Source organism: Patella vulgata, chromosome 4 (assembly GCF_932274485.2).
Source record: "Patella vulgata chromosome 4, xgPatVulg1.2, whole genome shotgun sequence".
NCBI lineage: Eukaryota > Metazoa > Mollusca > Gastropoda > Patellidae > Patella > Patella vulgata.
In genome coordinates, this window is record NC_065882.2 from 74710653 (window position 1) to 74854831 (window position 144179).

At 38.4% G+C, this 144179-nt stretch overlaps 2 protein-coding genes and 6 long non-coding RNA genes across 17 annotated transcripts; 7 read left to right on the forward strand and 1 right to left on the reverse strand.

Moving 5' to 3' along the window:
* Positions 1 to 9000: 9000 nt before the first annotated feature.
* On the forward strand, positions 9001 to 60883 carry LOC126819285 (ADAMTS-like protein 1). 2 transcript variants are annotated; one of them, XM_056100690.1, is made up of 17 exons: positions 9001 to 9198; positions 9360 to 9850; positions 38810 to 38980; positions 40134 to 40373; positions 41393 to 41503; positions 45103 to 45306; positions 45709 to 45829; positions 46660 to 46698; positions 49838 to 49919; positions 50500 to 50630; positions 52669 to 52827; positions 53360 to 53486; positions 53890 to 54094; positions 54493 to 55329; positions 55904 to 56086; positions 57213 to 57360; positions 59586 to 60883. In XM_056100690.1, the coding sequence occupies exons 2-17, from the start codon at positions 9812 to 9814 to the stop codon at positions 59702 to 59704; spliced, it is 2916 nt and encodes a 971-aa protein (XP_055956665.1). In that variant the 5' UTR covers positions 9001 to 9198; positions 9360 to 9811; the 3' UTR covers positions 59705 to 60883. The 2 variants fall into 2 exon arrangements, with proteins under 2 accessions (XP_055956665.1, XP_050403214.2); XM_050547257.2 differs by lacking the exon at positions 46660 to 46698 and having other exon boundaries at positions 9002 to 9198.
* A 3258-nt stretch (positions 60884 to 64141) lies between these two features.
* LOC130012442 (uncharacterized) lies at positions 64142 to 68622 on the forward strand. 2 transcript variants are annotated; one of them, XR_008787861.1, is made up of 4 exons: positions 64142 to 64344; positions 65497 to 65684; positions 66436 to 67718; positions 68513 to 68622. XR_008787861.1 is itself a non-coding variant. In XM_056100400.1 (4 exons), the coding sequence occupies exons 1-3, from the start codon at positions 64499 to 64501 to the stop codon at positions 67096 to 67098; spliced, it is 957 nt and encodes a 318-aa protein (XP_055956375.1). In that variant the 5' UTR covers positions 64142 to 64498; the 3' UTR covers positions 67099 to 67718; positions 68513 to 68622. The 2 variants fall into 2 exon arrangements, 1 of the variants encoding a protein (XP_055956375.1); XM_056100400.1 differs by having other exon boundaries at positions 64142 to 64604.
* Positions 68623 to 74101: 5479 nt separating this feature from the next.
* On the reverse strand, positions 74102 to 76778 carry LOC130012443 (uncharacterized). 7 transcript variants are annotated; one of them, XR_008787868.1, is made up of 4 exons: positions 76628 to 76778; positions 75446 to 75606; positions 74629 to 74668; positions 74102 to 74447 (listed from the first exon to the last, which is right to left on the reverse strand). It is a non-coding gene; the product is annotated as an uncharacterized LOC130012443 (long non-coding RNA). The 7 variants fall into 7 exon arrangements; XR_008787864.1 differs by lacking the exon at positions 76628 to 76778 and adding an exon at positions 76522 to 76622; XR_008787863.1 differs by lacking the exon at positions 76628 to 76778 and adding an exon at positions 76527 to 76616.
* An 8544-nt stretch (positions 76779 to 85322) lies between these two features.
* On the forward strand, positions 85323 to 90530 carry LOC126819320 (uncharacterized). The gene is made up of 4 exons (XR_007679568.2): positions 85323 to 85478; positions 87893 to 87946; positions 89745 to 89829; positions 90378 to 90530. It is a non-coding gene; the product is annotated as an uncharacterized LOC126819320 (long non-coding RNA).
* Positions 90531 to 95713: 5183 nt separating this feature from the next.
* On the forward strand, positions 95714 to 99527 carry LOC126819321 (uncharacterized). The gene is made up of 4 exons (XR_007679571.2): positions 95714 to 95899; positions 96700 to 96738; positions 97798 to 97888; positions 99383 to 99527. It is a non-coding gene; the product is annotated as an uncharacterized LOC126819321 (long non-coding RNA).
* Positions 99528 to 102279: 2752 nt separating this feature from the next.
* LOC130012545 (uncharacterized) lies at positions 102280 to 106908 on the forward strand. 2 transcript variants are annotated; one of them, XR_008788006.1, is made up of 4 exons: positions 102280 to 102448; positions 102946 to 102984; positions 105513 to 105603; positions 106759 to 106908. It is a non-coding gene; the product is annotated as an uncharacterized LOC130012545 (long non-coding RNA). The 2 variants fall into 2 exon arrangements; XR_008788005.1 differs by lacking the exon at positions 105513 to 105603 and adding an exon at positions 105394 to 105484 and having other exon boundaries at positions 102288 to 102448.
* A 16304-nt stretch (positions 106909 to 123212) lies between these two features.
* On the forward strand, positions 123213 to 127029 carry LOC130012536 (uncharacterized). The gene is made up of 4 exons (XR_008787980.1): positions 123213 to 123315; positions 123933 to 123962; positions 124722 to 124812; positions 126441 to 127029. It is a non-coding gene; the product is annotated as an uncharacterized LOC130012536 (long non-coding RNA).
* A 2248-nt stretch (positions 127030 to 129277) lies between these two features.
* On the forward strand, positions 129278 to 132148 carry LOC126819328 (uncharacterized). Its single transcript, XR_007679579.2, has 4 exons — positions 129278 to 129364; positions 130296 to 130349; positions 130947 to 131031; positions 132054 to 132148. It is a non-coding gene; the product is annotated as an uncharacterized LOC126819328 (long non-coding RNA).
* Positions 132149 to 144179: the final 12031 nt, after the last annotated feature.

Consider the following 144179-nt stretch of genomic DNA (forward strand, 5'->3'; position numbering starts at 1 on the left):
TTAACGTTCACTCGACACAAACTAGGTCATTTCGGGACTAAAAAGCAGTATGGAGAACTAACCATGTCATAAAACTGTGAACGTGCACGTGGGATTAGTTTAATAAATCTGGCTTTGAAACGGGGCAGTGAAAACATTATGGAATATATTTTTTTATTGCTTTTCGATTATTTTAAAGAACAAAATCACATGGCTAAAATCAGTTTTATTCAATAGGATGATATCGTTCCAATGTCTAATGATTCGGAAATGCATTGACACTGAATACCAGGTGTAATTATACATTTTACATTTACAAATTAATATCGAAACACGTCGCTAGTGGCAGTGTACATAAAATTATATTGCATGAGATAATGTGTAGGCAATGAATGAAAGGGGGGGGGGTCTAACGTCCTACTGTTCTGCACCCAGCCGGACTAATGAAGATAGTGTGGTGTAGGCAGGTAACTGTGGGTTTGCATATAATCCAACATCGTTCACGACCATGTACGTGTCCTTAGTTTTATAAACAGCCAACGGCTACGTTTAATCTAACTCAAGCTGCCTATGAATCGAATGGCATCCTTTGAGGGATTTCATGAATGGTACTAATTTAAGACCTCTCAAATTTAAATTGAACCCACTAACAACAACTGGGAATGTCGACCTATCACTCAACTGGTATATTTATAAAAACAACAAACTTCTCGACTATTTAATTGCATATTTATTATTGAACTACAAACTTGACTTTATTGTTCATTGCGGGATTAAAAAGCCGATTAGTCACCCCAAACAATGTATTTATTTGGATATTAAAATCGCCATGTGTGGTGGGAACTTAATAGTTTTTCGAAGTTTCAAGCTTCACACAGATTTGCCTTTATTGTATCGTTTTAACCTGTGCCCATGTATTTGAAACCTTTGTACAGCTTTATCGCGTGTGGCATTATACAGGGTGCAGTACTGTGGTCTATTCTATTCATAGTTTAAATAAACGATTTTGTTGACATCCGTCAATAATTATAAGCTAAAACGTTGGCATTAGTAACCTGTCACGTTCACATGAATGTATTTAGACGCGGTTAAATCTCCATCGATGACTCTCTGTGTCAGTTTGTACGGTTTGTTGCAGAGTGAACAAGAGCGGGGAATGTATTTGTTATAAAAGCGGGTTGTTCTGTACATCATAAGCGACTCTGTTTTTGTGTTTTTTTCCTACAATAACATACATGTGAAAAGCCGCTTAACAGCTTTGTAAAAAAAAAAATTATTTTCTGAGTCGCTAAATATTGTTGATTTGTAGACTGCCCTATTGTTTCATTCCTATATTCCTCTCGCAATAACAGACATGTGAAATACCGCTTGACAACTTTGTAAAAGTGTTATTTTCTTACTGTGTCTCAAATAAAGATCGCTTTTTTGTACAATGTCCTATTGTTTCACTCCTTTTATGTTATATCGGTACTACATGCGCGCTGTATCATAAGGTCTGTCATTGAGTCAACTTGTGGGTTTTCTCCGGGTCCTCCGGTGTCCTCCCACTGCTAAAGACCCCTACGCGTAAGCGAATTATTGAAATAAAATTGAACTATATGTTAGTCCCAAAATGACCTAGTTTGTGTCTAGTGGACGTTAAACCCGATTTCTCTCTCGCCTTTCTATCTTACTCAAATTGCATTAAGGCGAATAAGAGCTTTGCAAGTTGTTTATTTCCACACTTGTTTTACCTGCATTGACACAACGTTGTGTCTCATATGCAGTTTCCATACAGGCGAAATATCGGGGTTAGGTAATTGGAATCAAAAGATACCACGTAGATCTCCCCCACATTGCACACCTGCCTTTTAGTGAAAACGAGGCTATTAAATGTTGTTCCTTTCAAGCATTAATGATCAGGACTCAGTGTACTGGATGAAATAAGGCATTACTTATATGGATGGACAAAACGTTCACTTTTGTCATGGAGATTTTGAACCTCTGGGTTTTCTCTATGAACTTTCTTTGTATTCGGGTCCAGAAAGAGAGTTAGAAAACAGAAAACGTGTGTTGTTTCACAGGACGATCGCTTGACGCCCTTAGTTCTCAAATATATAAAACGGGGGACTGTCTACCAACTATACACAAACCATGATGAAATCTGCGTATTTCAATCAAATAATGATATCTTTATAGCTCGACCGTCGGTGGAAAGACGGGGAGGGGCAAAAGCAAATAATAGTAATATAACTACTATACCGGGGGGCTATTCACCGTAACCGTGTTTGTTTATTTTGGTATCATCTGGAGCTTTTCATTGAGACCGCTACTCAAACATAAAAACCAGGTTAGACAAACTAAAGTGACACCGGAAGTTGTTCAATGGACACCACTAGAAAATAAAATTACACAATGGAGGTCGAAATTAATCTGGGAAATTCTACGACTGTAAAACACGTGGGTGCTTTGTAGAGAAACAGAATTTGTGTCTAGCCTTTCTCATAAAAGATATTATTATTATTATTTAATAAAGACCGTCTAGAGGGGTAAAGTTTATATATATTGATACTTTAACACGTATCACAGGATAGCTATCTGGCTGATTTGGCACAAAACCGAGATCCCGTGTACACATTGGCGTGCACGTAAAAGATCCATTGGCAGATGGAAGTCGATGTAAGAGTAGGCCGTAGCGCCACTGTCCGGGCAAAATTTCCCTTATATCACACTATATGGCGTATGCCCGCCTTTTTTTTTTAGCCCAGTTCGGAGCAGAACAGTAGGACATTAAACCCCATTTCATTTTATTTCTTTTCTGATTTGCACGATTAAGGAGAGAGAGAGAGCAAGAGGGAGGAAGTGCGGCGACGTACAACTCCATTCCATACAACTAGGAGTAGGGTCACCTCGTGAATTTTTGCCCCCCCCCCTCTCTCTCTCTCTCTCTCTCTTTCTCTCTCTCTCCATTACATAATAACAGTGGACGATGCGGATTTTTGTATCTTTAAGCTATATTATTCCACGAGATAAACAGAGCTAAAGATTAAAAACACAAACATATTTTATGTAGACCAATTTTGACAATTAATTAATAAATGTGTCTGGCAGCCTCTTTCATCTTTAATTAAACGTACAATCTCCGTTGAATCAGAAAATTTGTAAATATTAATTTATTGAAAGTAGGAGAGCTGTCATACAGATAAAAGACAAGATACAAATGAAGCATGAACATTAATAATTAATAATGTATTGGAACTTGGAATTTGAGGCCGAGACCTTTTTATTTTAAATCGTGAACAAATAATTAGAAATATATATCCTCGGGCATAGAATTTATGCTGTATGTTAGGTTTCACGGTGGCTCAGTAGATAAGGTGCTGCCGGACTATCTAGGAGATCCTCCAAGTGGTTTCCCCTTATTGGTGGTGCAGGAAAGGCACAGCGTCTGGTAGTTAAGATTGGGCGAATACCCAGGCTCTGTATACAAATTGGCGTGCACGTAATACAATCATTGGCATTTGGAATTCGACAAAAAGTAGAAAACTGCTGGAAAATAGGAGGTTAAACCCCATTCCATTTCACTCGCTGTATGTTCGTACAGTTCCTCCAACCACGTGTGTTTTCTCCGGGTTCTCCGGTTTCTTCCCACTGCTAAATATCCCTTTGCGCGAATTAATGAAAAAAAATTGAACCATATGTTAGTACCAAGTGAACGTTAACCTCCCTCTCTTTCTCTCTCTCTCTCTCTCTCTCTCTCTGAGTTACTTATGTTTTCCGTCCGCTTCCACCGAGGTGATATCGCAGACAAGATTTTAGTCTCAAGTGAACGTTAACCCAACCTCTCGCGCTTTCTCTCTCTCTTCTCTCTCTCTCTCTCTCTCTCTCTCTCTCATACCATTAATCGAGATAGTCGTTAAGTGAACGGAATCAATATACTCTGGTTTGAAAACATATAAAATGTAAAATGTACGGTTTGCAGATACTTCAATAAATACGTCAAAAGGTTTACCGAGTCAAATAGTTAACCATATTTAGTGTTTACTTATGTCGAGGGTAAATGTTTGATTAATATTAGTGGGTCGTAATTTATGAGTACTTTAATTTTCAATCACGTGTCATGGCGGGCGAGCTCACTAACCGTTGTTCTTCGGGGACTTTCATCATACATTCACTTTATGAAGCGCCTGACTAGCATAGAGGAGAGAGAGCGAGAGGTAGATAGAAATGGGGTTTAACGTCTACTCGACACCAACTAGGTCGTTTCGGGTCTAACATACGATTCAATTTTATTTCAAAAAATCTCTTGCGCGTAGGGGTCTTTAGCAGTGGGAGGGAGCCCACGAGGTTGAACAGGCTACTCCTTGTCACACCACTTGATTCATTGACAGACCTTATGATCCAGCGCACACGCGTTAAACTATTCGGCCATTCAACCCCACGAATAAGTAAAGAAGGTACGCAGAGAATATCTGTATGTAGGCTGGCAGAGATTAGCGGAAACGACGCTGTAAAGGCAAACCCCTACAGTGCCACTTTTATATTAAAATTAACGTATGCCAGTCTCATAATGATTAATGTGTTATCGAACTTTTCGAACCCGCGTCTATGTGTTGGGATGCAAATGTGGACACTGCCCGGTGTATACTATTGGCAGAACGTTAAAGAACCCCTTACAAGGGTGCAGAAAAGTAAAACGGTATACCATCTTTCGTCCGTAAAAGTAAAGCGTTCAGTCCCTCTTTCGTCCTTAAAAGTAAACTCTCTTTCGTCCATAAAAATAAAACGTTCAACCCCTCTTTCGTCTTTAAAAGTAAAACATTCCACCCCTCTTTCGTCCATAAAAGTAAAACATCTAACCCCTCTTTCGTCCATAAAAGTAAAACGTTCAACTCCTCTTTCGTCCATAAAAGTAAAACGTCAAAGCCTTCTTTCGTCCATAAAAGTAAAACGTTCAACCCCTCTTTCCTCCATAAAAGTAAAACGTTCAGCTCTCTTAAAAGTCCATAAAAGTAAATCGTTAAAAAAAAACCTTACAAGGGTGCAGTAAAGTAAAACGTTTAACCCCTCTTTCGTCCATAAATGTGAAACGTGCAACCCCTCTTTCGTCCATAAGAGCAAAATGTTCCACCCCTCTTTCATCCATAAAAGTAAAACGTCCAACAACCTCTTACAAGAATGCAGAAAAATAGAACGTAAACCCTCCTTCGTCCATAAAAGTAAATCATTTGCCCCTCTTTCGTTTCATAACCCAAGACATTTTGGCTTTATTTTTAGTTGATTTTGAATTCTGGTCGTGCATTGTGAACGAGGATGACTCTTCCAGAGGCAGTAGCGTTCGTGATTCCAACTGCCAACTATACTTTGATCCACGTGCCTTGTCAGTCCAGTGGACCTTATCCCTGGATTAAAAAGAAAACAGGTTCTTCTCGGATTGCTTCGGGATAAAATCTTCTAGCAGTTCAGGCCGAAAGGTCATTATATAACTCCTTACACAGGAAACCGAGAAGGTAATGTCGCGGCGTAAATTAAATAACAATCTAAAACAAGCGCCTAGATCGGAAAGCACGAGGTGTTGCTCTCAGTTTCTAAAATAAAACGTGACACAAAGACTAAACTTTTAATGTAAACTTTTTAAATAAGAACAATAGGCAGTGTTACAGCTTAACCCGAAATCCTGATTTAAAGTGCAAAGCTAAGTCATATAAATGCCTTGACTTTTTTATTAGAACAAATCTGTTTTAATTTCCGTCGACGTGGTTACGTCTTACAATATGTAACAAAACGGTCTTTTTTGCATTTCCGGAAACACCCTATAAGCAGAACCTACCACGCACACTTGCAGAAAAAACAATGGGTTGTTATAGACATCTTCCCGCATCCTACAAAAATCCTAAATTCTAATCGTACGCTCGTAATCAACAATTAACAACCACAGTTGTTCCTCCCAAGAAATCAAAATACAAAGTTCAAGAGAGAGAGAGAGAGAGAGAGAGAGGGGGGGGGGTTAACGTCCACTCGACACAAACTAGGTCATTTCGGAACTAACATGATTCAATTTCATTTGAATAATTCGCTTGCGCGTAGGGGTCTTTTTTATTAACAGTGGGAGGAAACCGCAGGACCCGGAGAAAATCCACACCAGTTGATTCAATGACGGACCTAATAATGCAGCGCGCACACGCTGACAATACGACCACCCAACCCACCATACTCCTATAGACCATCCGGGGGAAATGCAATAATGGTAATTTGTACAGAGTATTACAAAGGGCAGGATCTGACTGGTTCGATGTGCTCTGACCTTCGAGTAACAAATGGGCCGGTGGGCTACAGAAATGAAATAGGGCTTAACGACATAACTTTCTGCTCCGGCTGGGCAAATGAAGACGGGGCTGAGGAGGAGCATGCGAGTATGGTAGACGCGGGAGGCTCCACAGAGGTTAATTTTCTCATCTGGTTTGGCGGCCTTTATAAGTCCTGAATTTAAGTGGTGTTTGTTGAATTGCTAAGATTGTTACACGCTAAATTTGTTCCTAACCTAGAAAGGTATTCGGGATTATATTCTATAAAACACTATTTACCGTCGGTCTTTCAAAACAATTCTCGCGCCAGTGGGGCCCCCGTGCCTTCCGTCCGCCGCTGGAGCTGGACAAACACACCTGTGGCAAAAACAATAAATGTATAATGTGCCGACCTAGTAGACAATCTCGGTAAAAAATCATACAGCAAAGTGTTAAAAAAAAGGCAGCAGCGGTCTGGGCCGATGTGCTCATACCGCTGGGTAACAATTACTTAGCCATTGGGCTGAATAAACAATACTGCCGAAAAACAATGAACGCTAAATGTGCCGACCTATAGCTATACTAGTAGATACAGGTTGCCGGGTCCGCTACATCAATAAGGATAAAACATACCGTGCTACTTTCAATGTGCTAATCTACTAGTTGAATATTACTTTATGAATTGAGTCTATATTCCCTATTGAGCGATAATGATAAACAAGTGGTCGATTGATGAAAGCTTATGGTGTAAGCTTTCCTCAAAGATAACTGGGCAATTCACTTGTTGACACTGTAGTCTGACCCTCAGCCATGTGGTCGCCGTTAGGTATAGTTTGCAGTCGGCTTGGGGGGATTTGAGTCGAGAAAAGGTGGGCATTATCATTGAACAGGAGACAGCGTAAGACAATGGAGGTTTTGTAAGTGTTTTTTTTATCATTATGTATATAAGATATTGATACAAATGTTTGATAAGAGTAGGTTAAAATACACATGCAAATTCATCGCCTCGCTGTCCACTAACTACCTGGTCCATTGACTGGATAATTATTGTTATAGATTTGTTCAGTAAAGCTTCGTTCGTGCCGCGGGCTTTAAGCTAAACGACATCTTTCTGCAGTGAATAGCAGCCGTAGAGAGTGAAGAATGGGGTAATCAACAATTAACAACCACAGTTGTTCCTCCCAAGAAATCAAAATACAAAGTTCAAGAGAGAGAGAGAGAGAGAGAGAGAGAGAGGGGGGGGGTTAACGTCCACTCGACACAAACTAGGTCATTTCGGAACTAACATGATTCAATTTCATTTGAATAATTCGCTTGCGCGTAGGGGTCTTTTTTATTAACAGTGGGAGGAAACCGCAGGACCCGGAGAAAATCCACACCAGTTGATTCAATGACGGACCTAATAATGCAGCGCGCACACGCTGACAATACGACCACCCAACCCACCATACTCCTATAGACCATCCGGGGGAAATGCAATAATGGTAATTTGTACAGAGTATTACAAAGGGCAGGATCTGACTGGTTCGATGTGCTCTGACCTTCGAGTAACAAATGGGCCGGTGGGCTACAGAAATGAAATAGGGCTTAACGACATAACTTTCTGCTCCGGCTGGGCAAATGAAGACGGGGCTGAGGAGGAGCATGCGAGTATGGTAGACGCGGGAGGCTCCACAGAGGTTAATTTTCTCATCTGGTTTGGCGGCCTTTATAAGTCCTGAATTTAAGTGGTGTTTGTTGAATTGCTAAGATTGTTACACGCTAAATTTGTTCCTAACCTAGAAAGGTATTCGGGATTATATTCTATAAAACACTATTTACCGTCGGTCTTTCAAAACAATTCTCGCGCCAGTGGGGCCCCCGTGCCTTCCGTCCGCCGCTGGAGCTGGACAAACACACCTGTGGCAAAAACAATAAATGTATAATGTGCCGACCTAGTAGACAATCTCGGTAAAAAATCATACAGCAAAGTGTTAAAAAAAAAGCAGCAGCGGTCTGGGCCGATGTGCTCATACCGCTGGGTAACAATTACTTAGCCATTGGGCTGAATAAACAATACTGCCGAAAAACAATGAACGCTAAATGTGCCGACCTATAGCTATACTAGTAGATACAGGTTGCCGGGTCCGCTACATCAATAAGGATAAAACATACCGTGCTACTTTCAATGTGCTAATCTACTAGTTGAATATTACTTTATGAATTGAGTCTATATTCCCTATTGAGCGATAATGATAAACAAGTGGTCGATTGATGAAAGCTTATGGTGTAAGCTTTCCTCAAAGATAACTGGGCAATTCACTTGTTGACACTGTAGTCTGACCCTCAGCCATGTGGTCGCCGTTAGGTATAGTTTGCAGTCGGCTTGGGGGGATTTGAGTCGAGAAAAGGTGGGCATTATCATTGAACAGGAGACAGCGTAAGACAATGGAGGTTTTGTAAGTGTTTTTTTTATCATTATGTATATAAGATATTGATACAAATGTTTGATAAGAGTAGGTTAAAATACACATGCAAATTCATCGCCTCGCTGTCCACTAACTACCTGGTCCATTGACTGGATAATTATTGTTATAGATTTGTTCAGTAAAGCTTCGTTCGTGCCGCGGGCTTTAAGCTAAACGACATCTTTCTGCAGTGAATAGCAGCCGTAGAGAGTGAAGAATGGGGTATGTTATTGGCCAAAAGGATTAAACGTGCACGCACTGTTTAGGATATTGACTATCGCTAAAGGCTAACAATTCATGCTGTGTGTACATTATTGGATGTTTTTCGTTCGTTCTCATACCAGAATTTCCGCACTTTATTTCATTGCGGGTTTACTTTTAGCGAACGTTTTTAGGAGCACTGATGGGTCCATTCTAATACCAGAATTTCCGTAGAAATTTCTAAGGCGTTTATGTCATTGCGGGTCGACTTCTTGTGTTTTTATGTGCAGTAAATTGAATCTTGATGGGTGTGTTGGGTGATATGTTGTTGAAAATTAATATATAATGTATTTTTTGATATTTCTAAATGAATTTAAGATATATTTTTAACTGAAGTCTACCGCTGTGTGAAATGTCATCTGCGTCACAACCTATTTAATACATTAAATAAATTTATTTTTACTTTCAGACTTAAATGGAATACCTCCACGGAAGTCCTCTAACCTATGTCGAATTGATTGGTTACCTAATGTCCGTGTAGGAAAATTAAAACGCCTTTCGCTGAATATATAAATGGTAGATTTGATGAGATTCGTTCACACAGAAGTTTGAATGTGTTGTGCCAGTGTTATCGCGATCTTTGTACTTCAATTAAAACCAGTGTCTGCGAGTACAACGCTGAGATAGCAGGAATCGTACGCCCGCCATTCACAATCGAGTTTCCAGAAAGCGGTGGTGATAATTTAATTAGATTTTGTGAGATTGTGATTATTTGGATCTGATAAACTCCGGATGGTTCCGGACATAGGATAATTAAGACGAAAGTCGTGGAACTGTGAGAAACGTTTGTGAAACGAATGAATAATTTAATAGACTGTAATTAGTTGGAATACATAGTGCAGGTGGATTTATACAGACAATATGAAGACATTTTCAATTCAAACATGCAACCAAATACTGGTAAGTTCTTTTTTTTAATTAAATACTAAATTACAATTTTCCTAATTGGACATTATATGGCGTATGCCCGTCTTCATTATCCCGGTTTTTGAATTACAATGAAAGCTGTTAATTATGTGCTCTTGTCATGTGTCCAAGAAAGAATGAGCACACACTGCCGCGTGTAAGACATCTGTTATTTCTAACAGTTATTTGGACTTGTATATCCGTCTTTATTTTCCCGGTTGGATCAGATATGTGGGACATTAAATCCCATTTCGTTTTTGATTACAACGAAAGCTATTAATTATGTGCACGTGTCATGTGTCCAAGAAAGAATGAGCATACGCTGCCGCGTGTAAGACATCTATTATTTTTAACAGTTATTTGAACTTTGATATAAGAAGTTCATGGGTGGGTGGATTGTTCTGATTTCTTATATCTTTACATGTTGTCTTCTTGGTGACTCAGCGGGTGTGTTGTAGATTATACGGTTATCTATGCAAGTCGTGTGTTCGTGTGTTCGATACATGGTTTGTGCTTAACAATGAGTAGGATTATCTCGACGTATTGCGCCCTCGTCCCCACAAAAAAAGCGAGCGATCGATTGGACAGGCGACCCCACTCCTTGTCACGTACAACCCCCTTTGACGGTAAAACCGGATTGGACATTGACTTATTGTCTTTTATTTCTAAAGAACGAATCATAAATTAGATTAGCCAAATGAAAAATGTTCAGTAAAATATAAAAGTTTATCATGAATCTTCCATGTATGGGACGAGGGTGTAATAAAACAACTTTTGTTATATTGTAACAAACGACAGGAGATTTTTTATATTAATTTAATATGTCATTCATCTGTGTTCATTCATGCAATTTATTAAAAAAGAAAAACACAAGTATTCTAGTAAGTTTTTCATTGACTGTCAAACCTACCTCTATCTACCCGTGGGGTTGCATGGCTGAATGGTTAGCGCGTGCACGTTGTATTACAAGGTCTGTCATTGAGTCAACTGGCGTGGTTTCCATTTCCCGAGCGTATTTTTTTCGCCCGATCGCGCTGATTTTTTAGATGCCGGCGATCAAATTTGCCCGTGTGTCCATGCCCTAATAGAAGAAGAACACCGTGTTTCTTTAATATTATGTCTGTTTACATTAGCCGGATTGACGCAGGACATCAAACCATAATTTCATTTAACATAAATACAACCATTTCCTTTTCATTCAAACAATTATTACATTATTTAATTACACGGCACGGAGCTTAATTCAATAAATCTGAAACATATTTTAAACATTAATGAAAACCTGAAACATGGATTATTAAATATTTTGATTAATAAAAACTATGGCCCCTGATGATTATAGACCAGGCCTATAACATCTTTTTATCGTCCAGATTCGTGAAAAAAGACATAATTACTAGTTGCGTGCTTCGTTCATCTATTAATTTCTTGCTTCTTTGTGGTCTTTATATATAGAATATTAGGTCAATAATAAATGTTTGTACATCTTAAATGTCATACAATAATTAAAGGGTTACATCGCCGTTATTTAATAGTTAGAGTTAGATATGAAATGAAATGAACGGAAAGTATAATGTGCTATGAGTGGAATTTTGCCCGGACAGTGGCTCTACGGGTCTACTCTTATGCTGAATTCCAATTGTCAAGTGTTGTTTAGCGTGCACGACAATGTGATTACGGGACCTCGGTTGATCGTTCAACCCGAACAACTGGGCACTCTTTCACGCGCGATGTTCAAGAGAGAACCGCTTCGGAAAATCCTAAGCGGTTAGCGGATCAGCGACCCACACTCTGGACCACTGCAGCCCCCTCCACAAACTAGGTCATTTCTGACTAACATACGTATCAATTTTATATCAATATGCGCGTAGTGGTCTTTAGCAATGGGAGGAAACCGGAGAAACCGCAGAAAACCCACGAGGCTATACAGGCGGCCTTGTCACGTACAACCGGGGAATCGAAGCCGTGTCAATGAAAGACCTAATGATCCAACGAGCACGGACGGGTTAACCATTCGGCCTCCTCCAGCCCCTCCACTTTATAACACCGTCGATAACATACGACAATTCGTTTGAGATAAATAGTTTTAGACATTACATGATATGACAATATGCATGTAGATAAAGGGGGTTTAAATCCGGGCGTTTGTAAAATTTATGATACAAACCACTGATCTGTTACAAAGATACTGACGCTTCTAGTACACGTGCACGAATCCTACAAACTTGTATAATGATCTTTAATGAAATATAGACATTTCTAGTACGACTGGTACAATTATTATACTGGTCTTTAACCATACATCATGCAAGAGCTAAATCTGTCTATTGCAGGTCTTTCTTTAGGCCTGAAATGTTATAAACTATTTATTAGACATTTATTAACATGAAAAGACCATAATCAACTCTCGATGTCATCTTATGTGTCTGATTGTCACTGGATTTGAATCCGATCTGCTGTTCTACGCTCATTGATGATTAAATCAAAAAGTGGATAATCGAGACTATGTTTTTATCGTACCGATTTTATTAATGATGGCCGAGGCTAGGCCGAAAAATCAATCACTAATATCTCGGTTCATAGTGTATCAATTTGACTGAAATTTTCAGCATATTCGGATTCCATTTACATTATTTAGTTTTCAATTATTATAATAAGAACTGCCAGCTCTTTATCTGATCTTCCATAATGTATCTTTAATAAGATGACTACGTTTCAAGAACACGTGTTCATCCAAATTTTCCGGCGTGGTTCCCCCTTGTCAGTGATGCAGGACGGAGGTCCTGACAAGAACAGCTGTCTAGTCGTTCGGATGGGACGAAAAATAGAGGTCCCGTGTACACATTGGCGTGCACGTAAAGATCCCTTGACAGTTGGAATTCGATATAAGAGTAGGCCGTAGTGCCGCTGTCGGGGCAAAATTTTCCTCATAGCACACTGTATGGCGTATGTCCGTCTTCATTAGCCCAGTTCGGAGCAGAACAGTAGGACGTTAAACCCCATTTCATTTCATTTAATTTCATTTCAAGAACACTTGACGACAGGAGTCGGACAAACTTGACAATAATAAGATACTGATGTTTCTCGTCTACGTATATACGACTCGTACAGACTTTACATTAATAACATGTACTATATTGATCTTTAGGAAAATCGTTTTACATAGACTGTTGTTAATCATTCTTATCGTTCAATAATAAATCACAACTTATAGATTGAATAAAATATGCATTGCTATTCTACTCCTTGTCACGTACACCCTTGGGGTCGAAACCACACCACTTGGCCCAATGACAATAAATCACAAGTTATAGATTGAATAAAATATATATTGCTATTCTACTTCTTGTCTCGTAAACGCCTGGGGTCGAAACCACACCATGTGACACAATGACAGACCTTATTGTGGGTTCACTGACCAGAGGTCGATCTCGTGTATGTCCTGCGTACATTTTGCCGTGCTCGTAAAAGAACCCTTGGCAGTTGGAATTTAAAAAGTAGACGACTGAAACGCCGCTGTCCCGTGGAAATTTTCACTCATGACACACTACATAGCGTTTGCCCGTCATGACACACTGCATAGCGTTCGCCTGTCATGACACACTGCATAGCGTATGCCCGTCATGACCCACTGCATAGCGTTCGCCCGTCATGACACACGGCATAGCGTTCGCCCGTCATGACACACTGCATAGCGTTCGCCCTTCATGACACACTGCATAGCGTTCGCCCGTCATGACACACTGCATAGCGTTTTCCCATCTTCGTTAGCTTGGTTGGCGGAGAACAGTAGGACGTTAAACCCCATTTTATCTCATTCCGTCTCCTCTTTCATTTCGTTTCATTGTTGCTGAAGAGTTTACAAAAACGATTCTTAGATAAAGTATAAATTCAATTAATAAGTATAATTCAATTAATATAATACACTTCACCTGTTGGGATTTGAGAAACATTTATAGAATATTTCTATGTATATTATTTACACATGAGGTCATTGGTTAAATAAATAATTCTTAACCGCAATGACCTCTAAACAAACCTAGTAGTTTACATAATCAGAAACATTTGGAGAGCAGAATATATAGATTTATCTATACGAAACGCCTGACACGGCTTGTATGTAATGAAAACTATTCAAATTTTGAATCGTGGTTTGAATATACTGTCAATGATATTGGCCCTTCACGCTATCAAATCTCACGTCCGCGACTTCCGAAACAATTTGTCATTCATAGAAGTATTGAATGAACATCGGGGTGAACAGTAAGCGAATTGTGGATGATATTGTCAGGTGATACGACAGAATCAAGGCATGGTGTCTTTCTTGTAGGATTTTTTTTAATGTCGTTAGTTAATGTTCAGTAATAGGAGAATGTTGTAAAGTCTAATACACCTGTGTCGGTATATACATAAATGCTTTGATCTTATTGTTATCTATTATATAGATAAAGTTGATCTAACAAGCTAAAGTGAAAGTAGCATGTCAATATGATATATTGGTGATGAATGTCTTTTGACCAATCAACCGTATTATTTACTTGTTGCTCCGTCTCGAGAATTATTTTCCCAGGATATCGCCGTTGGTATAATTTATAAGGTTGGCAAATACGCGGTTCATTATTGCGTCAGACATGTAATTTGCATTTGGAAGTGAATATTTAAAGGTTGAACAAAGACTTCCAACGATTTGTTATTTGGGTTGGTTCTGTTGGTTTTGTTGGTTGATCACAGTGGCTAAGGGGGTAAGACGCTGGCTCGCTAGCCTGGAGGTCGGATGTTCGATCCCTGCATTGGCCGAAAAAGTTCATCCAAATTTTCCGGCGTGATTCCCTCTTGTCAGTCATGCAGTATAGAGGGCCTGACAAGGACAGCTGTCTAGTCGTTCGGATGGGGCGAAAAACCGAGGTCCCATGTACACATTGACATGCACGTAAAAGATCCCTTGACAGTTGGAATTCGATATAAGAGTAGGCCGTAGTGCCGCTGTCCGAGCAAAATTTTCCACACAGGACACTGTATGGCGTATGCCCGTCTTCATTAGCCCAGTTCGGAGCAGAACAGTAAGACGTTAAACCCCATTTCATTTCATGGGTTTGTTGGGGGGGGGGGTCTATTTTGTTTTGGGCCTAGGGGTGGAGCATTTATAATCCATTGATATAAATTGACTATTAAAAGGTTGCACATAGACCTCCAACAGTTTGTTATGTGGGTTGGGTTTGTTGAAGGTTTTCTATCTGTCCTGGGCTTGGAGGTGGAGTATTTTTAAGCGATTGCTATAATTTTTGTTCTTGCATTTTGTTTTTGGCTTAGGGGTGGAGCATTAAATATTAAAAGGTTGCACATAGACTTCCAACGATATGTTATTGGGGTTGGGTTTGTTGAGGTTTTTCTATTTTGTTTGGGGCTTGGGGTTGAGCATTTCTAAGCCATTGATATACATTTTGTTCTTGCATTTTTTATAACTTTAGCCGCACCTACCTCAATAATAAGTGAAGGTTCTGGTTAGTCCAATGTTTGTCATATCTGGGGTTGGGTCGAAAACCAAAAGAAATCAAATATGTGTCTGTTGTCGGCAAATTCTTGTGATTCGGTCTGAACAAAACAAAAAGCGACGGAGAGTTTTGAGTCAGTCGTATGAGACATATCGGTGTGATTTTAAACAAACGTCTGCATAAGACCGATTAGTTTAGAACTTTAGAACGTTAAACCCCATTTCATTTAGTGATTATGGGGGGTGGATGGCTGAATGGTTAACGCGTGTGCGCTGTATCATAAGGTCTGTCGTGGTTTCGATTCCCCGGTTGTACGTGTAGGGTCGTCTGTCCAACCTCGTGGGTTTTCTCCGGGTCCTCCGGTTTCCTCCCCCTGCTAAAGATCTCTACGCGCAAACGAATTATTTTGAAATAAAAAATTGACCTAGTTTGTGCCGGGTGGACATTAAACTCTCTCTCTCTCTCTCTCTCTCTCTCTCTCTCTCTCTCGTTTAGTGATTAAAAACAGATTAAGAAAACAAGGTATACCACTGCACGTGCTGTAATCTTCTCACATATCCGTGTAACTATTTAAACGTAGTGATATAGATGAAAGACAACAGTAGGAATGATCTAGATAACGGTTAAAGATACGGAAGCCTTTTATTTCTCGAGTCAAAAGCTTTTAAAACGTTTGACATCACAGGCTGCGAAAACAGATTGAAAACATGAATACATTCAAGTCTTATCATTTATCAGTCAACTACAAAAGATTCTAAATTAATAGAACAGTCGTCTGGGATCGGCACATCAGTTGCTTTGTATTTTGTTTATCTCATAATTTAAACGTGTCGAATGAAACAAAATGGTCTTGTTCCCATTCAATGGCGTAATAAAGGGATAGTGCTAAATGATAAGGCCAGCTCAATTTTTCACCATAGGACACGAGAAATCAATAGGGCTATCGCTAATCCTAACCCTGGGCCAGTCCTAACCCCAATGCTTACCCTAATCCTTACCTACAATCTCGCCAACAATCACATACCCTAACCTTATTTACATCTCAACGACCTTGACAAAACTTGAGCAGGCCTTAAAAAATTAATTTAGCCGTAATAAAGGGAGGGGATGCATTAGGCCATTCCTCCACCCAACCTAACGCCTCCAGCGGGCCTTTAAACGTCAACCGATCGTCTTGTTTGAGTATATACCAATCCCAACATCTGTCAAGCTGATTAAAATACAGATCATTATTTTGTTTCGTTTTTTATACCTTCGATGGCCTATACTACGTGAAGATCTGACCGGTTTTAGTGGAAGGTCGCGTCAGGGGTCATACGAGCGGCTTTTGACCTTAAGACGTAAGACATTTGATTAAGCCATCGTTCTAAATTGCATTCAGTACAAAAGTTGCTACCTTGTTTATATGTGGTGTGGGGTATTTACAGTATGGTACGCATAACCTACCTAATGTACTACACCCTCCAGTACTTCTACGTTAAGGGGTCGATAGCGGTATTTTGGATTTCGAGAGTTTGGGGGGGGGGGGTATCATAAGGTCTGTTATTGAGTCAACTAGCGTGGTTTCGACCCCCCCCCCCCCCGTGGTGTGTGACTAGGAGTAGGGTCGTCTGTCTAACCTTGTGGGTTTTCTCGGGTCCTCCGGTTTCCTCCCAAGGCTAAAGACCCCTACGCACAAGCGAATTATTTAAGTAAAATTGAAGTATATGTTAGTCTCAAAATGACCTACTTAATCCCCTCTCTCTCTCTCTCTCTTGGATAAAAGGGATACCCACCTATAACCAGACTGCTTGTTTAAATAACAGTGAAATATAAGATAAACATTTCAAATCAGTTATACGTAAAATCCCCACCAGACCGCGTGTTTAAATGTAGTATAAATAAAAGATTTTATACCAGTTATACGTAAAATCAGCTTACAATGCATAATTTATTAGCATTTGACGCCGAAAGCTGCTAGATAGACAATACTGTTAAGATAAATTACTCCAATGGTATTTAGTAATTAAACTGGAAATAGACCATTGGCCGAGAAAGTTCATGGGGATTTTCCGACGTGGTTTCCTCTTGTCAGTGTTGCAGGACGGAGGATCTGACAAGGACAGCTGTCTAGTCGTTCGGATGGGACGAAAAACCGAGGTCCCGTAATCACATTGGCATGCACGTAAAAGATCCTTTGGCAGTTAGAATTCGATATAAGAGTAGGCCATAGTGCCGTTGCCCGGGCAAAATTTCCCTCCTAGCACACTGTATGGCATTAGTCCAGTCGGAGCAGTACAGTAGGACGTTAAAACCCATTTCATTTCATTTTTGGAAATAGAAAAAACACAATTCTATGGAAAACCATTGCTGTGAGTTACTAAGTAATGTTTCGACTGGTTTTTATCACGCTTAGTAGTAACTAATAACGGTGTTCTATAGAATTATGCCCGATGTAATATGTCTTGATACCCGTATATGATTGTATTGATTGGGGGTTGGGGGAGGGGGTTTCCAGGGCCGTAACTAGCTCAGAGCAATGAGGGGTCGGGAAGTGTTCTCAGGGGTGCTGTAAAATTGACGGACAACGCATATCTATTGTTTTTATGGTCGACAATTTTTTCACAAGGGGGGGGGGGGGATGAAACTTTTTGAAGGGGGGGGGGCATTAGTTACGGGACTGGGGGTAGCAGAGGGTGCGACTAAACCAGTAATAATAAGAACATCCTCGGGGATTCAAGGCACGTAAGGAAAATGGGAGGTGGGTTGTAACTCTATAGGCTACGCAGCACGAATGAAACCGATCCAAATTACTCTTCTTTTATAAGAAACACACATACAATTCAATGATCCTAAAATCCTCAAACAATGTCTAATCTGAACTGTTTATTTTATTAATGATTAGCAGCCAATTCATTAACAGAGAATAAAAATAGGTTCTCACCCGATCTTCGCGGATCGTGCTCGGATATACGGTATCAGAGATTTATAAGGATTACCAAATACACGTTGTACAAAAACTACACAAATAACAAACTAAGTCAATTAACACACGACTTGACCCCGAACTTAAGAAGGGATATTAAAGAAAGTAGGTAGGTCTACGTGTCTGCGAGCCTTATATGGAAGCGAATGATAACCCCCAGCTAGTAGTGAAAGATGTTAGTAGTGCAATATACATGGGAGAGAGAAAGGGCTTATTGAAGTGGGTGGTGATTAACAACTTCCATCTTAAAGATACATTATGGGAGATTCGGTAACGAGTTGACAGTTCTCACTATAATAGTTAAAAACTAGATAATGTAAAGACAATTTGGTGAAAATTTCATTCAAATTGAACCACTATGAACCGAGAACTAAGCGACTGAAATTCCCATAGGCCTCGGTCATCATTACTAAAGTCAGTACGATAAACAGCATAGTCTCGATTGTCCATTTAATCGTTTCCTAGAGAAGGAAAGTTATGCAGTAAATCGGCTTACAATCCACTAAAGATCACAGGCTAGCGCTGCCATCTAGAGTTGATTATGGCCTGGATAGGTTAATCAATGTCTAATTAATAATTTAGATAACATTTCAGGCCTAAAGAAAGACCTGAAATAGACAGATTTAGCTCTTGCATAATGTATGTTTAACAATAAAAATCCGACATTTAATAGCAGATCTTCGAACTGATCCAGAAATTCACGACCGAATGCGGCCATTGTGGAATAGTAGAGTAAGAGAAGGGACGGGGATCTATTCTACAAACCCTGGTCAGCCTAGAACAGAAAACGTGAAGATGTACGATTCGTAGAAGTTGTACTAGATAGGCTGGTCAATTTAACATTTGACGTAGAACAAATTGCAGCAAAGGTTTTTTTTTATTTCTATTGACTCAAATAAGGAAAAGAAAGTTTACCAAAATCGGAGTCCAAATAAGGACAGGGGTCGGAGCCAAATCCAAGATGGCGGCTGTCGATCAAAAATTTGAAATATCTCTAAAACTGTTTGATTTAGACACCATAAATGTATTGCGGACAGATAGGAAGTCGGTACCAGCGAGTCTCTATGACGTCAAGACGTTACTGTGACGTCAAAACGGCATCAGACGTCGCTGCCCGGGAAAAATGTCCCTCATAGCACACTGTATGGTGTATGCTCGTCTTCATTAGCCCAGTATAGGAGCAGAACAGTAGGACGTTAAACCCCATTTCATTTCATTTCATTTCATTAACTCATGGTGTTGGAAAGTATGACATTAACCTCACTTTGCGCTGGAAAGTGAGACTTTAAACCCCATTTCCTTCTTCTTTAACAGGCTTGGAGTTGAAAAGTAAGACGTTAAACCCCATTTCATTTTCCAAATAAAATATGGACTGGATCAATATATTTTCTGGTTTCACATCAAGTTGAATAATATGATTTCATAATTGAGTGGAAATCAAAAATGTTTTTTTATGGGGTTGTTAATCATGAGATGAGCTATGACTTTTATAATGTGGTGGTAGTGGTATAGGAATATTGATTAAGGTCTTGATAAAGAGCACCAGTTTGTCATTTAGACAACGATGCGATATCTCTCTGGTTACGTGCAGTTTATTCCAGCCAATTCAGTGCAGTTTTCCGGCATGGCTTCCCTTTTTCAGTGGTGCAGGACGGAGGGGTTTGACAGAGAACAGCGTATATTCGTTCAGAAAAGTAGGACGTTAAAAAAAGGCGTTTTTATTTTAGTGCAGCGTATAATTTCTAAACTTGCACTTTTATAAGTGTCTCGATTACGATAAATGTAAGTTTGCAGTGATGTGTAGGCCGATTTATCATGTGACTTGTTACGTGTAGACAACAGGCCACTATTCGTTATCTTAATTACGTAACCAATTATTTAATAGTGAGTACCATTACCATAAAGACTCAGAATTTGAAATGAAAATCTTACAACATATTTAAACGTATCCGTATCATTTGCCCTTTAAAAGAATGCACTGGATCTATCTGGGATTTCCCCTTTAAAAGTGTGTATTGATACTTTCTTGGAATACTCCTTTAAAATAATGTATTGAATCGATCTGGGTTCCCCTTTAAATGACTATATTGAATCCATCTTGGATTCCCCATAAGAAGAATGTATTGAATGTATCTGGGGTTTCCCTTTTAAAATACTGTATTGTATCTATCTGGGGTTTCCCTTTTAAAATACTGTATTGTATCTATCTGGGGTTTCCCTTTTAAAATACTGTATTGAATCTATCTGACGTTTCTCTTTTAAAATACTGTATTGAATCTATCTGGGGTTTCCCTTTTAAAATACTGTATTGAATCTATCTGACGTTTCTCTTGTAAAATACTGTATTGAATCTATCTGGGATTTCCCCCTTGAAAGAATGTATTCAATCGATCTGTGTTCCCTTTAAAAGGATGGATTGAATCGATCTACGTTCCCCTTAAAAGAATGTATTGAATCGATCTAGGTTCCCTTTAAAGGAATGCCTGTTATTTAAAACAATGTATTTAATCTATGATTTCCCCTGTGAAATAATCTATTGCATATATGTGGTAGTTCCCCTTTAGAAGAACTATTGGAGATATTAGATCAGGTGATTCCCCTTTGAAATAATGTATTGAATGTATGTGGTAGGTAATAGATCGAGGAATACCCCTTTAAAAGAATGTATTGAATCTATACGGTAGGTATTAAATCAGGGAATTCATCTTTAAAAGAATTACATGTATTGAATCGATGTGGTAGGTCTTAAATCAGGGTATTCCCCTTTAAAAGAATGTATTGAATCTGTGTGGTATGTATTAGATCTGGGTATTCCCCCTAAAAGAATGTATTGAATCTATTCGGTATGTATTAATTAAGGGTATTCCCCATTAAAAGAATTATTGAATCTATGTGGTAGGTAATAGATCAGGGTATTCCCCTTTAAAAGAATGTATAGAATCTATGTGGTATGTTATTCCCCTTTAAAAAGTGTATTGAATCTATGTGGTAGGTACTAGATCAGTGATAAAACCAGCCTGTGTGATTTGTTATTTTAAATAACAGCTATAATGGCGTTACAAATGTTAAAGAAATCAACCTATTAACTTGTACCTGTTTTTATAGAAAACTAACACGTGTTGAAGATAACAAAAGTAATTGATATCTATTAATGGATTCATCAGAGATCCGTATATTGGTAGTGCTTGTTTTTATCCACTTTGAATAATTTGCAACTTTCTGGTCTCATATTTCTCTTAACTCTACCATCTCCAGTGGGTTATTGAGTAATCCGCTGATATGGGAGTCCATCCTGGTGTAGGTCGAGAATATTCCTAGAGACTTCCAAATCTGGTTTCAGTGCTGCAAGAAAAAGCCTTTAGTCATTCTGATTAAACGGACAGTAATTGTATACCATTGGCAGCGCACGTTACTGATCCACTGAAATCGTATTAAGAGTTTTCCGTGGGCTAATACATTGCATGAAATATATCCGTTTTATCAGTCCGCACAGGTTAAGCCCCATTTCATTTCTAATAGATAATGTATCACCATTGTGTAATATATATAGAGAGGGAAATGGTGGTTTAACGTCCACTCGACACAGATTAGGTCATTTTGGGACTAACATATGGTTCAATTTTATTTCAATAATTCGCTTGCGCGTAGGATGTCTTTAGCAGTGGGGGGAAACTGTAGGACTCGGAGAAAGCCAACAAAGTTGGACAGGCGACTCTACTCCTTGTCACGTACCAGTTGACTTGATGGCAGACATTTTGATGCAACGCACACGCGCTAATCATTCGGCCATCCAACCTCCCTGGTGCAGAAAAGTTGGACGTTAAACCTAATTATTGCATTTCATGTCTCTCTAAATGCATTTAATCCCATTTTGTGTTTAAACACATTGTGTTATCTTAACTTTAAGCTACGGGTACAAATTGATTTATCTTCCATGTAAATCACAATTCCACATTATACTCATTTCAGTTGAAAACTTCCTGAGGTCAAAACATTCTGCATCGACTTGGAATTTGCACCTAAGAGCGGCACTGTGGGCTACTCCTGTTTCGAATTCCAACTGTCAAGGATTATTTTACGTGCTTACGGGACCTTGGTTTTTCTTCCCATCCTGAGGAACTAAGTTGTTTGGATATGAAATAAAATGAAATGGGGCTTAACGTCCTACTGTTCTGCTCCGACTGGGATAATGAAGACAGGTATGCGCAATACAGGGGCATTTTGTCTGGATAGTGGCGCTACGGCTTATTCTTATATCGAATTCAAAATGTCAAGAGTTCTTTGACGTTCACGCCAATGTGTGTATGGGACACCGGTTTTTAATCCCATGCAAACGACTAGACACTGTTGCTTGTCAGGCCCTCCGTCCTGCACGACATACAAGGGCAAACCACGTCGGGAATTCGCGAGGTAAATTTGCTTGACGAACACCTGGAGCGAACCGGAGACCTCCTTATTTCCTGAGCCATCATCGAAAGGATTTGTTTGAATACAAGAAAACGTTGTCCTGTGTGCATATAGAATTTGAACGTTGTGGATTACATTGATATTTAATTCGGATAAGATTTGGTCTCGTATTGCAGTCGCATAGGTTGCCAAGACGTCCAATCTGATTAAAACACAGATCGTATTTCGTTTCGTTTTTTATAGTTCAAAATTTCGTTTTACTTGTCTTCACAACACTGGGCTCTGAAATGGTCTGTTACGGCGATTTCTTGGCGTGCTCTGCACGGAACTGTGTGGGTAAACCACGAGTAACGTCAAATCTGATTGATTAATCAGTGTCTGGCGTCATAGGGTCAAAAGCCGCTCGTATGACCCCTGACGCGACCCCCACTACAACTGGTCAGATATTCATGTAGTAGAGGTCATCGAAAGTATAAAAAAGCGAAACGAAATATAGATCTGGGCCCTGTTTCACGAAATTTTAACTAGAGATAAAATCCAAATTTTAGTAGATACTTCAATTTTGATTGGCTAAGCACTAAAATCAATCTAATATTATCCAATCAAATTACTAAAATTTGGATTTTATCTTAGTTCAAATTTCGTGAAACAGGCCCCTGTATTTTAATCAGATTGCCAAGACGCCATACCTCGTCTTGAGCAATTACTATGTTCATCCGTGTATTGCCCGGGTCTTTCGATGTGACCTCCCCTAGTCGATATTGGTGGACGGAGAGCTTGGCGTGGAAGGGCGTTGGAATTTAGAATAAGGGCAAGCCGTAGTTTTGCTGTCCGGACAAGATTTCCCACAGCAAGCCAGTGTCTTACTCACAGAGCCATCTACATCAAACAAAATATTAAATAGAGATTAATGAAAGAGAAGATAATATCTACATAAAAACAAATTGAATGAAAGAGAAAACATCTACATCAAACAACATTGATATTAAATGGTGATGAATGAAAGAGAACATTTACACACGATTTAAATTAAACTGTATAGATATTTTGGGCATAAATTGAAGTGTCCAAGGTCGTTTTATTACTTACTAGGGACCATTGTCTGAAATGAATAATGCTATTATGCATTATATAGAACCCTAATCCACTCGTGAGTAAGTTCTAAGCCAATCGCGAGTAACTTCTAAGCCACCCTTGGGTATCTTCTAAGCCACGCGTGGGTTTCGACTAATCCACTCGAAAGGTACATCTAATCCACCCAAGAGTTACCTCTAATCTTCACGATCTTGTTATATTTAAGAGTATAAAGGTATGTTATCATGTATATGTAACTATTATTACACAGTTAATACTCCGGTCACAATCACTCCATTCTGTTACATTGTTATTATCGTGGTTGTGGGCCTTATAGATATTGTGTATGTTCCACATATAGTTATCTAATTATTGCGAACAGTAAAATAATTCACGGTTTCTTCCACAGTGAGTAAGATGTTGGCTCGCTAACCTGGACTTTCGTGTTCCATCCCTGCGTTGTCCGGGAATGTTCATCGGGAATTCCCGGTGTGGTCCCACCTTGTCAATGGTGCAGGAAAGCGTATAGTTGTTCGGATGGTACGAAAACCCGATATCCAGTGTACACATTGGCGTGCACGTAAAATATCCCTTGGCAGTATGAATCAGATATAAGAGTATGCCTTAGCCACGCTGTTCGAGCAAAATTTAAATCATAGCACATTGTATGGTTTATGCCACCTTTCATTAGCTCAGTCGGAGCAGAACAGTTGGACTTTAAACCCCATTGCATTTGATTTGTCTTCATGAACAGTGGGACGTTCAACCCCATTTGATTTGTCTTTATGAACAGCAGGACGTTCAACCCCATTCCATTTCATTTCTCCACTTCACTGCTCTAGTAATCTAATTATTGCGTGTGTTCCACTTCCAGTAATCTAATTATTACGTATATAGTGCATATTGTGCGTTCCACTTCAATACTCTAATAATCTAATTATTGCGTATATCGTATGTTCTCCACTTCTATTATTCTGCTTTATTGTCTATACAGCATATTGTTTGCGTACCACTTCAGTACTCTAGTAATCTAATTATTGCGTACATCTAGTAATCTGCTTATTGCCATAGCCCATATTAAATGAAAGGCTAACTGTCAGTAGTGATTATGTTCTAAAGGAGTTAAATAAAGTCAAACATATTCAACTCGTTTTTTTTTAATTCAAAATAAATTAATATCTAATTGATTTGGAGATATTTTACGATTTAAAAGAAGTTAATATTAATTTGATTTAAAACATATTTATTTTGAGGATAATGTACAATTTACAAAAAATCTATTACTGTTTTGAGTTAAACAGTTTTTATTTGGATGATAATTTACAATTTACAATTTACAAGGCAAGGTGTCTTATTTTTATTTGATTTGAACTGTATTTATTGTGAGGATATTGTACAATTTAACGAGATTAAGAATAAGACACAGAAACAAGAAATGAAATGAAATGAAATGAAATGGGGTTTAACTTCCTACTGGACTCCGAACTGGGCTAATGAAGACGGGTATACGCCATACAGTGTGCTATGAGGGAAATTTTGCCCGGACAGCGGCACTACAGCCTACTCTTATATCGAATTTCATCTTTTACGTGCACGTCAATGTGTATACGAGACCTCGGTTATTCGTCCCATCTGAACGACTAGGTAGCTGTCGTTGTCCGGCTCTCCGTCCTGCATCACTGACAAGGGGGAACCAGAACCATGAAAACGAGACATGTTAATTTGCTCCCTTGTGTGGCGGGTGTATAATATAATAATACAGTATATACAAATCGACAATTTTAAATTTGAACACAATCAATAAAGTCTAGTTATGTTAATAACACATACATACTACATAATTTCAAACAAATATTATAAAAGATTTAATCATAATGGGGAGTTATTTATAATAATAATAAAACCATGTGCAAAGCCAATAACTCCCCGTACCGTTAATAGATTTAGTTCTTTCAACATTTATTGCGCTAATATGAAGAATTAGCCATTGACATGAAGGAGAATTAGTTTGTATAAAGACGAGTTTTATCAGATAAAGAAATCTCCTCTGTGAAATTAATGACATATTTATATGGGTGATATAAATAGCTAGAATTTATTGATCAATTATGAGTGTTTAAAGGGGAAATGGGTCTGTTTAATCCAGTCAAAAACCGGACGTAGTGATTCAGTGAGTAAGACGGTCGCTGGCTAATCTAGCGGTCTCGGGTTCGCTTCCTCGGAATTTTCTAGTGTGGTTTCCAGGTGCAGGCAGGATGTGTGTGTGTGTGGGGGGGGGGGGGAGGACACTGTCTAGTCGTTCAGATGAGACGGAAACTCGACGTCCCATGTACTCGTTGACGTGCACGTAAAAGAACCCTTGGCAGTTGGAATTCGAAATAAGAATATACTGTAGCGCCACTGTCAAGACAAAATTCCCATTAGCCGAGTCGGTATAGAAAAGTAAGACGTTAAACCGCATTTCATTTCATTTCACTTAGGAATTCATAAAATAAAACTTCAGCTGAATGCCATCCTAAGTTGGTGGAAATAACTCGTGGTATATACTACCTTCTAGAAAAATGGGTCCTGTCCTGCCCTGCCCCGTGCACAACATAATAATTTTCGACCCAAAGTCATCATCCAAGTCAAAGTAAATAGATATAAACCGATCCACCGAGATATTTTACTATTTATACAGGTTCACCCCAATACCAGCAAAAACGTTCATTAGATATAGCATGGGGATTGGGTGTCGAACGGGCTATATGTGTTCTGGTTTCATATTAGAAAGTTCGCATGTCTAATAATATTATTATGTACATTTGTACTGACGTTTCATGGCGCTTCATTTCAATATAAACTATTGATCACGTAACTCTTTATTTGAATATAAACTATCCATGACACGACGCTCCATTTGAATAAAAATTAGTTTGGCATGGCGCGGCATTTGAACATAAACTATTTTGTCATGACGCGTAAATTTATTTGTCATGACACCTCATTTGAACGTATTTTTTTTTTTTTTTTTTTTTTTTTTTTGTCATAATGCTTTATTTGAACATAGCCTATTTTGTCATGACGCTTCATGAACCATCGCTGTTATTTATTAAGCAAAAACATTAAGGTATAAAATGAATATGATGAACCATAAACACCATATTTTTATCATCTGTTGTTAATATTATATAGGTGTAATATAATACGTGATTGTTTTTGTGTTATTAAAGGTTTAACTTCTATACTCGTGTGTGGGTGGTATCAATAACTCTTATATTAGACATACTTTATTGTGCTAATGATAATATAGCAGAAAGGTTTATATCAGTACCGTGAAATATGTTTACTATGTTAGTACACTGTAATAAATAAAACGTGAATTCAGCATATAGCTAACGTCAAGCAACTCAACATATACCACATTTCCTTGGTAGCGCTTGTGGATCTGACGGAATTCATCATATAACTAACGTCAAACAACTCAACATATACCACACTTCCTTGGTAGCGCTTGTGGATCTGACGGCTAAAGTTCTGTCTGGTCGTTCGAGTAAGACGAAAAACCGAGGTTTACCCTTGTACACGTTGATCATTGAAACTCCTCTGTCTGGGTGAAATTACCCCCCCCCCCCCTCCTTAGCATTGTACACGTGATCATAGAAAACACATTACTATATGTTAGTCTCAAAATAAACGACGTATCGTGTTGGCGAGGCTTTTAATTCCATTAATTTCCTTTCTAAATAATGTACTGAAAATGTATTTTTGAGCTTTGGAGTTGTTCAAAAACGATATTGCAGTTAACTGTGTGAACTTTTTTTTGTCATCATATATTCTAAAAAGAGTATTTTCCGACGTGGTTTTCCCTGACAAGGACAGCTGTCTAGTCGTTCGGAGGTCCCGTGTATACATTGGCTTGCACGTAAAAGATCCCTTGGCAGTTGGAATTCGATATAAGAGTGGGCCAAAGTGTTACTGCCCGGGCAAAAATTCCTCATAGCACACTGTATGACGTATATCCGTCTTCATTAGCCGAGTTGGGTCCAAATCGTATGGCGTTAAACCCCCATTTCGTTTTGTTTCATTTCTAGAAAGAGTATACGCATCCGAATCTTGCATGGTACGCAATAAGTAGAATATATACCATCAGTCTTATAGCCGCTTCCCTAAACCACTTTATCAAATGTTAGGTAGCTATACGTAGCGACTGGAATCTTACACGAGGTGGGATCCAAGGAACCAAGGCCCTGTGCAAACAATTCTTCTGGCAATTGGCAATCCTGTATGGTTAGTCGGAAATTACTGCTGTGTTGCTTGTGTAAGCACATCTTAATATTTACAAAAGTAGTTTTATTTTCACAGTGTATAGTCTTTTACTTTTGACCTTTAAGATCTCGTAATGATTTTCCTGTGTATTAATGGATATATGTATGATAAAGGTTTTAATATAGGATACCATTTCCTAATGGTGTAACATAAACCTAAATTGAAACATTGCCGGTTCCTAGACAACGTGTCGTCTTCATCTGAATTAGCGCCCACCCCCACCCCCTTCCCGAACCTCCATTGGCGTGTACGTAAAAGTTGGAATTCGAAAAAGAACAGGTCGTAGAGGTTATCCGGGCAAAAAAACAACCCATAGCACACTATGGCGTATGCCCGTCTTCATTAGCCCGGTTGGTGCAGAACAGTAGGACGCTAAACCCCATTTTATTTCATTCCAGGTTAGAGCAGGTACGCTTATTTGGTCGATTACGGTAAATATTTACCAGAAGAGTTGCCTGTGTGATCTCAATAATGACGTCAAGGATGCAATGGTTCAAAGGTTAAATGATTTGATATGAAACAGTTTAATAAAGTTGACACGCCACCCACGTCAATACGGCTTTTAACTTTTTAAAATCATTTTAAAAGCATAATTTCATTATTTCTATGTTAGACTATGTGACAAAAGCCCGGTGTTTGCTAATAAGTTTGTCTTTATTTTTAGGCGCTGGTGATCGCTATGTAGGTGGGAAGGTGGGGGGAGGGTTGTAATACTATTTGACAGAAGTCCATGAGGGCGAACAACTATTAGCGTTGAAAAGCTGTGATGTAGTTGGTGTCTTTGGACACAGAAGCTTAGATGGTATCGTTTAGACATAGCAGCCTAGATGGATATCGTTTAGACATAGCAGCCTAGATGGATGTCGTTTAGACATAGCAGCCTAGATGGATGTCGTTTAGACATAGCAGCCTAGATGGGTGTTGTTTAGACACAGAAGCCTAAATGGGTGTCGTTTAGACACAGAAACCTATATGGGTGTCGTTTAGACACATAAGCCTAGATGGTTATCGTTTAGACACAGAAACCTATATGGCTGTCGTTGAGACACAGAAGCCTAGCGGTGTCTTTTAGACACTGCAGCCTAGATGCAACCTGGATGGCGTCGTGTACACACTGCAGTCTAGATGCAACGTGGATGGCGTCGTGTACTACACACTGCAGCCTAGATGCAACGTGGATGATGTCGTTTAGACACGGAAGCCTAGATGGTGCCGTTTATACACAAAGGCAATCTGGATGGCGTCGTGTACACACGGAAGTCTAGATTGGTGTGGTTTAGACACTGCGGCCTAGATGAGTGTCATTTAGACACTGCGGCCTAGATGGGTGTCGTGATTTTGGGCAGTCTGTTTATGACATCATGATTTGTAAGTTTCAGTATCTGATTGGTTTCAGCTGTTCGAACTAATTGGATCGATGCCAATTACTCTTTATCTTCAAATTCGATCAGTGCTATGCTCTCGGTGTTGATCGAGAAAGTTTCTCGGAATTGTCCGGCGTGGTTCCCCCATGTCAGTGATGCAGGACAGAGGACCTGACAAGGACAGTGTAGAGTCGTTCAAAAGGGTCAATAACCGGAGGTCCCGTGGTCACATTGATGTGTACGTAAAATAAGCCATTTACAGTAGGAATTCTAAATAAGGATATAGTAGGCCTTAGCGACACTGTCCGGGCTACATTTTCCTCGTGGCCCAGTCAACGCATAACAGTAGGACGTTAAACACCATCTTATTTCATTTCCGATTAGTCTTATCTGTAATAATATTCGACCAATTCTCACATACTTTGTCCATGTATATTTCATATTAAAAGTAGGGGGCCCGATTTTAAAGCTGCGAATGTCATTTGCGAAAAGCCAATGGCGGAGAAACTACTTTTGTATATAGCACTGGTTTACATAAAATTATCACCCCATAAAGATGTCCAAAATTAACCATAATTTTCCAATAATATACAAATAAATTACACTTTTTATGACACGAGGATGTTTACTGTCGACAATATATTCGTTAAGTAGCCTCTAATTTGAGTCCACGGTCAACTATTAACAGGGTTGAAGCGGCTCATTGTAGGAATTCTGAAAACTTAAAAGGATAATGAAAATATAATAAGTTGTGAAATATAGGGTTAGCAAATATTTACACAACCGACCTCTGGTATTCTAGGTCACCTGGGCTTCACTTTCTTTTAAACTAATGCATTTGACCACGTCCAATATAGAGTGTAACCCCAACCTTTCAACAAAGGAGACTTGTAATGGACATTGGGGATGGTCTGAGCTTTTGTCAACATTTCCGTACCGTGCTGACCACTTAAAATAAACGCAGGGGATTAGCTAGGTCTTGTTACCATCATAGAACTGTGCTGTCTTACATATTTCTTAAAGTAACGGTGCGTCCATTGTATTTTAGGCTAAAAAATAAAAGTTCTCACGGCTTTATACATGGTAATATTGATTATTTAACATTTAAATAAGAAACAAATAATACAAATGAAATGAAATGAAATAGGGTTTTACGTCCTACTGTTTTGCTCCGAACTGGGCTAATGAAGACGGGCATACGCCATACAGTGTGCTATGAGGGAAATTTTGCCCGGACAGCGGCACTACGAATATTACAAATACCAACACTAGGTAAAAACATGAAATGGAGTTTAACGTCCTGGTCTACTCCGACTAGGCTAATAAAGACAGACATACGCCATACAGTGTGCAATGAGGGAAATGTTTTGCCCGGACAGCTGCGCTATAGCCTGCTCCTATATCGAATACAAACTACCAATTGTTCTTTTAGTCCTCGGTCCTGCACCATTAACGAGAGGGAACCACGCCGGAAAATCCAAATGAACTTTCTCGGCCCACACCGGGATGGGACACGAGACCTCTAGGTTAGCGAACCAACGTCTTGCTCACCGAGCCACCGTGGCTTCCCCAACGCTAAACTAAATGAGGCCCCGTATTAAATTCAATCGGATTTAAAATAGGTCTATCAAACTTTCAATTCAATATATCGCTGTAATTACTGAACGGAATGAAAACTTAGGAGATATCGCTTTACATGAATTAAATTGGTCACTTGAAGAGAAACTATTTTTTTTTTATATTCAAAGAACAGTTCATTTTTTATTAAAAGCAACGTCTTAGCCAATCATGTTCGCGGCAAGGGGATACTTAGCCCACTCGGTGCAGAAAAGTAGGACGTAAAACCCAATTTCATTTCAATTTTTCTACGCCCACGGGTATGTTTCGTTGCCAGGCAACCTATCTTTATATATAATAGACGGTACCATTGATACCCACCTAAATATTCTTCATAATAAAGTACCTAATGTTTAAAGCAAAATCCCATTAAAATACATTTGTTAACACTGATAAGAATCAAAGGTTTATGAAGCACTTTGATCTAATGGCCGAGTGAGTGACTGTCTATCCGGCTTTAATTTAAATATTTAAAAAAAAAACCTTCATCGAGCTATAAACGCTCAACAGGCAATAATTGCGAGCTCGAAACTTGAATTGACAACTCAGAAACACAAAGAACGTAATGATCCTATTCATAATAAAAGACAAAATTAAACATATAAGTGTATTGTTCCCCTGTGTTTACTTTAATGCAATTGTTTACCACAGAGATGTTGTATAAGTTGTTCAGTTATTCAGCTGTTGAGACTAAACAATCCGCTAAGCTGTTCAATCTCCCTGGTCATTGTTTAAGTTACGCGTATTAAACCAGATATTGTTTACTTTAAACTTGCTGATGAAGATGTTTTACTGTTTACATTAAAACATGTTCTGTTTTACTGGGTTTTTTTTATCTGCGTTTAGTTTAGTTGAATTGTATAAATCTGTCAGAGTGGGACCACGTAAGGCACGTAGTAGTAATAGTAGTAGTAGTAGTAGTAGAGCTTTTATCTTGATCATGGAAACTATTTTGGCTCAGTATATAAAATGTTGGCTCACCAATCATGGGGTTGTGGGGTTCAATCCCGGTGTTGACCGAGACCGGCCCCACTTATCACTGGTGCAGGACGACGGGCCGGGCAAGGAACAACGACTGGTCGCCCGTTGGTGTGCACGTAAGGAGTATTAGGAATCGTTGCTGTCCGTTTCCCGCATAGCATGGCCTATCTCCGTCTTCGGAAGCCACGGTGTCTAAGTTAGTAAGACTAGTAAGACCCTGGCTGGCTAGTCTGCGGGTTGCGAGTTCGATCCTGGTTTTGGTCTCGAGAAAATTCATCAGGATTTTCCAGCGTGGTTTCGTTCATCTCTGAAGCTTCTACCCATCTTTGTAAATGTTTTCTTGTTTACAGTGTCTAAGTTTGTAAGACGCTGGCTGGTTAGTGTGAAGGTTGCGAGTTCGATCCTGGTTTTGGTCGAGAAAATTCATCAGGATTTTCCAGCGTGGTTTCGTTCATCTCTGAAACTTCTATCCATCTTTGTAAATGTTTTCTTTGTTTACACCGGAAGTAAGTGTAAGTACGCCTGAGTAGGCGTGTACGCACACGATCTCTATCAGTGCGCAGTTTTGATCAAAAGAATGTTAATGAGCTTTGCCTGGGGTCTTGTTAATGGGTATTTTATGTCTTTTAATTAAGTTCGTATCACGGAAGATGTTTCTAGGTAAGAGAAATCTGGTGTTTACCATTTTATAAATATATTAATTAGAAGAATGAGTAAATTTATAAGATTTTTTTTTGTTAGTAGTGAGATATTCATGAAGCATTTACGCCTTTAGTTTTAGCCAACAAAACAGATAGGCAATTAGTTATTTAAATTGGTTATTTCATGTTTTGACTTCCTTAACCCTTGTGGGGACACGTCGCACGAAAAACATTGTCGGTAACAAGGGGTAATTTGAGATTCCAGACATAAATTGTATTTTGGAGGCATAATTTTATTCAAATACGATCAAACTACAACTTCATGTAAGGACTGAATATTTATCAGTCAGAGTACAAAAATAATATTTGAGGTATTAACAGTGACGATATGAATTATAAGGTATTTTTGAAACCATACAAATCTAAAATAAGATAGTTGTCCTTTCCATGTAGAATCGTCTTTTGATGGGGGTCCCGAAATTCCTCTTCTATACGCCCAAGGTTAAGCATAAAATTCCAAATTATTAGTAGGAAGGTGTGCTCCTTTTCCCAATTTGTCCTTTATATAAATTAAAAAACAACATGATAATGGTCCTTTCACTATGGAATCTCAACAGTTACCAGTGACATTTCTACCCCCCTCAGGCAACATAGATTGAGTTTAATGTTTTAAAGTGATAATATAGGCAAATGTTCTGTCAGTGGGATACCAGGCAGACAAGTGTTGGAGTTATAAAATCCTGATTATCAACAATCACATCCACGACCTTGTAATTTTGTTATTCATGCAATCCCCTTGAGGCTAGTCTATACGAACTACGAAATAGAGATAGTTGATGAAATGTTGATGGTATGCATCTGGTTACCACATATTACTACATTCAGAGCATACAATATACCCTTTGTGTCCATTAAGGAAGTCATGATGGATGGCCAGGAGGGTCCGGGTTGGCAGTCTATGAACACCTAAAAGAACACTCGATAGTCAGTATTCGGATGAGAGAACGCGGAAGCAATGCTGTCTGGGAAAAGTTCCCTCATAGCTCATTGCGTAGCTGTATGATCACCCCCCCCCCCCCACACACACACACACACACACGTGTGCGCGCGCGCACACACCACTTTTTTTAACCAGGTAAGTGCGGAACAGTATGACGTCAAACCTCAGGTAATTTCATTTGTTTAGATCGAAGCCAAAATGTGAAATTATGTCCAGAATTCGAATCAGGGCCGATACGACAGTCATTATTTTCTAAGTGCCTTTCTCTGAAATGAGACTGACGTTTGTTTTATCGAGTTACGTGTGCAGTGGGAATTTGACTTGGACAGTGGTGTATCCGCATATTAAAAACGCCAACACTTCTGATGGGGTTGACGTGGCCGGGTGGTCTTTGGCGTCGCGCTTCGGCCTCTATCTGGCCGGTCACCGCTGGCTTGCGGTTGTGGTTTCGATCCCAGGTGTGTGCGTATCTGGCTAGGAGATAGGGGCACCTTCTCAACCGCGTGGGTTTACTCCGATTTCCTTCCATAGGAATAGATAATAGAAAAAATTAAAATAAGACAACTTGTCAGTGATATCACCTTCGGTGGAAGCGAAATGTTTTTTGTCCCATCTAAACGAATAGAACGGAAGTCCGCGGGACACTTCTTTGGGGCACAGCAGGGATTATAATGTAAGGCCACCGAGACTCCTCGTAGTTACGGAATGTATCGGTAGCTAACCGCTGTGGTTTTGTCTATAACAGTAGATCGATTCTAGTTTGGAGAATATATTTGCAATGTATTAACACGAGGTGGTATAAATCAGACAATTTAATCGATCCGTCAAATTAACGATCACGATTTGTTGTAAAAAAGATAAAATCGATTTAAATTAGTTTGGTTTATTTATTCCTACTTAAGTTTTTACATAGCAACATCTAAATTTACAGAAATTAACTAGAGGGCTACTCAGACAAATGGTCATCAATATCAATTTGTACCGATATGATAAGGTAGCTGGTGATGGTTATCTCAATTAGTGTTCATTAGCCAAATTAAAAATCGATCATTTAGTTAACTTTTAAATGTACAATCTAAACCGAATGTTTACACAAGATTTAATATTTGAAGTGCGTGTTTTCATTCAGAGGTCCCATTACGTCATCGGGCTAATAAAGTCGGGGATACGCCACGCAGTGTCCTGTGAGGGAATATGGACAGCTGTGTTCCCGCCTACCCGAATTTCAACTGCTTAGGGTTATTTTTGTGCACGCCAACTTATACACGGGACCTCGGATATTCGGAACATCCAATCGACTACAACCTTTTCTTGCCGAACGTCCTTGCAGCCACGGTGGCTAAGTGGATAAGAGGGGGTCGCGTGTTCGATCCTTGCGTTGGCAGAGAGAGAGAGAGTTCATCGGGATTTTCCGACGTGGTTTCCCCTTGTCAGTGGTGCAGGAAGGAGGGCCTGACAAGGACAGCTGTCTAGTCGTTCGGGTGGTATGGACAATCGAGGTCCCGTGTATACATTGGCGTGCACGTTAAAGATCCCTTGACAGGGCAAAATTTTCCTCATCGCACAGTAGGAGCAGAACAGCGCGACGTTAAACCCCATTTCATTTCATATCATTTCGGATATTTGGAACCCTTTCTTGCCCAACGTCCTGCACCACCAACAAGTGGACACTTTCTTGGCCAACACCGTGATCGAACCCGGAACCTTCTGGTTAGTGAGCCACCATGTCCTCTGAGTTTCTGTCATCAATGGGAGTACGACCCTTCTGAGATCGAGCGTTTTATCCGTGTTTATTTAAAACCTCATTTCATATAGTCAGTGATGCAGGATGGAGGGCCTGACAAGGACAGCTGTCTAGTCGTTCGGATGGGACGAAGAGCTGAGGTCCCGTGTACACATTGGCGTGCACGTAAAAGATCCCTTGGCAGTTGGAATTCGATATAAGAGTAGGCCGTAGCGCCGCTGCCCGGGCAAAATTTCCCTCGTAGCACACTGTATGGCGTATGCCCGTCTTCATTAGCCCAGGTTAGAGCTCATATAGAGCGTTTCTGTGTTTAATCAGTTTCTTTTATTGTAAACGCCATCTGTCTGTATACCTGAGGCTAGAAACCCACGTTCCACATACAGGTAAAAAATTAATTGGATGTATAAGGAGGTTCCACAGTATTTATATTAAGTTCTCAACCAACATTCATATGTCACGAACTACCATCGACACATATAATACATAACGGTTGGAATTTATGAAACATGATAAATACAAAAGTACAATACAGAACTATTCTAAATAAGTGGTATCAGGTGTTCCTGGAAAATCATACACTGTCTATTGAACCATATGATCCGGTGATTTGGCCTTTTAGGTAGGCGAGGTTGGATGGCCGAATGGTATCATAAGGTCTGTCATTCAGTCAACTGGCGTGCTTTCGATTCCCCGGTTGTACGTGACAAGGGGTAGGATCGCCTGTCCAAACTCGTGGGTTTTCTCCAGGTCCTCCGGTTTCCTCCCACTGCTAAAGACCCCTAGACGCAAGCGAATTATTGAAATAAAATTGAACCATATGTTAGTCCCGAAATGACCTAGCTTTAATTTTCACTGAGATGAATTGACGGAAAGCCTTTGTTTGAATTTTCAGGAAGATACTGATCCACAGGCGAGGCTTTTCTCGGAGATGAATTAAAGTAGCTAAGTCTCTAACTCAAAATCATCCAAAGTCTTCGACATTGAAAACACGAATTATTTGTCAATTTAAATCAACATTGATGTTGTGGTCTTACCGGGAGACGATGGGCTTCTGATATCCAATATTAAAGACAAAATAAACATTTTACCATTGGTACACAATAAGTTTTAGTGCCATTAGTAAAAATGGGACTAGAAGACCGTGGCTAGACATATTCTACAAGTCATGTTAAACGGGGACGTCATATTCTTATCTGGAGAGCATGCTGTGCAATAAATACTATCGGTGTAGACTGGAATAACCAGACACTAGAGATTGCCATTCGAGAGAGACTTCTAGCGTATTTCGCCGAACATACCTCATAGGAAATTAGAGTACAAACAAAAACGATTGAATGTATGTCCGTTTATATACATTCATGTTACATTATTATATGCGTGGCGACCCATTTGTGTCAATTTCTAGGTCCCAAATATTAGCGATTTAGCTCCTTCAATATTACAATGCCTTATTTACGTGCCTTCTTCAAGTCTTCATGTGGACTTCCGGAAAGCCTTGATCAATTGGTAGATATTGATCCATGGGCGATTTTCATTTTGTTGAAACAAACAGATTTTCAAATGTACTACTTACGTTTATAGTGGCCTTGAAGAAGGCAAGTCATTTTAATCTGAATCACCACTGTATTTTCAATTCAATAAAGAAAAAAAGTAATTCACACATGTTCGACATGTATGTGTACATCATTTACATCTGGTTCTGTAAGCTGATTCTTCCAACAAGATTTATATTATACAAAAAAATCACCTTTAAAACAGTTGGTAAAATAAATTAAAATGCACATTGTAGTTTTTGGTGATTCTACAGCGTCAGCGAGTACTTTATATTAAAAAAAACCCAAAATACATCTACATAAAAACTAAACAATAGATTCTTTTCTGTCAATCTATAATAATTACCCAGTACATTCTTGCATTTTAACAATTTATAAAGAAAAAAGGGTGGCCCATTTTCCAGGAATAAAAACATACGCACAGTAACCGAGAAATTGATGCTTACTCTTTCGTGGCAATTATTTCGAGTTTTGGGGACCAATTCACCCTCGCAATCAATGGGGACTCACATAAGCAGTTTGCCTGTTCCTTTTGTAGGAACTAAAACATATGTTAGACAACTAAACTATGAAATAAAATATGGTTTTTAACGTCCTACTGTTCTGCTCCGACTGGGATAATGAAGACGGGAATACGCCATACAGTGTGCTATGAGGGAAAGTTTGTCTAGACAGCGACCTCGGTCAACATCGGAATCGAACCCGCGACCTCCAGGTCAGCGAGCCAGTGGCTTACTCACTTAGCCACCGTGGTTCCACAATACCAAAAAAACTAAACAATCAATTAAAGGGACATAATGGAAGATTAGATAAAGAGCCGACAGTTCTCGCTATAATAGTTAAAAAATAAATAATGAAAACAGAATATGGTAAACATTTTAGTCAAATTACTTCATTCTGAACCGAGCTATTAGTGATTCAGTTCGAGAGTGATTACTGACGTTGGTACGATAATAAACAAAGTCTCGATTATCCAGTTTTACGTTAAATTATCCATCACAAAATTTATTCAAATCGACTAAATATCGCAGGCTAACGATAACACCGAGAGTTGATTATGGTCTGAATAAGTTAATTAATGTCTAATAAATAATTTAGATAACATCTAGATAATTTAGATACATCTTGCATAATGTATGTTTAAGAGTGAGTGGTTTTGTAATTGGAGACAATAACCCCTTGGAAATTAAATTTTGTTTTACAGACAACAAAACATGGCTTTATGATCTACAACGGTCGTAATAGATGAAATGAAATGAAATGAAATGGGGTTTAACGTTCTACTGTTCTGCTCCGACTGGGCTAATGAATTCCAACTGCCAAGGGATCTTTTACGTGCACGCCAATCTAATAATCTAATAATGTTGTGTGCTGGGATGGAGACTTGGCCCGAATTCCAGTTGTCAGAGGTTCCTGTACGTTCATGCCAACGTCTACAGCGGACCTTGGTTTATCGTCCCATCTGAACGACTAGACGGGAGAAAAATTGGGTTTAACGTCAACTCGACACAAACTAGGTCATTTCTGGGCTAACACATGGTGGAATTTTTTATTTCAATAATTCGCATGCGCGTACGGGTCTTTAGCAGTGGGAGGAAACCGGAGGACCAACGAATCCAAACCACGCCAGTTGACTCAATGTCAAACCTTATTTTATAGCGCGCACGTGCTAACCATTCGGCCATCCAACCCCCCTGTCTTAATAGAAAGTGAAAATGTATCTAGATGTAGTTCACCATGTTGTATTTATAAGTCAGATCTTAAGGCTGTAATAACATATAAATTAACGACATTTCTATGATTTCAGGTGTTGTTATGGATGCACGTGACCAGCATATCTAGCGATACACAGACCACGTGGAGTGAGTGTTCTAGATCATGTGATACCGGATTAGCTAATCGTACAGTGTCTTGTTTACAGACTGACCAATCATGTAATAATGGTATAAAATATGAATATAAATTATGTAATAAAGAGGTTAGTATTTATTATGTATCTGTTTAACTCAGGTCCGTAGATATACATTGTCCGTCAATTTTACAGCACCCCTGAGAACACTTCCCATCCCCCTTGTTTCTCTGAGCTAGTTACGGCCCTGGTTTAACCTAAATACCGATGAAAGTCACTGACGTAACTAAATCACTAACACACTGGGAGTATAACTGGACTCTTACTAACATTATACCAATCATTTGTACATAATCATTTATAAACCGGTAAGGGCAGCACTAGAGAGTGAAAAATTGGGTTTAACGTCCGCTCGACACAAACTAGGTAATTTCGGGACTAACATATGGTTCAATTTGCGCGCACGGGTCTTTAGCAGTGGGAGGAAACCGGAGGGCCCGGCGAAAACCCACGAGGTCGGAAGGCGGCCCTACTCCTTGTCGAGACCAAGCCAGTTGACTCAATGACAGACCTAGCTTATGATACAACGCGCACGCGCTAATCATTGCCCCCCCCCCCCCGCAGGACAGCACTAACTATCATTCCGTCAACCAAGGCTGCTTAAGATATATTTCTAACGGCTAAGGGTAGTTTCTTGCGATTAAAATGTTTTGAAAGTGATGCAAAGTAAACTTTTGAAAGATAAATTAGTTTGAATATGTTTTGAGTCCAAATATATCATCCTATCACACAGTGTGTACGTGGGGGTGGGTGGGGGTCTTTAAAGGAAAACTAGATAATGGGAAGGTTTGTTAAGGAGTTTCAATAAATGTCACCATCTGTACTAACAGTTACACGAAGCATCATTCTAGTTAAATGGGGTCACGGTGTTCGATCCCTGTATTGGCAGAGAAAGTTCATTCAGATTTTCCGGCGTAGTTCCCCCTTGTCAGTGATGCAGGACGGAGGGCCTGACAATGGCAGCTGTCTAGTCGTTCGGATGGGACGTTAAACCAAGGTCCCGTGTACACATCGGCGTGCACGTAAAAGATCCCTTGACAGTTGGAACTCGATATAAGAGTAGGCCCTAGTGCCGCTGTCCGGGCAAAATGTCCCTCAAAGCACACTGTATGGCGTAAGCCCGTCTTCATTAGCCCAATTCGGAGCACAAAAGTAGGATTTAAACCCCATTTCATTTTATTTCATTTCTAGTTAAATATACTTTATATTATTTATTTTTCAGCCATGTTTAGAAACAAGTGTAGATTGGAGATCTGAACAGTGTACTGTACATAATACAAAACCAATGCGCGGAGTAATCCATCAATGGATACCGGAACTCGACCCATTACAACCATGTGCTTTATTATGTAAAACTAAAGAAACAAAAGGTTGGTTGCGTCATAAATTTTCTGACAAGGTCGCGGATGGTACAAAATGTAAAGATGGCGCAGATGATGTTTGTATCAGTGGACAGTGCTTGGTAAGGTTCTCATATAATATTATATAATTTGATATTACGAATGTTTAAAATACAGATGTGACGTCATTCTTTGATGTTGGCGTACCATTATTTCAAATAATGGCATGGACAGTGTGCCAAGCGTACATTATTTATACTAGTTGAAATTTTAAGCCCGCGTAATGTGATATATTTCATTGCAAAGCACGTTCGAGTGTCTGTATTTTAAATTGTTGTCGTGTTGTTTCGACCAATCACATAAAAGTGTTATTGAATTAGTAATCATACCCTGGCATGTGCACAACTCCTCCCATTTGGATTTAAGTTCGCTGAGAACGTTCCGCAGGTTTTTCAATTCCGGTCTTCAATTGTCCGTGGCGTAGGGCCGGGGACCTGGCATGGAAAAACGTCTAGTCGTTCGGAAGATAAGAAAAATCGAGGTCCCGTGTGTACTATTGGCAGCACGTGTAAGATCACCCGAAATCCAGTAGACCGTACCACGGCTGCCCGGGCAATAGCAGTGGATAAAAACGGAGTACCGAGAAAAAATAAAATAGGTTGGACATGCTAACCTACTCAAGTACAAGCATGGGATCGAAACCATGCCACTTGAGTCAATGACCTACATTATGATATAAAGTACACACGTTAGACCACTAGACCACCCCACTCCCAATACAGCACAAACATGACGGTTAAATTTTGGGAGCACAGTTTAATCAAAGCATGCCAGCCTCTAGTATTTTTTGTGGCCGACTTAAAATTCGACGAAGCCGCTGTGGCTCAATAAGTAATACGCTGGATTAGTATGGTTTTCTCCTTGTTCAGATAGAACTAAAATCCGAGGTCCCGTATACACAATAGCGTGCAAGTTAAAGAACTCTGTGACATTTCAAATTCGCGGAAACGCCCCCCCCCCCCCCTCCTGGTAAAATGTCCCGGATATCACACTGAATGATGTAGGACGTTATACTCCTATTTGATTTCTTTTTGAAAATTTTACGCACGCAGAGTTAACTAAGATTACATTTGTATTTCAGCCAATAGGATGCGATGATATTGTTGGATACGATGCTGTTAAGGATGATTGTTTTTCCGGAACTAATTACGAATGGCGAATGGAATGGCTGCCATGTTCTACATCTTGTGGTGTAGGTATATTAATATGTATAATACTTTCAGTTAGATATGACACGGCCCAGAGGTGTCAAGTGCCCAGCGGCCCCGATTGGGAAATATTGATATATATTGTTCACAAAATAAATGTCGGTGAATGTGTAGTTGATCCTGTGGAGGGGGGATCACGGTAGCTAAGTGGGTAAGACGCTGGCATGCTGGCCTGGAGGTCGGGTGTTCGATCCCTGCATTGGCCGAGAAAGTTCATCAAGATTTTCCAGCCTGGTTTCCCCTTGTCAGTGATGTAGGACGGAGGGCCTGACAAGGACAGCTGTCTAGTCGTTCGGATGGGACGAAAAACTGAGTTCCCGTGTACACATTGGCGTGCACGTAAAAAGATCCCTTGGCAGTTGGAATTCGATATAAGAGTAGGCCTTAGCACCGCTGCCCGGGCAACATTTCCCTCATAGCACACTGTATGGCGTATGCCCGTCTTCATTAGCCCAGGTTAGGAGCAGAACAGTAGGACGTTAAACCCCATTTCATTTCATTCCATTTTGATCCTGTGGGACAACATAAGCTCAGGCCCATAGCCAGGGTATCACAAAGGTTCTTGTTACCCTCACCCCCCCCCCCCCACTGGATCGCACCTCTAGCCACGGGCCTGCACAAGTGTCACTTAGCAGTATAGGGGTCGTTCGGAGGAAACCTTCACGAATGATACTGCCTCTTTATCTTTGACACCAAAACCCAGGCAAATGAGTCTCTGTATATTCCCCATCTACATCTACATGTATTAACCATTAAAATCATAACATTGAACTCTAGTATTGTGCGACGATAGGTTGTCGAATTAATGGAATTTTATAAGTATGTTAAGCCACAAATCCTGACGCCACCACTGGCCTATAAACAGTGACAGGTGCCGTGCACAGGTTTAGATATGCTTTATATTTTTAGAACACTTGATGCCACTTCGCGTATGAAGAGTTCATATGACTAACAAATTTTGTTGGAGTGTTTGAATGTACAACAATAGCATTGCAATAGGGGGTGCCCCCCCCCCCCAACCAATTTACGACAACCCCCAAACTATACTATAGCTAATAACAACGGATTATGATTATATTGAACAAATCCCTTGATCAGTGAAATAGTTCAGTGCTGCTTAGTTTGGGGTCAGGATTTGGGGCTAATAAAATTTGTAGTGGAAATGGGATGTATTCGATATGGGATGTAGTCGAATGGGGATAAACACTAATTGGAGATAGAAGAATTGTTCAACGGCTTTAAACTGCATGACCTATATCAAAATCTGTTTGACATACTTTAGAATCTATGTAATTAAGATACGTAGAATAGTTTGCAGGTGTGCTTAAAACTATACACAATACCTACTGTATATATCACAGACTTAATAAACATTGTAGCTATAAATAAATCTAATAGGTATATAAATAAATAATATATGTATTGACAAATTAGGTAGATATCTGGCAGTTAATATATTACTACTGTCAGTGCTAGTTATACAGATAAAGAAGAAACATCTATGAAACTCGGCTTCCGACAATTCTAGATATTTGGTAATGAGATTCTTGTCAGTGTAGCATAAACAAATAAATGTAATACTTAGAAATATCGTTTTCATGCAATTTAAAACAAATATTGCTCAACTTTGAAAACCAGGTCCAAAGCTCTGTGCTAGTTATACAGATAAAGAAGAAAAATCTACGAAACTCGACTTCCGACGGGTCTAGATATTTGGTAATGAGTTTCTTGTCTGTGTAGAATAAAGAAATAAATGTAATACTTAGAAATATCGTTTTCATACAGTTTACAACAAGTATTGATCAAATTTGAAAACCAGGTCGAAAACTCAGCTGTTTATACAACACTATGGATGAAATAAAACCATAACGTATAACTCAACCTTGCAAGAGTATTTATTACTCCTAATAAGAGGATTTATTGCGCTATACAAATTTAGATGTTATTTTTAAAATATTATGTATGTACGCTACACGATGGTAAAGTTATCGAACGTAGTAATTGTAATATGACTAATATCCCATTTAATGGTTACGAATTTGACTACGGATTGTTTCTTCAACCGGTTACAGAGTTAAAAGGTTGGTTTTGTTGAAATGTAAGGCGGCTAGTTACATGCTTACTAGTCTGTTACTTCCAGTGTGTATATCTGGAGTTGCCCCTGGTGAACTTTATTGAGCAGGGGTTTGGTAAAATGTTGCTCAATCTGGAGTGTTCAACACCACTGGAAAATCTCGATGAACTTTCTCGGCCAATACCGGGAGCTAACACACGACCTCCAGGCTAGCGAGCCAACGTCTTACCCACTTAGCCATAGTGGCTCCCAACTAAAAGATTAAGTAAATTGAGAGGTCAATGAAGTGGAATCACTTGAAGTAATATCTGTGCTTAAAAACAGTATTCAACGTCCGCTTCCGCAATGAAATAATATTGCCGACAAGACTGCTTATTCTATAGCTTAACCCCTTTAAAAAATAAATATATACCAGTACAAATGCAATTCTTATTTCACTCGACTCATGTTACTTGCATCATGCAGCGACTCGGATCTAACAACAGTTGGATTTCCGTTTGTAAATTACTCTATATCTCATAAATCATCAACGAACTGTTGAATACATGTCGGGAACTATTATATGCATGGGGTTAGATTATTCCTCTGTAATTACCAGTTATTATAATGATATATCGCTTTACATATACCCCCATATATCATCCGTGTATTATTATATGTTAATCGTTTTCATTAAGAGGGCGGTGGGGGAGGGGGGATACAACTCACGAGGTAAGCCAGGCGACCCGTATTCAGCCGTTATTATATGTCGCGCTTTATATACCACCACATGGTTACAGAGAGAGAGAGAGAGATAGAGAGAGAGGGAGAGAGAGAGCCGTATTCAACCGTTATTGTAATGATATGTCGCTTCACACTCACCTCGATATCATCCGGGTATTATTATATTACATTTATAAAGTGTGCGTTATAGAGGTATAACGCCCACTCAACAAAAACTAGGTTGTTTCGGGATCAACATATATGGTACAATTGTATTCCTTAAATTTTCCCATGTAGTTAGAACATAATATATTATGCCGATTGTTTTGCATTCAGTCCCCATTAAAATCTTACGTCCTTAGATCAAAACAATGGTGAGATAATGGTTAACGCGTGCGCGTGAAATCACAAGGTCTGACACTGAATCAAGTGGTGTGGTTTCGATTCCCCGCTTGTGCGTGACAAGGCGTAGGGTCGCCTGTCGTGGGTTTTCTCCGGATACAACTTCTAAAGACTGTAAGCGCAAGCAAATTATTGGAATAAAATTGAACCATCTGTTAGTCCCGAAATGACCTAGTTTGTGGCGAGTGGACGTTAAACCCCATTTCTCTCTCTTTCTCTCTTTAATGGTACAGACTTACATAATTCCTTTGCTTCTTTAGTTCATGACATGGATGGCAGTTTCAGAAAGTGCTATTTTTTGTTGTTGCGATCTAACAGCATGAGTGTTGTTTGATGGACGGGGTTGAAAAATAAAACAAAATGGTAGTCGTGTAGTAAACTGTACTATAATATTGTTTCCTTTAGACAGGATATCAGAAAACGAATATTACATGTCTAGATGTGAACACGGATGAACATGTTGTGAACACGCTATGTGATGCTGATAGGCAACCACATGAGATGACCATGGAGTGTTTTAGTGAAAACTGTACGGAGATTTATAAAGATATGTTACCGCCATGTGAAGGTGGGGCGTGTCCAGAATGGATCCCTGAAGAATGGTCTCTGGTACGTATGGTTCTTGTCTAACGATATATATTAAATGTGTTTCAGAAAGCAAGAAGTCATACACGTCTCATGTTAATTCTTCCAATTCTTAAAATGTTTCCAGATTAATTTCTCAAGAACAAAAATTCGAACATTACAGCGCCTATTTTTGTCTCACTTTCTTGTGCAGATCCTGTAAAAAATATAATTGCTACCACCTCATGACACACTGTATGACGTATGTCCGTTTCCATTAGCCTGATCGGAGCAGAACAGTAGGACGTTAAACCTCATTTCGTTTAAAACATGACCTTTTAAAGTTGTTTTGGGATTTGTTTAAATGATTTAGAAACCATTATATAAAACCTACTCTATACTATCTACAATTTTATATATTCTCTTCTTCTCTTTCGTTACATTTAGTGTCCGGTAACCTGTGGTCAAGGGTATCAGTTCCGACAAGTTAACTGTAAAAATGGCGGATGTCCAGAAGAAACTAAACCTATGAGTAAAAGATTGTGTATTACAAGTACACCATGTGCAGGTAAGCTCCATATTTGGAAATTTTACTCACCGCAAGCATTCGGCCACGAAATTGATATTCGGCGTTGCCAATTTTAGCAATATTGGTAAAATTACCCATGCTTAGAATAGTCAGTGTCGTATGCGGCATATGAATGATTTCGAAAGATTGGCAAACTGCAATATTGTGAAAGTAGAAACTTTAAAAGTTTAATCGGTCCAAATGGTTCAGTATCTGCTAATGCTAGGTTCCGACTATCACGATTGACGCTACTATTGAAATCGTGGTTTTAATCGTGGAGTAATCGTGATAATGCTATCAGATCTTATCATACGTTGAGGTCAGTCGTAACAATCATGTTGATCGTATCGAAACGTATCCGAACGTATCTGCACGTACCAGATCGTGGGCTCAATATGGACAGTCCTATCGTAACACAGCGCACGACAGTGGGAATCTAGCATGAGATTAGATGAATCGAACATCCACCAACGATATAAATACTCCAGCTACACGTAAGTGTTGGCTAAAATTAAATGTCCACTTCACAATAACAACGTCATTTCTGGTTGCCCCCTGTCAGTGATTCAGGGCGGAGGGCCTGACAAGGACAGCTGTCTAGTCGTTCGGATGGGACGAAAAACCGGGGTCCCGTGTACACATCGGCGTGCACGTAAAAGATCCCTTGACAGTTGGAATTCGATATAGGAGTAGGCCGTAGTGCCGCTGTCCAGGCAAAATTTCCCTCATAGCACACTGTATGGCGTATGCCCGTCTTCATTAGCCCAGTTTGGCGCAGAACAGTAGGACGTTAAACTCCATTTCTCTATTGTTCTATTATTGTTCTACAGACAGTGATAATTTTTTTGATGTCGATTATCAAGCTGATGGTGAGACAATTATTTTTTAGAATGTTTCACATTTACGTGTGATTTGATTGTTTTGGATATTTGTGAAATGTATTGATATTATTCGAATCTGAATGTCGTACTTCAGAAGATTAATGTTGTTTTTTAACCACAAATACCCAAATAACCTCTTGTTGGCAAGTCAGACTACTAATGTTGCACCGTTTTGTGTGTGTTTTGTTATTACATGAGTGAAGTGACATGATTTCAAACCCACACTTGTAGATGATAAGGAGTAAAATAGGCGTCAAACCTCGTTGTTTCTTCCTCCCCCCCCCCCACAACCCCACTGCTAAAAGACCCCTAAACGCGAATTATATGTTAGTCCCGAAATACAAACTAATGTTGCTTAAAATACAACTTACCAATTCTATTCTGTAATATCGTGTCAATTAATACTTTATTTGTGGCTTTGGGTGGCCGAATGCCGGCGCATTAGATCCTAAGGTCTTTGTTGAGTCAGGTGGCATGCTCTCTCTCTCTCTCTCTCTCTCTTTGGCATATTTTTTGCTGTATTATTGGAATATTCTCTTGACTTTATAAATGGAATGAAATGAAATTGAATTAAATTAAATGTGATTTAACTTTTTACCTTTCACCGATGGAGTGAAATGAAATTTAATTAAAGTACATGTGATTTAACGTTTTACTTTTTTTCACCGATGGAATGTAATAAAATGAAATTACATTGGCCTTAATGAATTAGTTTTCTGCATCCAAAGGTGCTAATGGCGATTAGGTGAAAATCGTGCCTTGTCAGCTGTGCTTCGACCTATTCTTATTTCGATTTAAAATTGTTTGCTGACCTTTAACCAGCTGCCAATGGTGTATATACGACTCCTTCGTTTTTCGTGCCATCCAAATGACTAGACTTTTTTGTTTCCAGATCTTCCTTCAGCAAATCGCGAGGAACTTTCTTGGCTAACACCCTGTCCTAGTTAGCGTCATACTCACTGACCACTGTGGCTCCTTGTGTGTGGTGGTTTGATGGTCGAATGGTTAGCGCGTGCGTGTTGTATCATAAGGTCTGTCATTGAGGTCAACTGGTGTGGTTTCGATCCCCTTGTTGTACGTGACAAGGAGTAGGTCGTCTGTCCAACCGCGTGGGTTTTCTCCGGGTCCTCCGGTTTCCTCCAACTGCTAAAGACCCCTATGCGCAAGCGAATTATTGAAATAAAATTGAACCATATGTTAATCTCGAAATGACCAGGTTTGTGTAGCGTGGACGTTAAACCCCATTTCCCTCTCAGTGTTTCTCCACTCGATATGATCAAGCGTGAATCTGGATTCACCCCAGTCCTTTTACCGCTTTTCTTTTATTATTGCAAAAAAGAAATGCTACTGTAATGAACTTATGAAATTCCTGACCAAGCTAGCTCCAGGCTCTTGGCATCAAGTTTACTTGTGATTTGCATGAATATAAACACTGCATTTTGAAATAGACGATAGATAATCGTATGTTCCTGGTTTTCTTTAACACATGCCAACTTCTTTTATCTCAACACGTGAAAACTGAGCTTATTTAAATCTACATGTAATAGAGAGTGGAAAGTTATCCATTTCATGATAACCTTTCCTTTCATGCTGCTTCTCTTAAACGATAAGATTAAAAAAAACTTGACATTTAAATTACCTCCCTTTAACCGTAAATAAAACAATCTCTGGTTTCTTTAAAGAAACGGTGTATAGTAATAGGGTTGTTTTGTGACGTATCAATTAAGCGTCTTAATTAAATTACCTCCCTTTTACCGTAAATAAAAGAATCTCTGATTGCTTAAAAGAAACGGGTTATAGTAATAGAGTTGTTTTGTGACGTATCAATTAAGCGTCATCATGGGTCTAATGATGACCTGCTATGTTGATGAAGAGCTCGGTATTAGCTTGTAGAATAACTATTGGAACGGATAATTATCATTACTGGTGTTCAGCGAGACATTTGATTATAGGCCTTAAGACATTTATGTTGGAAGGAATCGTTAAATTGTCTGTACGGGATTCCGACTTATCAATTTGCAACAGTTTATGGCCGAAAAGAAAATACCCCATTCATTTACATTGAACAAAATGTATTTCCATTCTTTTTATTTGCTTTGGTCCAGTGTTATATTCTTATAACAAAGTCGAGAATCTAAGGAGACTATTGGGCTTCAAATGTGGTATATACTGTTTTCTTAAAGTGTTAATATTCCCGAGTATCCGGCGGTACGTTTCTGTAGCTGGTCATGTAACAACAAATCTTATGTGTCTTCCAATAGTATATATAGAATGACAGTTGATAATATTATGCATTGGATTCTTAAACGTCTTTATAAAGGACATTAACAGGGACATTAATCCGTAGGGGTAATAACTTAAATAGTGTTACTGTTACCAGGATAGAAATGAAATGAAAATGAAATGGGGTTTAACGCCCTACGGTTCTGCTCCAGCTAGGCTAATGAAATCGGTTATACGTCATACAGTGTGATATGAGGGAAATTTTGCCCGAACCGCGGCGCTATGGTCTACTCTTATACTCAGTCCTGCACCACTGACAAGGGGACACAACGCCGGAAAATTCCGATGAACACCAGGATAGAACCTACCAGGATTGTTTATTCAATTTAAAGGGATTAGCGGTTGATCAGTGAGTAAGCTGTGGTTTTCCCTTTCCAGTGGTGTAGGGTGGAGGGTCTGACAACGAACAGTGTCTAACCATTCGGATGGTACGAAAAACCGTACATTGGCGTGCACGTAAACTAACCCTTAAGAGTTGGATTCTCAATAAGAGCAGACCATAGTGCCGCTGCCGGAGCAACATTTCCCCCATAGCACACTTTATTGAATATGCCCGTATTCATTAGCCCAGTCGGTACAGAACAATTGGACGTTTAAATCATTTCATTTATTTAATTTTAAGAATATCACAAGCGTTCCTGTATATTACGTTTGAAACATTATATCAAGAAAACACTTTATATGAAATGAAATGAAATGGGATTAAAAGTCCTACTGTTAAAACACTTTATAAAACGTAATGATAGATTTATATCTATAAAAACTTGGGCTTTATCTAATTGATTTTTTTTACTTTTATTTAGTGAATGGCATTAAATGTTTTGGTTTGTTTTGATGTTTTTAGAATCGGTTGCCCTGGTAACTACAACTGAAGATGGTTACAGAGATGATGAGATGGCAGACGGAGATCGTTTTGATATACCAAGGTTTGTCTTCTTCATTTTAAAATGACCTTTAAACAATATACATTCAGAAATCTATAACACATACTTTGACCAACAAAAGGTTATTTAGATTTATGGTTACCCTACGGACTTAATTCATTTTAGACCGGAGTCACGGTGGCTAGGTGGGTAAGACGCTGGTTCGCTAGCCTTGAGGTCGCGTGTTCGATCCCTGCATTGCCGAGAAGGTTCATCGGGATTTTCCGGCGTGGTTTCCCCTTGTCAGTGATGCAGAACGGAGGGCCTGACAAAGACAACTGTCTAGGCGTTCGAATGGGATGAAATCTGGCCCCGCTCCCTGGACTTTCTGGAGAGTTTCTGCTGTATTAATGTACCTTTTGTTCTACAATCTGTTGAGCAGTTCGGTTCCATTAAGAGTGTTTTGTTTTTATACGCCCAAATTGGAATATCTTACATTGTCGTCGACCCATCCGTCTGGGTGATTGTCCATCTATTAGCGCTAGATGCTTCTATATACACAGTTTTAGTCTTATGTGTGTATATTTTATTACTAGATATGTAAGTGATAAAGACACTGTATATGTGTATATTTTATTACTAGATATGTAAGTGGTAATTGGAGTGTATGTAGTACGACATGTGGAGAAGGTGTGAAGACCAGAATGATTTATTGTCAAATGTTTAACAATCAAACAGAGCAGATTGAAATTCTACCTGATAAAGAATGTGGTGGTAAGAATTTCCATTTTTCGACAATTTGATCTGATATTTAAAGTGAACTTCTCGACAAGAATGTAATTTTTTTTTATACAGTCAATCCTGCAATAGTTTCAGCTGTTAGTAATTATTCGACTTCTGTAATTTAAATCGGAAATGAAATGGGGTTTTCCGTCCTAATGTCCTGCTCCGACTGGGCTAATGAAGACGGATATACGCCATACAGTGTGCTATAAGCGAATTTTTACGCGAGCCGAACGACTATTCGTTGTGCCTTGACATGCTCTCTGTCCTGGATCACTGAGAAGAGAGATTTACTTTCTCGGTGTTACAGTATTTAAGTATCGAATATCAGTTGTTTCTACATCCTGAGGGTTGGATGGCCGAATGGTTAGCGCGTGCACGTTGTATCATAAGGTCTGTTATTGAGTCAACTGGCGTGGTTGCGATTCCCCGGTTGTACGTGACAAGGAGTATGATCGCCTGTCCAACCTTCGTGGGTTTTCTCCGGATCCTCCGGTTTCCTCCGATTGTTAAATACCCCTAAGCGTAGGCGAATTTTTGAAATAAAATTGTATCATATGTTAGTCTCGAAATGACCTAGTTTGTGTCGATTGGACGTTAAACCCCCCCCCCCCTCTCTCTCTCTCTCTCTCTCTCTCTCTCTGTGATAGAGATATTATATAATATAATAACAGGAAATAAATAATACAATCCGTCGGCATACACAACACTTCTCGTCGAGTGGTGAAACTTTATCGAAACATATATTTCTTTGTATTTACCATACACTCAAAATATTTTCCTAGCATATTTCTTAAACGATTGTCATATTTTCTTTGTCAAACATCGGGTTCACATGTCGAAAGTGTGATTTTTTCGCCTACACAGTTATTTAACAAGAATGGAATCGGAAACAGAGTTGCAATTCTAGAACCGTTTTTTATTCGCGTTGAAACAAAGGAATAAAATCCTAGGAGTTAAAAGTTTGTGATAAACATTTGGTGTCCCCGTTTCGGGTGCCCTTTGACCTATTTTATATTTTTTATTCGTGAGAAAGTTAGTACGATATATGGTTGAAATCATACACAATAGAGCAATAAAGTATTACCTATGGGAACCCGTCCAATAAGAAGTGGTATTTGGTGGTCTTATAATAGTAAGCATAGTCTGCCTCGTATACGAGAGTAGGCATAGTCACTCGCGATTATGAGTGTTCTAGAACATATTATTCTTTCTCGTACACGAATGTTCTACCAGGAGTACTCATACCCTGTCTGATTACAACACCCCACTACTTATAGCTAACTTGGACAATGGTTTGGAACTAAAATTCAGAAACAGATGGCCTGAACACAGTGATTCAAACACAGGTGTATATCCAACTCGGTTGACCTAACGCAGGCATCTGGGGTTTTAGATTATTTGCCTGCTTGTCATGGACGTCTCAAATGAAGAACGTGTAAAATGTGTCAATAACATTATAATTTTAGTAATTGAACTGGTAATACACGGGTCCCTATTTTTATTTCCTGAGTGACGTTATGACTAGGATTTTGTATTCTGTATCAAGCAACTTTATTCCGTAGAGTTGTATCTTGTGTATATGTGTCATTGACTTTTGATGAGACATTATGGAAAGAAGAGCAGCACTTGCTTTTACGTACACGCTTTCTCTTGTCCCATCCGAACGATTATATGCTGTCCCTTGCCAGACTCTCTGTCCCGCATCGCAAACAGAGAAGAATTTGCTTTCATGTATTGCATAAACCCAGTCTCAAGCATAATACTTAATCTATCTTAATTCGACAGCAGATAGAATGAATAGGGTTAGACGTCTCGACTGTCTGAAAATCCTTCATCATTAGCCAAGTCGGACTAGAACAGTAGGACGTTCAACCACATTTCGTTTATATCTGAAAATTGGTTAATATAAAATCAGTCCAGACGCTCCTCTTAATATTTATTGCTTGTTATATAAAAAAATCAATCACTTTGAGACAATAACTCAATTGTTATTTTATTATATATTCATCTAAGGATTTGTTTTCAGACCAAACCCGTCCGGTCGAGATTGAAGAGTGTAGTGCGATGGCTGAATGTGACGAAACGGAGATTCCCGATATAAACCCAATGTCAAATCAAACTAATAGTACAGCATATGAATGGAAAATTGGCAATTATTCGGTCTGTAGCAGTAGTTGTCTTGCAGGTAATTTAACCAATCTCATCTTTAGCACAGTCGGCACTTGAACGATATATTCTGGTATATTCCAGAATGTTCAGGATGAAGTTTTTCAGACGTTATACAGGTGATCTGATTATCCTAGGAAGTGGCAAAATTTCAATTGCGTGGCTGGGTGCATTGACCGACATTGAGGATATAACCAGATTAATTAAATATCAGTTAGTTTGTCTAAAGCCTAGTTCCCACTGGGATAAACTCATCGGCGATGTGGAAATAAAAAAACATTTCTTCAGATGCCTCTCGATGGTTCCACATGGCTCGCAACACTCCCGAAGTTTCACTGGGACACCGCGGAATCTGTTCCCGGCGCTTCCCGAGGCAAGAAATGCTCAATGAGACCTAGGCATTGAACTCCCATCAAAGTACAAGTTACTTGAAGGATTTATTTCAGTGACATTTCGGCGAGGGCTCTCCCGTCTTTAAATCCTTCAAATAACTTGTATTCCATATAAATGTGTCATGTGTAATCATTTGTAAGGTTTTCTTGTTTCTATAGGAGAAGAATATCCCAATCTGTTATGTGTTAATGAAGATGGTTCCAGTGTTAGTCCATCATATTGTTCTGATATAAAGAAACCGGTTGTTAAACCACGTGTCTGCAATGATATACCATGCCCACCCAGGTAAAAGTAGCAGTACCTTTATTTTTAGACACATATTTGATTTGTTGGTTTTGAAAATAGTATCATTCTGGACCATACCATATATGTTCCATACCACATATGCTACCTTTGTACCGTATCAGATATGTTGCCTTTGTATCATTCCATATAAGTTGCCTTTGTATCATACCATATCCTTTGTATCATACCATAGATATTACCGTTGTATAATACCATAATGGTGTCTTGGTATCATACCATATGTGTTACCGTTGTATAACACCATAATGGTTTCTTGGTATCATGTGTTTCCTTTGTATAGTACCATATGTTATCTTGGTACCATACCATATGTGTTTCCTTTGTAAAACACCATTATGGTGTCTTGGTATCACACCATATAAGTTTCCTTTGTGTAATATAGGTGGGAGATAGGAGAGTATGGAATGTGTACTGCTGAATGTGGTGGAGGAATACAACAAAGACCAGTACAGTGTATAGAAGAACTATCTAAAGTTTCTAGACATCCAGTAGATACCTTCAGGTGTCCCGATCCTATACCGATGTCAGAAAGAAGTTGTAATACACAGTTCTGTCCTTCCAGATGGATGACCAGAGATTGGTCTGAGGTTCGTATATTTATTGATAATATCAAACTGTTTAATTCTAATCACCACATGTGTCTATTATAATTTTCACATTGTTAACATTACACACGGTGTTTCGTTAAGGAATAGTTAGATGTTTGCAGAGAATATCCTCCCACACGCTCGACCTGTCTTTATTAGCGAAGGTGCAATACCCATTTGAAATTGGTAACCGTGTCTTTCTAGTTCTTCTTGGACCACGTTCTTCAAAGAAAAGCCCTAAGCCACTGAACTTGACATTTTTGATATGACGTCACATCTCCAAGACGGATTTGATGGCGTCATAGTGAGTTCCGAGATCCCAGTCCTTGTTAAGCTAGGGTTTTGTCTTCTGTTTATATATATTGTATATTTTCAATGGATGGTTACATGTTTTTCAGTGTTCATCATCTTGTGGTGTTGGTCTACAAACTAGGCGAGCATATTGTATTAAATCCCCAATACAAGGTCGTCAAGTCACCGTGTCAGATACCGAATGTATGGGACCCAAACCAATGACTTCCAGAGAGTGTCATGCCGGAAACTGCTTTGATGTGGAAACTCCTCCGCCGGTCATCAAATCCGAAAATTATACCTACGTTCAGTTCCGACGTTCAAAGCGTGTAAAGTTGATAATTGGTGGAGACGTTGTTTTGCTACCAGGACAATCCGTTATCATCAAATGCCCGGTAAAAAATTACCAGAGAAAGTTAATCTTCTGGAGTAAAGGATACAAGCTGATCCCAATGGCGGGACGAGTTCAGACAACTTTCAGCGGGAATCTGAGAATACGAAAAACTGAACCGGCAATAGATACAGGAAGTTACACGTGTATTGCAGGAATGCAGAGTGCTGACATCGAGATAAAGTTTCAGAGTAAACGAGATGCCATAAAACAGGCAAGAGAAATGCAGCAACTTTTGGCCGAAACTAACTCAAACGCCAACTTAAACCTTCCATTAAAAGACGAAGCTAGCGGACCTGGAGTGATTCGAGATCCGCATTATAATGCTACTAAACAACTTGTGTTTACTACCGGACGCTGGTCCCAATGTTCTAAAACTTGTGGCTCGGGACATCAAACACGTAAAGCGAAATGTACCCGTATAACATTTAAATATATGAAGATGCTTGATGATCGAGAATGCTTAAAGAGGGGTCTGGTTAAACCAGTTGAAATACAGAAATGTCTCATTCAGGAAGATTGTCCAAATTGGGAAATTGGGAAATGGTCTAGGGTAGGTAGAGCTTTTGATATTACATAATGACCAAGCGTTGGTATTAAATTCACTTGGCGAATTCGAGAAGTATTCAGAATACTTCATCCAAGTAACAAGTCGAAAAAGTAACTCAGAAACATTACTTGCTACTATAGCGATTATATTATATTGTCATATGGTCATATACAATTATAAAAAAACCTGTCTTCGATAAAGACAGTTAATGACAATTAACAATTAAAACTATAGATAGTGCATTTCCGGTTTGATTTGGCAAAAACCCGTGTTATATGTAGGGGGGGGGGGGTAAATGGTTAACGGCCTGTCATTGAGTCAGGGGGCGTGGTTTCGATTCCCCGCTTGTACGTGACAAGGAGTAGGATCGCCTGTTCAACCTCGTGGGTTTTCTCCGGGTCCTCCCGCCATTTCCTCCGACCGCTAAAGACCCCCACACGCAAGCGAATTATTGAAATAGTTCAGTAATAAACGGTATTCCATGGAATTATGTCCAGAGTATTCCAAGTTTAATAACTTAATGGCATTAAAACAAGGGCTGTATAAATTTTAAATGTTTGGGGTTTATATTTTTCAGTGTAAGAAAGACCAGTGTGTGCGAGATGGTTACGCCCAGAGGAAACGTGCGATACATTGTAATTATTCCAATGGTACTAGAGCATCCCTAGAGGTCTGTCATGCTCTAGAAAGACCTGAACACAAGAAGGAGTGTCGTAGTTTTGATTGTTATAGTGTTTGGAAAACCAGCAAATGGACGGAGGTTACTATTATATTTATTTTGTATTTACTTATTTGTATATCTGGGGTCAAAAAATGTTTTCAACAACCTGGTCACAAACTGCTAGGTTTCTTTTTTCTATGAAACTTTAATAGGTAACATTTCGATGCGTGTGAATTCATATTGTGTATATTAGATCCCGTGCGTCCCCTTTCCTTTTTCCGGAACTGTGATGCTTCATCGTACAATACGTATTGTGCATTGGGGTTTGCTAGATGCGTTCTTCCACCAAACGCTCAGTGGTAACATTATGGAGTATGATTTCATATTGTGGACTTTAGATACCTTCCATTTTCCTATTCTAGAACGTTCATAAGGGTAATGGGGGTTATTATTTGAAATGAAATGGGGTTTAATGTTCTACTATTCTGCTCTGACTGGGCTAATGAAGACGGGTATACGCCATATAGTGTGCTATGAGGGACATTTTGCCGGGGCGGCGGCACTATTGCCTACTCTTATATCTAATTCCAACTGCCAAGGGATCTTTTACGTGCACGCCAATGTATACACCGGACCTCGGTTTTTCGTCCCATCCGAACGACTAGACAGCTGTTCTTGTCAGGCCTTGTCCTTGACAAGGGGGAAACAACGTGGGAAAACTTTCTCGGCCAATGCAGGGATCGAACACGCGACCTCCAGGCTAGCAAGCGAGCGTCTTACCCACTTAGCCAATAATCCCCGGGATTAATGTCTTTCCAGCACAATAATGGGTTACTGTGCGACAAACATTGGTAGTTTTTATTTCTGTTATTACGTGTGCAATGCCAGGTGCGAGAATTTTGTCCGAAAAGATGCGCTTCCTCATATTGTCCTTCTATTTTCAACTGTCAGGGCTTCTTTTAAACATATGGACCTCAGTTTTGTCGTCCCATCGATCCGACCGAGTAGGCCTACTGTTCTGGTCAAAGGTCAAAGTCACGTCTAACTAAAATGTGAAGATCGGACTTCAAAAACACCGAAGGTTCTTCTCACCTCACGACTGGATACGAAACTACCGACTACCACGACTCTCTTGCTTTTATTATAATAGACCTTATCATGGTGTCTTTGTGCTTGTAGGGCTTGTATTTATATATAATATGTATGTGTCGTTTTCTCGTTTTAGTGTTTTCCTCGATGTGCCAAGAAAGGATATAAAAGTAGAACATTAACGTGTCTATGGAAGAGATCAAAGAAACCAGCATGGTCATCTTGTAAGGCAAAGTCGCGACCAATAACCAAGAAAACCTGCAGACCAAAACCTTGTCTTGCAGGTAATCTTAATGATAGTTTGTTTGCTTTAATGAAATGTGGTTTTTAAAAAAGGTCTTACTTTTGGGATCCAGCTGGCCTAATGAAGACGTGCATCCACCATGCAGTGTGAAATACCCTGACAATTCTTACATCGATTTCAAACGGTCAGGGGATAACCAAAGTATTGTCGGTCCTAGGGGTTTTGACTGCCAAGCCCGTCGTCCTGCACAACGGACAAGGATAAACCGCGCTGGGAGATTCCAAGGTTTCTCAGCCAAAACGAATTGGTCCCATGAGCTCCTGGTTAGTGAGCCAGCCATGGTCATCGATCCACCTTGACTCCCATTTTTTTATATTAAAAAAAAATATAATAAGAACATCATCCATATGGACGTTGTAGACGAATCTGTGCTATCTGCAAATCTCCTGATATCCCGTCATATGTTGGGAACAGTTTTCCGGACTTTGTAATTTATACTGAAAATCACATTAAAGCGTATTGCCAAGTGCAACTGAAAGAGCTAAACCCAAATCAACACAGTTTAATCAATTCTTGTGGAAAATGTCATTTAAAGTACAAAACCATCAATTTGAGCAATTTATAATTTGCCACTATTTAATATTGCGCAATGCAGATAATGATAGAGCATTGATTCGTTCAATATCTAGTTATGTGTAACACAAAGTCAAATGTTGTCTATATGTTTGCGCAATCCTCATGGTTAAAAGAATTATATTTAACCTTTAAGACAGGAAGTGTTTCCTAAATTATGTAAGTGATATGTGGGCAATATGACCCTAATTTAATAATATTAATACCATCTATCAATTCGCAGTTTCGTCTATGCCACTCCTACGGTCTTACAGTTTGTTCGTAATTAAAATGTCAAAATAACATATATGAATATTAAGTTTAAACATAGACTTGATTATCTAGATTATTAATTAGACATTAATTAACTTGGTGTCATCGTTAGCCTGTGATGTTTAGTGGATTTGAATAGATTTTTTGATAGATAATTTAACGAAAAAGTGGATAAGTGGGACTTGGTTTATTATCGCACCAAAGTTAGTAATGATGTTCGAGGCTAGCCTAAAATTAAAACGCCAGAATCTCGTTTCAGAGTGAAGCAATTTGACTGAAATTTTCAGCATATTCTGTTTTCATTATTTCTTTTTTAAATATTATAACGAGAATTGTCAGCTCTTTATCTTATCTAATGCCCCTTTAAAATCAGTCGACTGGCGTGGTATCGAATCCTCGGTTGTACGTGACAAGGAGTGGGGTCGCCTGTCCAAACCTTGTGGGTTTTCTCCGGGTCCTCCGGTTTCCTCCCACTGCTAAAGACCCCTACGCGCAAGCGAATTATTGAAATAAAATTAAACCATATTATAGTCCCGAAATGACCTAGTTTGTGTCGATTGGACGTTAAACCCCATTTCTCTCTCTCTCTCTCTCCCTTTAAAATCAAATCAAACAGATACAATCCTTTAACAATTGAAATTTTTATATTATACTAGATTACTTGGTATCGATTCCATCAAATTACTATTAATTACATCTAGAGATATGGCCTTTGTGAACTTCTCAGAATCTTGTGAACGTTTTAGTGGCATATGATATCACAAGATCTGCTTTAAATTTATAGATTTTGTCCAGATTACTGGAATGAAGTATACCAAGCCATCGCTTACATATACACTTTTAAACTGTCAACTAACGAGTCGCACAAATTGTATTATGTTTTTTCATGGAACTAATGACCACCTTTGAGTAAGGACAAAATATGATCTGATCTTTCGTGTTTATGGGACAACCTATAATTAGAGTTTTGTTTCTAAAGATAAAACGGAAGTTGACTTTTTTACTCATTTTATTTCATTTTAGCATACTGCGTCGGACGTGGAAATCCAAACCTTTATTTTTGAGCCAAACCTATGAGAGCCTTTCTAATGAACCGGACAAACCTCCTTACTTACAATGCAAAACAATTGTCATGATTCTGTTTACGCCACACAATGTGCTTTGAGGGACATTTTGCCCGTACAGCGACTCTATGGTTCACTCTTATTTCGAATTAGAACTGTCAAGGGATCTTCTACGTGCACGCCTATGTGTACACGGGTTCTCGGTTTTTCGTCTCATCCAAACAATACATGGCGTATACCCGTCTTCATTAGTCATGTCGATGCAGAAAAATTGAACGTTACACCCCATTTAATTTCATTTCAATTCTTATTTCAGAATGTGAAGATAAGTCACGATACTGTAATCTAGTCGGCATGTTAAAAATGTGTCGTTATTCCAACTTCCGGTATAATTGTTGTGGAACATGCCAGGACTATATGAAGAGAAATTCGTGAAGGAATAAAACATTCTATTCTGCTGAAGAATACCTCTATAGACAGTGATGTACATAGTGCCATTTCATATAAATAATAAAAAAAATATTCGTGCAGGATATAAACCGTGTATAAACCTCTATTTTATTTTATAAATCAAAGTATTTTTGAACATCATTTAATAGTGTGTATCGTTAAATATTGTGTATTTATCGTAATGTGAAAGCAGAAGATTTGTGAACAATGACCTACTGATTAAAGGGAAGCAACTCTTATAAGTTAAGCATGGGCGCAGACCGACAAATTACAAATTGTGAACCTGTCGGTTGTTAGAATTAATTATCGCCATCTGTTTGCAATCTGGAATCAAGGATATTCGCGGAATTGTAAACATCACGTAAAAAGTTAATTCCACCCTAAAGGCACTCATGAAATTTTTAGAAAAATAGTTCAAAACCCTGATCAGTCAAGAAGCTTCACGTGATTAGTCAACCAGTAAAAACGCCAAAATTTCGATTTTGTTGCAGTCACTTCGGTAATTTTATCAAACTACTATTCTCAAGTTTTGCGTTTGAGAGCCGTAGTTCTGAACGACCAATAGCAGCATGAAATCAATACAAACTAAAGTAAACTTCAAATAGATATTAGTTTACATTGACCAATTTAAATAATTCTTTTACCAATATATTTTTAGTTCGAATACTTCTCAGACTCTATATTTATCTTTCGTTTTGTAAATTGAAAGTTGGGATGTATTTTAAACTGAACATAGAGATCTATTGTAAATTGAAAGTAGAGATCTATTGTAAATTGAGAGTATAGATTTATTATAAACTGAAAGTAGAGATATATTGTAAATCGAAAGTTGAGATGTAATTTAAACTGAAAGTAGAGCTTTATTCTATTGACAGTTGAGAGTTGAGATGTATTTTAAACTGAAAGTAGAGCTGTATTCTATTGAAAGTAGAGATGTATTGTAAATTGAAAGTAGGGATGTATTGTAAATTGAAAGTAGGGATGTATTGTAAATTGAAAGTAGGTATGTATAGTAAACTAGAATGTAGTTTTAGTATAATTATAGTGGAATATATGGTTTATATTAAACAGTATACACTATATTTATTTTTGTATATTATATTAAAGTCAATCCTAATGTAAATACTAGTATACACCCTTATCAGTGTTTATGATCTATGAAAAACCAATAAAATTTGTCTAAAATAATCCTTGTAAAGTGAAAATGATAAAGTAGGCTGGTATTTAACTCGGTCCCTCGGTACTTAATCTATCGGTATTTTGTTACATCATTAGCGTGTGTGTAATAGTGTATGCATTGGGGGGGGGGGGGGGGCAGGGCCGTAACTAGCTCAGAGCAACGGGGGGGGGGGGGGGGATTTTCTCAGGGGTGCTGTATAATTGACGGACAATGTATATCTATTTTTTTTATGGTCGACAATTTTTTCACAGGGAGGGGGGGGGGGCGAAACTTTTTGCAGTTGCGGGCCTTTGTGTGTGTGGGGGGGGGGGGGGGGGCTTGTATTAGAGTCTTTAGCAGTTGGAGGAAATCGGAGGACCCAGAGAAAACCCAAGAGGTTGGACAGGCGACCCTACTTATTGTCATATACAAGCGAGAAATCGGAACCACTCCACTTGACTCAATGACAAAATTTACGATCTATAGCGCCCGCCTTAGAACATTTGTCACCGACGTCAGGAAGCATGTCATTATACAAATTAATTGGGAAAAACGTTTGCATAATTATGAATCCCTGTAGAATAAGTGTTTATGAAGATTCGTGTCTCTGTATACATTAATAACGATCCCCTGCTAAAAGGTCAAACTCATATGTCTCATTTAAAAAAAATGACAGTTCGGCTGATCTTACTAGGCCTATCTCGGGACCTCGCGATGTGCTCCGTTCGCAAGACTGTCTCAGTTATCCTATCCTATTCTATGATATTCCAAGATGCCACTGTTACAGTTGAACTCGCAATCTGTTTCACAGAGTATTACGAAAGTCTTCTAATATCTGTGTAAAGATGACTGCCTTCAACACGTGACGTCATATCACGCGGCGTCAATCACTCAATCATAGGCTCCATGGCGGGTGCAATGTTTACGTAAAACGTTACTGAAACGAGCAGAATGATGCCTTTCACTCATTTTAATACCTATTTACACTAAAATAGGAAATAATTTTTACCTAGAAATACTTCAAACGTCTTTATTTATTTTTCTAATACATAAAAAAAATGATTTAGAATTTAATTTGTCGGATGAAAAAAGTTAATATTTGTGGCTCATTAAGTCGCATCGATGTCATCCTTATCAGTGATTGTCGCGGCCTATCGAATATTTACAGCTGATCAGTGTGTTGAACCCGGTGAAGTAAAGTGAACACACTAGAACGTAGAGTGTATGTTTAGAATGTCATTGGTAAATTTGTTTATACTAGGTTCCCTCTGTTGTGTGATGCGTTACGATAGGATTGTACCTATTGAGGCAATCTGATTAAAACACAGATCCTATTTCGTTTCGTTTTTATAGTTCAGAATTTCGCTTTACTTGTCTTTACTACACTAGGATCTGGAAGAGTTGTTATATAACCCGCTTTCTGGATGATGTGAGGAATTAGTCAATGAAACGGGGGATCACGTGGCTAAGTGGGTAAGACGCTGGCTCGCTGGCCTGGAGGTCGGGTGTTCGATCCCTGCATTGGTCGAGAAAGTTCATCCAGATTTTCCGGCGGTTTCCCTCTTGTCAGTGATGCAGGATGGGGGGCCTGACAAGGACAGCTGTCTAGTCGTTCGGATGGGACGAAAAACCGAGGTCCCGTGTACACATTGGCGTGTACGTAAAAGATACCTTGGCAGTTGGAATTCGATATAAGAGTAGGCCATAGCGCCGCTGCCCGGGCAAAATTTCCCTCATAGCACACTGTGTGGCGTATGGCCGTCTTCATTAGCCCAGGTTAGGAGCAAAATAGTAGGACGTTAAACCCCATTTCATTTCTTTTCATTTTCAAGTCAATGAAACGGTCTGTTACGGCGAGCTTCAGGTGTGTTTTGCACAGAACTGTGGGTAATCCACTAGTAACATCAAAAGCCGCTCGTATGACCTCTGACACGACCTATCGCTACAGCCGGTCAGATCTTCATGAAAGTATAAAAAAACGAAACGAAATATAGATACACGTGTATGTATTTTAATCAGATTGCTATTGAGTCCACGATCTGCTACGTGCAGATCCGTTCGAACACGTTTCGATACGATCAACATGATTGCCCTGACTGACCTCAATATATTATCAGACCTGATAGGATCATCACAATTACCCCACGATTAAAACCATGATTTCATTAGTAGCCCCAATCGTGATAGTGGGAACCGTGTTTCAGTGACATTTAGTAATTGAACTGGAATATATAGAACACAATTCAATGGAATACAATTACTGCTTATTACTGAGTGACGTTTCGGCTAGGCTTCTCTAGTCATTATCAAGCAATGATAAAATATGAAAATATAACTAGACAATATATACATGTACACAACAATACTTAGTTAATGCTGACCAAATCAGAGATACCCCTTTAATTACAAGTACCTAAGCATTATAAAGGTTTAATGCTAATAACAACATTCAATACGAAATATAGACCACTTTACATGAAATTAACACGAATTGATTAATGGGTAACATGTTGTGGAGTATATACAATGATTTGATTAGGTTTTAATAATCACAACGCCTTGACGAAATCTGGAAGTGGTCTTAAAATAGATTTAGCCTAAGATACAGTGGGGCAGGGGCCGACACTGTGTAAGAATATTAATTGCGTAACACTATTAGACAAAAATGCCATGTGGTTACCTAATCGCAATTGAGACAAAAGTTGACAAGATTATTTTTGCGCCCCACCCCACCCAGCCACGACCCCCGACATCGTGGAAAACCAACATCGTGGGTTTTCTCCGGGTCCACCGGTACCCCCACTGGTATTGAAATAACATTGAACAATAAATTAGTCCCGAAATGACATAGTTTGTGTCGAGTGGACGTTAAACTCCGATTTATCTCCCTTCACTCTTTAGCGTTAATTAACACACCTCTACAGAAAACGCACCATCGCACAGTTTTAAACCCCTCGCGTTAATTAACTTACCTCTTAGCCAATTTCTCACCCTTGTTAATTAACGCACCTTATTTAAATTTTATAGCGTTGATACCGAGTAATAATCGGGAAATTAATTTTCTTTCGATAGATGTACAAATAACACTCCAGACAGAGATTTATACCGTTCACGCACAGATTAGCCACCTTTTAGTAGTGTATGGTGACTTATTGTATGCCAGGTTGATTTCGACACAACACGAGCTACTACGCATGCGCACTTTACAGCGAATTTGTTATTTGGAAACATGGCTGCTCTTGGAAGCAGACTTGTAGGCACAATACTGGATCTTCAATGAGTTACTTTCTATTTTTCACTCGGCAACCGGCTGCAGATTTCACTCGGCCAACTTCGGTTACTCCTCTACACCAAACCATGTTTCCAAACAGAGTTATCTTTCCGTGACCCGCAAATTATATTTTTAACAATGAGTTGAATTCTATAGGAGGTGTTGGAACTCCCGCAAACAGTGCCGGTGGTGCAAGTAAGTTATAAAAATAAATACAACTGACAAAAGGTTAAGGACCACCTTAAAGTAAAACAAGACAGGAATATTTGGTCATTTAAGTAATAGATATTTTTTAATTGAGGATTTCGAAAAATATAGGAGTCCATTAGATGATCTGGTCAGGAAAAGGATGAGGATTACAGACAAGAGTAGTGATAACCATCGTCATGTGTATCCCTCTCTCACTTGGAGAGAGAGAGAGAAATGGGGTTTAACGTCCACTCGACTAACATATGGTTCAATTTTATTTCCATAATTCGCTTGCGCGTAGGGATCTTTAGCTGTGGGAGGAAACCGGAGGACCCGGAGGAAACCCACAAGGTTGGAAAGGCGACCCTACTCCTTGTCACGTACAACCGGGGATTCGAAACCACGCCAGTTGACTGAATGACAGACTTTATGATACAGCGCGCGCACGCTAACCATTCAGCCATCCAACCCCCCCCCCTCTCTCACTTGGATCACGTCCTCAACACCTCTTGTTTGATTAGTACCATGGTACCAAAGGAACCTGACACTATTCTTCTTGGAGTGGCAAGACTTATGCTGGAAGTATTTTGTGATGGATATTACATGGTTCCAAATAAAAACCATCTGAATTTATTGTTGATGGTTAAATATCAAACAGACCCCATTTTAAACGGTGGTGCTTATCTTTTTGACACACATAATTTTTACCGTACTACTGCTCAAAAGCTTTTAATTTTGTTTTAAAATTCTGTTAATTCGTTGATAAATCACGTTATTCTATTCTCTAGTCATGGTAGTCAGTTAAACTTGAAACCTGTATGTTTAAGTTGTAACCACTGTAAAAAGGATGGCTGTAGAAGAATCATGTTCGTTCTGAATCTAAATGTAAAACCTATCCCCCCCCCCCCTCCCCAGCCGCTGATCAACAGAAATGAGCAAAGTGAACCTGGGCACTAAACAATATTCAGAATACAAGTTATTTAGAAGTTTATTTTGTTTGTGGCTTGATAAATACAAGAGAACACTTTTCAAGACGTCGTCAGAAATGAACTGTGAAAAAACTTGTATTTAATACACCGGTATATTAGTCATGGTTTATTCAATACAGTTACTAAATGCATCTTTAACAAACTACATTTTTTAATGGTTTATTTACAGAGAAGAAATGGGAAACATTACCAGGCTGCCAGACACGCCCCATTGATAACAAAGGTCTGCCTGCTGCCGCTGTACACAAAACACCCAACCCAGAACCAATCGATGCCACAAAATTGCCGCTAGCAGAAAAAATTCGACGACTTTCAATGTTTTTACGAAGTGAAAAAAAAGTAATCAATGAAATTATGGTGAGGTTTTATTTATTAAAGATACATTATGGGAGATGGAGATAAGATAACGAGTTAGCAGTTCTCACTATAATAGTTAAAAACTACATAATGTAAAGGGAATTTGCTGAAAATGTCAGTCAAATTGGTCCACTATGAACCGAAAACTAAGCGGATGAAAGTTTCGCCTAGCCTCGAAACTAATAGTCTCGATTGTCTATTGTTGTGATTTAATTATCAATGAGCGATAGCAGCATATAGAATTGTAATCCAGTCGACATCGAAGGCTAGCCTTGACATCGGGAGTTTATTATGGTCTGGATAAGTTAATTAATGTCTAATTAATAATTTAGATAAGATTTCAGGCCTAAAGAAAGACCTGAAATTGACAGGTTTAGCTCTTGCATAATGCATGTTTAATATTTTTCACAATAATCTCATTAAAAACACAGATTCTGCTTTATTTTTATTTTTATTCAAGCATGTATTACGTATAAAATTCTTTTATTTGCCCATCTACATAAGACCAGTGGGGCGAGTTTGGGTGGTCGAAGCGTTAATGCGTCATTACCCGCTTGTACGTGACAAGGAGTAGGGTCGTCTGTTCAACCTCGTGCGTTTTCTCCATGTCCTCAGGGTTTCCTTCCACTGCTAAAGACCCCTAATGAAATAAAATGAACTATATGTTAGTCCCGAAATGACCTAGTGTCGAGTGAACAATAAAGCCCATTTTCCTCTCTTTCCCATTAAATCCTATTTTATTTCATTTTAGTTGTTTGAGAATTCTCTGATGAGTTGTAAAGTTGGAATTAGACCAGATTTTTTGATCGATGGCATGGTACAAGGAAAGAACGGATCCTTTTTCACTGGCCGACTTAATCTGGGTGGTGTGTTCCTAGCCAGAGCTATCGGCATCAACAAGAAAGAAATCAAACTGTCATGTTTCAAGAAGGCGGTGGAACTTTATCGTACCCTTCCTGTCACTGAAATTTTGAACCAGGATGATATGACCCCAAAAGTTATCAAGGAGAAACTGGAGAATTTTAACTCGACCGTTGCTAAGATGGAGAAAGAAACAATTGCAGAGTTACCCCCACCATCTATTTTGAAACAGATCCAAGATATTCTAACCAATCCTAAATATGCTTCAACCAATTCAATCAGCAAAATGGAGTTGGCGGCCTCTGTGGCTAAATGTCGAGTCCGTTGTCGATATGATGTAGAGAGTTGTAAAGCTGAATCAGGGAAAGTTTATCATAAGGGCATGTACTTTATTGACAACATACTACAAGGTGCAGGTGTTTCAGTTTCCAAAAAAACTGCTAAGTCATTGTGTTATAATATGGTGGTTGAACGACTGACCACCATGAATGTTGAACATGGCAACATCTTAGATGGTGTCGAACAGTCTGTCATAACAGAAGCAGAAGCATAGGTTCAGAGCACTTTGGTAAAGGCAGCACCAAATCCTAGGGCATTTGATCTCCGTGAACAGTTTGTCAAAATGAACGAACTTAGCAGTGCCACGCATCCTGCATCCATCATTACTGTCTTGGATGGAATTTTCAACGATGTAAAATTGACGCCCATTTGTCTGTACCGTCGTAGCATGAACACAGAAATAGAAAAGGAGAAAATTTTCTGTAACCTCTATCTAGCTGGTCATCTCATCATGATTGGTGAAGCAGAGAACCGAACAGATGCCCAAGCAGACGCTTACTCTAAAGCCCGAGAGGTTTTGACGAACTGTGACCCCGAGTTCATCCTCCCCCAACACAGTAAACTTCAACCACACGACCAAGCAGCAACAGATGTTATCGACTTTCGTGTCAAGGGCAACTGCATTTTGGAAGATAACTGTTCGAATCTTCATCGCTTACAATGGACCCGAAAACCTATATCAACACTACCAGCCAAGGATATCGTTGTCTTTGAGGACGTCAGTTGGATAGTAGATCGTAAAGTTCAAGGTTTCTATATTTTACAACATTCATGTTTTGTCAACAATATGTTGTTGGAATGGGAGTTTTTTGACAATGATGATCGTGTATTCAGGTAAGTTGCCTTAAGGCCTAGTCTGGTCTCCCGGCCATAATCTTAAGGCCTAGTCTTGTGTCTTCCGGTCTCAACTGTAAGGCTTAGTCTTGTATCTTCTGGCCTCAACTGTAAGGCCTAGTCTTGTGTCTCTTAAGACCTAGTCTTGAATCTCTTAAGACCTACTGTAGTCTTGCGTCTTCCGGCCTTAACTGTAAGACCTAGGCTGTGTTTCCTGGCCTTAGCCTTCAAGCCAGAATTTCATATTTTCTATGAAAGTCAAAACATAATTATTTCTATGTCTTTTGCTCAATAGGTTATCAACTCACTATTATACGACTATGGGCATTATTTCCCACCCTTAAAAATCATTGACACAGGAAATAATAACACAATTACCTCCCTTGTTTTCCTATTGCCTCCATGCATTAGCTATCTTCAAATGTTGGAATTCGAAAATGATAATTTTGCCAATTTCGCAGCTGGCAATAGTGAATTATAGGATTAATAGGATTATTCTTTAACAAGGTAGGACTGTGTATGGATACCATCTATTTTAAGGCTTTTTTTTAATAAATTTTAAAAATATAACTTAACAAATATGAAATTGTAGCTTTAAGATCTAGTCTTGTCCCATTGATCAAAATTTTGAAATGTTCAGTTTGCTTGTTACTCTTCTTTTGTTTTTAGGGGTGGTTGAGTGGTCCAAGCTCATAAGGTCTTTCATTGAGTCAAACCTCCTGGGTGTCAGTCCAAAAATGTTGGTTTGTTTTGTGTGAGTGTTAATCCCCATTTCTCTCTTTTTTTACTTTAAGATGTCAGATGAAGATACAGAAGGAAGATGTTGGAACCGAACCTGCAGTGTCTCTTAGTAAGATAGGCTCTAGAAATTTTGCAGCAGCTGATTTCTTGTTTAAGCTCTACGAAACACAATCAGTCATAGAGGTAAGTTATTCTATTGAATACTTGAATTAGCTTTAGGGCTATGGATTCCTGAGCTAAATAGGGCCTACATTATATAAAGATAGGTTGCCAGGCAACTAAACATACGCCCACAGCAGCTAAATCGTCCGAGCGGTCGACAAGAGTTGTCGTATATTTGTTCTTTTGTAGGTAATTAGGGGGCATTTAATAGACAACTTCATACAGATGACATTATAATTTTCGTCGTTTGAGGGTTCACAAGGTTCTAAAAACTAAAACAAGGGCTGTAACTCAGGAAGTAATCTACAGAAATTATTGAAATTCGACAGACTTTTTCGTTTTACTAATTCAAATAATACATATCAATTTCATACAGATCGGATGATAACTTTTGTCGTTCGAACGTTCACAAGATTCAACAAAGTAGAACAAGGGCCATAACTCTAGAAGTAATTGACAGAAATTGCTGACATTCAATAGGCTTCTTCATTTCACTAATTTAAATGATGCATATGAATTTCATACAGATTGGGTGATAACTTTTGTCGTTCAAGCGTTCACAAGATTCAACAATGTGAAACAAGGGCCATAACTCTAGATGTAATTAACGGAAATTTGCTGAAACTCAATAGGCTTGTTCGTTTTACTAATTTAAACGATACCTTTAAATTTCATACAGATCGTATAATAACTTTTGTCGTTAAAGCAACCACAAGGTACAACAAAGTGAAACAAGGGCCATAACTCATGGCGTAATTAAAGGAAATTGCTGAACTTCAATAGGATTCTTCGTTTCACTAATTTAAATCATGCATATCAATTTCAAACAGATCGGATGATAACTGTTGTCATTAGAGCATTCACAAGATTCAACAAAGTGAAACAAGGGCCATAACTCTAGATGATTAACGGAAATTGCTGAAATTCAATAGGCTTCTTTGTTTTACTAATTTAAATGATGCATATAAATTTCATACAGATCGGTTGATAACTTTTGTCGTTTGAGCGTTCACAAGGTTCAATAACATGAAACAAGGGCCATAACTCTAGACGTAATAAACGGAAATTGCTGAAATTCAATAGGCTTCTTCGTTTCACTAATTTAAATAATGCATGTAAATTTCAGAAAGATCGGATGATAACTGTTGGAGTTAGAGCGTTCACAAGGTTCAATAAAGTGAAACAAGAGCCATAACTCTAGACGTAAAAAAACGGAAATCGCTGAAATTCAATAGGCTTCTTTGTGTCACTAATTTAAATAATGCATGTAAATTTCAGAAAGATCGGATGATAACTTTTGGAGTTAGAGCGTTCACAAGGTTCAATAAAGTGAAACAAGGGCCATAACTCTAGACGTAATAAACAGAAATTGTTGAAATTCAATAGGCTTCTTCGTTTCACTAACATAAATATTGCATATAAATTTCACAAAGATCGTATGTTAACTTTTGGCATTAGAGCGTTCACAAGGTTCAACAAAGTGAAACAAGGGCCATAACTCTAGACGTAATAAACGGAAGTTATTGAAATTAAATAGGCTTCTTCATCTCACTAATGAAAACAACATATACCAATTTTAAAACAATTGGATGATAACTTTTGGCGTTAGAGCGTCCACAAGAAATTGTGGACGATGGACGGACGGACCGACAGACGGACGGACGGGGGCGACGGCAATATACGTCCACATTTCAGTGTGGGCGTATAAAAACCAATTTAGCCAAGCATTGCATTTCTACACCCTTTCACTGAAGCAACGTTTCTGTCCCTTGAGCAGGGTTATCCTGTGACAACACCAGAAGATTGATATATGGGTGGGCTGGTCTAGTGGTCTAATGCATGCCCTTTAGATCATAAGATATGTCCTTGAATCAATTTGAGCCAAGCTTGTATGTGACAAGGAGTAGAATCTCATGTCCAGTATCGTGCATTTTTTTCCCGTTCCGTCAACATGCTGCCAATGGCTATACAAGGGACCTTTTTTCTTGTCCAGTCCATCTTGCCCTTGCAACAAGACGAAAAAAGGCTGGAAAAACCTGAGGAACTTCATTGGCCAGATTAAAAACAGATTCTTATCAATGAGCCAGTGTCCTACACATCGAGTCAGAACCCACCGAGCCAGCGGTTTACCCACAGAGGTGGGTCTTTACCCACTGAGACATTGTCTTACCAACTGAGCTGGTGGCTTAACCCCTGAGCCGATGGCTTATCCACAGAGCTGGCACCTCATGTACTGAGCCACCTTGGTTTTCGTTCTGCTCTTGTATTGCACATAAAAATGCCTTCCTGGCTAGGCACAGATTTGACCTTTAATTGATGAATGCCATTATTTAAAGTTAACCTAGATATCATGTCTTAGTAAATCGTTTTTCATTCCAGGTTTCTGCTTACACTAAACCTGATCAAGTGATAAAATCTGTCAGTTTTGATACGTTGCTTAAAGAAGCGGAGGTGTTGAAGAAAGCTGCCGAGGATGCAGGAGAAAACGTTACAGCTACTACAGCTGAGGGAACTGATTCAGAAACTGAGACCAGTGACACAGATGTTGAAATGAAGGAAGAAGTAACAGATTCACAGGCTAAGAAGAAATATCCTAGAAAACCACATTACCGTCATGCTGATAGATTTATTTTAAAAGCTGCCCAGGCACGACTAGACGAATTCATAAAAGTTAAAATGCTAAAAGATCTACTGTTTGGACCTGCTTTCCCTCATCATATCACACGCCAGATTAACGGCTTACTGTATAACCTCCCCGTTCCAGTTCGCTTTATAAATCATTCCACTAGAAATCAGATGTACACCATTGTAACGCAAAGTATGTCACCGATCAAAATTGTCGCATTTCTCAAAGCCAACGGTGGACAGTCTGGTCGCTTTCGTTTAGTCGACAAATCAGAACTTCCGACACATAAGGACATTTTACCAGAACTTAAAAGTAGGGAAATTTTAACTAAGATCAAATCCAAATTTTAGTAGAAATTTCAATTTTGATTGGCTAAGCACTAAAACCAATCAAATTGTTGGCTTTTTTTTGCTAATAAATATAAGTGCTAGTCTAATGTCTTGTCTCAATTACATCTTCAACAGTATGGTTTTGTTTCTAATTTAAAATTCAAATATTTGTCTAAAGTCTTTACCAGTTGTGTGGTTGAGTGGTCTGATGTATGCTTTAGATCATAAGGTCTGTCATTGATTCAAGTGCCATGGTTTGTTTTGAAGGTACTTCCAACCTTATTTGTCTTATACTATTCAAAAAAAGTAGGGGATATTTGATTTTTAAGTGTTATTAAAGTCACCTAATGAAACTGACGAAGAAACAAATGACAAAATGAAATGAAGTTCACATTCATCGATTTATTCCAAATGATCGTTAGACTAAGTAAGGCACAGACTGACCATTATAAGAGTAAAATGATACCCGGGGTCAAACAGCAAAGTTACCACAGCATCACAACCAAGTCAGTAACGGGTAAATCCTCCTCTGTTTGCCAAACAAGCATTGATCCGACGTGGCATACTCCTAATGAGACGTCTAAGGTCATTTTGGTCCAGATTGTCCCATTCCTGTTGCAACGCAGCAGCAAGTTCTTGGACATTGGCAGGACGTTGTTGACGTTGACGTAACCTCTGTCCAAGCATGTCCCAGACATGCTCGATGGGGGAGAGGTCGGGACTCAGTGCTGGCCAAGGTAATGTGGTGATGTTCTGTTGTTGGAGGTAACCTGTAACGATCCTGGCCCTGTGACATCTTGCGTTGTCATCCTGGAAGATGAAACGGCGGCCATGACGTCGTGCGAACGGCACAACATGGACTGCCAAGATGTTGTCCCGGTAGTACTGGCCTGTAACACGCCCTGCAACAACATGTAAATCCGTTCTTCCAGCAACAGTGATGCCTCCCCACACCATAACAGAACCACCCCCAAATCGATCATGTCTGATGACGTTAACGTCTTGGAAGCGCTCGTTTCGACGACGCCACACCCTCCTACGTCTGTCCAAAAAATCAACAGTGAACCTTGACTCATCTGAAAACATCACATTGCTCCAGCGTCGATTATCCCAGTGTTGACGATCCCTACACCAACGACGTCTTGCCTGAATGTGATGATCTCTCAAACAAGGGATCACGCGAGGACGTCGGGCGCGAAGGTGACCCCTATGCAGTCGATTCCGAATCGTCTGGCCACTCACTCTCAAACCAGTGTCTGTTTGAAGACGAGCGCTGATCTGATTTGCTGTGATGACACGATTTCTCAAGGCCAAGGTACGGATAAATCGATCCTGGGCTTGAGTTGTCGCCCTTGGTCGACCTGAGCGTGGACTGTCCTGTACAGATTGTGTATCACGGTATCTGGACCATAGCCTGCTTCTGACAGACTGAGAAACATTCATCGTCCGCGCCACAACCGCCTGTGTTGTGCCGATCTGTAGCATGCCAAGGGCACGTAACCTTTCATTTTGGGTAAGCTGACGCATATCAAAATTTGTTTTCTGGTCACTAAAACAATTAAACTGATGTTTCCACCCTGGAATTCAATGCCACAATGACTGTAACATTCAAAGTCAGAGTCGTGCAAATCTTGGGTTGGACCCCCATGATGATCCCAAGCATCACCTGCATTCCATGCGGTAGCTATTGGTGCGTTTGGGCGTCACATGTAACTGGAAATGTTTCTTCTGTTAGGTTCTATAGTGACTTTTTTCGTAGTCATTTGCATATTTTAGTATTATGCCCCCAAAATCAAATATCCCCTACTTTTTTTGAATAGTATATTTTCGCCAGTCATGTTTGGCCGTTTTGACTGACTTGCAGTGAAATTGACCAACTGGAGAATACTAGTAGATCATAAGGTCTGTCTAAAGTTTAGACAAATATTTGGATTTTAAACTAGATTTATAAGGGGCATTTTAAAGGGGCATTGGCGCCATTGGGTAAGATTAGATAAGAGCTGACAGTTCTCGCTATAATAGTTCAACAATAAATAATAGAAACAGAAAATGCTGAAATTTCAGTCAGATTGCTTTGCTCTGAACCGAGATATAGGTGATTCAGTTTTAGGCTACAGAGCCAATTTTCTGAAAGGTAACCTTTTCTGTGGTTCAAGTATCTGATGTGAGAATCTGGGCCCTGTTTCTCGAAATCTTAACAGTGGGAATGCAGTCGACCCTACTCTTGGAAACGAAGCTAAGCCTCTTCACTAAATGACAGACCTTATTATCCAACACGAATGCATTATCATTTGACTCCACCCCCTCCCCTGCAGTGACACATGAATGTTGTGACCAATAACCACTTTCCTGTCTTAAGGCCTTTGAAAACAGTATTCCTCATTATTAATTTGTCCCAACTAATCATGGTTCATGAATGCGTGTTCTCGATATGTTGACACTTCTACGATGGTGGGTGACTACGAGTCATGAGTGAAATAATCTTATTTCGTTTAATCTGTTATACTAATATAGAGAAAATACAATTTACATTTTATGGATATAACTTTTATGGATATAACTGTTACAACAAATAACACATCTACACAAATTTTTAAGTTGACCTCATTTCAATCAAAGTAAATACATGTACCCGTAAGTATTGTTTATATTCGCGTTACGTTTGGTAGTGGAACCGTGACACTGACATATTGTACATCGTTGACTTCAGGGTTAGGCTTGTTGTCTACCAAAGTTAGGTTAACATCTTCCACTACACTGCAAAGTCAGTAACATCATCAAGCTAACCTTTGCTAAAAGGTTAATGTTAATAACATCCACCAATTAGTCTATACACTAAACACAAGACCTGCAGCATTCAATCTCTGTGATCTGTAAATAATTAATAAAAAAACATATGAACTTACTTCAAATTTACACACTATAACTTATTACATAAACTTTATGTAGATAAGGAAAGTGAATTTTGAGATGCACTCCAATGACAAGTAGTTGATTTACATAAAAATTTACAAAAATAAGAACTGTTAATGAAAATAATAAACTGATTTACCTCAAGATAGATAATTGGAAATATTTTCTATACTTTTCTTCTGAAAAATGAAAGGGCGTAGTTTTATTATAAAACAAGGAACATGTACTACAAAAACATATAATTATTAATGTACCCCCTCGCCAACACGTACATTTGGAATTCATTTAATATAGTTAACTAAAAAAAATGTTAAAATCACAATTAATTATGATACCACAATTACAGGCTGGTAAAATCAACACAAAGTTCATACATTAGATTATAATAACCAGAATCGACTTTAAACTGATGTCTCTCACATATCAATGCCATAACTCTTGCAGTAATCATCAGATCTCGCTGAAAATCAATAGGCGTCTTGTCTCATGACCTTAAACACTGTGTATAAATTTAAAGTCAATTGGATTTTAACTTTAGCCTCTAGAGTGTTCACAAGATTTTTCAAAGTGATCAAGGGCCATAACTCTGGTAGTAATTATCGGTTGCCAATTCAAAACATATTTGTTTTCATTTTCCAACTCTTGTCTTACTCTTTTTGCAATGTAAAAATCACGAAAACGTTTTATTTCTCCCAAAGTGAAATTGCCATATGGCAAATCTATATAAAAGTCTTTGTCATTTTGTATAGACCCAATAATCTGATCCAAATCTTTAATTGGAGGCATGTATTTTGACTCTTCACATCTAGAGAATTTAATATTTGTTATGTTTCGTTTAATAATATAGCTTCTACATATAACAACAGGCAGAATTTTGTTAGGCAATGAGAGATTAATTCTACTAGTACTATTAGTATTTTGTAAAGCCATATTTGAGTACAATGTAACTTGCTCACCTGTTTTAATTTCCTTAGATTATACTGAATACCGTGGCGTACTGGAAAGGTCTTTGAAACCAATTTACGCTGAACAATCTAACACAGTACAGTAGTATAGTATTGTATGGTACCTTCTTCCACCAATCCAAGTGAAAAATCAAAACCACTATTGATGAACACTGAAATAGAAACATAATGTAACTACCCTAAATTCACATATTAGATAGTAAAAGCTTAATTGATTCTATTAGTTAAGTATAATATTTGAAATTAGATCTATAATATATAATTATGATTTTAATAAATCTTAGCTGACAATAACGTGCGGATTTCATTCAGTTTTAAAATTGGTACTATAGGGCCTAGCCAGTATAGCGATTCTGAAGGGAAAATACCGCTTATGACTCATGACGTCACTCAAATATGACAGAAAAGCACTTATTTTGGTGCCATCCCACGCATTGACTGGTATATAGAGGTTTTGATCATTTGAAACTTTGAGTTTGACCTGAAACCCTATTAATTAATAAATAGGTAATATTAATAAAACAATACTACTAGGCCTATTTATTAGTATTTAGAATATATATCATATGTAGGCCTACATACACTGTCATACAGTGCCTTTATTTACAAGTTACATCTGATTTATTAACTGATTATCAGACTTATCCATTTGTGTGTATCTCATTGATCATTCTCAGGCTCAAGTTATACTCCTGACAAGTCCACGAGTCACGATACTGTGACCCCCTGTTGGTTGCTGTTGTACTTACTTGTAGTTAAACTGTCACTACTACAACTTAAGAAGGGGTATAAATAAAATTCTTGAAATGAAGTCGGACTAGGTAGATATCTAGGCCTAATTATAATGTAGACTTGTTTTCATATCGATTACCCGACGCCAAGACCACTTCTACTGTACTAGCACTAATTTCAATGTAGGCTACTTAGTTAGTAGTCTTACCCCAAAAGTTAGAAAAGACTTCGTCAGCAAAAAAAATTATTTACAATCGGTACATCTATGATTAAGATTTGATTTATGCAGTTTTAGTCAAATACTAGCCTACTATAAAGTAACAAACTTCATTTACATTACCCAGGTCAGAAAATCTCCTCAGAAAATAAAAGACAACTGTTTAGTGTTTGTAGCCCAATAAATATAAGAAGCTGACGTCGTTAAAAACAGTGTTAGCAAACCAGTTAAAAATATAATTTGCGGGTCACGGAAAGATAACTCTGTTTGGAAACATGGTTTGGTGTAGAGGAGTAACCGAAGTTGGCCGAGTGAAATCTGCAGCCGGTTGCCGAGTGAAAAATAGAAAGTAACTCATTGAAGATCCAGTATTGTGCGACTTGTAGGTCAAATCAGAAATTCTGTTCGTGTCGGCATTGCCAGGTAATTATTCACATGGACACCCGTGCATTATATCAATGCTAAATGTTTACTGTTTACGAATCTAACCTATTCATATTACTATTACTGCATCATATGTCAGTTTATCCTTGCGCTTGGCCATCATCATCAATGACAATTACTGAATTAGGCTACTGAAAAGGTATCACTTACCGTGTAACTATAAATAATAATAGAAATTAATAATTATTATAAAGACAAAGTCCTCGAATTCTAACTGTCATCACTAGTTTCAACAGTACAGGACCTCAGTTTGTTTTGTCCCTTGCTAGACCCTCCATCCTGCACCACTTTTACAAATACAAGGGCCAGGGGGAACCATCCCGGAAAATCCGGATTAACTTTCTTGGCCAACACCACGATCGATCATGGGACCTCCAGGTTAGCAAGCCAATGTCTTACTCACTGAGCCATCAAGACTCAAAAATTTGTCACGTAGGGTGAACCATATTGGCTTGAAAGTTGAACCAGGGGCCAGACAAGGAATAGTCCATTCTGCGTGACACAGTGAGACTGAGAGATCCATCTACTTCGAGAATAGATCTCTGTCCTGAATGGCAACCATATCCAAACTTAATGCGGTTTTAATCTGTTTCACATCTGGCATACACACAAAGACTAAATAAACTGATCAATTCCATAAATGGAAGCCAAATAAATACTTCTCAAAATTACTGTAGTACGGTATAGCCTACGTGTACTTACCAGTAGCGTTTTCGACTAAAATTGTTGATTTAGGACTTAAAATGTCGGTCAACTAGCCTTAGTGTCTGTTCTTAAGCCGAGCTAACTGTAGACAGACAGACAGCCTAACTTCAGTACGGTATGGGAACAGTCTAGAGGAGTTTGTTTGAAACATAAACTTAAAGGAACCCTTTGCAGTTGTAAATCCGAAGAAGGGAAACCAGACGCATTGCTGTTACTGTTAGGGCAAACTAACACTGCATGGAATATTCCTGCCTTCCTTCATTTAGCCCAGTCGACAAAAATATATATTGTTGTGTAAATGTTGATGTAAAGCCCTATATTAATTTACAGTCTTTCTGTTTCTAGGAGTTTTGCAGGGTCTTCTGAAAGTAGTGGAAGTGGTTTGAGAAAAGTGCCTGGTGCAGCACAGACAAGCAGTGATAGAGATGTACAAACAATCACTGTTGAAGACAAAGTGGTAGGTTAAAGTTTAACTGATAAGTGGTGGTTCACAATCATCAGCTCATTTAATCAGCTTTAAGGAGCTAAATCTCTATTCTTTGATACCTAGAAATACAAATGGGTCGCAATGCATATAATAATGTACCGGTAATATGAATGTATATGAACTGATTTACATTCAATCAGTTCTGTTTTTACTGTATTTTCTAATCAGTTACATGTATGTCTGGCAAAATATGTGAAGAGTCCAAGTATTCTCCCCTGGGATATGTTTGTCTTTGTTCATCGAGTCACTTCATTACAAATGGTGCACGAAAGCATTCGTCTGCCAATTTTAAAATTCCCATATTGTCTTAAATGTTGGATATCAGAAGCCCATCATTTCATGGTTGGATAACAACATCAATGTTTTATTAAAATGACCAAGAAGCCAGTTTGCAATGTCAGGATTGTGTTAAAGACTTGCCTCCTTGAAAGTTGATATCGTTAACTTATGATCACATGAATTTTACTATAGAAAACATCGGCCACAAACAGATCAAACTCATAAGCGTAACAGATCAAACTTATAAGCGTAAAATGTCTACTAGTCGGCTAATATGGTTATTAATCATAAAGTAGGTGTTATTGTACTATATATGTGTGTTTGTATATTAAATGTGGGAGGGGGATTTTAGAAATAGTCACATTTGTAGCATAGACACTAGAAGTCACATGGTTTACAGCTACATGTAGTTACACACCTGCTAATATATTTAAAGACCACGTAAGATCAAAAATCTAAATTACATGTATGTATAGCCCATGGTTACTATATCAACTTTACGGCAACTTCTCACCAATCTGATTAAAATTAAGTCCGCTGTTAACGTTTAAGTGTCCGACACGCCAAAACGCTTTTCAATTTTTCAATTACGACCTTAATCCGGTTGATTGGCTGGTGACGTCACAGAAATACAAATGGCGCCAGTCATTTGTCGATATATTCATTATTAGCTATATATAATAATAATGACCATTTCTATACATAAAGAAAACTTTTATCGTAACTCCATTTGAAATTTACAGTTAATATGGAATTTTCCGATGACTATGCATAACATGTACAATAGATCGCCCTCATTTCTCAGCCAATCAACGCTGGGAATCTTATTACCATTTACGGTTACATGTACTACGGGTGTAGTAAATGAGGTTAAACTTCGGCACGAAATTTGCATGGGATCATACGTGGAGTTCCTGGTGCCGTTTGGTGAGTGATTAAACTGTCAATGCAATTGTAAAATACTTTTATTAAAAAGAAGATAAACCATTGTTGTTTAAACGCCAATCAACAAATACATGTAATACGAGGCTACTTGATTACAAAAACACTGGTGAGCAATAATTATTGGGTAAATAATAATTATAAACCACTGATGAGTAAAACTTAATGGTTTTATACAATTAATGTGTGGGTGTACGATTCTACCATTAGTTCGTTCATGAGGTATTATTTATGCACACGTTCCACTTAGAGTGATGTCTTTGATCTGGCCGGCGTAAAAAAAGATAATTACCTAATCAACATTCTTAATCCCACTAACTCTCACTGCTAACACCAACGTGTAAATTAGTTTATGACCCATGCCTGTATAACTTTTATAGTCGGATTGATTAATTAATGACAAATATTAACGACACTACACTTTATGTGGAAAAGCGAAGTGCTCGCAGTAAAAAACACATAGCTGGACCGGTGTATTATTTACATATTAAAAGTGTTCGTCCAATAAGTTCCATATTGTAAAATAATTAATTAAGAGTTCAAGACTTCAAAGTTTAAAAGTGGAGGCAATCTAAATTGGATCTTAAATTAAAATGAATTACAAAACGAATTATTTCGTAGTCAATTGTTTTATTTAATTAAGAACTAAGGGAGATTAAGGAATCGGTCAGGCGTTAATCAGTACACACGCCGGCTGTATATAGGTAATTAAGGAATAAACATTCCGAATATGCATTCGGTCACTGGTGTCTGAGGGGATTAAGAGTGTTTTCGATAATTGGCAAAGTCGTTTTCACGGGAGGTCCATTTTTACGACTTTGAGTGAAGATAACTGAATTAATTTCAATCAGATTGGTGTGAACTTGCCGTAAAGTTGATATAGTAACCATTGGCTACACATATCCAAAAGTTCCCAAACCCATCTTATGTGCACTTAAATGAATAATGTATAATTTCTAACAATTTACTGTTCATGATCTAATAGTAGAGTTGTCTCTCTTGAATACTAATATTCCAGTGTGTTTCACTTATTGTGGTGTCTGAGTGGTCTGAAGTCTATATTCTCTGTAAGTCGCGGGTTCGATCCCAAGCTTGTACGTAACAGACATGATTTCCTGCCTAACCCTTTGTTTTTTGTCAGGGTCTCTGCACGTGCACGTTGTATCATAAGGTCTGTCATTGAGTCAACTGGCATGAACATGACAAGGAGTAGGGTCGTCTGTCCAACCTTGTGGGTTTTCTCCGGGTACTCCAGTTTCCTTAAACTACTAAATACCCTACGTGCAAATGAATCATGGAAATAAAATTGAACCATATGTTAGTCCCGAAATAACCCTCTCTCTCTCTCTCTCTTTGTGTATTATGTATATTTATTTTATTTTAAATGTTCAGTGTTGTGTTTGTAGTTGGATTTATCATCAATTAATGGCGTACCAGAAGAACATGTAAAGACACGATTGGTTCGTATATTTGTACCCACACGGAATGCCATGCAATCAGGATCCTATGGAACTAGAAACTGGAGAATTGAATTTGATCAGCGTGAAAGATGGGAAAATCCCTTGATGGGCTGGACATCCAGGTAAGAATTTTGTTTATTAAATTTGTTCAATGCGTATTTCTTCAATTTTGGAGGCAGACCATGAAAAAAAAAACAATCATGCAGCCCCCATTTTATCCCTTTTTCTTTTAAATTTATCTGTCTAGAATCAAAAAATTGAATTTATATTTACATTTGCTACCAGTTTTTGGTGAATATTTCATTGACTTGGTTTATATGTATGCTGCATATAACAAGCCTGGACATAGGTACCTGTCTCAGACTTTGTCCAGTACAAATTCTTTGTGTGATAATTTGTGTCGTGACAATTTCTGTGATAGGTTCTGTCTGTCTAGACTTGGGTCTATAGCTAATCTGTATGTCTCCAGATTACCTGGGCAACTGCCATCAGTGGTAAAGTAGGAAAAGGTTAGATAAATAAAAGCTTAAATAATGTTTGGTGGTCTGCATCCTTTAAAATTAAATGTAGTTGTCTCTCTTGAATTATATATTCTGATGTGTTTCACTTAATGTGATGGCTGAGTGGTCTAAAGTCTGTTACCTGTGTAAGTCATGGGTTCAATCCAATGCTTGTACATGACAGACAGGATCGCTTGTCTATTCCTTTGTTTTTTCGTCAGGATCTCCTATCATGTCTCTCATAAAATTTGAATTTCAAATTGTAAAAGTCAAAATTTTCTCTCAGTGAAATAAGACCTTGTCACTGAAGAATTTACAGGCTCATATTTTTTAAGTCTGAGACTGCATTGCAGTATACATAAACCGGTGGTCTAATTACTATGGCTCATCGACTAAATCTAATGTTAAGGGCCATTGCAGATTTCATCAAGGTCGCTTGATGTAAATAGGGTTAGGGCATGTGATTGTTTACGAGGTTGTGGATTAGGTCTACGGGTAGGGTTAGTGCTATGACCTTTGACCAACTCTGCAGTGGACCTTAACTTTCAGAACTAACCATATATATATATATATAATTTATCAATCAATTTATGTTTAGCCATGTTTTTTAAATATATATTTCAGTGCTGATCCTTTATCAACAGTCAATGTAGATTTTGTAAATTTAGAAGATGCTGAAGCATTTTGTATAAAAAATGGTAAAAATATTTTTTTCAGTTTTATCTTCAGTAGATGTTTATTTATAAAATTTTAAAATAAAGCGACTGTATAGTGTGATAGCTGGTTATGGGCAGACATGTTAATGCCACCTCAAAAACAGTTCAGGGGCTGTATTGAGTATCAAACTTACATTTTGTAAATCTTCACATTATCAAGTAATAAGTATGCAGACATGCCATACAGTGTTATGGGGCTGTTTGTCTGAAAGGGGGAATTGGGTGGCATAATGGTTTAAAACGTGTGCATTAGATCACAAGGTCTGTCATTGAGTCAAATTATGTGGCTTCGATTCCCCATTTGTACGTGACCAGGAGTAGGGTTGCCTGTCCAACCTCATGGGTTTTCTCCGATTTCTTCTCACGGCTAAAAAACCCTATGCCCCATCGAAATGCATGTATTGAAATAAAATTGAACTGTGTGTCAGTCCCGAAACGACCTAGCAGACATTTAACTCCATTTCTCTCTCACTGTCTGCCTGAAGTTGGGGGATTACAGTCCCAGATTGATTAATTTTGTTGGTTTGTTTTTCAGGTTGGCAATATTTTGTAGAGAAACAAAAAGTACCAACATTTAAAAAGAAAAATTATGGTGATAATTATTCCTGGAATAAAAGAACGCGAAAATCAACCAAGTAAACAAGACACCCATTTATAGATAATTATTATATTGTTTGAGTGAACTAAACTTGTATGAGTGCCACAGGAATACTGTTCTGTACATAAAAAAGGTATCCTGTTATTCATTTAAAGCTTGTGAAATTTATTAATCACTGGAATAAAAAAAAAAAATTATGGAAAATGAAAGTATTATATATGATGGATTTATTTTATCAGAAAAGAAAATCGTTCCAGAATTATATTTTGGGGAAAGTGACCCTATTTTTCTGAAAGATCAGTACAAATTTAAGTTTCAGTAGTAAATCAAGGTACGGTTTGAAACCAGCTGCAAATAGGCATTTATTTATTTAATTAAAAACAGGTGGTCAATAACATAAATTTTTTATTAGAGATAATATAAACCATTAATAAAATGCTGCTAAAAGTTAACCCGGTCTATAGAAATATGGATTAATATTGTTATGCATGTCTACCAGGCCTCAAAGAAATTATTGATGTTTACATAAGACATGTATGTAGTTACAATGACAAAAATAAATTAGAATTGTTTCTTTGTATTATCTATAAATTCCACTATAAGTCTCTCCATTTTAAGATTCGGTGGGTTGTGTTGTTATGTAAGCAAGTCATGGTTTCAGTCCAGTTCGTAAATGACAGGGTGTTCTTTTATCAAACGTATGAATTTTGACAGTTTAAAATTGTCATAAGGCCTTTTTTGGATATGAAGCTTGAGCTTGTATGTTACAAGGAGTAGGGTCTTTTGTTTAACTGCCTGGTTTTCCTCTGAGTCTTCTACTTTTCTCCACACTTCAAATGGCCCCTGGCATAGAATGTTGTTAGTCCTTTATAATCCTAGCTAATTCTGCAGCACCTTAATCACTGTGCAAAGGTGACTCCCTCCTTTGAATTTGGGAAATGAAATGAAATGGGGTTTAATGTCCTACTGTTCTGCTCCGACTGGGCTAATGAAGACGGGCATATGCCATGCAGTGTGCTATAAAGGAAATTTTGCCCAGGGAGCGGCACTATGGCCTTCTCTTATATCGAATCCCAACTGCCAAGGTTGGAATTGGGACAACAGAACAGATTCTAGAACTTTTAGCAGGTGTTCTATATGCCCCTGCCTTTTTATGGAAGGCAAGTCAGAACATAAGTAAACACTGTCAATTTCCAGAGAAGGGTTTTGAGAATTTTCACTGTTTCACAGAGAAGTAGTACCTTAAACCCCATTTCTGTTCATGTCTTCTAGTATCAGTATATTGAAATACCAATCTGAATTTTAACCGTGGTCTGAACCCACCTGCTTTAATTACAATAAGAGTTATGCCCCTTTATTTTCGGTAAAAATGTCCGACTGGAAACATTTTGAAATCCCACCACTGACCACAATTCTTTTCTTTTAAAAAAAAGAAAGAAACATGTGGGTTTTACTTCCTCATAACATTGTTACAGAGCTGAAGAAAACAACAAAATATAACATGACTGTGTTAGTCGTGAAATGATCTAGCTGTGATGGTTAAACAACATTCTCAATTCACTAAGCTCACTTAATAGTTTTCACCCATGTAGTGTATATGATTTCAGATGGGGTTTATTGCCCTACTTTTCTGCAGCGATTGGGCTACGCTATACAGTGTGCTATGAGGGAAATTGTGTATGGACAGCGGCTCCTACGGCCTACACTTATTTAGAATTCTAATTGTCAAGGGTTCCTCTACGTGCTCGCCAATGTGTACACGTGACCTCGGGTTTTTCGTCGCATCCTAACGACTAGACATTGTCTTTGCCAGGCTGACAAGGAGAACTTTCTCGGAAGCGAACCCGGAACCTGGTTAGCGAGCCATCGACTTACCCAGTGAGCTACCGCGGCTCCTGATTGCAACAGGGCTTATTTTAACGTGCCTACAGCCACGAACTTGCCTCTGGATAAAAAAATCCGTGCTTTGAAAATCTAAAATCCGTACTTTGAAAAAATGCTATGTAGCCTTGTGAATCTGACAAGCTTGTATGCGGAAACTTAGCTGTATCATTATGATAATCGACCACTTTCGATTTCTATTTCAAGAGTTTTATAATGTTGACGTACTGCTAAAGCACGACAATTACATAGCAGAACATCGTCAGGTACAGGTGACAGTGAAGATTCGGTTGCCTTTGGATCGAACTGGGATGTTTATACTGACACGCGGTTATAAATATAAATATGTTAATTCTGTTATATTTTGGTTATATCGTGTTATCGAAAATCAAATTCTGGAAATTTTCACGGAATAACACTGGAAACCGTGCTTAGCCAATAAAACCTTAAAATAAGCCCTGGATTGCAGACATAGACGCAGGTCAACTCTCTTTAAACAAACGATTAGTAGATGCAATTAAAATGAACGTATTAAAGTCTAGTGTTTAATTTGACCAGCAATCAATTTCCGTCATATTAAAACTAAATAAGCGATTGAGGAAATATAGAAAGTTGAAAATGCTGTTTTGTTTCCGTCACCAGATATTTTTTTCCCTAGTACACGTACATTGTTTTTTCTTCAAATTTACAAAATGAATAATAGTGTACAAATAAAAGATGATATGAACGTCATGGCTAGATTATGTTTCCTTTAATTTTATTAAATTGATAGTAGTTTAAAAATTAATTCATATTCTTTATTTTGAAACACAATATAAACCACATAGACAGATTAAATATTTTCTTTTAGTGGATGTATTGAAATCAATCTATTCACGAAAGTCTTATTATTAACAGGTGGTTATCTCTATATCTAACAAGAAATGTTTACACGTTAAAAACCTTAAATAAGATATATTTACAAGCTGGTCTGATTCAAGTCACGTTGTAATCACATCTAAGTTAAACATCATGAAAGTCGCTGTATTCGCTGTCGTCATCTGTGCGATGGTTGCAGTAAATGGTAAGTCTTTGTGTACTGGTTTTCTTGGCTCTACCGTTCACAAACAAGCGGGGTTTGTATGGCAATAACAAATGAAATGGGGCTTAACGTCCTACTGTTCTGCTCCCACTGGAGTAATGGACAGTGCATACGCCATGCAGTGTGTTGCTATGAGGGAAATTCTGGCCGGGCAGCGGCACTATGGACCACTTTTATATCGAATTCGAACTGCCAAAGGACCTTTAACGTGAACGTCAATGTATACACGGACCTCGGTTTTTCGTCCCATCCGAACAACTAGACATCTGTCCTTGTCAGACCCTCTGTCCTGTACCACTATGGATAAACCATTTTTAAAGGAATATGAAACCGCGACGACCCTTAATCAACAGGGTTCACTATTTGGCAGTGTGAAGTTGAATCGTTTTTCGTTATTCATCAATAACGAGGTGGTACGAGGGATACGCCACTTCGTTATTCAACTTGTTATTCGGGATTCAAATATACAGTTAGTCATTACTAGAATGATGGATGCCAAGTAACACAAGCAGCATAAAACACAGTAAAACGACCTCTGGACGAAAAACAATTCACAAGCAGCGAATAACGAGCTGTTTTTCATCTTGGGATTCACATATGAAGGTGTTCAGTTATCTTTAATGAGGCTATTTCAGGATTTATTTCAAAACAATCACTAGATAACAATAAAATAAACCAAATTACGAACAATCCAAACCATTAGACAAAATTCGAAGTCCTAAAAAAAAAACGGTATAGGCAAAATAGTGTAATAAGGCAAAATAGTGTAATCAGCATATGGACTGTTCACCGTGTACAAAATACACGACAAACAGTGGTAATAGGTGTCCGGAAGAGTAAGCTTACCCTGCCTGGCGCCACACCCACCATAGCTGCATCCAAACTATTAGGCGAAATCTCGGTAAAATAGCGTGATTGGCCAATGGACTATCGGTATGCAAAATGCACGTGATGAGCAACGTTAACGATGTAGTAGACAGACATTATCAGGTAGATCGTATACGCGTCAATTAAATATATCTAGAATAATAGCCGAGAGAGACATGTTATATTTACCAATCAAGTCAATATGACGCCCATAAAACTTTTTAAAGGTTTTAATAAGTTTAGTTCGCAAGTATCCGTGTAGTTGAAGCTTAGATGACAAATGCCTCGATCTACTTAAAATAGAATTCGCCGCTTGAATAACAATCTGGTTTATTTACTGACTATGCGTTATTTAATCAGTTTTCTACTGCCAGGGGATACTTTGCAATCCATTATATTATTGTTGTCTAGTGATTGTTTTGAATTGAATCCTGAAATATCTTCATTAAAGATACCTGAACAGCTCCATATGTGAATCCCGAAAAACGAGGTGAAAAACGGAAAACAAACAGCTCGTTATTCGCTGCTGAATAACAATGGGGACTGTTTTTCGTCTAGAAGTCGTTTAGCTGTGTTTTATACTACTGGGGGATACTTGGCATCCATCATTCTGGTGATGGTTAGCTTCATGCTTAAATCCCAAGTAACAAGTTGAATATCGAATAACGAGGTAGCGTATCCCTCGTTATTCGCGAATAATTAGGTGCCCACCTCGTTATTCGTTATTGGTGAATAACGAAAACGGATTCAACTTCACACTGCCTCACTATTTACCACCCGGTGACAACACAACGATAGGTTACTGGTTCTGTCTTTCTGTTGTTGGTTATTGTATGTAGGTGACTGTCGACAATACAGCCACCAAAACGGTTAAGTCTATTTGATAAGTTTGAGCAAAGGTCACGAGTTGTAAACATGGCCCTTATTCACGAAAACTTAAACTAAGATAAAATCGAAATTTTAAGAAAAACTGCAACTTCATTGGATATATACAAATTGATTTTACTGGTCAGCCAATCGAATTGCAGTATTTCTTAAAATTTCGATTTTATCTTAGTTTAAGTTTTCGTGAATAAGGGCCCAGGTCTAGCGCTAATGTCAACCCTCACCCTGGACGTAGCCTTAATACTTACCCTAACCGTAGCCTACAATCTCGCCAACAATCACATGCCCTAACCTTATTACATCTCAGTGACCTTGACGAAAACTGAGCTGGCCTTAACTAATAGATTTAGCCTGCCAAAACGACGAGATAAAGAATCGGACATTTACGATTAGTGAACATTGTTAATATTAATAACTGACGTATAGAACACGGATAACGTCTTGTACCACCCACGGTTTCTATTCCACGCTTTTCGAGTTACCCACTTACGTCCAATAATATTGACTTTTAAGAAAACTGCCAATTTTCTCGTTCTGAAAATGATGAAATCTTGATCCATAAGATTGATAAGATCAATGATCATTCATAATCAAATCTTGATCCATAAGATCAATGGTGATTCATGATCAAATTATAATTGCAGGAGCACCAAGCAAACGATTTCTAGAGAATATCGACCTTAAGAATATCGACCTCAGTAAGTATCACTTGTTTTCTGTGCCATTAAATATATCCTCCAGCCAGTTGCTTAGATTAATTAGGGATTATTTAACACCTTTTATAATGAACCCCAGGAATAATAAAATGGGAATATCAATAATAAGTTTAGAATAGTCAAATGATCTAGGTATATTTCCTTTAACTTCCATGGCTAATTTTACCCCAATCCTTTACGACAAACACGATGAGGAGGTATATAGTATAACTTTATGGTATAAAAACCTTATTCCAATGGCACCAATGTTTCATACTGCGATTTGATAAATTGAACCTATTATGATTCACGAGACAGTAACTCCCCCTTTCCCTCTTAGGGAGAACATTGTCCTGTAGAGCCCCGTTCTTTATTAGCCCAATGTTTAGGCTTCAGGTGACAACGATGTAAACCTTGGTCTGAATTTAGTTGTTACAAATAGCAAAATCTGGTGGAGTTAGACAGTCCCTGGGAAGGTCTTTGCTTTAATTTCAGGAACGTGATATTATTCCACATTCCAGTTTCAGACGTGGAGAGAAACATATCCCTGGGAATTATAAAGTCATGAGTGTGGATTAATACTTTATTTACTTTAAAACAACTTCAATTTATTCCTTATTTAGACAAGGTAAAGGCCATAGTGTGGGTTACAGTGAAACACGAAATTACGGCGGTAACATTGGACAATCTTTGGTCAAGAATCGGCCGACTTAGCTAATGAAGACGGGCATGCGCCATACAGTGTGCTATAAGGGAAATTGTGCCCGGACAGCGGCGCTACGGCCTACTCTCATAATATCGAATTCCAACTGTCAAGGGATCTTTTACGTGCACGCCAATGTGTACACGAGACCTCGGTTTTTCGTCTCATCCGAACGACTAAACTGCTGTCCTTGTCAGGCCCTCCCGTCCTGCACCACTGACAAGGAGAAACCACGCCGGAAAATCCCCATGAACTATCTCGTCCAATAATGGGAGCCAACCCGCGACCCCAGGCTAGTGATACTTGTCTTGACTTCAGGTCATCGAGATGATTAATTACATGCATGTATATTTCTTCAGTCAATTATTATAATTATTGGTGGCTTTAAATTATGTACATCGCAATAAAATAAAACCAAGTACGAACAATCCAAACCATAAAACAGAATTCGAAGTCCTAAAAAACGTTATAGGCAAAATAGTGTATTCAAGCAAAATAGTGTAATTAGCAAATGGACTGCTCCTCGTGTACAAAATACACGACAAACAGTGGCTACAGGTGTCCGGAAGAGTAAGCTTACCCTGCCTGGCGCCACACCCGCCATAGCTGCATCCAAACTATTAGGCGAAATCTCGGTAAAATAGCGTGATTGGCCAATGAACTATCGGTATGCAAAATAGTGTATTCAAGCAAAATAGTGTAATTAGCAAATGGACTGCTCCTCGTGTACAAAATACACGACAAACAGTGGCAACAGGTGTCCGGAAGAGTAAGCTTACCCTGCCTGGCGCCACACCCGCCATAGCTGCATCCAAACTATTAGGCGAAATCTCGGTAAAATAGCGTGATTGGCCAATGAACTATCGGTATGCAAAATGCACGCGATGAACTGTGTTAACGATGTAGTAGACATTATCAGGGAGATAGTAATAGTATACGTGTCAATTAAATATATCTAGAATAATAGCCGAGAGAGACACGTTATATTTACCAATCAAATCATGTGTTTTGTCAGCCCGTGTGTGACATCAAGCTGTCTCGGTCATCCCGGTGCTATTTGCAGGTAATTGACTTAATAATAAATTTTTAACTTTGCAGATCTTCTTTGCCAAACTCACGCGATGTGCTTCATTAATCCATGTGCGGTACATAAATGTCCCGGTCATCCAGGTGCTACCTGCAGGTAGGGCTATAATCTGTATATCAATGGTATGGCTATCACTATAAAAGACTGCCGAATTAGCGTTGAATACCCTCAAAGGCACCTTCTTTTAAAATAAAAGACACAGTACTTTTTTATCCGGGTACCGCTTGGCATATATGGCTAATTTTATTGTTAGGTGATCAGCTTGAATCGAAGAATATATGAATGTATCCGAATTCCTTCTAATCGAAAAGGTGGGGTTGGGAGACCAAATGGTTATAGCGTGCGCGTCGGATCAGAAGGTCTGTCATTGAGTCGGTTGAAGTGGTTTCGTTTCCCCACTTGTACACGTGACAAGGACTAAAGTCACCTGTTCAACATTGTGGGTTTTCTCCAGGTCCTACGCCCCGCCCCACCCTACTGCTAAAGACCACTACGCGCAAGCGAATTATTGAAATAAAAAAGAACTATATGTTATTCCGAAAATGACCTAGTTTGTGTCGCCCCCCCCCACTCTCTCTCTCTCATCAAAAACTATATAGGGATAATTTTATTTCTTTAACTAAATGATATTGTTCTTATTACAGACAAGGCTGTGTTTGTTCTGCTGTATGGACTGATGCTTCTGGTAATAGAATCATCGGCTGTTAAACCGCCTGTCATACTTTATGTATCGATAACTAATAACATTTTAAAATGTTATATATTTGTGTATGAAATAAAACTAAATGCGACATTAATCATGTGTTTGTCAGCTGTTGGGTTGATGAGACTAAGAATTCAACCGTGTCCTCATTTGCCCAGGAGAATGTGTTGGTTGATGATAATCACTAGTCGGCAGGAATGTTCCAGTAGGATCTGGTAGTCACACAGCACATAAATATTCTACCCACTCACTTTCATTTAGAAACAATGGACTGGGCGCCCTTTCAATCTCCTTGGTAACATCATTTATAGCTTCATAATTATATCCTGTTTATTTAAAATTATCCAAAGTTCGGTGGTACCTTAGCTACGAAATACACACTTTCAGTTTCCGGATATAATTGGCCATACATCACGAAATTCCGATCTACAAAACACTGACGATACAGTTGCTACGGATGTATGTGATATCGTAAGTCACATATGCTGCTTACCACTTATATCCATTATGCTGAATATGGCGCCCTTTGCGTACATTTGATACTATCAGAGATTATGATTAATCTGTTCATCGGTTTTATACTTGGGGTTAACTGCATCCAAACAAGAAGGACCTGGTTGTCATCAGTACTCCCACTATACTACTATGGTTATAACTACCGACACCCCTTTCCTAGCACAAAATCGGGGATGGAGGACGGAGTTCTGAAGGCCAAGGTGTGGGCGGTTAGAGTTTACATATCAGGATAAATAACTTATAAGTTGAGTTTTATTACTGCTGACAAATTTATTAAAACAAGCTGTTTAAACTTGTACATATCATGTTCATCTTTGATACCGGTACTCAAATACTGTGCATAATTGAAGTTTATGTAAGGTTCATCTTAAATACTCAAATACTAGTGACTTCTGGATAGGTATTACTTAGATTAGATTTTTACCACATGCATATCTGTGAATCAATGAGCTAGAGCAGTCCTTCCCAACCTTTTTTGCCAACAGCACACCTTGGAACATATGACAAAATAGCGGCACACCTGGCTAAATGTATATGATAAATATCTGAATTTTGCAAAATAAAAACATGGCATATACGGCATGGAACCGTAGACACAGACTAGTCATAGACACATAGAAAGACTCAAACTAAATAAAGAAATTACCAGTAGACACCAGTGAATACACAATTGGGATCACACAGTTTTTCGCATTTTCTTAATGTTCCGTTCAAAATTTTGCGGCACACTTAGGAAGATCTCTTGGCACACATTTGTGCCGCGGCACATTGGTTGAGAATCACTGAGCTAGAGAGAGAGAGGGGTGAATTTAACGTCCACTCGTCACAAACTAGGTCATTTCGGGACTAACATATGGTTCAATTTTATTCCAATAATACGCTGGCGCGTAGAGGTCTTTAGCAGTGGGAGAAAACCGGAGGGCCTAGAGAAAATCCACGGGATGGGCAGGCTCCTTGTCACGTACAACCGAGGAATCGAAACCACGCCAGTTGACTCAATGACAGACCTTATGATACAACGCGCGCTAACCATTCGGCCATATAACCACCCCTGTGAATCGACCATTCCACCATAAATTTTACAGACGTCGTGATTAACAACAGACGTATGTAGCTGTTAGGACGAAGTAACTGCAACCAATGCTCGGGGTCTAAAATAAGATACGTTTACCGTTGATATTGTCACATCATAAATGGATTATGAGCCCGACAGAAACTTATTGATGTCACCGGACCGAAGAAATATCTGTACCTTTAGTCGGCCGGCATAAAAGTAAAAACAGTAAATACTAAGTTTCAACCATTAATCTGATACAGCAACAGGCCCAGACAGTTCACCGATGCATACTAGTTAAAACAGTTATATTTAATGCATAATGTCACCGTGAAAACTCTAACTTAATCACGCCAAAAAATTATACCGCTCCTCCATTTTAGCCCGGGAAAACGTTGTACGCTGGAGTAATCCTTAATATACTAGAGCTTACCAAAATAATGTAGTGGATGAATCAACACTAAATTAAGAGTACTTGCTTCGCCTGACAAGGACAGCTATCTAGTCCTTTGGATGAGACGAAAAACCGAGGTCCCGTGTATACATTGGAATGCACGTAAGAGATCAATGTGGCAGTTGGAATTCGATATAAGAGTAGGCGATAGTGCCGCTGCCCGGGAAAAATTTCCCTCATCGCACACTGTATGGCGTATGCCCGTCTTCATTTCCAAATAAAACTAACATGAAGGTCCCAAATAAAATTAACTCAAATTCAATGACAATCCTGAGAGCTGCCAAAACATGAATGCTCAGAAATCAACAAAAAACCTATGAAGTAGCCTATACTGTAGGTAACCAATTAACGTAGAGTATAATCAACATTTTCATAATCATTGCATTATATAGAAATTGGTCGATCGGGATTTATAGCTGACTGCTCAACTGTGAATCTGTCCCCTTCTCCAGTTGCTGCAAGTTTAAAGAACTGGCAGCCTTACTGTCAGATCTAGAACAATAATTAATTCTAAATTAAACAATGATGATTCCAAATTTGATCCGACACATAGACTTGCGTACCAAGTCTCTCAAATACAGGCATTTGGCCCACCATTCTAATGTCCGCTTCCACCGAGGTGATATCGCAGACAAGCCATTCTAATAAAATGCATGTATATATAATCTACCGTAGTTACAATGGTAGTGCAGTAAATACTGGGTTATTGGGACTACGTCCTACGATCGACTAATCAGAAGAATGTGTGCGTGTGTGACTGACACGCAATGGGCGTCCTTGACTTGACGTTTCATTCACAAACAATCTAAGTAACCGATTTGTCTCAATAATCCAAAAAACATCGCAGGCTAGCGATGCCATCGAGAGTTGATTATTGTCTGGATAAGTTAATTAATGCCTAATTAATAATTTAGATAACATTTCAGGCCTAAAGAAAGACCTGCAATAGTCAGATTTAGCTCTTGCATAATGTATGTTTAATTAATCGGAAGAATGTATGAGTGACTTGACTTTTCATTTTTTAAAAATCTACTAGGTAACCAATGGACGTAAAATAGTCAGCACATCAAGGGTGCCCGCAGTTAAAGAAGCTGAACCTCTTTGAATTGGGTTGATCAGGTGTGTTATTTCGGTCTAAAAATTAAGGCCAACTGCAGATTTAGTCAAATGTCACGAGATGTAAAAAGAGCCAGTGCTAACCCCAACCCTAGCCCTTCCCTTAACCCTAACGCACAATCTCACAAACAATCACGTGCCTTGGCCCTGTACATCACGCGACCTGGTCAGCCAGCTATGGTGTTACACACTGAGCTACCGCAGCTCCCGATTAGCAGGGCCTGTTTTAACGTGATTACAGGCACTAACTTGCCTCTGGAAAATTCATTCCGTGCTTTGAAAATCAGAAATCCGTACTTTGAAAAAATGCTATGTATACTATTCAAAAAAAGTAGGGGATATTTGATTTTGGGGGCATAATACTAAAATATGCAAATGACTACGAAAAAAGTCACTATAGAACCTAACAGAAGAAACATTTCCAGTTACATGTGACGCCCAAACGCACCAATAGCTACCGCATGGAATGCAGGTGATGCTTGGGATCATCATGGGGGTCCAACCCAAGATTTGCACGACTCTGACTTTGAATGTTACAGTCATTGTGGCATTGAATTCCAGGGTGGAAACATCAGTTTAATTGTTTTAGTGACCAGAAAACAAATTTTGATATGCGTCGGCTTACCCAAAATGAAAGGTTACGTGCCCTTGGCATGCTACAGATCGGCACAACACAGGCGGTTGTGGCGCGGACGATGAATGTTTCTCAGTCTGTCATAAGCAGGCTATGGTCCAGATACCGTGATACACAATCTGTACAGGACAGACCACGCTCAGGTCGACCAAGGGCGACAACTCAAGCCCAGGATCGATTTATCCGTACCTTGGCCTTGAGAAATCGTGTCATTACAGCAAATCAGATCAGCGCTCGTCTTCAAACAGACACTGGTGTGAGAGTGAGTGGCCAGACGATTCGGAATCGACTGCATAGGGGTCACCTTCGCGCCCGACGTCCTCGCGTGATCCCTTGTTTGAGAGATCATCACATTCAGGCAAGACGTCGTTGGTGTAGGGATCGTCAACACTGGGATAATCGACGCTGGAGCAATGTGATGTTTTCAGATGAGTCAAGGTTCACTGTTGATTTTTTGGACAGACGTAGGAGGGTGTGGCGTCGTCGAAACGAGCGCTTCCAAGACGTTAAAGTCATCAGACATGATCGATTTGGGGGTGGTTCTGTTATGGTGTGGGGAGGCATCACTGTTGCTGGAAGAACGACTTTACATGTTGTTGCAGGGCGTGTTACAGGCCAGTACTACCGGGACAACATCTTGGCAGTCCATGTTGTGCCGTTCGCACGACGTCATGGCCGCCGTTTCATCTTCCAGGATGACAATGCAAGATGTCACAGGGCCAGGATCGTTACAGGTTACCTCCAACAACAGAATATCACCACATTACCTTGGCCAGCACTGAGTCCCGACCTCTCCCCCATCGAGCATGTCTGGGACATGCTTGGACAGAGGTTACGTCAACGTCAACAACGTCCTGCCAATGTCCAAGAACTTGCTGCTGCGTTGCAACAGGAATGGGACAATCTGGACCAGAATGACCTTAGACGTCTCATTAGGAGTATGCTACGTCGGATCAATGCTTGTTTGGCAAACAGAGGAGGATTTACCCGTTACTGACTTGGTTGTGATGCTGTGGTAACTTTGCTGTTTGACCCCGGGTATCATTTTACCCTTATAATGGTCAGTCTGTGCCTTACTTAGTCTAACGATCATTTGGAATAAATCGATGAATGTGAACTTCATTTCATTTTGTCATTTGTTTCTTCGTCAGTTTCAATAGGTGACTTTAATAACACTTAAAAATCAAATATCCCCTACTTTTTTTGAATAGTATATATAGCCTTGCAAATCTGGCAAGATTTTATGGGGAAACTTAGTCATTATTACGGTCATTGACCACTTTCGAGTTTCGATTTCTGTTTCAAACGTTTTGCAATGTTGACATATTGCTAAAGCACGAAAATTACATAGCATATCGCCAGGCGCAGGTGACAGTGAAGGTTCGGTTGCCTTTGGATCGAATTGGGATGTTCTTAATTTTGAAATATAGAGAGATTAAATATTCTCTTTTAGTGGATGTATTGAAATTCCCTTGGGTGGCTGCTTAATGCAGATTGTACTGTATTCACAAAAGTCTTATCTTTAACAGCTGGTTATCTCTAACAAGAAATCTTTACACGTTAAAAACCTTAAATAAGATATATTTACATGCTGGTTTTATTCAAGTTACGTTGTAATCACATCTAAGTTAAACATCATGAAAGTCGCTGTATTCGCCGTCCTCATCTGTGCTATGGTTGCTGTAAATGGTAAGTTTTTGTGTACTAGTTTTCTTGGCTCTACTGTTCACAAACAAGCGCGTTTGTTGTTAACACCAAAAGTATGGCAAAAAGAAATGAAATGGGGTTTAACTTCCTACTTTTCTGCTCCGACTGGGGAAATGAAGGCGGGCATATGTCATACAGTGTGTATGGGGCCAATTTTGCCTGGGTAGCGGCACTATGGACCACTCTTGTATCGAATTCCTACTGCCAAGGGACCTTTTACGTGCACGCCAATGTATACTGGACACCTCGGTTTTTCGTCCCATCCGAACGACTAGACAGCTGTCCTTGCCAGGCCCTCCATCACTGACAACGGGAAACCACGCCGGAAAATCTGGATGAACGTTCTCAGTCAATGCTGGGATCGAACATCCGACCTCCAGACTAGCGAGTCATCGCCTTGCACACTTAGCCACTTACCCGATCAGCCATCACCATGTCATGCAGCCGCGTAATGTTTTCTTGAGTGGCCTTTTCTATGGAAAAGAAAGTGGATTCATACCCTAAGGTGAAGTCCATGTCGACATGTATCTGTGTTGGGATTAGTCCTTTCAGTTGAAGTACTTGATGACTGCCCTATAGCCAGTTTTGTTCATTCCCTGTGTTTCAATTGGTAGGTTCACAAGATGGTCTGGTGCGAAGACAATAATAACACTACAGTTGCGCGGTTTATGTCTTTTGCGACCCCTGCGCTCTAATCCTCGCCTTCCTTCCAATAAAATGTCCACTTTCTCGTTCTGAAAATGATCAAATTTGAATCATTCATGATCAAATTATAATTACAGGGGCACCAAGCAAACGATTTCTAGAGAATATCAACTTCAGTAAGTATCACTTGTTTTCTGTGCCATCAAAGATATCCTCCAGCCAATCTAGGCAATGTCGATTGTCCTCGACTTTGCGAAACATAACTAGAACATATTTTTCTCGGGTTGCTTAGATTAATTAGGAATTATTTAAAATCTATTATAATCATTATAATCAACCCCAGGAATATTGAAATAGTAATATCAATAATAAGTTTAGAGGGGTTACAGAGGTTTCGTAGAAATGATCTTGGTATATTTCCCTTAACTTCCATGGCTAATTTTACCCCAATCCTTATACGACGAACACGAGGCGAAGGAATACCATTTGAATATATTATAGTATAACTTTAAAGTATAAAAACGGCTATTCCAATGGCACCAATGTTTGATATTAAGGTTTGGTAAGTTTTAGTTTTAGGCTTCAGGAGACAACGATATAAATTTTGGCCTGAATTTAATAGTTACAAATAGCAAAATAGGGTTGAGTCTCTGGGTGGTTCTTTGCTTTTATTTCAGGCGCGTGATATTATTCCACATTCCAGTTTCATACGTGGCGAGAAACATATCCCTGGGAATTATAAAGTTATGAGTGTGGGTTAACACTTTATTTACTTCAAAACAGCTTCAATTTATTCGTTATTTAGACAAGGTGATAAGATTGCTGTTTATTTACGCGACGTGAAGTCCATAGTGTGGTTCACAATGAAACACAAAATTGAAGTTAAAACAAACGGTGCTAACATTGGACAATCTTTGGTAAAGAATAGGCCGACTGAGCTAATGAAGACGGGCATGCGCCATACAGTGTGCTATGAGGGACATTTTGCCCGGACAGCGGCGTTACGGCCTACTCTTATATCGAATTCCAACTGCCAAGGGATCATTTACGTGCACGCATGTGTACACGAGACCTCGGCTTTTCGTCCTGTCCGAACAACTAGACTGCTGTCCGTCCTGCACCACTGCACATCGCAAATCATGTGTTTTGCCAGCCCTTTTATGACATCAAACTTTCTCGGTCATCCTGGTACTATTTGCAGGTAATTGATTTAATAATTTTTTTTACCTTTGCAGCTGGCTTAAATCTTTGCCCATCTCCCGCTTTGTGTTTAATTAATCCATGTGCGCTATCTACATGTCCCGGTAATCCTGATGCTACCTGCAGGTAGGGCTATAATCTGTATATCAATGGTATGGCTATCAACATAAAAGAATACCCCCAAAGGCACCTTCTTTTAAAATAAAACACACAGTACTTTTTTTATCCGGGTACCGTTGGCATATATGGCTAATTTTATTGTTAGGTGATCCGCTTGAATCGAAGAATATATGAATGTATCCGAATTCCTTCTAATCGAATGGTTAACGCGTGCGCGTTGGATCAGAAGGTTTGTCATTGAGTAAAGTGGCGTGGTTTCGATTCCCCGCTTGTATGTGAAAAGAATTAAAGTCACCCGTTTGACCTCGTGGGTTTTCTCTAGGTCCTCCGGTTTCCTCCCACTACTCAAGACCCCTAAGCGCAAGCGAATTATTGAAATAAAATTGAACCATATGTTAGTCACAAAATGATCTAGTTTGTGTCGAGTGACTTTCATAGGTGGCCACTGCGAGGCTGACAAGGAACTTGTTGGCACGTAAAATAACCCGGAACAGCCTCGCCATTGTACATGAAATGAAATGTGTAATGCTATAGGGGTTATTTTAGTTCTATGAAAGGTGCTAAGTCGGTATTTTGCAAGATTCAACTTTCTTAGACTAACTCACAGAAAGTCCCTGCCATTATCAATTGCTGAAAGTAGGTTACTATCGTAGCACCCGAACGACTAGACTGGCTCTCCGTCGGGAAATTTTGATGACATTTCTCGGCCAATGCAGTGAGCCAGCGTCTTACCCACTTAGTTACCGTGGCTCCTCTCGCATTCCAATTCATATTTAAGGAAATTGAAACGAAATGAAATGGGGATTATTGTCCTACTGTTCGGCTCCGAGTGGGCTAATGAAGACTGGTATGCGCCATACAGTGTGCCACGAGGGAAATTTTGCCCGGATAGCGGCACTATACGGCCTACTCTTATGTCGAATTCCAACTGTTTAAGGATTCTTTGAGGTGCATGCCAATGTGTACACGGGACCTAGGGTTTTCATCTCATCGGAACATCTATACATTTTCCCTTGCCAGGCATATTTAAGGCACTGGTATCTCCCAAATGTTCAGGATATTGACCTTTATGTACAACAATTGTGTTATTCTATTCAACAACTCGACATTAGTTTTAATATACTACATAGTTATGTGCCTTTCATTGCTATTTGTACATTTATACATGCCTCCATTAGGGGTTGATATTGAGGTAATATTACCTACAATAAACAAATGTTTTGAATGTCAAGTGCACAAGTTAATCGCATACAGACGTGGATAATCTTTATTGTTGGCGCTGATGTGTAAGTCAGCAGTCAGGTAGCAACATATTTCCACGATTGTTATTAGAAAGAAAACCTGTGAGCTCCGCATTTAGGATTTTTATTTCGAATATCAACTTGGAAAGCGGTTGACACCTACTACTTAAAATACTTTATAGTGTTGTATTATTTTACTTGTATAAAATGTTCACATCATTTTTATTTCTTTAACTAAATGATATCTTTCTTATTACAGTCAAGGATGTACTTGTTCTGCTGTATGGACTAATGCTTCTGGTAAAACGGTCAACTGTTATCGATACTAAAAACATTTTAAAATATTATATATTTGTGTTTGAAATAAAACTAAATGAGACATTAATCATGAGATATAATTGGTTATGTGTTAGTCAGCTGTTGGGTTAATGAGACTAAGAATTCAACCGTGTCCTCATTTGTCCAGGAGAATGTGTTAGTTGATGATAATCACTAGTCGCCAGGAATGTTCCAGAGGAGTCGGGTAATCACACAGTACATAAATATTCTACCCTTTTCCTTTCATTTAGAAGAACTGAACCGGGTACCCCCTCCCTTCCTCGGTAATATCATGAACATAATTATATATGATACACAGTGAAACATCGACCTGTTCATGTAAATTATCTAAAGTTCGGTGGTAGGCCTACCTTTGTTTCGTTTGATTAGACCTAATACCAATCAAGCACTGCCGTAATGAAAGCAAATTTATGTTACAAATTATGACTGGTCAATAGTCCGATTAACAACTAATGCCTAACTACGTAACAATGCCATTCGGGTTTAAGCAGAGCTCCGCATTGTTTACATAACGTTACGTCATGACTCAAGAAAAACTAATTGCGTGAGAAACGAGGCTGTTTGGAGACAAACAATACTTTCACCGTTTTTAATACCTTAAATTACTGTCAAAAGTTTCTGGGAAGACCCCAGATTAAACGAAAGGCTGTCATACACACACACCCTTAAAAGCTCACGTATCATAAGTCAATGCAGTAATGGCCAGGAGTGATTTCTCGGACATAACAACTCTGCTTTTAAGGTAGAATGTTTAAACTTGATGTAGATGTTCATTAGGTGAATGTCTTGACTGAGTTCAATGATTAAAATACGCCATTAAAGCTAAGCAGAGTTAAGCAATTTCATTGGTCGATGCTTGGGACAAGATAACATTGATTCTAACTGACGGATAGTGATGAAACTTCGTGTATAATTTCACTACCAGGTACTTCAAAACCTTGACTTAGTTTGATCGTGAACATTTTATGCTTAGACTAAGTTTAGATAATCAGTTTGATTGCTCATTACTTTTGGAAAAAAACAAGCCAACTGTGAGGCTGATGTTCCCAGCTGAAATCCCAAAATAAATAGATGACACATACTAATTTATCGCACATTTATTTTTTTCTAAAGTATCAAGTAATCAAACTAATTATCAACAATACACTAAGTTTCATCACTCTCTATCAAATAGAATCAATGTTACCTTGTCCTAAAGCATTGACCAATGAAATTGCTTAGATTATTAGGTTATGTTATGTTCCAAAGTCTTGACAAACCAAATTGCTTATCGCTCCTTAGCCTAAGTAGAAAGTTCACATCATCGAACTTAACCAAGGTAATGATATAATGAATTTATACTCTGAGTTTCATCGCTGTCACTTAATTATAACCAAAGTTATCTTGCCCCAAATCATCAACCAATCAGATTGCTTATCTCTGCTTACCCCAAACAGAAAATGCTCATCTTCGAACTCCATCAATGCATTAACCTAATAAACACCTACGCCAAGTGTAAACATTCTAGCTCAATTAGAATGAGGGTTATTGTGTTCCAAATTCTCGACCAATCAAATTGCTTATCGCTCTGCTTAACCTGAGCAGAAAATGTTCATTATCCCACTTAGTCAAGGTATTGATGTAATAAAACTATGCACCAAATTTCATCACTCTCAGTTAATTAGAACTAAAGTTATCGTGCCCCAAAGCATCAACCAATCAAATTGCTTATCTCCGCTTACCCCAAGCAGAAAATGCTCATTTTATCTTCGAACTCCTGCGAGGCATTGCCCCACTAAATACCTACACCAAGTTTAAAGGGACAATAACACTCTTGCTGGCTTGACAGCTCCAGAAAATAAAAAGTAGCCTTATTCTAAGTACTAGATGTGTTAGTGTCCTATCTGTTGTGTAAATTATCCATTAAATCCTATTTCACTTGTCCAGAGGTTTCAAAAATATTTTTAAATCCAAGTAACATTTGAAAAGCTTTACGGCGGGCTTTTCAAATCATTGAGTTGAATTTTTTAAATTAGGTGTGTTATGATGAAATTTGTATCATCAATTAATTGGAATATTGTAAAATAGAACAATTTGTTGAACAGAATAAAGATTGGGACATATTATTTAGTTACAACAAGAGTGGTATTGAGCCTTTAAACATTCTAGCTCAATTAGAAGGACAGTTATTGTGTCCGAAAATGTGTGACGGACAGACCGACAGACGAATCCATTTTAATAGTCCCCCGTTTTCTTCGAAAATTAATCAATATGTGTCATCTATTTATTTTGGTATTCCGGTGGGGGACATCAGCCTCACGGTTGGTTTGATTGGTTATACAAGTGTACGCGTGATATCGAAAGTCAAATTCTAAGAATTTGTACGAAACCCCAAAATACCGAAAACCGTGCATCGCCATAAAACCTTAGACGAAGGTCAACTCTCTTTAAACAAAAGATTAGCAAACGCAATTAAAATGAACGTATTGAAGTCTATATGACCAGCAATCAATTTCCGTCATATTAACTAAATAAGCGATTGAGGAAATATCGAAAGTTGAATATGCTATTTTGTTTCCGTCACCGGATTGTTTTTCCCTAGTACACGTACACTGTTTTTCCTTAGAATTTACAAAATGAATAATAGTGTACTAATAAATGATTATATGAACGTCATAGCTTGATTATGTTTCCTTTAATTTTATTAAATTGATAGTAGTTTATAAATTAATTCATATTCTTAATTTTGAAATACAATATAAACCACTTAGACAGATTATAGATTTTCTTTTAGTGGATGTATTGAAGTTAATCTATTCACGAAAGTCTTATCTTTAACAGCTGGTTATCTCTATATCTAACAAGAAATGTTTACACGTTAAAAACTTTAAATAAGATATATTTACATGCTGGTCTTATTCAAGTCACGTCGTAATCACATTTTAGTTAAACATCATGAAAGTCGCTGTATTCGCCGTCCTCATCTGTGCTATGGTTGCTGTAAATGGTAAGTCTTTGTGTACTAGTTTTCTTGGCTCTACTAATTACAAAAAGAGACAGCTTTAATAGATAATATGAATAATCTACATACCATATTCAAAATTTAAATTATATCATAACAAAATGATAAATTATGGATAAACCATTTATAACGGAATATGAAACCGATTCTCTTTCAGTAGATATAATATAGAAAGGTCAGAAACAAGTTGGAATATCCACTGAACGAGAATCTGTTTCAGACGAGTTATTAGCCCCGGTGTTAGAAATCGAAATCAGACCAGTTATTTCATAATCTCGCTTAAGAACATAGATGTAACAGACTTTAGCCATTATATTTAGTCATGGCTTAATTTATTTTTTAAAATATTTTCCACTTTCTCGTTCTTAAAATGATGATTCTTGATCCATAAGATTGATAAAATCAATGATCACTCATGATCAAATCTTGATCCATACGATTGATAAGATCAATCGCCATTCATCATCAAATTATAATTACAGGAGCACCAAGCAAACGATTTCTCGAAAATTTCGGACTTGGTAAGTATCACTTGGGCATCTGATATTCAATATTTAAGACAAAAAAAACATTTTACCATTGGTAAACGAATCGTGTAACATAATGCGTTTCAGCACCATTTGTAACAATCTACTCGAAGAACGAGGCTAGACATATTCCACAAGTTATGGCAAACGATGACGCCATATCCTTTTCTGTTCGTTCGTTCGTTTCTAGAGTTTCACGTCCACTTCCACCTAGGGTGATATCGTAGACAAATCCTTTTCTGGAGATCTTGCGCAATAAATACTATCGGTGTAGACTGGAATAACCAGACGCTAGAGATGGCCATTCGATTGAGACTTCTGGCGTATTAAGGCAAACATAATTGATTTAAAATTAAGAGTAAAAACGGAAACGGTCGAGTGTAAAACAGTTTATATAAATTCATATTACATTGTTATATGCGTTGCGACCCATTTGTGTCAATTTTTAGGTCCCAAATAGTAGCGATTCCTTTAAGAACTGTTATAATGAACCCTATGAATAATGCAATGGGAATATCAATAATATGTTTAGAGGTTAAAGGGTTAAAAAGGTTAAGTAGAAATGATCTTGGTACATTTCCTAGAACTACCATATTACCCCAAGTCACGAGACAAACACTCTCCTCTTTCCTCTAACGGGGAACAATGTGTAACGCCCCATTCTGTATTAGCCCAATGTTTAGGCCACAAGGACCTAGGCTACAGGAGACAATGTAAATTAGGGCCTGAATTTAATTGTTACAAATAAGGAAATCTGACGGGGTTAGATAGTCTCTGTGCGGTTCTTTGCTTTAATTTCAGGATCGTCATATTCCACATTCCAGTTTCAGACAGGCGAGAAACATATCACTGTGAATTATTAAGTCATGAGTGTGGGTTAACACACAGGCACTCGAAGTGATTAAGATAGAACTTCTTAATACTGCTTGACTAGTTATTATAGTATTAACCCCGTGCATCACCCGCAATATTGTTTTGACTCGTTGACATTTCGTCGGCTATCATCTCACAATACTCACAAGTTCTAACACTTCCCGTTGTGTTTATTGCCAACAAGACGTTATTTGATCATTATACAGCTTCCAATGTAATTAATTTGGTCATTTTACGGTGTTATTAATTATAAATCAAACATGAAGCACTATCACTCCGCGATTAGCAACTTCGTCGGACCGGAAGTAAAACGAAATGAGGTCAAAAGGAATTCCCTTTTGATTTTTGCTAGTAACAGTCTGTATCACCCAGTCCCTTCATTAACCTATCCATTATACGAAATTTGCTTAGGGACTGGGTGATCAAGACTGCACCAAAACATGACAAATATCCCTGGTATTAACTGCAGAGCAAAGCTATAGGCTTTTGAAATTACAAAAACGGGCCACAATATTGTTGTAACAGGACAGGCGGGTACTGAAAAAGAGCATACTTGTGACAAAAATAAAGCTTTCTGAAAAATTGATGAACCATAACGATCAATGCCCGAAAAATGTTTTATAGCAGAGGCCAAAACAGGTACAGTTATAATAACATCATCTAATAATCTAAGTTCCCAATAGCTTCTTGAATTCTGGGATTTAGAACGGAATTCGTCAGTGTTGTCAAAGCCTAGCTTCTTATCCTGCCCATCACGTTTCTACAAATTTTAGGCTAGACATTTTATTAACAAAAGCTGACTAATTCAAAAGAATTGACCCGACGTGATGAAAGTGCACCGTGAATCAACTGATAAGAATCGTGAACTTTATACTAGAAGTATGATACCACTAGAAAAATGAACCATCTAGTCAAGACAGCTTAGGGATTAATTATCGCCTTTACAGCGGGCGATCTAGAAGGTAGTCTCGAAAGATTCTAAACAACGCTACACGATTATTAATATACCGCCTTTACAACGGGTGATCTAGAAGGTAGTCTCGAAAGATTCTAAACAACGCTACACGATTATTAATATACCGCCTTTACAACGGGTGATCTACAAGGTTCGAGAAGGACACCACTATAATTAAGGTAGTCTCGAAACAGTCTAAACAACGCTATTACCTTGAGCAATTTAGAATTGAGAGAGAGAGTAACGTCCACTCGACAAAACTAAGTCATTTCGCGACTAACACATGGTTCAATTTTACTTCATTACTTCGTTTGCGCGTAGGGGTCTTTAGCAGTGGGAGGAAAAAAGAAAACCCAGCGAAAACCTACGAGGTTGGACAGGCGACCCTACTCCTTGTCGTGTATAAGCGAGGAATCGAACCCACGCCACTTGACTCAATGACAGACCTTAAGATGTAATGCCTACGCGTTAACCATTCGTACACCCAATCCCCCTTAGAATTATGCATCCAAAGACTAATCGAGATGATTATTTACATACATGTATATTGCCTTAGTCAATTATTATAATTATAGGTGGCTTTAAATTATGTACATCGCAAATCATGTGTTTTGTCAGCCCTTGTATGACATCAAGCTGTCCCGGTCATCCTGGTGCTATTTGCAGGTAATTGACTTAATTTTTAACTTTGCAGGTGGCTTAAATAATTGCCCATTTCCCGCGATGTGTTTCATTGATCCATGTATGGTAGCTACATGTGCCGGTAATCCTGATGCTACCTGCAGGTAGGGCTTTAATCTGTATACCAATGAAATGGAGCGGTCAACAAAAAAGACTTGGCCAAATTAACGTTGTATACCAGCAAAGGCACCTTCTTTTAAAACAAAACACACAGAACTTTTTTATCCGAGTATCGCTGAACATATATAGCTAAATTTATTTTAGGTGATACGCTTGGATCGAAGAATATTATGAATGCATCCGATTTCCTTCTAATCGAAAACAATTGTAATACTATTTGGTAATTTAGGCGAATTTAAGTGGACCATTGAACATTATTTATAAATTGATAAATACTTATGTTTAATTTGTTTTCTCCATTGTTTTCAAATCCATAGACAAGGAATGGAGAAATATGATGGCCGAAACAATATCATTATCTTTACAAATTATTAATTCTAAGTTCTTAACCAAAAATAGAGAAAGTATGCTGGTTGTTAAGATACGTTAACGCAGCTATAGTTTAGTAAACATGTTGGTCATTTGCATTTTTCAAGGATAAATTCTCAAAACACGTGATAGGAAAGTTACCATTTCATATTTGGCAAGAGTGACCAATCACATGATTAATTCCATCAAAATTAGCCAATAGAATAATTAATGGGTGTGAATCTGAGAATATATAATTTATATAATGTGCGCTCTAGGGTGGACAGCCATGTAGTTCTCGTAGGGAAAAGATGTAGGAATTTCCATCAGCAGACTCGCCGCATGAGAGCGGGTTAGACTTTATTATGCTTGTAACCTATATGTAGTAGTGCTTAATATAAAATGTAGGAACAAAATAAGGTATTGTTGTTACTGTGTGGAACCGTAAACTGAATGAGTGACAGAATAAATACACAATATTTAAAGTGGAGTCCTAAGAAGAAAATTAGAGGTTGATATTCCCATAAACACATGCTTTGAAATTTCAAATGCACATATTAAGTATACAATAGGGGATACTTGGCGATAATCTTTATTGTGTGCGTCGATGTGTAAGTCAGCAGTCAGGTAGCAACCTATTCGAAATAAAACCTGTGAGCTCCAACCTTAGGATTTTTATTTCGAATACCAACCTGGAAAGCAGTTGTTACCTACTACTTTTAATACTTTTTTTTATAGTAACGAGTGTTGTATAATTATGCTTTTATAAAATGATATTGTTCTTTTTACAGACAAGGCTGTGCTTGCTCTGCTGTATGGACTGATATTTCTGGTAAAACGATCACCTGTTAAAACACCTGTTATACGTCTTGTATCGATAACTAATAACATTTTAAAATATTATATATTTGTGTATGAAATAAAACCAAATGATACATTAATCATAAGATATAATTGGTTATGTGTGTTATTCGGCTACATTCAACCAGTGTAAAGCCTGACGGAGGGCCTGACAAGGACAGCTGTCTAGTCCTTCGGATGAGACGAAAAACCGAGGTCCCGTGTATACATTGGAATACACGTAAAAGATACCTTGGCAGTTGGAATTCGATATAAGAGTAGACGATAGTGCCGCTGTCCGGGCAAAATTTCCCTCATAGCACACTGTATGGCGTATGCCCGTCTTCATTAGCCCAGTATAGGAGCAGAACAGAAGGACGTTAAACCCCATTTCATTTGTAAAGCCTGGATGACCTGGCGCCTGGTACGTTCGGGCATTTTTATGCGCGAACTCTTAGGGGTTTTTTTACTGGCATGCGCACAGGTACTATTTCTTTTTCTTTTAACAAGTACCCAAATCGGGGATTTCGTGCGGAGGTAGTTCGGAGGTAAACAGTCTGTGAAGTACAACATTTGCCACTGTACCTGTGTATCCCTAATTATAAACCGAATGTGTGAAGACAGTTCATACATATCACTCAAAAATTTTTCAGTACAAACTCAGTTGATTCACGCTCGATTTGCTACTAAACAAACCCATCGGTTTATTTTCTCAACAGTGTGACCCGAAGTGACCGCGGATTTATTGACCTTGTATGAACTTATCCATAGCTATACCCTTACACCGAGAGAAATTATCTAGTCTCGGTGAAAAGAACCATGGTCATCTGGTAGAAAATTACTTTTGTATTTTTTGGAACGGAAAACAGTGTTTTTAGAAGCAAACTAACCTGCCGCACATGAGGAAGTCATTATACTAATAATAAAAGGCGAGACCTCTTTTTGCGGCCCAGGCTTATCACTGAGTAGTAAACCGTCCACAAACAATAATATAGGAAGCCTAGTGACAGTGTAGTAAGTGGGCTATAGACTATTGGTTTGAGTCGAGATTACTGGCTTTCAGTTTACTCTGTTTTTGCGATAACCAATTATGTGAGAAATACCATACTGACATTCGGTTTTTAAATGTTGTACGCGAACTAAATGCGTTTGTTAGATACTGACAGAGCAGTCCCGAGTCGAACAATCGCCGCCCGAGCTGTCTTCGTCAGCTAGTTTCAAAATGGCGTACAGCCAGTGGGAAAAGACGACAATAAAATCAGAAATATTTTATTTATTATTGTCGGACTTACGGTATTTATTGATAGGCTACATGTATATCTAAAGAATACTGGCATTCATGTTTGATACGACTCCTCAGTCTCCTGTAACCCTAACCAGTAAAAGGAAGGAGTCGAATCCACATTTGACTATTTGTTGGAAATGTACGTATAATTATGACCAAGAAACTAAAAACCATAGCCAATTCTCCTGTAACCCTAACCAGTAAAAGGAAGGAGTCGAATCCACATTTGACTATTTGTTGGAAATGTACGTATAATTATGACCAAGAAACTAGACCAAGAAACTAAAAACCATAGCCAATATAAAAAATGTTGTTGAAATTTTTTTCCCCTGTATATATATATTATGATATTCGACATGGTATTGAGTATTGGAAGCGAAGTACAGAGTCAGGGTACAAACACTTTTCAATTTCAAAAGGTTAGTGGAAAGGTGCCTGGGTCGATTTTCTCTGTTTTTGCGATAACCAATTATGTGAGAAATACCATACTGACATTCGGTTTTTAAAAGTTGTACGCGAACTAAATGCGTTTGAAATTTTTTTTCCCTGTATATATATATATTATGATATTCGACATGGTATTGAGTATTGGAAGCGAAGTACAGAGTCAGGGTACAAACACTTTTCAATTTCAAAAGGTTAGTGGAAAGGTGCCTGGGTCGATTTTCTCTGTTTTTGCGATAACCAATTATGTGAGAAATACCATACTGACATTCGGTTTTTAAAAGTTGTACGCGAACTAAATGCGTTTGTTACATACTGACAGAGCAGCCCGGAGTCGAACAATCGCCGCCCGAGCTGTCTTCTTCGTCAGCTAGTTTCAAAATGGCGTACAACCAGTGCCAGTGGGAAAAGACGACAATAAAATCAGAAATATGTTATGTATTATTGTCGGACTTACGGTATTTATAGATAGGCTACATGTATATCTAAAGAATACTGGCATTCATGTTTGATACGACATTTCAGTCTCCTGTAACCCTAACCAGTAAAAGGAAGGAGTCGAATCCACATTTTACTATTTGTTGGAAATGTACGTATAATTATGACCAAGAAACTAAAAACCATAGCCAATATAAAAAATGTTGTTGAAATTTTTTCCCCTATATATATATATATTATGATATTCGACATGGTATTGAGTATTGGAAACGAAGTACAGAGTCAGGGTACAAACACTTTTCAATTTCAAAAGGTTAGTGGAAAGGTGCCTGGGTCGATTTTCAATCATGTCGTGTTCATCACTATGAAGGGGGGGGGGATTTTTTATCAACATTTTTTTACATTGATTTGTAGTTTCTTGGTTATGTCGTACATTAATTCCAACAAATATATGTATATTCGAGGTTTTATGACACTTGTGGCAGTGGTCGAATCAAACATTCCTTTACGCCATAACCATACCTTAGCCCTCTGGAAGCTGAATATGTATTTAATGTCCGTTTCGCGTTAAATACCATTTCTAATATTGTACATAAGTGAAGAAATTTTTTCTGCACCAGTTCTGTACAAACATTGCTCCCTTTTAAATGGAATGACCCCTTACCTCACCTTCCAACATTTCCTACTACTGGCCCCTTCGGAACACCTGATACAGTTCCACATTCACCCTTGTGGAGAATTGCGTGTTTCGCACATTTTGCCTCACTGCTTTAACGACTTACCAGGTCACCCTCGCACTTGTGGGACCCAGCCGTTACGTGTCCTTTTAGTTGCCCTCCATTTTGTTTCACATATTCGGTTTTTGATGGATTTCTCCGATAACATTAATTTCACTAGTGCACCGATACTATGGACTGTATGTGGTACATAATTTAGTTACACCAATTCCTTCACTAACTTCGCTAACCAATAAAATCCCCTGCTCGCCGTCGGCACTAATAAGTTCACTGCTCGGTGCTTCAGATGTGTACCATCTGATTACTTTTACAATGTTCCATACACCATCTGTTGGCTACTTTATATTTTGAATGCTTTGTTACTGTCTGTTGTACTTCTATACTATTGCCTGTATATCATACTCATATACCACAATAAAACTGTTTCTATGATCATCTGCCTTCTTTTTTCCCCCGCTCACTACTGACCCCGTTTACAGTATACCTTATAACTTCATACCGCCCTGTGTTGTGCAAACCATCCCTATTACCCCCTTCTTTATGCACATGTTCCTATATCTACCCAGTGTCCTCTCTGTGCTGTCCAGCACGCAACAGTCATCATTTTCCACCTGATTCTCACCGTGTCTTACAAAGCGACCATTTCGGCAAGCGCTCACGTACCAAATGAGTTATAATTGACTTGTCATCCATGTGGACGAACGTTTGCGGGATCTGTGGCATAATTGTATGCCTAGTGCCTACTCTATCCAGTCAATCTGGACAGCTTTCTCTTGCATCGCAAGTACCCCGCAAATTTAACTCAATCACAGTGTCCACTTGCACCAACATGAGGTTTGGCGAAAATTTATCTGATTACCGCTGCAGCATGCCATAAACCACCCTTCCTTCATTCCCGGTAACGCACAACCCAATTTACTTGCGCTAGCTCTTTGCATAAAATTACCAACTCCCGGTGTCTACGTGACATAACATCTATTCCTCATCGCAATGCATTTCTTGGGTTGGGGTGCAGTCATGGGCGTCACACATGAGGGGGCCCGGATGGGTCTCCCCCCCCCCTTATTTTCCAGATGTGGTGGGGGCGAAATATACTTGGTCTCCCCTTATATTTATTTTAACAGATATTATGATTATTTAACATTCTATCTGTATAAAACTTGTACATATCCCAATATGTCAGACAGCACCAAAATTATTTCCATTTTGTGACAATTTCTGAAGAACCTCTACAACTGACCCCCTCCCTTTGCGAATGAGGGCCCTCCAAATAAAGCCACCTCCACCATAATAAACCTTAAAACGCCCCTGACTATCACAGTAATTACTAAACTGTTGTGTACAATTTTTATATTAACATATGTAACAGTCATTAAAAAACGTCTGAATACGGCACCCCCTGACTTAAACATGATACACATTGTATAGACCTATTGCACGTTCATGGCATGTCAAAGGTTAATCGGGGATAGATGATAAAAACACCAATCGAAGCGACTATAAATCAAAACACGGTTGATTCAACACGACTTCAATGGTTATTCAATACGTCGTTAACCCCGAATAACCTTTCACACGTCCAATCACAATATCGTGCAATAGGTGTATTAATGTGATTTTTAGGTTTAACCCCGCAAACAATGCCAAAATAGTGTTTTCACTGCTTACAGAAAACTGAAATTTAAAAAAAAAATTTTTTATGAGGGTGACCCTCCCACACACTCCCTATCGAGCTGCCGCTCGGTCTGCGCAGCCTCATGCCTGGCACATACTGTCAACATTGTATATTTTTCCGTTTCCGCCCTTCCCCCCCACAATATATATTTCACGGCTACGTTGCGACGGTACCAGCATACCCAGTTGTTGACACCCATTACATCACTCCTGTCTAACAAATCCTAAAGCTGTGGTGTTACGGTGGCGGCATAGTATTTCACCGTAACACCACAGCCACTCTAACCATTCATAATACATCTAACTATCCCTTTACAGCACTTCACTCCCTACACATTTCCCCTCGTCCTACTTTCCCAAACGTCAACAACACATCTCATACATCCAGTTCGCTGATTAACCCTTGTACCACGTCTACTGGATTAATGAATCTAAATATTAAAGCTTGTCAGGGATGTTCCAGTACGGTCGGTTAGTCATACAGCACATAAATATTCTACCCACTCGCTTTCATTTAGATAAAAATGGACCGGACCCCTTTCAGTCCCCTCGGTAACATCATGAACAGTTTTATAACTATATATGATATACAGAGAAACTTCGTCTCGTTCACGTAAAATTATTGGTGGTACCTTTGCTAAGAAATACAAACCTTCGGTTTCAGGATATAATTGGCCATACATCATCAAATAACGATCTGCTAACGTTTTCGGGGTTAGTACTAAATGATAAGGCCAGAGATGTAAACAGGGCCAGCGCTGATCCCAACCCTAAACCTGGACCTAACTCCAATGCGTACCCTAACATACAATCACGAGCCCTAATTACATCTCAGCGACCATGACAAAAATCGAGCTGGCCTTAACAAATAGATTTAGCCAGTTTTTGGAGAACAATAGATTATACACATGCAAATGCTACAGATGTATTTGATTACGGTCATTATCAAGTCGCTTATGTTACTAAGTACTTATATCCATTATGCTGAATATGGCGCTCTTTGCTAACATTTAATACTATCAGAGATTGCGATTTATTAGCTCATCGTTTTTATACTTGGGTTCAACTGAATTCAAACAGAAATGGTCTGGTTGTCGTCTGTATTTTCACTATTCTACCATAGTAGTGCAGCAAATACTGGGTTATTGAGGCTACGTCCTCTTCATCAACTAATCAGAAGAATGTGTGGGTTTCTAGCACCCAATCGGCGCCCTTGACTTGACTTTTAATTCATAAACAAATCTATATAAACGATTTGTCTCAATAAACTACCAAGACTTATAAGTATAGAAAATACTGAGCTATTGAGACTTAAGTCCTATCATTTGTTCAGTAATTAATCGGACGAATGTGTGGGTGACTGACACACAATGTGCGTCATGACTTGACTCCTCAATTTAAAACAAGTCAACAGTGAGGCTGGTGTCCCCCGCCGAAATCCCAAAATAAATTGATGACACATATTAATTAATCGCACATTTATTTTTTTCAAAAGTATCAAGCAATCAAACTATACGCTAAGTTTCATCACTCTCTAGCAGATAGACAAGATTATCTTGTCCCAAAGCATCGACCAATAAAACTATACACCGAGTGTCCTCATTTTCAGTAATTAGAACTAAAGTTATCGTGTCCCAAAGCATCAACCAATCAAATTGCTTATCTCTGCTTAACCTAAGCAGAAAATTCTCATCTGCGAAGTCCATCAAGGCATTTACCTAATAGACACCTAGGTCAAGTGTGAACATTCTAACTCAATTAGAATGAGAGTTTTTGTGTTCCAAAGTCTCGAGCAATCAAAGTGCTTATCGATCTGCTTACCCTGAGCAGAACATGCTCATTATCGAACGTAGTCAAGGTATTGATGTAATGAAACTATACACGAAGTTTCATCACTCTCACTTAACTAGAGCTAAAGTTATCGTGTCCCAAAGCATCATCAAATAACATTGCTCATGCTCATCTTCGAATTCCATCAAGGCATTGACCCAATAAACACCTACACCAAGTTTGAACATTTTAGCCCAATTAGAAGGAGAGTTTTTGTGTTCCAAAGTCATGGCCAATCACATTGCTTATCGTTCTGCTTACCCTAAGCAGATAATGCTCATTATCGAACTTAGTCAAGGTATTGATGTAATGAAACTATACGCCATGTTTCATCACTCTCACTTAATTAGAACTAAAGTTAGGCTATCGTGTCCAAAGCATCAACCAATCAAATTGCTTATCTCGGCTTACTCCATCAAGGTATTGGCCTTAGAAACACCTACGCCATGTTTGGACATTCTACCTCAATTAGAAAGAGTTATTGTGTCCCAAAAAGTGCGACGGACAGACAGACGGACGATCCGGCAATCAATGTGACTTAAAGGTCAGAACACCAAGGGTGCTCGCAGTTAAAGGACGATTATACCTCAAAATTAAAGACGTATCTTTTTCAGTTACGACAGGATATGGGATCATCACACAAAATTAATGAACACATAAAATTCAATAATCTTATTTTTGACCAGAACATGAAAACACCTACACTCTAGAAGAAGTACGGGGGAGGTGAGGCTGGCTGGGTCAAGTAGTGTTTAGTTCTCGTTATCTCTGTAACACCCCCAAACTGCATTCCCTCACATATTTTTATAGCACGACACCAGTAAGGAAATATGGAACGTTGAATACATTGTTTATGTTTTCACCCTAGTCAGCATTTTGTAACCGGACTGGTCAAATACCCTTGGTAATTGAGGCGAAGCTTTTTAACTTGAAAGTTGACATTTTTTGCTATGAAGTCCAACATGCTCGGTTACACTCAATCTGATTAAAACACAGATCCTGTTTTGTTTCATTTTTATAGTTCAAAATTTCGTTTTACTTGTCTTTACTACTCTAGGATCTGGAAGAATTGTTATCATTGACATGTTCTGAATGGTGTGAGGAATTAGCCAATGACACGGTCTGTTACGGCGAGCTTTGTACGGAACTGTGAGTAATCCGCTAGTAACATCAATGCTGATTAGTTAATCAAATGTCTAACGTCATAGGGTCAATAGCCGCTCGTATGACCTCTGAAGCGACCTATCGCTGCAACCGGCCAGTATATTCATGTAGTGTAGGCCATCGAAAGGATAAAAAAAACCGAAACGAAATATAGATCTGTATTTTAATCAGATTGGGTTACACTCTAATAGTACGTGCAGGGGGACCACGCTACACACAAAACAAAACCTACAGGGTGAACCTGCGGACAAACAACAAACATCTTGGAATGTTTAGTGGACTTGTTTATTTCCGTTATTAATTTGGTGTGTGTGTGAAACAAACCTCTTGACAGTGCATTACAAGACGAGTTTTCTGGCTTATTTAGCGATGAGGATATTATTGCAACACAGGTTTCGCTTTTTTGTACAGTGACATTAGTGAAGGGAGTCAACCAGGAAAAATTGCAGATAACGATAACCCAGTGACTGACGATGAAGTTAAATCTTTGGGCAAAAAGGTGTACACGAATCAACACAAAAACCGGTAGCTTGGGCGTGCAGGCCATTCGGGAAATGAAAGAAATTCAAGGAATACACTTATTCAAAGCGGAGCAACAACAATGCTCAGTAGCCGATCATCACGAGACAGTTGTTATTTTTAAACGACTATGAACTTTGTTGCTGTACGGCCAGATTTATTATTAGTATGTGGCGAGAGAGAGAGAAATGGGGTTTAACGTCCACTCGACACAAACTAGGTCATTTCGGGACTAACATGGTTTTAATTTTATTTCAATAATTAGCTTGCGCGTAGGGGTCTTTAGCGGTGCATGGGAGGAAACCGGAGGACCCAGAGAAAACCCACGAAGATGGACATGCGACCCAACTCCTTGTCACGTACAACCGGGGATTCGAAACCACACCAGTTGACTCAATGACAGACCTTATGATACAGTGCGCTCGCCCAACTCTCTCTCAGTGCAAATGAACTCATTTGACCCCGAATATCTCGAAAATGCCCCAAAGACGGACTGCTTACCAATCGGCATCGTATTCTACGCAACATTTTACTCTAGAAAAGTTGGGTCTGGTTTTGTGCCCATTTGATGGACCCCCCACTTCCCTCGCCCCCCGCCCTGAGCAACCAGACAAAATTAATCTCATTAACCCAACTAACACTAGTTAAATTAAGCTGACTAAAACACATAACCAATTATATCTTATGATTAATGTCTCATTTAGTTTTATTTCACACATAGGTATATAATTATTGTAAGTATTTTAAAACTTGTAACAGGAGTTTCAACAGGGGAGTTTATTACCAGAAGCATCAGTCCATACAGCAGTACAAGCACAGCCTTCTCTGTAATAAGAACAAATGATATAGTTAAAGAAATAAAAATGATGTAAACATTTTATACAAGTATAATTATACAAAACTAGTTACTAGGAAGTATTTTAAGTAGTAGGTTGCAGCCGCTTCCCAGGTTGTTATTCGAAATAAAAATCCGAAGGACAGAGCTAACAGGTTTTATATTGAATAACAACCGTGTCAATAGGTTGCTACCTGACTTGCACATCGGCGCGAACTATGCGCTTAACTCGTGCCCTGGTTATTGGAGGTAAATATTACCTCAATTACAGGGTCTAAAATAACGTGCAGTGCTCTGAAACTGTGTAAGGAAGCGATGCCTCCTGACCCCCAATGGGTGTTTCCTCTTGTGGTCACTTGCATAGATAAGATTAGCTGTCATTCGATCGACTCCCTTGGATGATTCGAATGACCGCCAACCGCATCAGCTCACGTGTCCGATTTTTCTGTAGTCTTGGTATCCACTGCATCTTAACCTTCATTTCACTTTGAACAGTTTTTTTATTTAGATAATTTTCACGAATTTTCGGTATTATCTGCGCCAGAATAGTCCATATATGCCAAGCCATACTCGGATAAAAAAGGTACTGTGTGTTTTGTTTTAAAAGAAGGTGCTTTTGCTGACATTCAACGCTCAATTGGCCAAGTCTTTTTTGTTGACCGCTCCATTTCATTGGTATACAGATTAAAGCCCTACCTGCAGGTAGCATCGGGATTACCGGCACATGTAGCTATCGAACATGGGTCAATGAAACACATCGCGGGAAATGGGCAATTATTTCAGCCACCTGCAAAGTTAAAATTTATTATTAAGTCAATTACCTGCAAACAGCATCAGGAAAACGGAAGCAACTTGATACCATGCAAGGGCTGACAGCACACATCATTTGCGTTGCACAAAATTTAAGGTTACCTATAATTATAATATTAGACTAAAGCAATATACATGTATGTAATTAATTAATTCGATGATCTTAGGTCAAGACAATTATCACTAGTCTGGGGGTCGCGGGTTCGCATGCGGTGTTGGCCGAGAAAGCTCATCGGGATTTTCCAGCGTGGTTTCTCCTTGTCAGTGGCCTCTAGTCTTTCGGATAGAACGAAAGGCCAGTTTTTGACTACACATTGGCGTGTACGCTAATGATCTCTTAGCAATTGGAATTGAATAGAAGAGTAGGCCGTATCGCCGCTTCCAGACAAAACTTCCCTCATAGCACACTATATGGTATATGCCCGTCTTCTAGCTACGCCGGCCTATTCCTGACCAAAGATTGTCCAATCTAACCGCCGTTTTTTAATGTCGTTGAAATAAACAGCAATCTTATCACCTTGTCAAAATAACCAATAAATTGTAAACCACCCTATGGACTTAACCTTGTCTAAATAACAAATAAATTGAAGCTGTTTTGAAGTAAATAAAGTGTTAACCCACACTCATAAATTTATAATTCCCAGGGATGTTTCACGCCACGTCTGAAACTTGAATGTGGTCCTGGTGACCTAAACATTGGGCTAATAAAGAACGGGACACTGTTTCCCGTTAGAGGGAATGGTTGCCTCGTGACTCATGATAGGTTCAACTTACCAAACCTATCAAACATTGGTGCCATCAGAGTTTTGTATACTTTAAAGTTATGCTATATTATATTCAAAGGGTATACCTCCTGATCGTGTTCGTCTTATAAGGATTGAGGTAACCCTTCACACTTATTGTTGATATTCCCATTTCATTATTCCTGCGGTTCATTATCACAGCTATTAAAGTAACTAAGTCTCTAACCCAATATCATCCGAAGTCTTCGACATTGAAAACACGAATTATTTGTCAATTTAAATCAACATTGATGTTGTGATCTTGCCGTCGGGAAAAGGTGGGCTTCTGATGTCCAATATTTAAGACAAACATTTTACCATTCGTGTACCATAATGCGTTTCAACGCTATTTGTAACGGACTCGAAGAACGAGGCTAGACATATTACACAAGTGTCAAACGGTGACAGCATATTCTTATCTGGAGAGTGCAACAAATACTTTCGATGTCGACTGGAATAACCAGACGCTAGCGATTGCCATTCGATTGAGACTCTAGGCGTATTTCGCCGAACATGGCTGATTTGAAATTAGAGTAAAAACCGAAACGAATTAATGTAAATCAGTTTATAGTCATGCATATTACATTATTATAAGCGTTGCGACTCATTTGTGTCATTTTCTAGGTCCCAAATATTAGCGATTTAGCTCCTTTAAATAATCCCTAACAAGCCAACAGTGAGGCTGATGTCCCCCGCCGAAATAGGAAAATAATTAGAGGACACATATAAAAATCAAATTGCGTATCGCTCTGCTTACCCTGAGCAGAAAATGCTCATTATCAAACTTAGTCAAGGTATTACTGTAATGAAACTATACACCAAGTTTCATCAATCTCACTTAATTAGAACTAAAGTTATCGTGTCCCAAAGCATCAACCAATCAAATTGCTTATCTCTGCTTACCCTAAGCGGAAAATGCTCATCTTCGAACTCCATCAAGGCATTGACCTAATCAACACATTCACCAAGTTTGAACATTCTAGCTCAATTAGGAAGAGAGTTATCGTGCCCCAAAGTATCAACCAATCAAATTGCTTATCTCTGCTTACCCTAAGCGGAAAATGCTCATCTTCGAACTCCATCAAGGCATTGACCTAATAAACACATACACCAAGTTTGAACATTCTAGCTCAATTAAAAGTTATCGTGTCCCAAAGCATCAACCAATCAAATTGCTTATCTCTGCTTACCCTAAGCGGAAAATGCTCATCTTCGAACTCCATCAAGGCATTGACCTAATCAACACATACACCAAGTTTGAACATTCTAGCCCAATTAGGAAGAGAGTTATCGTGTCCCAAAGCATCAACCAATCAAATTGCTTATCTCTGCTTACCCTAAGCGGAAAATGCTCATCTTCGAACTCCATCAAGGCATTGACCTAATAAACACATACACCAAGTTTGAACATTCTAGCTCAATTAGGAAGATAGTTATTGTGTCCCAAAAAGTGTGACGGACAGACAGACAGACGGACGAACCCATTTTAATAGTCCCCTGCTTTCTTCGAAAGGCGGGGGACAATTAATGTGAGCAAACCGAGAAAGATATAATATGTTCTAGTGGTGTTTTTCAAAGTCGAGGACAATCGGCATTCCCCGGTATATCACTTTAATATCACATATATCTATGTAAAACATATGCTTTATACATGCCCGAATGTTGCCTAGACTGGCTGGAGAATATCCTTGGCGCAGAAAACAAATGATACTTACCGGTTGAAAAATTTTCGAGAAATCGTTTGCTTGGTGCTCCTGTAATTATAATTTGGTTGATCTTATCATCAATCGTATGGATCAAGGTTTGATCATTTTCTTAAAAATCAATATTATTGGAAGGGAGTGGTAACTCGAATAGCGTGGAAAAGACCGCTCGGGTCAACTGTCCTGTCACAAATGCTCGTTTTAATATTGTTAAAAAAGAAAAATTAAAACGACGGTACAAGACGTATTTGGTCGAAAACTGTGTAACTTACCCCGCCCTGAATCAATAACGGGTTCTATAGGCCAGTTATCTATATTAACAGGCTTCACTAACCGTAAATGTTCGACTCTTTCTGTATTGTCGACAGTCAACTACATACAATAACCAACTGCAGAAAGACAGAACCAGTAATGCTAACCTTTCGCAGTGTCATCAACGGGTGGCAAATAGTGAACCCTAATTATTTAGGGTCGTCGCGGTTTCATAGTCATTTTAAAATGGTTTATCCATAATTTATCATTTATTATGAAATAATTTAAATTTTGGATATGGTGTGTAGATTATTCGTATCTATGAAAGCTGTCACGAAAACTAGTACAAACAAACTTACCATTTACAGCAACCATAGCACAGATGAGGACGGCGAATACAGCGACTTTCATCATGTTTAACTTAGATGTGATTACCAGCTTAAAAAAAATATCTTATTTAAGGTTTTTAACGTGTAAATTTTTTTTGTTAGATATAGAGATAACCAGCTGTTAAAGATAAGACTTAAAATTTCGAGTATGGCAAGCCAAAGCGGAATTAATTGCAAGGTCGTTTTTTCTGTATGGAAAGAGAAAAAATCGAGTATATAAGCATATATCAATAAAGATTTTATACTGTTCACAGAAATATTTTAACACTACATTCTGTTTTTATAAACATTTCAACCAAATTATTTTTCACATGTTAAGACGAAAAAATTCATGTCAACACTAAAAAATTCACATGTCACATGTCAAGACGGAAAAAATCATATGGACTAAGACTAGTAATTATTTCCCCTTATTTCTGTCTGAAATTCCGCAGTTTTCTGATGTATTATAGTGTTTGCAGAATGCCGCACAGCTCATCTGAAAATGCATAGATTTTCATATTCTTTGGCCAGGGAATTGCATATATGTTTGTTTATTAGATAACAACAGATTTGTTTAAACTGCAGAAACATGTGAGGTATATAGGTCTAAGACTAGTAATTATTTCCCCTTATTTCATGAATGTAGTGCGAGTTATAAATAGACAATTTTTCCCTTAATTTTTTTCTCCCCTCTTCCTGCATTTTTGGGTTGACTTTTTGGTCTAGAATTGGAGAAAAGGGATCAAATTTGCAATTTCATAGCAGTTTTGGGTAATACTGATGATATTACAGCGGAGGGATAGGGGGTGTAAAGTGTCTTTCTGCAGAGCAATCATTGTGTCGGAAGTGAGATTTTCACCCCTGTCAACTTCAAATCCGTGTAGCAAAAAATCTAAACGGTCAACCCCCTACAAAATTATGATGAGGAGATTGCCAAATGTTGTCCCCATTGTGCCTATAAAGATTGGAACCAACGGAATGTTGAGCAAAAAGCTACAGCCTGTGATGTTACAGTCATTTAACATTGAAGTCAATGGGCAAATAATTGCTAGTCTGAGTCCATATATCACGAGCACGTGACCACAAAAACCGATGACGTCATCAACTTTGTGCGAAGAAAAAAATGGCGGGACCGTCAGACGATAAACAGCAAAACGCGGAAGGGATAAAAGAAAATCAACTTCATCATCTGGATGAGGTGTTCTCCGTGACATTTTTAATGCAAAAAAATCGGCCAGAAAAAATGAAAAACAACCATCTTTGTTTGCAGTGACATCATCGGTTTTTGTGGTCACGTGCTCGTGACATGTGAATTTTTTAGTGTTGACATATGAATTTTTTCGTCTTGACATGTGTATTTTTTTTGTCTTGACATATGAAAAATAATTTTGTTGAATTGTTTATAAAAACCGAATATAGTGGTAAAATATTTCCGTGAACAGTATATATAAATTGACTTGACTATAACAAACTACAAGAACAGCAATGGAAAAAAAATAATCTTTATACGTCGTTTTGTACAGATAAAAATGCTTGGAAGATGATGAAAAAATTGTTATATACTCGATTTTTTCTCTTTCCATGCAGAAAAACGGTCTTGCAATTAATTCCGCTTTGGCTTGCCATATTCGTGAAAAGATTGATTTCAATACATCCACTAAAAGAAAATGTATAATATGTCTATGTGGTTTATATTGTATTTCAAAATTAAGAATATGAATTAATTTTTAAACTACTATCAATTTAATAAAATTAAAGGAAATATAATCTAGCCATTTAGCCATGACGTTCATATCATCTTTTATTTGTACACTATTATTCATTTTGTAAATTCTAAGGAAAAACAGTGTACGTGTACTAGGTAAAAAATATCTGGTGACGGAAACACAACAGCATTTTCAACTTTCGATATTTCCTCAATCGCTTATTTATTTTTAATATGACGGAAATTGATTGCTGGTCAAATTAAACACTAGACTTTAATACGTTCATTTTAATTGCATCTACTAATCATTTGTTTAAAGAGAGTTGACCTGCGTCTGTGTCTGCAATCCAGGGCTTATTTTAAGGTTTTATTGGCTAAGCACGGTTTCCGGTGTTTTGGGGTTCCGTGAAATACATAACCATTTTGTCCGCCCGCGATCATTAACTTTGCGCTTTTGGTATTTGAAAGTTAATGTTCAATTTTTCAGTTTTGATTATTACAAGATGACAATATCAATCAAATTTATGCCACAATCCATCTTTATGAAGACACCAAACCATGCCACTTGAATAATTATTCAAGTCTGAATATCGAAAAAAACGACATTCGCCAATATAAAAAAACAAGGAAAAAGTGCAGTTTTAATGTGAATTCACTGCTCAGGGAAGCTCTATTATAATATCTTTAGGTTGTTTTAGAAAATCTATTCATTCGAATTATGTGTTTCGTAGACATTTGAGTAGCAGATATTGTATACAATATCCCCTATTTGGGACTTGGGTGCCTATACCCTTTTAAAAGACTAATTCCGATGTACTCACTATTATTAGTTAAAAAGACCTATTCAGTGACTTGGAAGCATACAATTTGTAGTGTGTGCCACGCGTATTCCACTAGATTGCGATAGTTTTATGCAAAAAGGTCAAAAATGCTAACTATCAACCATACAATATGCTGCATTACAGACTCCAGAATCCACCATCGCCTCTTTCGAATGGCTGGAAATTTGTGAATATGAAGGGTTTGTCTATATGATACACACACAGTACTCTATATCTAAGCGTTTAAAACAACTTCTAAGTCGTTATCTCCCAAATAACAAAACGTCTCAATCTGAGTGCACCAGTCCGATAGATGACCCAAAAAAACTCAGACTCTTAATGACGCATTTTCTGAGATTCAAGAGTCATACTATGGAATACATAATTATATAGTACATTAAAAATGTATTATGATAGCTGTAATATAAGAAGGATAAGTTTCATGGATATCTGGAACAATTTATGGTGGTATATACTATCTCCTTTCAAGTTAGCTTGGAAATGGCATATCTGCATTTATCGTCCCCCTGAACGACATATTACACGTGTATTAGACGAATACTTTTCGGGCCAATGTCTGTCGTCATTTTGGATTTTAGTGGCCATATTGGATCAACCGTTTGTGAAACAAATCGGAAACCGTCCAAAATGATTCGAGAGACCAACAAAACCTATAAAATGATATATTACAGTGGTCATTTAGCCAACAATATTTGTCACGGTCAGTTTCAAAACAAATTTTAGTCGTCATCTTGGATTTTCGGCTCTCCTGGAGTTAGTCCGTAGATTTCAGAGGTAGCAAACTACAGATATTTTCACTCTGGTCCCTTCTATCGGAAACCATCGTCAAACTTTGTTTGGTCACGGATCTGGGGGTTGTGCCCCGACTAATGGAGATGTTGAAATCAATCCACACAAAATACGTCTTATCGTCACTTCTGGGTGTCGCAACAGCTGGTTATCTATATATCTGGCAAGAAATCTTTTTTTTTTCTTTTTTTTTAAAAAAATCCCCTAAATAACAGATATTTACAACCAGAGCTGACCCCGTTTACTTACGAAGCAGTCTCATCTAAGGCAGACATCATGAAATTCGCTGTACTAGCCGTCGTGATTTGTGCCATGGTAGCTGTTGATGGTAAGTTTTGGATGTTTTAATACGTGGGCCCTTGCCACCCAAATTAAGAGTAATTTAGTTAGAATCATCTGGTTTTCACTGTCCCTGGCCTTTTTGTTGCTTTTTTACGTGGTTGGCAGCCAGCACATGACAGCCATCAATATGTCTAATATGTATGATGGACATTGCAGTTGGACTGGTGAATCCTGTAACACCATTGAATACTTTGACAAGTGAAGTACTGAAATCTTTAAGCATTTAGGAATGGGCTCGAAACACCATTTTTGCCACAAAAAGTCCAATTTTGTGGGGTTGTAAGATTTTCACAAAAATATTCGCCTTTGTCCGAAAGAGAACGTCTGGCAAAAATGAGCCATTTTGTCGTCAAAATCATTTATGCCTGGATAAGATCACTGGGAAAAATCGTCATTGTTATTTCAGTAGAATCTAGCATTTATTTTTGTAAAACTTGAAAATCGACATAAATACAATGAATGTCCTCACTATTCCTTGTTCTTTTGGCTTCCCTTTCTTTCGTTTCTTCCTCGGGTCTCGAGTTACAATTGTTCACAAGGTCTGTTCCATGCTCCGTATAGTTAATACAATCAATGTTCATTCATGATTAAATTATATTACAGGAGCACCTAGCAAAAGGCTACTTGATTTCGGTAAGTATATCACATTTCTTCCTGTCAAAGTTGTGGGTTGGGTGACCGGTGAGTGATCTGTTATTGAGTGAGTTTCGATGTCAGGCTTGTACGTGACAGAGTAGGGTATCCTGCCTAATCTCTTTGATTTTCGCCGTGTTGTCTGGTTACCTTAATCGTAGGATCCTGTGCGTGTTTGAATGAATAAAAATAAACCATATGGGGACAAACCATCATTAAATATTCATGATTTAGAGGACGAAGGATAACAGAGTTAACAGGTTGATTATATGTGCAGCGAAGAGTTTCTAGTATGCTACTTCAAGTTTGTCGATCTCAAAATTTTGGTGGTTAACCCTATTCAAAATTTGGTGCAACGAGGTGACCATTTGTTACTCTGTCTGTAGTGAAAAGCATTCAGCCCAACGAAGATTTGGGGAAAAGATGGAGCCGCCGGGCAAAGAGACAAAAATAACATTTGAAGACAATGGGAAAAGTAATGGTGGTCTACATCCTGTACGTTAAACCCCATATTATCTCCCTTCGCACGGTATTGAGCTATTTTCTCTAATTCACCTATCTGTGGTTGGTTGAATCTCATTATATTCTAATAATAAATGGGTTGCCCCTTTTTCCAATAATTCGCAGACAAACTTGTTTCTTTATTAACACCTTATTTTTTTAAAATTATGTGTTGATTAAATTGATTGAAAATATCTCACTCTCTCTCTCTCTCTCTCTCTCTCATACAATTTTTCCTTTGGATTTCTTGTTTTCCAGGTGGTTTAAATAACTGTCAAGTTACGGTAATGTGTTTCGTCAATCCATGTATGTTTGCTATGTGTCCTGGTAATCCTGGGGCTACCTGCAGGTAGGTGTTTAATATCTTATTTTTATATCAATACCATGCACTGGCAGGGTTAATGAAGACAGACATACACCATACTATTTGCTATGAGGGAAATTGTGCCCGGATAGCGGCACTACGGCCTACTCTTATATCGAATTACATCTGCTAAGGGATGTTTTACATGCACGCCAATGAGTACACGGGACCTCGTCCAAAATCTTCAAGATGAGACCTTTGGTTGAGGGGTAGTTTTAAGTCAATTTCTTAAACTAACTTAGTTTACGTAAACCCTAGATTTTTACAAAATATGGGCAAAAAAAAGTCGGTTTCGATTTAGCATTACGATCACCAAGCATATGCAACAGTGGTGTTTGTCTGGGTTTACTGTCTTTACAGATAAAATCTAATGTTTCAGTTTTATCGTATTGACTTTTGAATTAACAATATGGCTCTGGTACCAGTAGCAACTTTCTGTTATGGGAAATCTTCTTGTGAAACAGAGATGTTTCAAAATAGGCTTTCACTTCTCTAAACTGGGAAAGTGTATACAGTCGTTCGGAAGGGACGAAAATTAGTAGTTGTCTGAGCAAAATTCTCTTTCCTCGTATTGCATATGTAACAAGAAATACAAACCAGTATTTTGTTAAACCCATTTCATGACATCCAATGTTTTCGAATACATGCAATTTTTCAAAGTAAAAAGCATGTATTCTCAGAATGGACTAATAGATGAACATATCTAACTGCCTGCAAATAAAAATTATATTGTATTATATTCAATTCACGATTCCCTGGATAACTTTCTCGGTTCTAATATATATCATGGTTATGTCCCTACAAATGGAATTATTTTACGTAATGGATAAAGTTCGACTTCGGGGTTATGCTGGTCAAAGTAAAACTCCGGTTACGAAATCCGGTGTAAAAGAAACATCGAAGCCGCGCACCGTTGTCTTTGTTTTACGGTGTGTTTCTTCACGAGGGTTGTACTCTTTTCAGCATAAATCAAAAGTGTAATATCCCTCACTCGTCACAAGCAACTGCAAAATAACGTATAATAAAGCACCAAGTACACCTCAAATGCAGTTATTTTATAGGTTAAAGAAATTCGACGATAAAGGTTTAGAAATTAAAATATGTGACCAGTGTTGTATTATTATATGGGGTGGTGTGTGGGGATGGTCTAGTGGTTTAATACGTGTGCATGAAATCACAAGGTCTGTCATTAAGTCAAGTGGCGTGGTTTCGATTTGCCGCTTGAAACTGACAAGGAGTAGGGTCGCTTGTCCAATCTCGTGGACTTTCTCCGGTTTCCTCCCACTGCTAATGACCCCTACGCACACGTGAATTAAACTTCATTTCATTTCGGCTTATGCTGTACTATCTGTCATTGAGTCAACTGGCGTGGTTTCGTTTCCATGGTTTTTTGTACGTGACAAGTAGTAGTTTCGCCTGTCAAACCTCGTGGGTTTTCTCCGGGTCCTTCGGTTTCCTCCCACTGCTAAAGACCATACGTGCAAGCAAATTATTGAAATAAAATTGAACCATATGTTCGTCTCGAAATGACTTAGAGTGTCGAGTGGACGTTAAACCCCTCTCTCTCTCTCTCTCTCTGTTTTATTATAATAATGTGATTATTATTATTACAGACAAGGCTGTGCTTGTTCTGCTGTATGGACTGATACCTCTGGTAATACGATCACCTGTTGAAACTCCTGTTATATGTCTTAAAATACTTACAATAATTATATATCAATGTGTGAAATAAAAATTAAAAATTAATCACTGAATTTATAATTAGTTATATGTGATTAATCCAACTATATGTAATTGCCCCTGTTCCAATCTAAGTTTACCATTTTCCCACAATATACTCGTCATTTCACCTCACTCCTTAAATACATAATGACGTCATTTATACCAATTATTTCACAAATACGATCAGATGGTATATAATTCCCAAAGGTGTACAAGAAATAGCACTTGTCGTCCGGTCATGAACGGAACTTGTTATTCCCTTTTAAACCAATTCAGATTGAACCATAGTCAGGAAAGTATTTATAGTTTATTGGCTTATGTCCGGTTTCTATGGAATCAGTTCATTTGGAGGTGCAGACTTGAGTAACCTAGTGTTTGAAGATCCAAGATGGCGGTCAACGAATAATTGACCTATATTCTTCCCTGTGTTGTTTCTTCAGTTTAGTGCATAAGATAAATGCAAAGTACAAAAAAATAAACGACAGCCACCATCACTAACGTACTTCTTATTCATTTTACTGACATCATTCTTGGAAATTTATTATGGCCAATTGACAATAAGGACAAAAATGACCTTATAGGTGTTATATTTGCATTGTATCATCGATGCTTAAAGGGTGTATTGCTCTATTCTCTGGGACCTAAAAAAACATAATAATGTAATTTGACTGTACATAAAGTGATTAATGTTCAATTTTTGTGAAACAAATGTTGTAATTTCTATTCAATAATGTTCGGTGAAATAAATGAATAGCCCAACTGGAACGACAGTCGTTTACGCCTACTTATTCAATTCTACATTTATTACTCAGAAGTTTGTGAATCAGCCATTACTAATGACTTCCGCATTGTATTGAAGGATATATGTTTCTTTGTTCATTACAAATGGCGCCAGAAACCATAAAATACATGAATCATATACTGATTATAACATTAATGTCCATTAGTGTCATAAATACTTGATATTAGGATACTATATTTTCACGACAAGTTAATAACATCAATATTGATTGAAATATACCATTATTGAATTCTAATTCGTGTTTGTAATTATGAAAAGAATTGAGTCAGAGGTTTAGCTCCTATAAATATGTCACTAGGTCGTGTTCTTCTTGTAAATTATAATGTAATAGTTATTGTTTTGTATAGCAACATATTTTCGTTCACGGTAATATTCCATTCCTAAATTTGGAATATTGGCTGCGCGCAGACTGACTTTCACAATGGCGGGTCATTTCAAATGAATTTTGATTGGATTTTAGATCGCTAAATTCTACATGAAACTAGTGATGGATTATTATAAATTCCTTTTGGCGAACAAAGAAGAATCACGGCGAAAAATAGACGATAAAGACCCCAAAATAGACTTAGAACATTACTTGTGTATTGAATCCGTCAGTAACAAAGGAGAGCACCAGCTCTCTAAGAATTCGTTACTAAAGTAATTACATATTAACCTAAGAATTAGTCATCCAGAATGTTGAAAAATGTTGAAGGTATTATTTACTCTAGTGGTCAGTTACTTATTCCATACACAAGTGATCTGCATTCATAACTCTAGAAATAACACAGATTATAGGATAATCTCCCCTTGTTATCGCAGCATCGGTGTCTACACTGCATACAGTATACAATTACAGAGTTAAACACGCGTAAACGTCTAAACACCAGCTACCTCGTCCGTACTTTTAAATGCAGACACTGTACAATGAGTATACAAACTTAAACATTTGTAAAAAAAAAAAAAAAAAAAAACAGGTATCTCTTTATATCTTATTGAGTTCTAAAATTTTAATAATGATAGAAAATACAATTCACATACTTTTAAAGTCATAATTTAAAGTGGCGACTTATACGATTTCCGCATCGTCTCCAGATAATGTCTCGGCGAATTTTAAAGCGCTTCTGATCTCAAAACAAGAATGCACCCAGGAAAAATCCAGAAGTGTTCTTTATAAGCTAATCCCCAAGATAATTGATTGCCGGCTCTACTTTATGCCATTGGCATCTTTAACAATGCCTTATTGTTTTTGTCTAGGAAGACGGTCTTGGACGTTTGACCTACATGTACTGAGAAAATAGTGGGTTTTATTTATAAGAGGCAATCTCCTATTAGATTGGGCTAAACTATATACCGGAAAACAAACGGAAAACACCATGTCATACTGAATATTTAGTGTGTTTTCCAGTATTTAGTGTTTTCCGGTATTCAGTATAACATGGTGTTTTCCGGTAGTTTTCCGGTGTTTACCGGTATATAGTATTGCCGAAAACTATATATTCCTAGAAATACTAACAGAATTCTAACAGTTAAGATTTACTCAACTTTTAATCACTGTTAATGAGAAATATCTTTGATCCAGAAACACAAAACTTTGCACATAGTTTCTAATTGATTGAACAATCTGTACATGTACATCATTTTCCATTGAAATCAATGATCGTATAAACATTTATTTGTCTTGTTGTCCTTGAAAGATAATTATAACGAGAAGACATGAAATAAAATGGGTTAAACATCCTTCTTTTCTGCACCGACTTGGCTAATAAAGACGGACCGAACGGCATATTATATTTCAAAATAAATGGTTTTAATGTCCATTCAAAAAATAAATATATTCTTATCTTTATTGATGTCCGTCACAACAGCTGGTTATCTATATCTTTACCAAGAAAACTTTACATGAAAATAACTGTAATAGTATAGTTATAACCTGGACTGATTCAAGTCACATTAAACGAATACCATTCACGTAAGACACAATGAAGGTCATTGTACTCACCCTCCTCGTATGTGCTGTATTGGCTGTGAGTGGTAAGTATTGACCCTTTTTTTATGAAATCCTCATGATTACATTACTCGTATTGGTTCTATTAAAAAATAAATATTTCTTAAAACAAAAAAAATAATATATAGGTGCAGAATGTATTTTCTTTTGGTAAAACATATTCACCATCCTGCCCCCACCCCACCCCCGATGCATGCCATGTGTATTTGTGGTAAAATTAAAATGTATTCACCTTCCTGCCCACCCATTCGTCCAAGTGTATTTGTGGTAAAATTAAAATATATTCACCATCATGCCTACCCATTTGTCCATGTGTATTTGTAGTAAAATTAAAATACATTCATCCTGCCCACTATTCACCATCCGGTCCATCTATCTATTCGTCCACCTATTCACCATCCTCTTCACCCATTTACTATCCCGTCCATCTATTCACCATCATGTCCACCTTTTCACCACCCTATTCACCATCCTGTCGACCTATTCACCATCCTGTCCATCTATTCACCATCCTGTCGACCTATTCACCATCCTGTCCATCTATTCACCATCCTGTCTACCTATTCACCACCCTGTTCACCAATTTACCATCCGGTCCATCTATTCATCATCCGGTCCATCTATTCATCATCCTGCTCACCAATTCATCACCATGTCCACCCTTTCACCATCCTGTCCACCTATTCACCATCCTGTCCACCACCCTGTTCACCTATTTACCATCCTGTCCATCTATTCACCATCCTGTCCACCTATTCACCATCCTGTCCATCTATTCACCATCCTGTCGACCTATTCGCCACCCTATTCAAATATTCACCATCCTGTCGACCTATTCATCACCCTGTCCATCTATTCACCATCCTGTCCACCTATTCGTCCATGTGTATTTTTAGGAAGGATGTTTGATAATATAATGTGTAAAGAGTTTTTCGGATGAAATATAATAATTACTAGTTACAGGAGCACCACGCAAAAGACTTTTAGAATTCCTCTCGCATCTGGGTAACGGTAAGTTCTCCATTTTTTTCTTTAAAAGATAATATTACATTTGCAAATTACACTCTTAATCTTCTAGATTATCCTGCATTGTTTGAGTCGCTTGGATGAGACGAAAAACGGAAGTCCCGCAGACACATCGGTATGCCGATGTACGGGCATTCAACTATGCACATTGTATATATGCCACATGGCCGTCTTGATTACTTGCCGCGCGGCTGATACAGAACAAAATGATATTAAACCCCATTTCATTTCATTTCGGCTTATGCTGTACTACATAAGAACTATCTGTCATTGAGTCAACGCGTGTGGTTTCGATTCCCCGGTTGTACGTGACAAAGAGTAGTGTCGCCTGTCAAGACTCGTGGGTTTTCTCCGGGTCCTCCGGTTTCCTCCCACTGCTACAGACCCCTACGTACAAGCGAATTATTGAAATAAAATTGAACATTATGTTAGTCCCGAAATAACAGGGTCTCTCTCTCTCTCTCACACACACACACACACACATACATATAAAAACTACAACGCAGAGTAAAAGAATTGAGACGAAATCTAATTCGATATAGAATTTAACTTTTTACATGCTTTTCTTTTTTTTTCAATTAGGTGACAAAAATAATTGTCCAACAAAGTGTGCTACTGACCCCTGTAAAGTATGTACCTATCCCCAGGGTCATGGTGCCACTTGCAAGTAAATATATTAATAACATTTAATTATTCTGATACCGCACAAGCATGGACATAGACGGAATGGTGATTAAACTAGGATACAGGGTCGCAGTCAGTGAGGATATCGTCGACCTCATGTCACAAATTTCACAACTTTCACCGATGCCACAGACCCACAGTGCTTTGTTACAAGAGAGCGGCACAAAGAGGTCAACGGTTGATCGCAATAGAGTGTGCCAGTGATACTATCGTGGGCTTCAAATTACTAGACGACCTGGTGTAGAATTTTATTCCCTGTACTATGGAAGCGTATAGGGGTCAATAGCCCGCTAAATACCGCAATATTCAGTTGGTAATATGTATTTTTTAATGGTCGAGAGCGAGACATTAAGTAATATATTGTAACAACAAGAGGGCGTTAGGCCCGAGTGTTTTTACAATATATTACGCAATGTCTTAAGCTCGAGACCATTAAACGACTTAAAATACAGACACTCCGCACGTGCTTCTACAGTGAAATACGTCACGCGAGTCCAATATTTCACTAGTATAAATGTACGATCGGCAAGTTTCCCGTACGATTATTTGAAATAATGGTACGCCAACATCAAAGGGGGGCGTCACATCTGTATTTTTAGTCAACATATTGTGATTGTTCTGAAACATACAGTGTCCATCATAACACTCTGCATGACTTAAAACTGTCAACTGTCATACGCCAAAACAACAAATAAAACCCAATTATATGGACAATTTTATCCAAGAGATATCATAAGGTCTGTCATTGAGTCATCTGGCGTGATTTCGATTTTCCCCGTTTGTACGTGTCAAGGATTGGGGTCGCTTGGCCAACATCGGGGGTTTTCTCCGGTTCCTCTGGTTTGCTCCCACAGCTAAAGATTCCTACGCGTAAGCAAATTATTGAAATAAAATTACACTGTTAGTCCCGAAATGACCTAGTTTGTGTCGAGTGGACGTTAAACCCCATTTCTGTCTTTCTATTTATGTTTTCATTATTCTATATGGCCATTACTATCGTTACAGGAAAGGAAAATGTTGTACGGCTGTATGGACAGATGTTGCTGGGCATACACTAACTTGTTAAATCGTAGAAAACTGAAACTAATTGAAATAAATATTAACTCTAGTCTTTGTACTCACATTTGACCACATAATGTCGACACCGAAACCCGCCATTTTCCTTAACTTCACTCATGGTCCGTCATTTATATTGTTCACGGCTTCAACATGCATTATGCAAGAGCAAAATTTGCTTATTACAAGTCTTTCTTTAGGCCTGAAATGTTATCTAAATTATTAATTAGACATTAATTAACTTATCCAGACCATAATAAACTCTCGATGTCAAGGCTAGCCTTCGATGTTGGCTGGATTAGATTCCGATATGCCGCTTAACGGCCATTGATAATTAAATCAAAACAGTGGATAATCGAGACTATGCTGTTTATATTAATGATTTTAGTAATGATGACCGAGACTATGCAAAAATTTCACCCGCTTCTTTCTCGGCTCATAGTGGATCAATTTGACTGAAATTTTCAGCAAATTACCTTTACACTATCTAGTTTTTAACTATTATAGCGAGGACTGCCATCTCTTTATCGAATTTCCCATAATGTATCTTTAATCCTCGATATACAAATTCTCGACTTGGATTGATCAGTCTGAATAAAAAGATGCCCTTCAAAAGATTTCAGCGAAACTTAAAGATGGAACAGAATGGGTTTCCTCTGATAGTAAATATCGTCAGGAGTGGTTGCCAAATGTTGACAGGTTTTCAGTTCACCACATCTTTGTAAATACCGAACATACCAAAAAAGACCGGGGGTCGAAGATACCTATTAAAGGACAATATTGGTGCCAGTCATTATCACATAATGTGATAGAACTGGTTAAACACGTTCCAAATATTATTTTATCACAGTGACGAACGAAAAGGGAAAACACGAGTTATCCCTCTATATAACTGACTGAAGTGACGAGTGATAACAGATACACGGGCGAATTTCTGCTTACTAATAATTCCTTCGAAGACTAAAAGTTGTAGTGTGAGACTGTGAAAGAATATCCGACAATTCATATAAAAAATTGACTGTCACTAGATAAGAGAACATGAAAGACAAACAGAAAAAGTCCGTCCATTACCATATTTTTATAAGTATAGAATGAATAAACACAAGGGAATGTACGGACTATTTCTTTTTTCCCGTGTTCTCTTATCTAATGTCATTCAATTACTTATTTTGAATTGTCAGATATCCTCTTACAGTTTCATATAACAACTTTTGGTCTTCGAAGGAATTATTAGTGAGCAGAAATTCGCTCATGTATCTGTTACCACTCGTCATTTCAGTCAGTTATATAGAGGGATAACTCGTGTTTTACTTTTGCTTTCGTCACTTCCGATTGTTGAAAGATGTAATCATTGATTAGCTGACCAAAACAGAGAATGTGTTTATCACTGATTAGCTAACACATTAAATTAATAGGGTGTATCGTCTCACTGTCCTATTGATGTACACCAATTTTTTGGTATGTGTGGGGTTGGGGGTAATGTGGTCCCCCACATTTAAAAAAAAGTCTGTTAGAAACTCTAGTCTTTTGTGAAATATAGGGGTTTGGTGACCCAATAGCTTACCAGGTGCGTTTTAAATCGTGGCGTGGTTTCGATTCCCTGTCTCCGCTTGCTTCCCACTACTAAAGATACGTACGCGCAAGCAAATTATGGAAATAAATTCAACTGTTTGTTAGTCCCGACATGAGCTAGTTTGTTTCGAGTAGACGTTAACCCCTCCCCCCCACCCACTCACTCTATCTCTCTCCCTTACTCTCAATAACACATTCTCGGTAAAGGGGAGATGACTTAACAACGATAAGATGCGAAACGATAATTAATATAAATATTTTTTTATATCTCCTTTAACCGATGATTCAGACAAAATTTAAAAACGAAATCTAGCACGTTAACGAGACAATAGTTGATGAGGGCGTATACAAATAACGATCAGGCGGATTGAGAGAAAATCTATAGTTCAACCGTTCATTAAAAAACTGAACTTAAAGTTGACGAACAAAGATATTAGAAATGACCTAAATAACCGTTCATAATCCTTTCTTATACCAATCCACATGTTTTCTCAATATCCTACAATCATTTTTCATTTCAAAACTGTTTTTTGATTGACGTCTTTTTTACATTTATAGATTTTTATTTCTAGAAATCATAAAAAAACAATGAACACGAATATAATATAGTGTTTCACTGGAAGGGCGTAATTGAACCATATTGATTCTCGGGTCGTGTTTGTTTACTGCTCATTGATACGGTTCTGATCTCTAATGTTCTGGGGTCAGTTAAAGTAGCCGAGGTTAACGTGATTGATTGCATATAGAGCAAAGGAACTTTATTTCATGCATTTTATATATCTATTTTCCACACAATTCCTCGAAATCCATCGTCTTCCGTTGAAAGATATATTCCGTCCGTGATATTCATGCCATAGATCAGGCCTCTAGCTCACAAGAATTTACTCAAAATCATCTGCCTTATTTTAACTAAAATAGGGCCTTTTATAAAACCTTTGTTGTTTTAATGTATCAAATCGACGAATAAGAAATTATGTGAAATGTTTTGTGTTTTTGGATCAAAGATATTTCTCATAAACAGTGAATGAAAGTTGAGTAAATTCTTAACTAACTAATGTTTTGTAAACTCGGGACCTGATCTTAAACTTAATTTATTCTAACAAGATCGTTTTTTCTAATACATTTTTAACACTTGACCAAAGAAACAAGGATATTCTAATTTGATACCTAGCACTGTCAGAAGTTATCAGACACGATGAAGTGATCAAATACATCACGCATCGATCTACAGTAATGTCATTAGAAACCGAACAAAAATAACAATGGTTGCTACTTTAAAACTGGTTTTCTTTTTACCAGAAATACAATTATTAATTTCATTGACCAATTCAACCTACTTTCGCCTTACTGTATATTTTTTAATAGATTGTAATAATATAACAGTGCCGGTTTTCAGAGAAAGAACTATTTCAAATAACGCGAGTGATTGATTGTTTGTGATTTAAAATTGATAAATATATCACTGCCTTGTGTTTCTAGTAGCCATATTTATTCAAAAGTAAAGATAAATGTCACTAGATTATTGTCAATATGTGTGTCTTGGTAGTTATTGGGGTTATTGACTGGGTTACATGTTTAGTTCATGCAACGCTGGTAAAAACAAAAAGGAAGCGTCAGTCCATCTTGTTGTAGACAAAACCCATTGCTGCATTGATTTGCACGTTACAAAGAACTTGCAAGCTGTGCAAAATATATTTGTCATCATAGTACACCACTACGTTTTCAATTGCCGGCTTGGTGCAGTAAAGTAGGAACGGAGACTCGTTTATATTTACGATGATGACAGTTATATTCAATGGTAGAACAAGCAAAGATCCCTAGGCGGTGGCAAAGCATCGCATCACAATAAACAATAAGCATGAGTTAATTACAAGAGAGAGGGGGGGTGGAGAGAGGGGGTATAAAACACGTATTTTCTTCTGTCAAACCTGACACAATGTTATCTCCATTGAGATACGCAGTAGCAGTTACCCCCCCCCCCCTCTGTGGCTCGCGTTTAAATAAACTATACATTTTCGACAATCTCTTAATCCGTGCTTGTTCGAGTTACACACAAAAGTATAGCGCAGTAAAACACTGTATCATATCGACATTTTTTATTAGTCGACAAGTGAACGTAGCCGACCAATGAAATCAGTCACCTGTAATTATTATCTGTTGTAGCAATGACTAATGAACTGAAGAAACTATTTGTAAATCAGGATGTTAAGAATATATCTTCAAAAGAAATGTTTTTAAATATTGTAATACTCTTGCTAATTGTCTTTTAAACATGTTAAAACGAAGGAGACGGTTAATCAAACATTATGCAAGAGCTAAATCTGATTATTGCAAGTCTTTATTTAGGCTTCAGATGTCATAGAAATTATAAATTAGATCTTTATTTACACAACAAGCACATAATCAACTTTGTAGACCCACGGATGGCTTGGATTCGGCTTGGATTTAAACAGGATTTCGTTGATTGATTAAATTTTTAAATGGCTTCGTAAGCGGAGATTAACCGTTACGTTGACGTCATACTCCCGGAAATAGTTTTAGATCGAGGCTAAATGATAGATTGTACGAAGCGAGGCCGCTGTTGAGCGAGGCCGCATGTCAGTCAATTTGATTGAAAGTTCGATATATACGGCCTTGATATTATGTTTAGTTGTGGTTAAAATGAGAGTTTGGATGTCGGTATTATAGGCTACGCTCTTTTGTCACTTGCGTTTACAGAAAAATTATAGAAATTTATAAACATCGCAGCTAACATCACCCCAGTTGAATTGCAGCTCCATTGGATCACTGTTCGGGAGTTACGCAGGCCTACCAGTTACAGTACAAGAGTACACGCAGGCTAACAATAAGTCGGCTATAATTATGCCTCATTGATTTGGTCCATTCATTTCAAACTTTCGCTTCTTATCTATATATTAAAAGTCTTATTTTTAATTTGTAGTAAAAATAAATGTGATACGAATTGAATTGCAACCCCGTCTCAAACCACCGCCATTGAAAACGTTACTTGATAATCGAGATTATGTAGGTGGAGTTAACGCCTGTCAATCAAACGTTCGTCCATTCTCGGAGACGGTGAACAGAGAGTTGACTCCTATTTCTAGTCAAAAATTACAACAGTGATAACTTTGTTCAGAATAAAGTAATTTGACTGAAATTTTCAATATATTCTTCTTTCATCATCTATTTTTGATCTGTTATAGCAAGAATGGCCAACTCTCTATTAAAATCTCCCATAATGTATCTTTAATCTAAATGTATTTTATTACTTTATTAATTATATTTAATTATTTAGTATTTTTAATGATTTGATTTTAGAACAAAGTGTCCCGTAAGTCGGTATGGGCTGGACACTGCTATTATTGTATGCATTGTGTGACACTATAATAAACAAATTACTTACTTACTGATTTATTACTTCATTGTTTTTGTGCGTATCGGGTGGACGAGGAACCCAAGGCTCGAGTTTCAAATCAATAAATCCGTTTACTTCCTGTGTTATTACACGATCGTCTTCAAGGTCACGTCTCATCAATACACATAATGAGCATACGTTTTTCACACATTAATTGTCAATGACATCAACCGCGGATCAGGCTAATCTTGCATTTACTGTTAACGTGGCTCTGAGGGATTTAGACGAATTAGTGAGAGCTAATTTTCGAAAGATCACGACGAGGTATATCAACCCTTTGTGAGTTGTAAGGATAATGGATGATATAAATTGTGACTGATTTAAAGATACATTATGGGAGATAAGCTAAAGGGATGGCAGTTCTCACTATGATAGTTAAAAACTAGATAGTGTAAAGGTAATTTGCTGAAAATTTCAGTCAAATTGATCCACTATGAGCCGAGATCGAAGCGGGTGAAATTTTCGCATAGTCTCGGTCATCATTACTTAAATCATTAATATAAACAGCATAGTCTCGATTATCCATTGTTTTGATTTAATTATCTTACCAAATGATTGACGCTCGGCACCAAGGTAAAAGACACGTTCGTTTAAAATAGTTGCCTATATCAAATGCATCCTTTATATAAAATAATATTCTGAGTACAAAAATGTAAAAGCCCTAAAGCTATATTTATCTTAACTTGACCCGACTTCAGTTTTCTTCAAGTATAAATTGATAGAAATGAAATGAAATGGTGTTCAATTTCCTACTTCTCTGCACCAACTAGCTAGGCTAATGAAGACGGATATACATGTATATATAAATTGAAGGACTGCAATCTTTTCAGTAATCTGCCCGAGAGTGTTGGCCATATATTGGTCTAATTTTTTATTGTCTTTTACTGTGACTTCAAAGCCCTAAGCCTCGAACCCAATTAGAATTCCATTTTGATATAATCGCTTGATATGTGCATCAAGTCTATTCCACAAAACTGCGCAAAATATCTGAAAAATGCTATCTTCATATTTGGCTTAAATTGTATGGCACTGGCATATGTGGGTGATGAAAGGAGAAAGTTTCTTGAAGATGAATTCTGTGGGCCACGAGTGTGGATTATAGCTTAGTCTATAGGGGATTTTAAATTAGTGAATGTTTTTATATTTGTCATGATGGCGGGTGGTATTAATGTCAATCTGCAACGTCGATTATCTCGTCGGTATAATGATGACGATTTATTTCTTCAGAAAATAGCTAAGAACTAAATTTACCTTCCATTTGCTCCTTTTTTTATTCCAGGAATGCATTGATTGTTTTTAGATTTCTAAACAAAAAATGGTTTGGCTTCTTTGATGTTAGGATTTAAGTTTGAAGTTTTTCAGTGGCTATCATCCTTAATCCACGCATTTCAGGTTATTCTTCCGTTAAAGATGTTTAATCAATACAAAAGCTAGAGAGTTCATTAAACCTGGATGAAAATGGCTTTCAATGTCATTATTACTAACACCAGGGCATGTCGCAAAGATGAGCTTCGAACTTAATTCGCCATTAAACTTCTAGCACATTTTCTTTTTGATAGTGTTTAACAAAATTTGACCACCCTACTCGGCCGTTGTTGTGACGAAGGGAATTGGCAGAAAAGAGCTGTATTGTTTTTAGCGTATATGGTTATCTCAACGTGTGATCATTAGGTCAAAACTTTCTAGAGCCGGAGTGACTCAATGAGTAAGACGCGGGCCCACTAACCTGGAGGTCCCGGGTTCCTTTGTTTTTCCCTCGTGGTTTCATTTTGCCAGCGGTATACGACGCAGGGCCTAACAAGAGACAACGTATAGTCGTTGAGTGGTACAAAAAAAACGAGTTCTCGTATACACTTTTGAGTCCCGTAAAGAACCGTTCTGGGTTATTTTAAAAATTCCTTAATGACTTTGTTAACATTTACAAAAACTTCAATAAAAATAAAAGAATAATTCATATCATCTAACTCCAAAATTTGAAACTGTAAAATGGCATATAATATTATAAAGAGAGAGAGAGAGAAATGGGGTTTAACGTCCACTCGACACAAACTAGGTCATTTCGGGACTAACATATGGTTTAATTTTATTTCAATAATTCGCTTGCGCATAGGGGTCTTTAGCAGTGGGAGGAAACCGGAGGACCCGGAGAAAACCCATGAGGTTGGACAGGCGACCCTACTCCTTGTCACGTACAACCGGGGATTCGAAACCACGCCAGTCGACTCAATGACAGACTTTATGATACAGCGCGCGCACGCTAACCGTTCAGCCACCCCCCCCCCCCATATAATATTATAAACAAACAAACGAAATTTAAAAGTAAAAATATGAACAAGGTGTATGAGTCAAACTTATGTGCAGTAAATATTCGCATGGCTACTGCTATCATTGACAGGGATGACCAAACCATATCACAGAGTATTAGGAAAGTCTTCTAAAAGATGACTGCCTTCAACAAATGACGTCATATCACGCGGCGTCAATCATTGGCTCAATGGCGCGTTCATTGTTTACATAAGAGTTACAGATTCGAGCAGAATGGCGCCTTTTACTCATTTTAATACCCATTTACACTAAAATAGGAAATAATTTTTACCTACTTCAAACGTCTTTATTTGTTTTCTAATACATAACAAAATGTTTTAGAATTTAATTTGTCGCAGGAAAAAAGTTAATATTTATGGCTTATTAAGTCGCATCGATATCATCCTTATCAGTGATTGTCGCCGCCTAGCGAATATTCACTGCTGATGACATCGGGGCGAGTGCATAAGGAAAAAAATTATAAGGTTATTTGAAGTATATGTGAATATGAACTATGTCATATTTAGTGTGCGCGTGTACATAAATTGGTACAAGGTGACAATTGACCAGTTTGTATTACTACATCCAATGTAAACAAAGCATGCATGTGACGATGGTTTTTAACAGTTTATTCGGTTTTGTTACACTTTCAAAAATGCATTTTTTTCCATCAAAATGAGCTGTTCACGAGTACTTGAATTAAATAACAAGTACAGGCAACATTAGTTGGATGGTCGAATGGTTAGCGCTTGCGCGTTGTGTCATAAGGTCTGTCATTGAGTCAACTGGCGTGGTTTCGATTCCCTGGTTGTACGTGACGAGGAGTAGGGTTGCCTGTCTAACCTCATGTGTTTTTTCCGGGTCCTCCGGTTTCCTTCCACTGCTAAAGACCCCTACGCACAAGCGAATTATTGAAATAAAATTGAACCATGTGTTAGTCCCGAAATGACCTAGTTTGTAACGAGTGGACGTTAAACACCATTTCTCTCTCTTTTTCACAGTATTCCTGTGGCTTTATCCATCAGTTTTCGGTCTTTTGCGCCCACAAAATGTGTAAACTTAACGGTTATCAGTTTCAAGATGATCTGTATTTACAGCTATTTCATTTTAATATTTCACTGTAGGCCTAAGCCTATAAAGAAAAAAGAAAAAAGAAAAGAGAAAGAAAGGAGAGGGGGGGGAAAGAAAGAAGAAAGGAAGAAGAGGACAGGACACAGGCTGTGTCCTGTCCTCTCCTTCCTTATTTCCTAATGATAGTGCTCTTAGGTCATTCTGTTATCTAATTGTATCAGGAAATCAAAGATTTGCCTTCTGCTTTGGTCTGAAATGCTTGGAAAATGGGTTTGCGGTTGTCAATTTTCAAAATTTTCCCCAGACCCTCCTCGGACGTTCGCGCGCCTTTGGCGCGCTCGTGACGGGTACCTTAGTGTGGGCCTGGGTCAATGACCTGACAGATGGGCCTTCGGCCCACCAGTCCGGCACTGTCTTTATTTATAAATGTATATATAACTCCATATGCTCCCAGATACATCTAGCCATCTCCTGATAATTCGATTAAGAATCTAACATAAATAACTCCGTTGCCGTGGGACGAAAATAAAATACATTGCTGGCAATTAAGAGTGGTTGATTGTAAATAATCATGTGACGCAGATGTTCTAATTCTATAGCCTTCCCATCTTTATGACCAGGGTACTCTCATATTTATTACCAGATGATGACAGAATAAACTAAACTGAGACGCAGTAAAAACCCGCCACCGATTCCACTGTAAGTACTGACGTGATTTTTTTGCATGGTTGTAATATGGACATTCACTGACAACAGTAAATCAAAAACAACGAAAGGAGGTCCTTAAAAAGGAGTAAAAAGACGTTAAAGTTTTTGTCCAGTTCTAGCAGCAACACGCCATGCGAGGTCATCGCATGGAGGAGGAAAGCCACCGAGTTATCGTTTCAGTACTTCTCTTGAGTCTCAATATATATGGGCTTTTTCCCCGCCCTCCGGTTTCCGTTCACTGCTAAAGACCCTTACGCACAGCAAATTATTGAAATAAAATTAAACCATATGTTAGTCCCAAAATGACCTAGTTTGTGTCGAGTGGACGTTAAAACCGACTTCTCTCTCTCTGATTCCTAAATTAGTTTAATAAGATCTAATCTGTGGACACACCTAAAAATGCGAACACGGCGATAAACCAGAGATTGTCTGATGAATAGAGTAAGTTTCATCAAAGAAATATGATATGATACGTTGATTCCCCACTACTTGTACGTGATACGGACTGGGTTCGCGTGTCCAATCGCGTGGGTTTTCTCCGGATCCCCCGGTTTCCTCCCACTGCTAAAGATCCCTACGCGCTAGTTTGTGTCGAGTAAACGTTACAGGAGAGAATACCAAAACCAGGTACGTTTAAATACAAAAGTACAACAACACCATGCGAACTGTTTCAGATCACGAGGTATGTCATAGATTCAACCGTTACCGTCCCCTCTCTCCAAACTACAGGACAGAATGTCATCGACAGTAAAAACAGAGTATGTTTAAATATAAAACACCATGCGAACTGTTTCAGATCATGAGGTTTGTCATAGATTCAACCGTACATTAGCTGAAAATAAGAATGGAGATTTTTTTAAGGAAGATGAAAAACATGAAACAATTAAAAATAAAACTACATTTAGAAAGATGAAAAATATGAAAAAATAAAATTAAAACAGTACATTTCAATGTGGACCTCACAACTGTTTGACAACAGAAATGCATTTATAAGTGCAATATTTTAAACAAACATATTTAAATCATTATGAAAATAAAGAATCAGAAGCCATATAATGTAGGTTGTTTTGGTTTATGTGGTTCGTGATTGATCAATTTATCATACTTTTCTTTAATTATTTCTGCAACATCTTAAGAGAGAGAGAGGGAGAGAGAGAGAGAAATGGGGTTTAACGTCCACTTGACACAAACTAGGTCATTTCGGGACTAACATGTGGTTTTATTTTATTTCAAGAATTCGCTTGCGTGTAGGGGTCTTTAGCAGTGGGAGGAAACCGGAGGACCCGGAGAAAACCCACGAGGTTGGACAGGCGTCCCTACTCCTTGCCACGTACAACCGGGGATTCGAAACCACGCCAGTTGACTCAATGACAGGCTTTATGATACAGCGCGCGCACGCTAACCATTCAGCCATCCAACCCCCCATGCAACATCTTAAACAAGCTCAGTCATATTTATTCACACTGACCGAAAGTGATAACAATGTGAATGAAAATACTAAAACATGTAGTCTTTCCGAGCAGTATTATTCCTCATGTGAAATTGCCCGACAAGGACAGTTGTCTAGTCGTTCGGATGGGACGAAAAACTGGGGTCCCGTGTTTACATCGGCGTGTACGTAAAAAATTTCTTGGCAGTTGAAATTCGATATAAGAGAAGGCCATAGTGCCGCTACCCGGGCAAAACTTCCCTCATAGCACACTGTACGGCGTATGCCCGTCTTCACTAGCCCAGTCGGCGCAGAACAGTAGGAAGTTAAACCCCATTTCATTTCATTTATTTTCATCTGAAATTAAACAATCCAACAATCATTTCGGGAGTCACGGTTGTTTGGTAGCGCAGGATTGATCATGGTGTTGAACAAGAAAAGTTCATCAATATTGTCCAGTCTGGTGCATGTCGGCAGGGCAAGGAAGGGCATGTCCGCAATCGGATGTGACGTGTATACCACTAGCAGAACGTTAAAGATCCCCCGATTAATGGTAACCTTTTCTTGTCACAGAATACAATTATCATTTAAAAATTCCACGTCACCGTAACATTTAGAGGTCCTATACATCATTTTGTGGGTGCAGGACGGAGGGTCTGACAAGGACGGCTGTCAAGTCGTTCGGTGGGACGAAAAACCTAGGTCCTGTGTACACATTAGCGTGCACGTAAAAGATGCCGTAAGAGTGGGCCGTAGTGGTGCTGTCCGAGTAAAATTCTCTCTTCCCACACTGTATGGCGTTAGCCCGTCTTCATTAGCCAAGTTCGAGGCAGAACAGTAGGACGTTAAACTCCATTTCGTTCATTTTGTGGTTAGTCAGCGATTACAGTTGCACTTTCATGGGTCATTTACAACCACAAGCCATTTTAAGAGGGAATAGGTCTTTAATATATTCGGCCCTCGCGGTCATTTGAAACAGATATCAAATTCCCTATCACACAATTACAGCACGTGTGTTTTTTATATAATGGTATCTGTCTGGATCTTTGAATGAAAAAAGAAATTATCAATGGGTTTAAATGATCGTGGGCTGATAGTAAGACTTACACAGCAGCTTATACTGAAGATGAATGACAGAGCACGTGTTAAGCTTCCTAAAGATCGAGGACTATATTCCACTTGATTTATTTTATATGATTGATCTATTCTATTACCACGCACATTTACCAACTAATGCAATGATATGTATCTTAATCCGGTTTATGTCATCGACCGAGATAACATGGTATTATCAGTACACGCTATACAATCCTTACATATACTGTTATAATTCTTATTGGTCTACATGGGTAGTTAACTGTTGCATCACCAGGTCAGTGCCCGTTCAGACGCTTATTTTTAAACCAGTTCATAATTGCTGGGGTTTTTAAGACAGCATCGTGTTGCGTTCACACGTACTATAAGCCAAACTAGTTTAACTATTCTGACCTCTTCGGTCGGAGGTTAGAGTTAATTGCGCATGGGTAGCTTCATATTCTTTATTCGGTTCTCGCACGCTTTAGATAACATTGGCACA

What these genes read in the sequence shown, in the direction of transcription:
- LOC126819285 (XM_056100690.1), top strand. Translation starts at nt 9,812, where the DNA reads ATGAAGACATTTTCAATTCAAACATGCAACCAAATACTG. An exon ending in TAGCAGTAGTTGTCTTGCAG is followed by an intron (nt 52,828 to 53,359) that starts GTAATTTAACCA and finishes TTGTTTCTATAG; the next exon opens with GAGAAGAATATCCCAATCTG. An exon ending in AAATTGGGAAATGGTCTAGG is followed by an intron (nt 55,330 to 55,903) that starts GTAGGTAGAGCT and finishes TATATTTTTCAG; the next exon opens with TGTAAGAAAGACCAGTGTGT.
- LOC130012442 (XM_056100400.1), top strand. Translation starts at nt 64,499, where the DNA reads ATGAGGATTACAGACAAGAGTAGTGATAACCATCGTCATGTGTATCCC. An exon ending in GTCCACTCGACTAACATATG is followed by an intron (nt 64,605 to 65,496) that starts GTTCAATTTTAT and finishes GTTTATTTACAG; the next exon opens with AGAAGAAATGGGAAACATTA. An exon ending in AAGTAATCAATGAAATTATG is followed by an intron (nt 65,685 to 66,435) that starts GTGAGGTTTTAT and finishes ATTTCATTTTAG; the next exon opens with TTGTTTGAGAATTCTCTGAT.